Below are 134,670 nucleotides of genomic sequence, written 5' to 3'. Positions count from 1 at the left end.
GCGCAGGAAAAAAGATGGAGAAGTCGAAAAGATCCGCGGGATCGTTTCCGTGCTGACTCAGCAGGCGGATATCCCCACACCCCACAACACCCACAACACTCTCAAGTCTTCTCTTTCATTCCGCTTGGATACTTGGTCAATTCCGATAACAATGTCTCACTTGAGACTTCTAGTGTACTCCGTACAGGGGAAGAGAGTGTTCAAGACATCTCACCATGCAACAATCACATGATCGTGAGCAGATGACTCCATCAACTCCAGCTCGGATACTACTCTGCCTACTACTCCGGACGGTCCACTCCACCAGCGAATCACCAGCCACCTGATGTTCTTCTCTCCTAATCGAATTCGCTCAATCGTCACCACGGACGACTCTACTCCCGACAATACGGAGGTGTCCGCAAGGATAAAGTGGAACAATTCTTCCGTCTGTTTATTGCTCAGCAGATCGCTTCCCACCAATAACACCCGTGGAAAGTCGACCGTGAGGAGGGGAAAGTGCCGATAATCGGAAGTCAACCCCGTCTGGAGAGACCGGGTGACAACCGAGCACTCGCCAGACTCTCCACAACCGAAGCAAGGCTTCAGTGTTGAGGGAACCCGGAAATACGCGATCCCTTCCACGGGTGCGATTGGACCTGTCCGAAGAACTAGACACGCACGGGGGTTGTAATTGGGCTCCGTTTCTTGGCCGGTTGCGATCCAGGAATCCCTCATTTCGGGCGTTGGGTTGCGCTTGATGGATGTGTCTGGTGGCCACGGCATCCCGACTCGGTAATCGTTCTGTGCTCGAGACGACATCCGCGGCCGACTGGCCGACGAGTCCGGAGGAGCCTCGTATTCACCTATCACGATGACCATGAAGCTATGTGTCTCTTCAGTCCAGTTGGAGGGAACATGACCCAAATTCAAGCGATGCAACTGTTATGGCGTCTCTATTGACAGGATTGTTGGAACCGTGTCCGATGTCTCGATGGACGCCAATGACATTGCTGATAGGACGCCAAATGTTTCTTTGTTCTTGAACCTCCCTGTTGACCACCCGGATAAGGACTCTCCCGCCAGAGATTTCTGTGGGCGGTGAAGCGTGGGGCATTCTGCCGCTGCCCGCATCCGCATCCGACTAGACCGAGCTGGGGTAGCTTCAACTCTCTATGACTAAAGCTGGAGGTGCCTACACCCCTTCATCTCATGTTCATCTCACAGAACAGCTTGGTGTATGGTTTCGAAGCTCCGTCAGTCTTTCCCCGGTTCTTTTCACAGCGTGCCTGGCAGATAGGCGTGTTCATACGTCTGCATGACATCAGTTGAACCCTCGCATTCACCATCCTTGTTCAATTGAACATGACTCGTTAATGTATGCCTGACAAATTGCTTCGAAACGCCTCTCGTATCTCTGCACGTCATGTCCAGTCCTCTGAGAAGCAACCGCAAAATCGACCCAGATGCCTCTCTGGTGCTGGTCGGGATTCGCGGCTGTGGGAAGCGCTCGTTGGGCTTCGTCGCGGCCACCGCATTGAAACGCCGGTTCATCACCGAGGACCACTATTTTAAAGAAGTCACCGGCCTGACGCGTCATGAGTATCTGAAACAATTCGGCAGCCAAGAATTCCAACATCGCGACATCGAGGTATTGAAGATGATGCTGGACAAGCACCGTTCGCGCTGCGTGATTGAATGCGGGCTGGGTAGTTTGACCCGTCCGGTGCAGGAGCATCTGCGTCAGTATGCCACTACCAATCCTGTTGTGTATTTGGTGCGTGACATGGACCGCATCCAACGCCTGTTGGGGCTGGAAGATCAGGCGGTCAGACGGCTGTGTGACGGTGATCCGCTACATCGAAACTGCTCTAATTTTGAGTTCTATAACGTCGAGGATCGTTCCAGTGTGACCGCCGACGAGGATGCGCCGGACCGCCGATCCGTCGATTACTCCTTCAAGCTCAAGGAAGCTAAAGAGGACTTTACGCGATTCGTTCAGTTTATCACTGGGACAGACGTGGGTAGCTCCGGGTACGATTCGCCGTTCGTCTTGCTGGAGACACCACCGGAGTTGCGGTCCTTCACCCATGCCATTTTTGTGCGGTCCTCCGAGATGATTGAAGGCGCTGTCAATCTTTGCGGCCTCGAGTCTGGCGGTGATGCGATTGAGCTCTGTATTGACCGTTGGGGTCCCGGAATGGCGAGTACCGTGAGCAAGCAGGTGTCCTTGCTGCGGCGGAGTGCTCGAGTTCCCATCCTCTTCTCGATCGACGCTTCATCCTCTGGTATTGGCCGGGATCTCTCCCCTACGCAGCTCCGCGATGTATATTTCGAGATTGTAGAGCATGGCTTGCGACTGGCCGTTGAATATCTTGCCATCGACCTTGGCCAGGACCGCACGTTGTTCGGTGAGGCCGTTCAGAATCGGGGGATGACCAAAATCATCGGCCAGCATGTATATGAACCATCGGCTCATGTGTCGTGGGAGGACGAAGAATGTATGTCGATGTACCTCGAAGCCGAGACGCTTGCTTGCCAACTGGCCCGCATCCTGCGGGTAGCCACCGAACGCGAAGACAACGCCGCCGTTGCGAAATTCACCAACAAGATCCAGTCACTCCCGGGCAAGCACATTCCCATCATCGCCTACAACATCGGCAGTTTAGGACGGACGTCGCAGGTGTTTAACTCGATCTTGACCCCTGTGACCCATCCCGCGATCAAGCGGTCTACCGACAACGAAAGGGATCCTCTCATCACGTCGCGAGATGCAGTGCAGGCACTGTTCCAAAGCTACGTGCTAGATCCGCTTCAGTTTTACATCCTCGGAGGCAGCGTGGCGTACAGTCTGTCGCCCGCGATGTACAATGCCGCGTTCCAACACTGTGGAATGAACCATACGTACAGCATTCCCGAGTCTCCCACACTGTCCGCGCTTGACCGGCTGGGCCGGGATCCGCACTTTGGCGGGACCAGTGTTGTTCAACCGTGGCGAGTGCAGGTTTCCCAGAAGCTCGCTTCGAAAAGCGGACATGTTGAGGCCATTGGGGCCATCAATACCATCATGCCTTTGCGCGCGCGGGCCGATGGAACGGTGTTCCCTCTCCAGGAGCAAGCCAGCCGTCGGAACCAGGCTGGGCCTGTCTTGGGCTGGTACGGAGAGAACACCGACTGGGTTGGGATCGTATCGTGTATCAACCGCAATCTCTCTCCACGCAATGCCATCAGTCCGCTCAAGACGACCGGCTTGGTGATTGGAGCTGGTGGTATGGGGCGTGCGGCTATCTACGCCATGCTGCGGCTCGGATGCCGCAAGATCTTCATCTACAACCGGACGTTATCCCGGGCGGAGAGTGTGGCGCGTCACTTTAATTCCTGGGCTGCATCGCAGGTTGGGGCACCAGAAGTGGTGCATGTGCTCAAGTCGGTGGAGGATGAGTGGCCAGCGGACGCCTGTCCGCCGTGTCTGATCGCATCATGTGTGCCTGCCGATCCAGATGGGGATGAGCCTCCGGCGAATTTCGAGATGCCCCAGCAGTGGCTAGGGAGTCCGACTGGTGGGGTGGTTCTGGAGGTGAGCAGTTTCAATCACGTTTCGTTTCCGAGCTAACAGATATAGTTTGCGTATAAACCCTTGGAAACGCCGTTACTGCGCCAGATGCGCCGCTTCCGCAGTGAGACGGGACGTCCGTGGGTGTTGGTCGATGGTCTAGACAACGTGTGCGAGCAGGCGATTGCGCAGTTTGAGCTGTTGACTGGCCGCAAGGCACCGCGTCGACTGATGACGGCGGAGGCGCTACGCAACTATGTTGGGGAAAACGGGCAGTTTGACGAGAAGACGATACAGGCTCGACTGGACAGTGTGCGGTAGTCTATGTATATAGATGTAAATAGATTGTAAGATTGATACTCCATGAAAGTGCATGCCTACCTAAGTATGATGTTGCAGATCACGTGCAGACAGGAGAACACTCAACGCGCGTCATCACCACGACCACCACCACAACTGCCATACACGCCAATGGATTGATCCCCGATATAAACCAACATGGGAATCAAAAAGGTCCCTCGCCTCCCGCACCGGCGAGGCTCGACCGCCTCGGAAGACGACTTCTTCGACATCCCCGACGAGCCGGTTCTCGCGATCCTCAAGCGCCAGCTCCGCCACATCCGCACCTGGATCATCTTCGCCGTCTTCGTCCTGCTCATACTGTACCTCCGGCGCGAGCGCCCGCCGCCGGCCCGCGTGACACACATCGACTACAACCGCGTGGACTGGTCGCGGTACGCGTACAGCCAGTATGCGACGAGCAGCGCGTACCTGTGCAACGCGGTGATGGTGTTTGAGGCGCTGGAGCGGCTGGGCAGCCGGGCGCAGCGCGTGCTCTTCTACCCGGAGACGTGGGACGTCGACGTCGAGAGCAGCCGCGACCGCGACAGCCAGCTGCTGCGGATGGCGGCGGAGACGTACGGGGCGTTGTTGATTCCGGTGGATGAGGAGATGCTGGAGGCTGGGTTGGGTGCGCCCCCTTACAACACCCTTTCTACGGAGAAGAAAGAAGAAAGAAGAGCTAATTGATATTGGTGGGGATGGACAGGCTCCGGCGAATCATGGGACAAAAGCATCACGAAACTGCTCGTCTTCGGCGAGACCGAGTTCGACCGCATCATCCACCTCGACTCGGACGTGAGCGTGCTGCAGAACATGGACGAGCTGTTCTTCCTGCCGGCGGCAGCGGCGGCGATGCCCCGGGCGTACTGGCAGCTGCCCGGGACGCGGCAGCTGTCGTCGCTGCTGGTGGTGGTGGAGCCGTCGTACCGCGAGTACTCGGCGCTGATGGAGCTGGCGCAGCCGGCGCTGCACGGGCAGGTGGCGGTCAACACGTCGGCCAAGTACGACATGGAGCTGCTGAACGAGCGGTACGGCGACTCGGCGCTGGTGCTGCCGCACCGGCAGTACGGGCTGGTGACGGGCGAGTTCCGGGCGGACGATCACACGGCGTTCCTGGGGAATCGCTACGAGGAGTGGGATCCGGACCGTGTGCTGGCCGAGGCGAAGATCGTGCATTTTTCCGACTGGCCGCTGCCCAAGCCGTGGGTGATGTGGCCGCAAAAGCTGCTGGCGGAGATGTTGCCCAAGTGTAAGAGTAACCCTGGGACGGCGCAGGAGAGCGGGTGTCGGGATCGGGTCGTGTGGCGGAAGTTGTATGATGATTTCCGGCGGAGGAGGAAGGTGAGTTTGTTTCTCGTCTTATGGTGATGATGGTAGCTGATGGGAGTAGGATGTGTGCAAGTTGTTGAGTTTTCCTGCGCCGGACTGGCCTCCGATTGAGCGGCCTCAAGCCGGGGGCGGCGAGGGCAGCGAGGGTTCGTAGTGCATTATGATATGGCGTTGGGGCATGGTACATGGCGTTATTGGACATACTCTATAGAATAGACATCGCGTTGAATGGAATGTACTGCCTACATTCCCGCTATACTTACAGGACAGCAAGAGTCGCAAGGGATGTGCTGTCTGAGCACTACATTCTTCTGATGGAATAGCACAAACATGCCATAAGTAATATAAAGCCAGCGCCCTAAACTCAGTCAATCCTGACAGCATCATCCTCAGCCACAATGCGCCCCCCATTCTTCCTCCTAGCCCTCGCCCTACACCCCCAGACAACCCTCTCAACCGACGAATTCACCTTCAGCTGCCTCCCCCTGACAATCCAACGCTCCGACCCGATCATGTCCCCCGGCCAGCTGTCCAGTCACACGCACGTCGTGGTCGGGGGCACGGCATTCCAGCGACGCATGACGGCCGACACGGCGCGCAGCGCCAAAGACACGACCTGCGGGGTGGCTATTGACCGGAGTAATTACTGGGCGCCGCAGCTGTACCATCGCACAGGACGGGGGTACGAGATGATTCCGATGGAGAGTAGTGTATATCATACCCTGTCGTTTAAAGAGGCCAGAGCCCGCTGACGACCAGTCGATCTACTACTTCAACCGGGCGTGCAATTACACCGCGCACGAGACGGCCTGTCCGAAGGAGCGGGCTATCGCGCCGCCGGCGGGTTTGCGGATGGTGGCTGGGGATTCGAGCAGACGGTTCGCTGGCTTCCCCCGTTGCATATCGCGGTAGACAGGCTGACAAGGCGTATGCAGGACATACGACGCGAGCAGATTCGACCAGCGCGCCATATCCCACATGTGCATCCACGCGGACGGCGGCTCCAGCGAGACGAAGGCGTTCCCGCAGCGACGCTGTGCAAAGCTGCGGTCGCAGGTGTTTATGCCGTCGTGCTGGGACGGGAAGCGTCTCGACAGTGCGGATCATGTGAGCCATGTGAGTGACCTCGCGACTGACAATAAGACACAAGCTGATGATGATGTGAAGATGGCGTACCCGGCGATCGGGGACTATAACAAAGGGGTCTGTCCGCCGTCGCACCCCGTCGCGATCTACTCGATCTTCCTCGAGTTCATCTACGACACGAGTCGGTATCCGGAGTACAGGAACTGGGTGTATTCGAACGGGGATGCGACGGGGTTCGGGCTGCATGGGGATTTCATCCACGGGTGGACGGACCAGCCGGCGCTGGAGAAGGCGGCCGCGACGTGCACAGGACCGAAGGGGCTGAGCGATCCGCGGTGCTCGATCATGAAGACGCAAAAAGTGATTGCGCCGGTCAGGCATCAGCCGGAGGTTGCGGCGCCGGGGGATGAGGTTGGACAGCATGGGCCGTTGGAGCGGTTGCCTGGGGATAACCCGGTGGAGTAGTGGATGCAAGATGGGTGGTGTATATAGCTTATAGCTCATGGCAGTTGATGCATTCAATCAGCTGTATATCCCATTCCCTTCCGCCACCACTCCCACACCCCCCTGCGCTGCATGGCGCTGCCAAACTCCTTGACCGTGTCGACTTCGGAGAGGCCAGCCTTGCTGTCAGCAGACTGCTGTCCTTGCATAGGAGAGCCTTGTTTCACGTCAGGCCGGGTGACCAGCTGAAAGTCCTTGTAGCGCAGGTTGCGCACGACGTTGACCCAGGACTCGACCGCCTCCTTCTGGCTGGACTCGACGTACATGATGCCGGGACAGCCGCCGGAGCGCAACAGCACGAAGCAGTTGTGGGCGTCGGCGGCGCGTTTGAGGGCAGAGACTTTTTTGCGGGAGGTAATGTGGTGGGTGCGAATGAGGGCGTTGTAGAGCATTGTGATGTATACAGAAGTTGTATAGTATGGAGTAGGTGACGCTGGCAGAAGATGGCTGTACGTAGGTATGTATTCACCGCCTGCCTTGTTCAGCACGGAGTGGGCACCAATCAGAGGGCGCCGGTATAGATCTCCTTTTCTACTGTGTTCCGGTGGAGTAAGTAGTCCCTTACTCTATACTACGGAGTATACTACGGAGTATAGGAATCAAATGGACAAAAGACGTCTATTTAGCCGCTGCCTAGCCTAGTCGATCTCCCCGCATCGGCATTGTCTGCCTCCTGCTGCTCCTGCATCTGCCGTGTTTCTGCACGGCACCCTTTTCTTCATCTATCTTCATCTAATGCAATCAAATTGACTTTGCTAAGACAGATTCATCACGGACGTGACGCCCAATTCCTCCTGCAGACACTATACACTGCTCAATCAGCCTAAGATGCCCCGGACTCCACCTCCGCAAATCTCCAGCTCCGTCCAGTGCATAAATAGCCCTGTCGATCAGTTGCAAGTTCCCTCTGAGCAGATCATCTCATCCCTTCTGCACTACTCGGTATGGTCTGGCTTGCTGCTCTCGTCCTGCTCCCCCTGGTGTCGGCGCAGTCGCCCGTCTGGGGCCAATGTACGTCCATCTACCCTGTATACTTCATATGTACATGTCGATGCTAATACCTGCAGGCGGCGGAACTGGCTGGACAGGCGCAACCACCTGTGCGTCCGGCTCCTGCTGCGTCTACTCGAACGAGTGGTATTCGCAATGCCAGCCCTGCAGTGGCAGCGGTAGCACTACCCTGACCACCACTACCACCTCCAAAGCAAGCTCAACCACCACTACGACCAAGGCTGCTACCTCAAGCACCTGCGCCCTCCCGTCCAAATACACCTGGACCTCCACCGGCCCCCTCGCCAACCCCAAATCCGGCTATGTCTCCCTCAAGGACTTCACCCACGTCCCCTACAACGGCCAGCACCTCGTCTACGCCTCGGACGTCAACTCCGCCGGCAGCTACGGCTCGATGAGCATCGGTCCCTTCGCCGACTGGTCCGCCATGTCCTCCGCCAGCCAGAACACCATGTCCTCCGGCACCGTCGCCCCGCAGCTCTTCTACTTCCGCCCCAAAAGCACCTGGGTGCTCGCCTATCAATGGGGCGCCACTGCTTTCTCCTACCGGACCTCGTCAGACCCGACGAATGCTAATGGCTGGTCCTCGGCGCAGCCGCTGTACTCGGGCACCCTGTCGTCGTCCAGCACGGGCCCCATCGACCTGACCCTCATCGGCGACGACACAACCATGTATCTCTTCTTCGCCGGCGACAACGGCAACATCTACCGCGCCTCCATGCCCATCGGCAACTTCCCGGGCAACTTCGGCTCCTCTGCTACTGTCGTGCTCTCCGACTCGCAGTATAAGCTCTTCGAGGCGGTCCAGGTCTACCGCGTGCAGGGCCAGCAGCTGTACCTGATGATCGTCGAGGCGATTGGCTCCAACGGCCGCTACTTCCGCTCGTTCACGGCGACCAGTCTGGGCGGCGCGTGGACGGCGCAGGCGACGACGGAGGCCGCCCCGTTCGCGGGTAAGGCGAACAGCGGTGCGACGTGGACAAACGATATTAGCCATGGGGATTTGATTCGGAGTACCGCGGACGAGACCATGCCCGTGGATCCGTGCAATCTGCAGTTCCTGTACCAGGGCCGCGATCCGAGCCAGAACCCGGATTATAATCTGCTGCCGTATCGGCCGGGATTGTTGACGCTGAAGCGGTAGTTGCGCTAACTGAAGTATATAGCGAGGTAGGACTAGTATGAGGAGTACATAGCTAGGCATGGAGCATGCTACACAATGAAGGCCGTATACGGAGTATTTTACCGTCCCACAACCCCATACCAACACAACCCCAAAACACCCCCCAAAACAATAGCCACTGGCGGCGCCACCCCGAACCACGCATTCTCCGCATAAGTCACCGCCGCAACAACAACCCACCACGGCTCTTTTCCCAAACTCTGCCCGGTACTCACCCGCGGCGTCAGAAACCCAATCTCCCACAGCCGATACACCGCCGTAAAAACCAGCCCGACGGCGGTCGCGTTGATGCCGCGCAGCAGATCCCCCACCCACTTGCGGCGTCGCAGCACGCGCCAGAAGCTCTGCACCGCGACCGCGAGCGTGATCCCCGGCACGAAGATGCCGATAAACCCCATCAATGCGCCTAGCACGGAGGGCACGTTTGCCCCGCGCACGGCGAGCGCCCCGAGAAACACGGCGAAGTTGAAATTCGGGCCTGGAAAGGCCTGGATCACGGCGAGGCCGATGAGGAAGTCCCGGCTTGATACCCAGCCTGGGTCGACGACGTAGGAGCGCAGCAGGGGGATGACGACGGGGCCGCCGCCGAAGATGATGGTGCCGGCCAGGTACATGTTGGCGAAGAGGTCGAGGGGGAGCGGCGGGTGGGCGAGGAGGCCGCGGGTGACGAGGATTGCAATAAACGAGGCTAGGGGGTTAGCTTGCCTACGGGAATAAAGATAGGGTGTAACACACCGAAAAAGACAATGCAGGTGGCGATGCCGACCCGCAGACGGATGATGTGGTCTTGGCCGGGGGTGTCGGTGGTGGGTGTCGGACTGAGGGTACTGGAAGGAGGCGCCTCCTGGGTGGCGGTCTTGCGCGATCGCACGCTGGCAGTCTCCCGCGAGGTCGCTTGGAGTTCTATCTCAGACCCCGGCTGGGCTTCGGTAGTATCTTCCGCCCGCAGGTTCCTCCTCCGCCAGCGGTTCTTTGCGCGCCGCAGCGCCTGGCTGAGATACCCGTCCCAGACGACGGTGACCAGCCCGCCGATGACCATCAGCGTGGGGAAATACCAGAGGGCATTATAGCAGATGCCCGCACAGGCACCCAGAATCACGAGGATGCGGGTGAGCCGGTCGCGGATGGCCTTGTCGGCCAGCTGGACTGCGGCGAGGGCGATGATGCCGACGGTGGAGGCGTTGAGGCCAGAGAGAAGGGCGTACGTGGGCGCCGGCAGCGTCTCGCCGATATTCCGCACGCCAATGGATAGGGCGTACATGCCAATTGCGCCGGGGAGACTGCATCGTTAGCTACGCCGCCAGCAGTACCAGGAGCGACAGCATACCTCCAGAGTAGAAAAACGAACAGCGCGGGAATAAACCCGGCATGGTACAGGGTCAGACAAAAGAGCATTTTGGTGCTCCCTGGGCCGGGGAGGCCTTGACAGATGGCGAAGAGTTCCTGGTACTGCGGGGGTTAGTACTGGACAAGTATCTTATGGCCACAGGCTTACTGTCTGCTCATCAACCCATTTTGGACCGTGTCTCCCCTCGACGAATTTCTGGTGGAAGATCTGAAAATGCACGGGCGGTCCTCCGAACGAGGTGAAGCCCAGGTACCAGGTGCGCAGAAAGACCTCGGCTAGGCGACTGCCCAGGCTCTTGCGCTCGCCCTCGGCGGCGCGGTCCTGCAGGCGGCGATTGAGGGCGCGGAGGGAGGAGAGGTAGCGCGAGAAGGGGGGAGGGAGGTGCATGTTGTCGAGAGATGATGCAGGAGAATAGAAGAAGAGTAGAAGAGATGGGATCGACTTCGTATAAAATGTTTAGGATGCCGAGAGCTTGGCGGGACCAACCATTCACCGCGGCGGATGGCGTCACGCGCGGGAAATATTCGGAGTATACAAGAGATCTTCACTTCATACTTATATAACTACTAGAGGGTGCACTGCAGGTCTATACAACCCTATTCGCAAGTCGAGATGGCCTGCTTAAGGAGCATACTCTAGTACAGTACTTATGAAATATAAACATTTAGTAAACTACCAGGCATACGACTACCTCTCCACATTATCGCTCCCCCGGAAGGATAGCCTTTGGGACATACGGTTCTTCAAGATACTGAATCTCTTCCGGCGTCAGTTTGACCTGGACACTCGCAACCGCCTCATCAATGCGATCCTTCGTGTTCAGCCCGACGATAGGGTACTCGCTGGGGTGACTCAGTAACCATGCAATAGCAACCTGTGCCATGCTGAGGCCCTTCTTGCCCGCCAATTCTTCCACGCGATCAACAATAGCCTTGTCGGCCTCGGTCTCGCGCGCACGAATAAACATACGTAGCCCAACATCAGTTTGTTCGCGCACGGTCGAGCGAGAATTCCACGGTCTGGCGAGGACTCCACGCGCGACAGGCGACCAGGGGATCAGAGACACGCCGCTGTCCAGGCAGTACGGGATCATTTCTCGTTCCTCCTCGCGGGCAATGAGGTTGTGGTAGTTCTGCATGGAGATAAACTTGTGCCAGCCGTTGCGGATGGCGATGTTTTGGAGGGTCTGGAATTCCCAAGCGGCCATCTTAGGAAAGAAAGGGATTAGCGCTTGTTGGTTCAGATTGTTGAGATGAAGCATACCGAACTCGCGCCGATATATCGAACCTTGCCGCTTTCGACGACATCGTTCAGCGCTCTCATAATCTCCTCGCGTGGTGTCTCTCGATCCAGACGGTGGATCTGCAACACGTCGATATACGTTCCCAGCCGCTCAACACTGGCATCAACAGCCTCCAAGATGTGTCTGCGAGAAAGACCGACGCGGTTCAAGAAGTCACCCTCGTTCTGCCGCCCGGTCGTCAGAGGCGGAGGATAGTTCCCCTGATCGTCTACACCGAAGTAACATTTGGTCATGATTACCACGCGGGAACGGGGGATGTTGTATTTCTTCAGAGCCTTTCCCACGATTTCTTCGGATTTGCCATGGGAGTACATGTCGGCCTGAAGAGCGGTTAGGACTCGCGTGTTGCCCCTGCTTTCTTTCTTCTTACCGTATCCCAGGTTCTGATGCCTTTCTTGTAGGCGTGTTCAAGAAGTGGTAGGGATTCTTCTTCATTCAGTACCCAGCCCTGCCATTCGGGGGCGCCGAATGTCATAGCCCCTAGTATTATCTTTGAGACCTTGAGGCCTGAGTCCCCTAGACTGTTATTGTTATTGTAGGTCAGTAATTAGTCTTGAAAAATCTTTATAAGTTTCAAAGGAGGAACCCACCGTGCGTATTCCATTTTTCTGGAGATTGTAGTGCTGGTCAGCGAGAATTGTGATAGACTTGTCGTAGATGAAAGAAACTGCAGGTTATAGACGAAGGCGAGAAACGTCTTGATTCTTATTTCATGATATTTTATATTTCACCTGGAGATACGCTAGGACGGACTTAACAGATGTAAGTCCGGACGACCGGTTATACTGGATTATCTCTCAACAACCTGGACAGGCGCGGCGAATAAAGAGTCTTAGTCTACCAATTAAGCTTATTGCTGGTATGCTCCATCAGAGCAACACTACCAATTACGTTTACCGCAGCGGACTTAATGGAAGAAAGCCCAATTATAGCGGAGTTAAAGGCTGTCTACTTGAACATCCGACTCGATCCGTCAAGTTAGTAACCAGATCAGTCCTGATAACGGTTCGCTTCTGAAATACTTATCCAACCGAACGTGATGCCAATAAAGCTATAATCAAAGATACTTCTGTTAGTAAGCGGATGTCGGGTCTCTTCAGCAGCTCGGCAGCTCCGGAAAGAGCAGTATTACGGAAGAGAGACGAGAATCATGCACAGAAGGAATTTAGGTATTGAATGTAACAGTTGAAGATACCTCGAGGAAGAGGGTTAAAGCAGACAAGACGGTCCTAATTTGAAGAAATTTGCTTAATATAGAAGAATGGCGATATCTTTATATATTATCTATATTTTACAGAGCAGTCGTTAAGACAAGCCTGTTCAACCGAATCCTTCCTTGAAGTATACAGAACACCGGAAATGGCAAGCATGGACTTCAAATAGCACACCATATTGGGTTCATGATCTTCCCACGGTGAATGCCATCGCAATTTATAAGACATCCGTAATGCTAAGCTGGACGGAGCGTACAGGCTGCTCACAGAGGGGCCTTATGTGGTGACCCTGCGGAAGCCAGTGGAACAGCCATCCTAGATTCTGTAAACGTACTGGACGATCATTATATCGTCAATGAGCATGTGCTAAACTAATATGTCTAGACATACATGCTTTCATTTTTCCTTATCAGTCATCACCAGATGAGTAAGTGACGGTAAAGTTGCCACTGCTATCCTCAAATACCACGGCCTTCTTCATCCGCCCGGAAAATTCGACTTTAACAGCCTTCTTGTCATTATCGTCCGGACAAGTTTGGATAGTCCCCTCTGCAGCACCGGTAGCTTTGATATAAACCGCCTTATTCACCGTGAAAGTATAGGTGACGTTGCCCTTCAGATCGACAACATTCGTAGGAGCTACGACAATAGCTCCTTCGGGGGTTTCCTTTTCCCTTGCCACTCCGATGACATTGTTGTTGGGCACAAGGGCGGCGTTGGTCGCGATCTTGAATTCTTGGTTGTCCGGCAGCGCGAGGTCATCGTCCGGGTCAATGCTAGAGAACGTATATGACTTGTCAAGAAGGAGGATCGTGCCGTTATCCCTGGGTGACCCCACGACGACCTTCATGGTATCCCGAGTTTGGACGTTGGTTCCTCCTCTCTTCGTACCAAGGAACCCATAGACATTGCCGCTGAAGGAAAAGTAGTCTCGCTGTCCGGGTCCTAGCTTGGTGCTTCGGAACCAAACAACGGACTTGACCGTATCGGGGGTGTTTGCACCTCCCTCGACACCGGCCTTGGCTGAGAAGATATTGTAGTACTTTCCGGGAGAGCCGGAGTTGTTGACAAGTTCGATGGTGTACGTCATGTTTGTTGGGTTGGTAATGATTGAGCGGGAAAGGGGGGCAGCGTATGGGACCTGGATTGAGTCTCAGTTGTAGATGCGGACGCACAATCGGTGCGAGGACAATGGGATGCTTTGGATTATCTAGGGAGCGTTGCGTTATCACACCACAACCCTGTACCCGGGTATAGATGCTGTATTAATCTACTCATCTCCATGGAGCCGCCACAGCCAAACACAACATCATGGATGGAAGTGCGCATGACCAGGCTCCAGGATGACGAGAGGGGTCTCCTTCACCAACCATGCAGCATCGCGGTATCTGAAGTGGCAGCCCTGGAGAATCTATTCGTTAACGATTGATGTTTGACAGGAATACTGCAGGTGAGATTCGGAATTGAAAGGGCACACGCTGGTTGGTGTCCATAGCGCTGAACCGTTGTATACCCTGTCAATACCCCAGGAGTTCTGCATCGGAATGGCCGATACCTGTTTGTCTAGACCTTGACTTCGTATAGAAGAAATGATAATTGGCTCGCCTCTATTGTCTAGGTGTACGTATGGAGGACCGTGGAATGCTAGAGAAAGGTGCCTCTTTGCTTTCTTCTTCCCACTATCTCTTATCAAGCTTTTCCAACGGCAATTGTTCACGAATGCTTCCCAGATCCTGCGATTCGATCTTTCCAGTATCTCCTGAAGGAAATATCTTCATTTGCACCAAAATAAGCCATGGAATACCGAATTAAGATCGAAAACAATGCTGTCGACAATCGATACTATTGCATTGTCGCGCGGCCGCCCTATGTCGCAGATGTCGGCCCCAACCAACTGATGACTCCTGTCCTTTCCAATCTTGACATTGTTCCCATCGGAAACACTGAAACGTTCCGCTTCAAACACGAGTACTTTGCCTTCGTGGGCAAACTGACAAGATCCGGGACTCGTCCTGCCATTGAGCGCAACAACCATCTCCCAGTCAATTTCGGGACTGTGCATGACAACGGCCCGACCATCGATGTATATTTCGAGAACAACGGGATGCGAATTAAACAATCCGAAGAGACAGGTACCTTCTCAAGGAGGGGTTCTTTCATTATTCGGTGCGGAAAACAGCCCCCAGCCAGCGTGAGGACGGAGTTCGTTGTTGGTCTAGCCATCAACCTTCACAAGGAGGGCAGGTCCGAAGTTGTGCCCATTGCGGCGATGCGGTATATTGCTGATAAGCCATACGAGATCACGCACTCGGGGACAATGTGCATCTGCTCAGACACTGAAGGTCTGACGGCCGGTGATGTGGTGCAATCGGAGGTCCAACGGTTTGTTACGATTGACTTCTCCAGTGGTGCTCGCAGCGTGGAACTGGTCGAGGACGAAAGGGAGAATTTCACTATGGTGAGCGTGAGACCACCAAGAGCTCTTCGGAAATCCTCGCTTTGCGATCTCTTCCGAGGTCAACCACAAGCTCAGGGGGGCCCTATGCCGTTCGTTTATGAGAACCACAGGCCCGAGCCTGCGAAGTTCGTAGAGAAGTGGATGGAACAGGCAAGAGCCCTTGGCTTAGCTACTGAAAGACAGGCATGCGGTTCCCATATCTCACGGTGATCACCACACTCGGCTACTAACTTGGGGTGTAGGTGAACGCCTATGACTTTCTCGAAAAGTACAACAAAACACAACTGGCCGGATATTACCAGGCAGAGAAACTAAAAGAAATCGCAAGGAATGCAGACGCGTGGGGCAAGACAATCAGCGAGGATAGGAGCCTGAATGATGAGTTCATCGACGATCTCCTGGTACTGGCATTATTTGACTGCATTCTTTTCTTAGGTGAGTGACCGAACTTCCCCTGCAAGCGACTCAATTGAACCTCTCAAATAGATAATTCGCTTTCCATGACCTGGGGAGAAAGGAAAAAAGAGCGGCGAGAGATCAGCGCCGCCATCGTCAAAGTCGAGACAATATTTCACAATACCAAGGACGTGAGGGTTGAATTCTTGAACGGCCATTTTCGCGGAGTCGCCTCGGAGCCAGAAGATATGGAGAAATTGCTCAATGGCATCCGTGACTTCGGCAAGACGCCGCTTGGGACTGAGCTGGAAGCTAAAGTATTGAACAACTATGTATACCCAAAGTTGAAACGGGGGGATGCATTTCGACCGGTGTTGATAAGCGTCATCACGGACGGAGCGGTCAGTCTGTGCTTACCCATGAGATTGACAACACCGGGGCTAACTGTCCTCCACGATAGCCCCAAGGAGAACTCAAGGACACATTCAAGAAAAAGATCAAAGAGTGCAAAGCACTTCTCAACCATCGAGATAAGACCCGAGTTGGCGACAAACGTGAGGAGTTTCTACCTTTCACCATGCGCAAGCTGACCTTGAACATAGACGTGCTCTTTCAGATTTCCCGGGTGGGCGATGATCACGACGCAAAGGCGTTCATCAAGGAACTGAAGAATGACCCGGATTTGAAGGGCATCCTTCATTGTACTTCCTGTATGACGGAGGCCGAGAATCTATTTGATACGAATTCTAACGGAAGCAGATCTGGATCTTGATATTGACCCTGAGGACGATCAGAACGATCCTGTAAATGTCTATGCACCGGTATGTGGAGAGCCCAGATTCCAAGCCATTAAAGCTGAGCGTTTGAACAGGCTATTCGAAGATTAGCTGGAGCAGCTTTTGTGGGTGTAAGAATCCTACTAATTCTTAGGGTTGATTCGATAAGTACTAACAGAGCCCAGCTGGAGCGCGACAGCGAATCGCAAAGATTCAAGTTTATGGACAGCTAGATTGTCTGGAGATTATGGTGCTGGGGAGAATGTACATACCAATGAAAGATATTATTGGTACCCAGAAAGTCACCGCGAGATCCTCGGTTTGATCTGATGTAGAACCTCCTCCCCAAGAATGGGCTATTATCGTGTCCATCCTCGCATCATAATAACAACACTAACTGGTCCTGCGGTAGCTGCTTATGGGTCATGTGCAAATTTTGAGAGTAAAGTGCCCCCAAAACTCAAGGTGTACGTGATCTTTATAGTCCAGCGCCGCCCGCCTTGTGTCGTCTGCATCCAACTAGGTATGAGACAGCTCAATGTCTAGATCCGTTAGTCTGACTTCGGGATTCATATTTGGCCAGACTACCGTGTCGACCTAGTCACGAATGGGCTGCCGAGCGCAAACTGTAGATGAGTAGTTTGTCTGGACAGTTTAGTTAGAGACATCAGCCCACCCTAAGTCACGAACGCTGTTGGTACCGCCTATCACCATGCTCCCACGACGCATACATAAGGTACTCCTTGGTGACCTGTTCCGCGTTTAAAGTCTCTTCGATTAGATGAGCTCTTGTACCCGGGCCGCGAGAGGACCGATTCTTGCGGGTTTGGCGATAATAGAGGACGAGCTCGAAGTTTGGAGTGGTCATAATATGAACACCGATCAGGTTGACAGTCTATGCAACGCCCTGAGATGTTGATATAAGTCATTTCAGCTTGTAGTAGCATGAGTTTTAACTAGTACCTTTGTGTAAACCGGGCCACCAATCAATAGTCTATGAAAGAGATTTAATTTAAGCACGGTTCCTCACTTAGCCACGGCAATATCTTAAGAGATTAACCTGCTAAATTAGAAAACATTCAAGCACCGCAAAGAAATGTAGAGGACCGGCTTCTGTCACCTAAATCGGCAATTATGTTTTCGGGTGCTTTTTCACATCGTAACAACATTAGACATAGATTCTTCACAGACTCTACTGTCACCGCTAATGTTTCACTCACATGAATTGCACGCCTTAAGATTTCATGTAGGAGTTGATAGTCGTGCTTTTGATGCCATCCCCACCCGTCCGAGGGAAATAGTCGACGGTCCAGCAGGATCTCTACCTATAACAGGGCTAAAATTAACTTGCTTTTTTTAGACTTCTTATAATAACTTAGATGTTTTACTTTCGCACGAACACGCTTAACAATAAGGACATATAAACGCACAAAAGATTAAGAGAACATAATTAACTCCTAGATCGATAGCTCTTACCGTAAGTTTGGCTCATGACTCACATTAGGGGCTGTATGGACATCAGCTTCACTTCGTCTGCAGGCACGATGAAGTCTCCATCGGTCAACATCTCCCAGAATTCCGGTGCAGTCATGATCTCAGTGTCGACATCAGAACCAAACTGGTCTGTCCCATTATGGCACGAGCACTCGCCAACATAGATCACGGTGGGATTGGGAGCCGAGCTCAATAGAACAAGACCATCGCCGATGATGATAGAATTGGCCTGCGCGCCCAACTCGGGGGAAACGATGGAATCACGTACGGCCACTCAGGCCATTCACAACAACCCAGTGAGACTGGAGGTTCACAATATCAAGCTGGTGAGATCAGTTATGTTGTAGAACATCCCTTACATAAGAAACCGTGTGCTTTTTCTGTACAAGATGTCATAGAGAATTCAACAAGAGATCAGAGATTGTCGGGGGTGGCCCTGACCAGCTACACTAACGGACTACCCATCTTACTATGGTGCTCCGTTCTATTGGTATTATGGTTGAACCTTTTGAAAGTGATAACTAGGCGTGCTTCCGAAGATTCAAAAACTACCCTTTAGTGGCAATACATGACACTTACGGCTGCGCGACTTTAGTGAACCGGGGAGGCCTGGGTAACAGATATAATGAGAGAATTACGCGCCTCCCAAGTACTTCTACGGCGATTGTTATGAACGTTTCTCTCGTGATATCGAGTACTATATGTGCCCAAATCTTCAGGGGCTACTTTGCCCATCTTGGGGTTCGCCGACAAGCCCACTTGTCTTCTATACTTGCTAGCGTCGTTGAAGGAAAGATGGGAGCATTATCCTAAATGTCGGAGGACCCTGGCGGCCCGTCTAATGAAATTATTCTGGACTGGTGGGACTGGGGAACTCGGGAGGATCACATCGACACCCTGGTTGCGCTTCCTTGTTTCTTGCTTCATTGCTGGAGAGGTGGTGGATCCGAAGGTATCATGATGGCCGGTCGGGGTTGATGATACCGGGGTCGAGTCCTGTTCCTATATCTGGGTTGCCGTCGAACCATTCTATGTACACCAGTTATTTTACGGTTCCATGGGAGCTAGAGCACTAGGATGATTGCGTCTCCATCGAGGTGGCATGTCCGTACAACCCACCATCCTCAGCCACAGGCTCAGCCTCATTCTAAGCGCCAGGCCCTCTTTCCCACCCCTTTGACCCACAGTATGCCAATTTCCCAAAGAGTATCCACAATCATCAGTCGATAGAGCACATGGCTCTACGTTCAGCTGCGAAATAACCCCAACATCGTGAAGATGGAACTTTCTGGTGCTGCAAGCGTTATCGCAGTGATCCAGCTTACAGGAGCTATCACGCATATATGTGCTAGTTATATCAGAAAAGTTGGCGAAGCAAGACAAGACATCCTCCACCTTCAGGAGGAGATCCACGCCCTTTCCCGGGTACTCGAATCGCTCAACAGCCTTCTTCAGAGCACGAACCGTACGAAAATTGCTGCTCCCAATGACCTGACCGACAATCTTGCGAAATGTTCATCGACTCTCACGATGTTGAAGGAGAAAATCGACCCAAAAAAGGCTCAAACACAGATGAGGAAATGGGGCTTTCGGGCTTTCAAGTGGCCTCTACATCGTGCGGAGGTGGACAAGGCCATTAGCGAAATCGAGAGGTACAAAAGATTATTTGGCCTATCATTGCTTGTTGACCAAACGTGAGGAAATAGAGCCCTACCACTCAGACACTAGCCAACTAAAGGTTAATATCAAGGAGACTCGCCGATGTTTTGCACCGAAAGATAGATATTGGCCGGTTACGTGTCGCCAAAGGGGCAGCATTCAATGACTATGAGAACCAACATACTGAGTGCCTTACCGGAACCCGGGTTGAGGTGCTTCGCGACATCGACAACTGGGCTAGTATGGCCTATGGAAAATGTATCTTTTGGTTAAACGGCATGGCCGGCACTGGAAAGTCGACGATTTCCCGAACTGTCGCAGGCCGATTAAAACGACAAGACCGCCTTGCAGCAAGCTTTTTCTTCAAAAGAGGCGAACAGGACCGAGGAAATGCCAAACTACTCTTTTCGACGATTGCGAAGCAATTAGGAAGCTCCATGCCTCAGCTGAGCCTCGATATTCAAAACGCAATCGAGGATGATCCGGATATATCCGACCGGGTGCTTAGGGAACAATTTGAGAAACTTATTCTACAGCCACTCTCTGCAGCCAAGCACTGTCCAAATACAATTATGGTGGTCGTGATCGATGCTTTGGATGAATGCGACCGGACAGATGATATCCAGGTTATTCTCCATCTCTTACCTCGAGTCCAACAGTCAACTTCAATGCGGCTACGATTCCTAATAACGAGCAGGCCTGTATTGCCAATCAAATCAGGCTTTGAGCGGATTCCAGATGACTATCAAGATCTGATTCTCCATGAGGTTCCAACTCAAGTGATTCAACATGACATATCCTTGTATATCAGGGATCGATTCTCCAAACTAAGGCAAGAGCGATCACTCCCGCTCGACTGGCCTGGAGAACAGTCTACCAAAATCTTGATTGAGAAATCTGTCCCGTTATTCATATCTGCTGCCACTCTATGCCGATTCGTTGGTGACGCGAACTGGAGTCCCCAGCAACGTCTGAATGCGATCCTTGAGGACCAGGCTATCTATGTTTCAAAGATGGACAACACGTATTTCCCTGTGCTGAACCAACTCCTTGTTGGCCAGGATGCATGGGAGTTGCGGCGGCTGATCGAAGAATTCCAGGAGGTTGTCGGAGTTATTATCCTGCTTTTCACTCCGCTCTCCGTTGGTGCCATCTCTAGCCTCCTGGGAATTGGGAAGGACGACGTTCAAAATCGATTAAGGCCCTTTCACTCCGTCCTCAGAGTGCCCGACGATACGGAGACACCTGTCAGGCTTTTCCATCTGTCCTTTAGAGACTTCCTGTTGAATCCCCAAACAAAAGACAGCAGCCAATTCTGGATAGATGGGAGAAAGGTGCATCAAGTCCTCATAACACGATGCGTAAATGTCATGGGGCAGAAGCTGAAGAAGAATATGTGCAATCTGGACGGTGATGGTACACTGCGCACTGAAGTCCACGGCAGTTCCATTGATCATCATCTACCCTTGGAATTGCAATATTCCGTTCGTTACTGGGTGTATCATTTGGTACAAAGCGAAGAGCCTGTCACCGGGGCCTTGACGGCTATTTCATTCCTTAAGGTGCATTTTCTCCACTGGCTAGAGGCCATGAGTCTTCTAGGAATACTAACCGAAGCCTTGCCGATGATGCATCTGTTACAGTCAGTTGTTCATGTGAGTTGTAGCTGTGAGAGTCTTTGTTTCGGCCCATAATGAAGCGAAATACCTGACTTGGAGTATTCAGGATTCTGAAACGGCCCATCTGATACTCGACCTCCGACGATTCATACTTCGGAATAGACATATTGCTGATATCGCGCCGCTCCAACTCTACTCTTCCTGTCTCATATTCGCACCGGAAATGTCCATAACAAGAACGCTGTTCTGCAGAGAGCCCCCTAGCTTAATAAGAAGGCTGCCGAAGGTCGAAAACCTATGGGGCACCGAGTTACAAACTCTAGAGGGCCATACAGGCCCAATCGGAGCAGTGGCTTTCTCACCAATCGACCAAGTACTCGCAACTTGTTCCCATGATAAGACCATTAAGTTTTGGGATACAACAACTGGTTCACTACGACAGAGCTTATCAGGTCATTCGGATTGGGTTCGAGCGATTGCATTCTCGTCAAGTGGTCGGTTACTAGCGTCAGGCTCTCAGGATAGTACCGTGAAGCTCTGGGACGCTGTTACTGGAGCCCCACTAAACGATTTTTGTGGCCATTCTGGACCAATCTGCTCTGTGGATTTCTCACCTAGTGGCGACCTCGTGGTATCTGGCTCAGTTGATTGCACCCTTAGGCTTTGGGATGTCACCACTGGGTCTTTGAAACGTACGCTCAATGGCCATACGCAACCCGTCCAGGCTGTGGCCTTTTCACCGAACGGTGAAGTGTTGGTATCTGGTTCCCAGGATAAGACCATTAAACTATGGGCTACTACACCTGGATCACTAGAGCAGACTTTGGAAGGCCATTCAGACTGGGTTCGGGCTATTGCATTCTCGTCATGCGGTCGCCTCATAGCCTCAGGATCTCACGATGGTACTGTAAGGGTCTGGGATGCCGGCGCTGGCGCCGTAAAGCAAGCTTTTACTGTTCAAGGACATCTGAGAAATACCGTGGTTGGACATCAGGCTTCAGTCGGGGCTGTGGCATTTTCCCCGGACGGCCGGCTTCTGGCATGCGGCACCCACGATAGTACTATTAGTCTATGGGATATCACCACCGGTGCCTTGAGAACAACTCTAGCGGGCCACATATTTTCGGTTGGGGCGCTTGCTTTCTCACCAGACAGTCAGTTGCTGGCATCCGGCTCTTTCGACAGCACAGCTAAGCTTTGGGACATCTCCACCGAGGCCTTGCAAAGCAGTTTAATCGAAGAGACTCCCCCGGAGGTTATAGATGGTCATTCGGGCACAGTCGGTATTGTTGCATTCTCATTCGACAAAAAGATTCTGGCATCTGGCTCCATTGATAAAACAGTCAAACTCTGGGACGTCATTACTGGAAGCCTTCTATATACACTAGAGGGTCATTTGGATCTCATTTGGGCCGTTGAATTCTCGCCAGATGGACGCCTTCTTGCATCGGGATCCAATGACGGTGCGATTAAGCTCTGGGACACATATAATGGGGCCCTGCAACACACCTTGGATGGCCATTCAGGGGCAATTCGAGCTGTGGCATTTTCACCGGGCTGTCAGCTGCTGGCGTCAGGCTCCACCGATAACACAGTCAAGGTTTGGAACTCTGCCGATGGGACATTGAAACAAGACCTCTCAGTCAAAGGCGTTGTCACCGACATGAAATTTTCAATTGACGGCGCCACCCTAGAAACAAGCCTCGGGCAGCTGAGTATTGAATCCTCTCCGAGCAATTACACGTTCGTTCCTACGCTGCCTACTACCGAGTTATCGATAGAAGACAGTTGGATATCGCTCCGTGGCAGGAAGGTTCTATGGTTGCCACCGACGCGTCGGCCATCCTGTTCAGCAGTGAAAGAGCGTACAGTTGCCCTGGGGCACACGTCTGGAGTTGTCTCTCTTATAGAATTCTGTACTTGAGCTCGGACTTTGTGTCAAGTAACTGTTGTTGTTCAACGCTGGTAATCCACTCACACTGCTTGCCTGTTCGATTATATGGATTTTGCTCTACGCAAATGTTACTTTGCGATAGTGGTAGGTATCCTAGGAAAGAAGCCCTTTTGGAGGCAGAACACCCCGGCTGGACAGCCAACAGGCATTTCCTACAAACATGAGCGAGTAAGGGCGTAGTTAGTTGAGCGCATTGAGCGCATCGCTAACAGACTAGTGCCACGTGGTAGCCAGTGGGCGAATTTGGACAGAAGACCGAAAGCGAGAGTCCAAGCCAATCAAGAATGCAGTCACGTTTGCAATGCCCCGCAGTCAGTCCATACACCTCCAACTAGCCTAGTTCCCTGGGATAGAACATATTGATTCTGGAGACCACCGAGCCCAAGGGGTTATACTCTTCGTTTCCAAGTTCCATCTTGGCATACACTATGCGTTTTCTTCGGGAGCCGAAAAGGTGTGTCTCAAATGGCACTTCCCTGACGCCCTACAGGATTAGTTGCAAAGTGCCACAATGCGGTAATATACGCCTTACAGAGGCTAGGATCATGGTGGATCAAGTAAGTTGTAATGATGGCGTGCGCTCATTTCGGAAGTAGTGGTAAGTAATTGACTTATTAACAAAACCAGAGAAGCCTTTGCGGCTACATCGAAAGATTCGCCAGCTGCTACCCCTTTTCGAACCCAGATGAATCCTTAATGTCGGCCACATACATGTACATATGTGTAAGTCCACCAAGCATGTCGGGTTCATGGGGACAATCGAAGCTAAATATGGGGATGTCCTCTTTAGTGCCAGTGTCACAATGGCCCAGTGGTGTATAACTCTCAGCCACAGTGCAATGTATGTAATCATCCGGCTTGTTCGAACTGCACATATGTCAAGTGAGTCATTGCAGAAAATGGATCAAACAAGCAACAATTGAATTTTGGCCACTTCAGCGTTGGCTACAGTACACCTTGTTATATAGTAGCTGTTTTATAGCGTGTATTTCCAGGTGAACCCGTAAGGCCGGAAGCTATACAGAGGTGAAAGAACTGTACCCAACAAAAGGAAAGGAGAGGGAGAAAGAACAAGGTGCGACGTATATGCCGATATGCTTAGGAGCAAACGTTACACTCGTCGTGGAAACATGGGCGTTGGTCTTTTTTCTACAGCCCCAGCTGAAGTTGAAGGGCAAACAATTTCCTTGGAATTAATGAATAGGCGTGCTGGCGAGACTTCAAAAACACGTCTCCAACGTCAATACTCTTTTTTCTTTTTGCTGCTGCGACCCAAGCGCGGCTGAATTAAACTAGGAGAGCTGGGGTAACAGACGTCAAGAGAACCACAGGTCTCCCAAGTATAAACAGCGAAGTAGCTGCGATCCATGGGAATGGATGGACGACCTCTCACTCTAGAAACTCTACTTTCACGTTCGCCATGCATTGCGGAGACTGAAGGATTCATAATTGATGTGATAACTTAGTATGTAGGCTTCAACTGCCTGTTATGGGAGCTATCCTCGGACGTGGAATGTGTCTAGATAAAGAAGTCAGTCTTCGTAAGAGCATTTTAGCGTTGGGTGGCACCACCCCAGGCCGCTCAGCAATTCCCAAGGGAAGGTTAGAAGTTCACCTTGGACGATGGCAACAGTATCTGGAAGAAGCGAAGTTCACCTAATATGGTAAGAAGTTCCTTATTCGGATTTCGGAAATACGTCGGGGTTTTAGTTTTTTTTTAACAAGTAATAACGCGCCTTAATAAGCTCCGCTCTCTGTTTGCCTGCTACTTCCTACGCGTCGTGCTAAAAATTTAATAACTACTAATGTATAATTATATACAGTATAAAAGCCAGAAATTATACTATATTAATATAATATATTCTTAATAGTTATACTCTAGAAAACTTAAATAGCACCAGAGCTCCAGCCCAGAAACTGCTTTAAAAATAACTTTATTATTTTAGACTAAGATTATTTTTTTTATCTTTTTTTAATTTTAAGAGAAGATTCCGCTCTTTAGATAAATACAGTATATCCTTACAGAAGCACCTATAAAATTCTCTGTAGAATTAGTTAACTAAACTAAATAATGTGCTGGCGATACTACGCGTTTAAATACCTTTAAATTAGATTAGAATAGGTAATGTGATAGTATACCTTCGAATAGCTAAGAAAAAAATTATAATTATATACTAACTAATACAGATATAAAGTAAGAATAAAATAATAAAAGTAAAAAATTTTTATCGAAGTAATTGTAGTCTAGGTCACAGTATATTAGAAGTAGAGTGGGTTAACCTTACCGTTGTACCTCACTATAACCTGACTATAACCGGCTAGGTTAGGTTAAGGTATAAAGAACTTAATAACTAAACCGGTACAATTAGGTTAAAGATAAAGATTCTACCTTATCAAATTAACTAGCCAATAAAATAGGGAAGATTAATCTAGTAAGGGTACTAACCGCAGGTTAAATAGTAATTAATATATTTTAATTACCTTTATAATTTACTATATTTTTTTATTTCGGTATTAATACTCTTATAATCCCGTAATATAATTTACTATTTAAAATAAACTAATCGAAATATTCTGCTTTAAGAATACGTTAAAAAAAATATCTATTATTTACTCTTTATTCTTTATACTGTCTCAGGCGTTATTTATAATATTAAAAAGATTATATCTCTTTAATAGTCCGGGTAGTATATAAAGATTCTAGTAATAATCTATTCTTTAGATCCTTATCTATATTATCTATATTCTTATTATTACTAATATACAAAGGCGCTTCAGTTGTATTATTATCTTCTTTCTTATATATAAAGATAATAAAGTTAAGATTAATTTTATTAAGAATCTGCTGATATTCTTTATTAATAGTAAAGCGATTAGTATATATCTACAGTATAATCGCCTTAATAATATTAAGATATAACCGACTCCGGCGATAGTAATAGATATTTTTAGAGTGGGCATGGTTAACCGTTTTATTAACCGTTTTAGCTAAAACGGTTAAAAAATACCGCCTCAGGTATAAAGATTATAGCTTATATATTAGATATAATTAAATTTAAAATTGAAATTTATATATATATAAAATTATTACATAATATATATAGAAGTATATTACGTAATACATCTATAATACCGTATAATACTTAACGGTTAAAAAATACACTATAAAAAAGGGTCTAAAATTGATTAGTCATGTATTATTTACCAATATAGTGTAATAGTAGTATTTTATTACGTAATCAAATATCCTATAGCACGTAATATCTAATTTCAATATTATAACACTATATTATGTAATGTTAGTAGGTTAAATACATATTATAAAAGCTCGGTAATTAACCTGAACGGTTAAGAATGCCCACTCTAGATATTTTAGAAGCTGTTAAAGAAGCGTTTAACACTAATACTGTTAGTTATAACTATAAGAAAGTTTCTTGCTATAGAGTAGAGGATTAGAAACTAATTACAATAAGATTTCTAGTAGGTAATAATATCAGTTTAACTAGTAGTATCTTATTAACAGTAAGTAAAGTATAGGCCTATTTAAAATACGACTTATCTTCTATATTAAAATAGGCCTTAAGCTCTTTAAAAATCTCTAATAAAGTAATAAGTCTTTATCGTTTTAAAAAATAGTAAAATATTTTATTCAGTCTAGATAATAGGTCTAAAATAGTTAATAATATATTAATACTTAGATTCTAACTGCGGTAAAAATAGAATACCTTCTTAAAAATAGTGCGATATTTTTAATATTAATTAATATTATTGTCTAGCTACGTAGCTGTTTTAAATTTCTTAAGCTTAGAGATAGGATTAAAAATCGTTACAATAATATAGATATAATTTTTTACTTAGTATATTCGCCGATAGTATTTCCGGAGTTTCTTATAGGCTTTTTCTAAGCCTTTAAGAATCTATTATTTCTATAAGACTTATTTATTCCGAAGACAATTAATAGTAAGATCTAGATAGTTAAATAGATTATTATAGATATTATATATCCTATAGACAGTAGGGCCGGTATTCTCTAAAAGACAGAATATAAAAATATAAAATAGATATAGAAGCTCTAAAAGATATTCTAACTATTTCTATTTTACTAGTATAGGCCGCAGATAGTTAAGTTTCTAACTATCCTAGTACTGGATAAAGCTCTTAATTAGTTAGTAGAGCTTTAGTGCGCGTTAAATTATTAAGTAGAAAAAGTTCTAGTGGATTTTATAGTTAAAAAGAAAATAGTATACAGATCTAAATTCTAGATATTAAATAAGTTAAAATTTTTTACAATATTAAGAGCTAATATTTATAAATTTAGTAATTTTTCGAATCTAAGAATATAATAAATATTAGTAAATATTAGATATTTATTTAAGCTATTTAGAAGAAGGTTAAAAAAGGCTTCCTTAGTATTCTTCTAGATAGCTAGATCTAAGCAATCTTTTCGGTTATAACTAAAAGAAAGCTAAGAAAGCCTTCCTTAGCATTCTCTTAGATAGCTAGATTTAAGCAATCTTTTCGGTTATAACTAAAAGAAAGCTAAGGAAGCCTTCCTTAGCATTCTTCTAAATAGCTAGATCTAAGTAATCTTCTTAGTTATAATTAAAATCTCGGCTAACTAGTATATATACCTTTTTAATAGCTTATAAAATACTATTAGACGCTTTAAGTGTTTTATCGCTGTTCTTCTATATATAAAAGATAGTATTATTCTCCGCTGTAATCCGTAATTTATTTATAAAGAAGATAATATAGAGTTAGATAACATAAATAAGATATAGAATATAATATTAATTCTAAAAAATTTTAGAAAGCTCCGGGTCAGCGATAGTATTCTAAATCTAGATATTTATATTAAGTTTATTACGAAGTTGCTCTATAAAAGAGAAGAATATAGTATTATTATTACTTATATTATCGGTTGTTATCCTTAGTAGATAATAGTATAGATTATACTTATAAAGAACCGACAGAATAATAGTAGTAAAGATTTTACTTATATATAAACTAGATACTAGTTAGAAGTCTAAAATAATCTTATAATAATTAAAATTATCTGTTAAGAAATAGCTAGTAAATATAAAAAATACTTTTTAATCTAAGTTTATCTAATAGTTAAATATAATTAATATTCTGCCGGTCGCTGGGAACCGTAAAAATAGCTATATATAAATTTTATCCGATAACTTAATTAATTATTTTTAAATTTACTTTTAATTCGGAATATATAGTCTATAAGATAATCCAGCAGCGACGAGATTAATTATTTATTTAAATTAGATATATTTAACAGTTTAAAAAGATAGATAGTAGACAACGATAAATTACAGAATTTAGTTAAGGAATTTTTATTTAGTGTAGATAATTATTAGGCTCTAAGAAATCAAAGCTTTTAGTATAAGATAAATAGAAGAAGGACAGATACTCTACCGGTTTTTCACTTAGTATCTAAGCTACTATTTATTTAGAAGATACTAAAGACAACTTCTTAGAGCAGTCTTTTCGAATATAATAGGCTATTAAACTACTTCTAGTATACTTTATTAACGGATATTAGAGCAGATAAGAATATAAAATATAAAAAATATAAAGGGTTTTATTCGGAAATTAGACGTCTTTATAGAATTTATTCTATATAGATAAGTATCTTTTAGAATTAAATTAAACTAATAGCTTTTTAGTTTCTCTTTATTTCTAGACTTAGATAGTAGTATTCTACTATTCTTTAAAGATATAAATCTTTTCTTACTTAGTTAGATACTAAATAATTTTACAGCCTTTAGAAAGATATAAAAAATTAAGCTTAGAGAGTAGAGAGAAAATAAAATAGATATTAACTTCTATCTAATTATTACTATTAGTAAAGACTTAGAAGATAAAGAAGAATAGTATAATAGTATCCTGTAAATATAGATTAAAAGAGTAGAATTAGTATGCTATAATAAATAGTAAGGCTTTATTAATAGTATAGACTAGGGATGCACTCGGTGCGGGTTGGGTACAACCCGCAGGGTCAGAATTCAACCCGCGCGGGTTTGCGGGTTCTAAGGATATTAACCCGCACCGCACCACAACCCGCAACGTTTGGAATAGTCCGCACCGCGCAATCCGCATTCTATAATACTATACCTAATAGAGTTATATTACATCGGCCACTAAACTAACTATGGTTAGATCTATCCTTTATGCAGTGCGGATTGTCCGCATCGTGGGCAACCCGCACTCTCAAAATTTTCATCGTAAACGAAATCGCGTATAACACTATCAGTTTTAGATATTTTATTATTTAGAGTGGTGGAACTGAATCTAGATATCTAAAATAATAGGGCGACATACAGTATTATTAAGAAAAATCAATGGTGTAGCGTAATCTTATGAACAATCAAGAATACGGATCTGTTACATAGGTAGATATATATATTATGGTTGCAGATTAGGGCTACAGCCGTTGGAGAGATCAGATTCTTCCATAACATTGGAATTTACTGAAAATTAGATATTCTTCGTCTAATATATTAAAGTTGTAACTATAGCCTACGACTAAAAACAGGTACAAGAAGCAACAGGTTATTTAAGATCCTTAAATTCGTTTAACAGACTACGTTGGTAACCAGATAGTAGGGTGTCCATTTATTCCTTAGAACTGTTTTAGAAATACTGTTATACTCCTAAGTAGTCCAGTAGTATATATCTAATTTTTTTTTCTAACTCTTGACTGATAGATCGAAACCGGCTGGGGTGAAGCTGAGGCAAACAGAAAATTTACTGTGGGCTGCGTCGGTCGCTACCTCGCCAAACAGAAAAAAATTTTTTTTTTTAATTTTATTGTGGGCTGCGTCGGTCGCTACCCTCGCCAAACGAAGTGAATCAGCTTAATTGGAAATCTACCCACGGGTAATTACATTCAGATTACGTAATCAAACGTCCAACCAATTAGATCTCTTTCCTAAAATAACATCAATATCTTTATTCACTACCTCTTTATTCTCCCATTCACTTAATGGTTCAAAGATCGCGGCAAATTCCATTGATTCACCATGGGTAGACGACATAATGAAATGCGACCTCCAACGGCTTTATCTATTACCTCCCATTAATTCCTCCATGGTTTAATCCATCTTCTCTCCTCATCCCGGTTTTTCATTCTTGCACCCCATCCTTGAAAATCGAGGTTATTCGTCATCTACCCCCTTTCTCTAAAATCGCTCACCCTGGTCTGTTTACTGGCGTTTAAGCCCCCAATTCTACCCGTGGGTTAATTTCAGAGTATCCACTCTCGATCTCTCTACCCACTTAGCCCCTTTCTTGTCAGCCAATCCAGCACGTACATGACGCCGTGATGGCACGAAAACGACAAGCGTCGGGTTCCAACTCCGCCCCTCCCAGTTCTAAGAAACCCAAGCAGGCACGCGGTAAAGGCAAGAAAGTAGGAGAGCCTACTGAAACCGCTCCTACAGCTGGCGTGATTGTAGAAGATACAATCAACCAGGCCCTGGAAAAAGCCTTTTTAGGAACTATATTGGTGGATGTTCGGTACCTCAGTGTCCAATGGGAGAACCAAAAGAGAAACAGAGAGCTCCAGCCCAGTTTAGTCGCCCGCCTTAAAGAGGCATTCAAGAATGGGATCAAGAGATATGCTATTGAGGATCACCTGAAGGCGACTACTACCGAAGCTGAATTTGATCGTCTCCTTGAACTCAACTTTCCTCTCAACGAAGAACGGAGAGATGCTGATCTTGCCCATCTTCGCACTCGCGCAGCGACCCATTCTAGTCTTAAGGTATGAGTTATTTCTACCCATGGGTTAAATCTGGACTAACCTGATTTAAAAGGACACTATGCTTCATGTGACAACAGTGCCACCCGACACCCCACTTACCCTGCGAAACGGCCAACATCGGGTGCAGGCACTCGTTGAACTTTGTGATGAACAGAAGGAGCTTGCGGCGGCCGGTGCCTTTGACGAGTCTGGCAACCCTATTGGCGAACCAGTCAACGACGTGAGCAAGCCCTTAATCTACCTATGGCTAGAATCTGAACTCCACTAACCTGTCATATTAGGATTATCTGTGGGCTGTGGACGTTTACGACAACAGCCAACTCCAGACTGAGACCCTTGATGCGTTGATTTCCAACCGCGATGTTGTTCGAAAGAATAACTCCGAAGGCTATAACGCGCTCAACATCATCACATACATCGAACAGTTGGATGGTAAAGAGAGAGCTGAGCGCCTAAAGGCCACCAACTTTAAGCGGTGGCTGAACAACGTCTTCGGGGTAAACCTCACATACACAACGCGCATGATCTCTATCCTGAAGGATAAACACCTGTCTAAGATGATCCGCTACTATTGTGGTACGAGATATGGAGAGAACGTTTTCAATTGGTCCTTAATGTCTCGCATCCAAGCGGGAAAGCAGACAGAGGTAAGTAAGCCCCTATATACTATTTGATTGGAAAGTCTGACTATGGGTAGATGTGGAAACTGGAATTCAAAAAGTTCCAGAACTTTTGCTCCACCATTTTTGGGGTCAAACATCAGAACCTTATCGCGTACAGCGACTGGAAGCTAATTCTTGCTCTGGACCAGGGCCGTCCACTTGGCCAACTGAGACTTCTTTTTTTCCCTAAACGCGAAGATTACTGGGTGGAGTATACTGATGCTCCCCCGGGAAAACGCAAGACACCGTTCCCAATCTCGAATGACTACTCTAGCAAATTGGAACTTCCCAAACTGGATTCCCCCATTGTTATCCAGAATCAGGAGTTCTCCAACAGACGGCCTGATTTTCTGGTCAATCTCTCTGACGCGTCATACAAGGATGTTTTCAGAAATCTCCATACCCATCAGAACCTCTACTGCCCCACATGGTAAGGTCTTAAATCTGCCTATGGTTAGAAACCTCTGACCGATTATAGGAATAATTGGGTTGATCTGGAGAAAAATGTCTCGTCCGTTGTGTCGAAGATCTTACATCATATAATGATGTGGATCGAGCCTTCCTGGAAACTCCCATCAAAGTCAAGTCATGAGTGGATATCATTCAGCTGGCTTGAACAGATTGAAGCGTTTGTATTCCCGGAAGAAGATGACTCGGCGTCTCCATCAGAAACATCAAAACAGAACGCATGGGAATTTCTTCAGAGTCTGTGGGAACTTGTCCGCAATGAAAACTTGTGGCAGGATTCAAGTCTCCAGTCCTTCGTATGTGAAGATTCTTTAGCGTCTTATTTTGCCCGATACCACCGCATACTAACTATAACTAAAATAGCTAACTGTACCCGAATCCACCTTGAGTGACGATCTTGAGGAAGATGAAGAGAATACCCCTAAGAAAGGTCGAAAGACATGGGAGAGCGATGAAAGACGCCATGAATATCTTCGTCGTTTCCAATATATCCATTGGATCCAGGTTGTGAAGTTGGTCATTGAAGCGCGACCAGGCTGTCTGCAGGGCTTCATGAGCGAATTTAATGATATCGACCGCTTGGTAGGTGATTCCTTGTTCTAATAATCTGCCTATGGGTAGATCACTGGTGCATTATCTAACATATTATTTCTGTATAGACCGCCGCTTATGAGCCATACACTCCTTGGGGGGACATTTTCAGCAAAATGAATTTCGCGCAGAACAAAATGTTGCAGAAGACGCCATGTCTCAACTCGATGGTGATTCGAAGTAACATTGCTTTACAAGGAGATGTTCTTGGCGCTATCGTCCACTACCGCCATCTGAAACAGCAGATGATCCTGACCTGCGAATGGGGCTGGAAAAAACCCGCCAAGAGGAATCCATCCAGACCATTGGTTTTAATCGCCTCTCCTGTACGTTTTCACCCTAGCCAAGTAATCTACCTATGGGCAGATTCTAACCCAGAATTAGGAAGAATACGAGACAGCGGTGGAAGTTTTGCAGGAACTCAGCGCGCTTCTGACCAAGTTCGGTTACAAACCTGACATTGACGATTGGAATGAGCATCTCCCGTCCTTCACCATCGATCGCTCAGAGGAAATTACCCGCCCCGAAGGTCTAACCCCCAAATATGGCTTTCTTAAAGCGAGACCCCCGGCGTACAACAGTCTGGAGGATGAGGCCAAGGCGATGGTTAAAGCTCTCCAGACAAGCATCGTGAAGAATCGGCTTGAACGGCCTTTACCAGCCAAAACTTTACGTCGTCTGAAAAAGACTTTATCTAAAGGTAAGTTTCTGTCCGCGGGTAGATCTCCATTAATACTAATAAGTATTATGAATTAGTTGATCTGGAGACTCCTCTAGAGGCACAGCCGGCTGAGCAAATTCTCCGTACTGATGGTACCGCTCTTAAAGGGGATGACTATCATAAATACCGTTCGATAATCCGAAAACTCCATATCAAGCTTCGAGAAATTTTGGATGCAGAAGACATTACTCAACTCAGGGAATGGCGCAAGGAATACAGGCAGGCTCATAATGCTTTTAACGTGTCTTGCTCTGATGAATTGTCCGCTGAGATTTTGGATGACTATTCTGATTCAGGAGAGGGATCCGACGAAGACGAAGAAGAAACCGAAGGTGGGAATGGAGAGAATAGTGGAGATGGTGAGAATGGTGGAGATGGTGAGAATGGTGGAGACTAATTTCTGGCTATTCCAGCGGGATTTTCTAACCATGGGTTGATTGCTTTTGTGTGTGTAAAATATTTTTGTGTACGATACCCCTGTAGAGTATTCTGATTTTCTTATTACTCTAACTTCTTAATTTTTCTCCCCCTTTAGTAGGATATTATTACTTCTTCTCCTTACTCTTACTCCTTTACAGGTAAATATTAAGATGTCATCTTGTGAACGGGGTTCTAGTACCCTACCAGAGTCACAACAGTCTCTACCTTCATCTTCTGTTTATCCTTCTTCTCCCATAATCGAACCTGCTTTACTGCAGGAGGATCATATCAACAATTCGATTCCATCTGAGCTTGTTATTCTGCTTTCAGATACACGAAAAGAAGTGGTAAAATTTCCAGTTACTGCGGATTTTCCTCAATATGCTGGTGATTTAAAGCCAATAATTGAGCGTTTCTACTCATGGTGGAAGAATACTGAATGGGCTCAAAATCCTGCCAACAAAGTCTCTTTACGTCTTTGGGATCGCAAGGAAACTTCTTCAGAGATATGGCAGTATTGTGATGAGGTTGCATTAATCTCAGGACAACCACAGGTTCGATGCCGCCATTGTCATCGATGTCTAGGCCATCCAAGGCATAGACGAACAGGAACATCAACGTTATCAGCCCATCTACGTTCACAAAAATGTGGAGCTTTATCTACAGAACAGACACCAACTCCGAAGCAATCAATCAAAAATTGGCTAGATACAGGACGAGTGAGTGTTTTTATTTCTATCCAAAGTTAGATTTGGATCTAATTATCAGTATAATAGATTGGGAATAATACTCTCGAGTACTCTCCGAAAGCTTTCCAAGAACAAATCCTTCGATTTATTATTGCTGGTCGCCTTCCTTTTCGAACTGTTGAGCATCACCACTTTCGCCGTCTTCTTCATATGATCGCTAGCCCTGCCTATCATCTGCAAATACCTTCGCGAAATACAATTACATCGCTCTTATTCGAGAAAGCTGGGGAAGCATACGAGAGAATTCTTCAGATGATTCCCCAGAATCGAAAGGTATCTATTGCATTGGATTGTTGGACTAGTCCGGATCAGAAGCCATTTATGGCTATTTTGGGTTATTTTATCGATGACGATTTCCGTTATCATGAGGTCTTACTTGGTTTCCCTCCACTTCCTGGGTCTCATACTGGTTCTCAGCTCGCGTTAGTTGTCCAAGAGCTACTTCAAAAATATGGATTATCCCACCGTATTTTAGGTCTTACCACGGACAACGCAAGCAATAACGGAACTATGTTTGACGCGATGACTGCTCGCTTAAAGTCAGGGTTAGATGAGCCGTTACTTCTTGATGAGGCATTTGACGATGATTTCGCACGGGTGTTAATGAATAGCTTGCATCATTTCCCCTGTCTCACCCATGTTATCCAACTATCGGTTACGGCGTTTCTAAAACAACTCAAGATTACCCCGAAAAACGATGATCCAAGTCATGTCTGGGATGAGAAAGACGTGGAGTTTACCGAGCAGGGGATCCTTCGGACTCTGGAAAAGGTAAGTTTTCTTAATACTAATTCAAACCATGGGTAGATTGGCTAACATTATTGTAATATTATCTAAGGTACGAAGAATCACGCGTTACATCAATGCCAGTCCTCAGCGCCTACAAGCATTTCGCAAGGAACAGGAGCGATTTCATGGAAAGATTCTAAGTCTTTCAATCGATTGCCGGACACGATGGAACTCAACCTACAAAATGTTGCTCCGTGTTTACCAATTCAAAAGCGCTATTGAATGGTTTATCAAGCAGCAAACGAATGAGAAAATCAAATCCGCCTTGACTTTCCAGAAGTACGAATGGCGACATGTAGAGTATCTACTTGAGATACTCTATGAGTTTTCATTGTATACCACTGGTCTTTCAACACATACTGGGGTTACAGTCCATCAGGTTTATGATGTTTACGATATTCTATTCAACCATCTCGAAGAACACATGACCAAGATTGAACAAAAGCGAAGAATATGGAAGAAACAAATCTATCGCGGTCTCCAAGAAGCACATTCAAAACTCCGGAAATATTATGCTGATACCTACGGGTCTCACGGCATTATCTACGGTATTGCAATTATCTTAAACCCTTGTCGGAAGTTACAGGCTTTCAGAGGTCCAGCATGGGAGGAAAATGATGATCAGTGGGTGGACATTTATCGTGATTATCTGAAGAGAGTATTCGTCTACTACTCCTCGAAATATCCCGACACCAATGTTCCAGCAGAGGAAGAGGCTTCTACTCTCCAGGGACTAGATCGTCTTATTGATCGTGCTACGAAGCGCCGTCGGCTATTCTCTTATTCAAGTCGATCTTCTGGAGCAGAATCAGCACAGAGTCGTTTCGCTGAACTTGATAATTATCTCGATACTCGTGAGTTTATTCCGCGATCATTTCCTAAGTATACAATCTAACCATGGGTATCTTTTTAGCGGTTCTACATGCTCGGCGATGCCCTGACATATTGGCTTTCTGGAAAGATCATTCTCTTCAGTACCCTATTCTTTCTCGAATGGCACTTGATTTTCTTTCCGTGCCTGTGAGTGGGGTGGGTCCTGAAAACCTCTTCTCGGTCGCGCGGGATGTGTGCCATTATCGTCGCAATCGCTTAAGTGACCACACAATTGAGGCAATTATGGTTCAATTATGTGCGGATCGTTCTGTGATTGATGAAGAGTATCAGCAACTCCGTGAAGAGATAGATGGGATAGACGATCAACTATTATCTTATGATGATGATAAAGATCTAGATACTCTGCCAGAGGCCGGATATATTAGCGATGAAGAAGATGTGGTTGGAGACGATGAAGATGTTGAAGAAGATTATTTCAGATCAACACTTGATCCGGAATTATCTTTCCCTTCTCAACCTACTACAGTTGCACGAAGTTTGACACCTCCCTCACCCCCAGTTGCGAGTCAGCCTCAGGTATCAGTTACAGTTCCGATCTCTTATCCTCAAGATATTGAGCTGGAACATACTGCCGCCTACAGCACGCGCAACAAGAGACATCAGCTACCTGCTGGTTATTATCGGGATTTGCATAATGGCGCATAGATACAATATTAGTTTTAGTGTTAATGGATGCTATATTCAGTCTGATAAAATTACCCATGGATAGATACTATACTAAGTAGACAGAATAAGATATTATAGCTATTCTATAATGCTGGCAGCTAGGTTCTATACTCTGTATAGAATAAATGTAATTAGTTTGTATTATACACGGAATATCTATATTCCTAATAGTAGAACCCGCGCGGTGGCCCGCAAACCCGCGCGGGTCCTAGTATTAGAACCCGCAGCCCGCGCGGACTGTAGCTTTTACAACCCGCACCGCACCGCTGCGGTGTGGTGCGGTGGCCCGCTGCGGGTTGCGGTGCGGGTTGACATCCCTAGTATAGACACTAGAAGATAGAAAAGAGAAATTTTTAGAAGATATAATATTAGTAGATTAATAAAGAGAACACGTCGTATTACTACTAAAATATAATAAATTTAATAAAGATTAGTAGTAGTTAGAATAGAATCTATAATAATCTAGCTACTATCAGTGTCTATTACTATAAAAATATTAGAAATAAGAAATATTTTATAAGAAATATAGTATTTCTATTAATAATAAAAATATAGATAAAGATACTATTACTTTAAATAATTAATATAATAGCTATAATAGAGATTATCTCTAAAATCTACTATTAATACTAGTAATAGGAAATAAGATATATATTAATATATATTTCCATGCCGTATCTCTAAATAATACTAACTTTTATAGAAAAATAAGAATTCTACTAGCTATACTAGAGTCTAAATATTTTTATAAAGATAATTTAAATAAAAGATATAGTTATTTATTTTTAATATTTTTTTAAAAATTAAATAACGCTTCTATTATAGATTTTTAAAAGATTAGTTAGAAACAGTAAGGTTAATACAGTTAATCTAACCGGAATTTTAACCGGACTAAATCTAAATAGATAAGATATATTATTTTTAGCGCTAAGAACGGTTAATCAGATTAATCTAATCTTTTTTTTTTATACCGTGGTTAGATAAAAATAAGATACTTAATCTTACCGTTAACCTGCGGTTAGGTTATGCTGGAGGTCCTTAACCTCCCCTCACCTGGCCATTGCCCACTCTAATTAGAAGTAGTAGTTAGTAGAGGAAAAAATAGAAGAGAAAGTATATTGTCTTTCGAGGAAGGATAGAGAGAATTATATAGATTATACAGTAGGTATTAGACGGCAGACAGCAAGTGTAAAAGCGGCGAGATATAAACGCAATGCCCGAAACGGATACGCTAAACCGGAAGAGGCAGTAGGATTCCCGCATAGGACAGGCGGTGGCGGGCGGCAGAGCGGCGGTTTAATGAGCGCGGTTTCCGGCGCCCCGCTAACCGGCACAACATATACGAGTTGTCGTTGTAAATATGAGGGAAGTAAGCCTATGCTTACTTAGATAACGCTATATTATTATGTATATGCTCCGTTCCTCCCATTTCTGCTTCTAGATATACTTTGCTTATTGCTCATTCCTACGGTTATAACGTCGTTTGCTTCCCTTCACTTTTGACAGAAGACATTGCTTTCGATATGCCCTCGGGCAGATCTTAGGGGATCACCTACCCAACCAGCTTCAGAAATAAACATCCCCTCCCCACGGTAATGAACCCTATGATAGGCATAAAGGCTCAAAGTCCTATAATGCTAGTGAGAAAGGTAGGAAAGGGCAGTTGCCGACCTCGTAGGACCACCGCACCGGTGTGTATGGCAATTGCCAACACGGATTACCCACTACCAGGGTCTGCGGTCTCAATCCACCAGCCCCGGAGAATGCCGGCAGTGCCTGCGTAAGGCACAGCCCCGTGCGACCCAGTGGAGGCATATTATGAATGCTGTTGCTTGTTGACTGTCGTCTAGGAGAAGATTATCAATTAGTACGACGTATTGATTGGCTGCAAGCGGGTGCTCGTAATAGCGTCGCCAGAATGTGAACCGTCCAACATCATCAATCCGATCGCATGAAAATGCTCCAAACCTGGAGGGAGGGTGCATGAGAGGATGGTTTGAATAGTATGGCCGGTAACTTGTTGGCTCCATAATGTAGAGATCTGCTGTGGCGTCGCCGGTACTGTTTGTCCACAAATAGCCTATTAACCGATATAGGGTTCTGGATCGGGGACCCGCAAGATGCCATGGAACCTGGGCTCCGTCCGAGCCAACAAATGCTTTAAAATGTTTTACGTGCCATGGTTTACGAGGCGAATAAGTTCCACTAACTTCTTTTCAACGTTTGGAAAGTAAGACAGACCAATAAGCGTCGCAGTCGAGGTGAGACAATCTGTGACCTCTCTAACCTCAGCATGTTAGAACCATGGAAGGTGAGACAACAGTGGGGAGAGAAAGAAAAGGAAAGAAAGAAAAAACCACGCGTATACTGGATAAAGGAATAGATAAAGCCAGGGGAAATGCAAGAGTATACTGTATATAGATAGCTATTTTGGTGGTGATAAAGGACCCTTAACAATCGAGGCTTGTTCTATGGTCCGTCATCCGACCTTATAACATGCAGATTAATTAAACAGATAAGGATGGAGATCTAATCCTAGTAAGCTGTCGATCTGACCCAATATGAATGTAATAAATATAAAGGACGATATCGGTTCGAATAGTACAAGAACCCTAAGAAGTTTCTGTGGGTCAGTAGATTGAGTCATGGTACGATCTAGTAACATCTATAATTAGTCGATTCTGTATATCCTGCCAGGTTGATGTCTGTGGCTTTCTGTGCGATCTCTGGTCCTGGTCAGAATGGGCCCGCTTGAAGGGATGGTAATCAAGCTTCTTACTGTACCGTACTCTTAATGCATATACAGTCTACTATAGAATTCCAATCCGGTGAGAAGTTTATATTACTACTTAAAAATACCTATGTCGAACGTAATAAGCGTAACTGTTATCCATTGGTGTTCCAGGGCTATCTTCTTAGACGTACCCGTGCCCGGCCACCTCGGGTCGGAGCCGTCGGAAGGAACAGTCATTATTTATTTGTAACCTGCAATTCGGCGGTACAATAAGTCCTGGCCAGGGAGACCGTACTAGCTTGAAAGATCGTTGGCTAGGTGTTGGAGGAGGACGCCACTTACGGGACCCTGAGATATATATAAACCGCGGCACGGATGCACATGGTGAGTGGGGGGTCCACAACGGAGCCGGTGCTTGTTTTGTCAGAACTTGATAAGTCGATAGGCGAAACCTCGGACCTCAGCTAGAATTTTCTGCTCCTTCACTAAGGTAAATGGCGGGTCGATCGGGTTGCTTTAGCCCGTATCCCGTAGTTGCTACGTACTATACTCCGTACAGTCCTGGGCTTGATGTTCAAGTCCCACCAGCGATACGGTATCGCGATCGGGCCCTCTCACAATGTGTACCAGTAGTCTGGCTCATACTATCAGTCGAGTGAGTTAAGTCGACGATGCATGAGAGGTGATCCTATGTATTCCGAATGATGGGTAACATGATAGTCGATGTTGTTCTCGAGGAACAAGATACACTACCCAGTATAGAAAAGTTCTTGCTGCCTATGCCTACGCCACATGACAAGGATGTAGTACACCCTTAGAGTGTCTTTGGCAATCGTGCCGTGCAGTGGCTTCGGACAGAATCTCACTGAACCCTCCAGACAAGTCCAGAAGAGTCTCCACACCTACAGATACGACTTAATGTGGCCAACCAAAGGCTCCCTTTCAATACAATATACTTTTCAGAATAGCCACGGGAAACCGTCAAAGTGATGGCGTGGTGCGCGGCTGGCAGCCCACTGCCACCCCATCGCTGTGGAACTGTCCCAGATGTCTCATGTCGGTTGATTATTGAGACACCGGTCTGTCGTCATTATCTGGAGACTGCGAAGAGTTTTAGTGAGACAATGGCCACCTGCATACAGTGGATAAGTCTGGACGCAGCCTGCTCAGCGCTGGATGACTTTCTCCCCGCTGTTCCTGATCTGCTGGTGTTCTAACTCCCAGTTGTCAACTTTCCCTCTGAGTCGACAGGCCACTCGTTCTTTCGTCTTTCGTTTTTGTTACCGTCCTTTCTTTGATTCTTCCGCATCTCAGAGCATGATCGACTGACCCTGTTCACGACTCTCGAGAGCTTGAAGGCGCTTCAGAAATGTTCACGGAAACGCAGCGCTCAGTCGCTCTCATCCTGTCATTGCTGAGCGTCAGTGCATTGTGTTGGCCCTACACCGAGTCGCTCGTTGATTACAACTTGAACGAAAACAGATCGGCGGAATCGCCGATTGACTACTGGGGAGAATGGCCGAACCATACATACCACCCTTCGCCGGACAACTGGCGTTTTCCAGTCTACACGATCTTTCTGGACCGAATCGCGAACGGTGATCCAACAAATGACGATATCAACGGTACCGCATTTGAGCATGTCCTGAATTCCAACCAGATGCGTCATGGAGGGGATCTGGTCGGGTTGATTGATACGCTGGACTATATCAGGGGAATGGGTTTCAAGGTGGGTTTGGAACCGCTTCAGTATCTGATCTGTTACTTACCAATATAGGGTATCTACTTTGCTGGAACAGGCTTGATGAACCTCCCTTGGGCCTACGACGGCTACTCGCCGGTCGATACAACTCTGCTGGATATGCACCATGGCACACTGGAGGACTGGAGACGGACTATCACCGAGATTCACAACCGTGATATGTATGTGATCATGGACAATACGCTGGCAACGTAAGTGTATATATAACCCCCAGTCAACGTCGTATGGCCGCACGCTTACATCGATATGCAGTCTAAGCAACCTGATTGGTTTCAAAGGCCACCTCAACACCTCAGCCGATTTCCGACCTGACGAATATGAGGTCGAGTGGATCACGGATCGTCGGTATGCCGATTTCAAGTTCAGCAATGAGTACAACAAGACTTGCGACTATCCGAAATTCTGGAACGAGACTGGGTTGCCGTTGGCGTCCGGCGGGGTTGAGGAATTGAAGGGCTGCTATAATAGTGATTTTGATCAGTATGGAGAACTAGAGGCATTTGGCAACTTTCCTGACTGGAAGCGCCAGCTCACCAAGTTCGCCTCGGTGCAAGATCGGCTGCGTGAATGGCACAAGCCCGTGCGTGATATCATCACTAGACATTACTGCATTCAAATTGCCAGTTTGGATATTGACGGCTTCCGCTATGATAAAGCTGTTCAGGCGACCCTGGAGCCCCTGGGTGAGATATCGGCGGCATTCCGCGAATGTGCAAAGAAATATGGCAAGCATAATTTCTTCATACCTGGCGAGATTACATCCGGCAATACCTTCGGGAGTCTCTACCTTGGTCGCGGGCGCCAGCCAAATCAGCGTCCTAAGTCCGCAGGCGATGCTGTCAAGCTGACGAACGATTCAGACGCTCAATACTTCCTAAGAGAGGACGGCCACCAGGCGTTGGATGCAGCCGCGTTCCACTATACCATCTACCGTTCGATGACCCGTTTCCTCGGAATGGACGGTAACCTTGTTGCCGGGTTCGACTTGCCAACAGATTTCATTGAGGCATGGAATGGGATGCTTGTGACCAATGATTTCCTAAACCCTTTGACCGGTCAGCTCGACCCCAGGCATATGTATGGTGTGTCGAACCAGGATAACTTTCGTTGGCCCGCTATCAAAAACGGTACGGAGAAATACCTTCTGGGCCTATTCATTGTCACGCTGGAGCTCCCTGGTGTTCCCCTCATCCTGTGGGGTGAGGAACAGGATATGTACGTTTTCGATGCCACTGCAACAAACTATCTCTTTGGTCGGCAGCCGATGACCTACCAGACCGCATGGTGGACACATGGCTGCTTCAACTTGAACACAACTAAGTTCTACAACTTCCCAAATGAAAGGGGTCTATACGGTTGTCACGACATCACCGTCACTTATGACCAGCGCAATCCTGCTCACCCACTTCGCAATATCATGAAGCGCATGTTCGAGATCCGGGAGCACTATCCCGTTGCGAATGATGGCTTCTATCTCCAGACCCTCTCCCAGCTTACCAAGGACGTCTATCTTCCCGGTTCATCGACCACTCCCACAGTGACTGGTCTGTGGTCGGTCTTGCGAAGCTACTTCCCTGATGTCCAGCCAGAGGCCTCCAAGGGCGACAACAAGATTTGGCTTGTGTATCACAATGACAACAAGACTGTCACCTACGGCGGTGACTGCAAGAATCGGGATACCGCGTTATTGGCTCCTTACAAGTCGGGAACGAAGCTGAAGAATGTGTTCGCCCCTTACGATGAGCTCACTTTGGAAGATGGCCCTGGCGAAATTGAGATCCAGGGAAGCAATGAGTCGTACGGCTGCGCTCGCAACATGACTCTGCTGCCATGGGAATACCGAGCCTATGTGGAGGCTGATAGATTTGTTGAGCCTGGTCCCACTGTTACCGAGTTCGTTCCCGGCCACGACACACGTTTGCTGTCCGCGGAGGACACGGGCGAAACAGTCGACATCCAGCTTGGATACTCAAAGGAGATGGACTGTACCGGCGTGACTCAAGCGATCTCCCTAAACTCTAGCACCGAAAAGGGCATCACACCGACTCTCGATACGTCCAGTGTCAACTGCGGCAAAATCACTCCACGGACGAGCAGTCATCACTACGTCGGGGAGGTCCCAACTGTCTGGACATGGTCCGCCAAGCTGAAAAACGTCCATCATGGGATCCACGAGCTGACCGTCAAAAACGTTTCAACACCGTCCGGAGACCGGACCAACGCCATCGACCGGTTTTTGTTCCGGGTGGGAACTCCAACGAACCCGCTGATAACTCCTCTCGCCAACTACTCCACCAGCCTTGTGCACAAATCCGACGACGGCAGCATTTACATCCAGCATGACGCCGCCGGAGCTGACATGTTCCGCTACTCGACGACTTTCGGTCGAACATGGTCAAATTGGACAACGTATACCGGTGGGAACACGACGATTGACATCGCTCCTTGGACCGGCACGGATGCTCAGAAATGGAAGGGCACTCACATCCGCGTGCAGTACTTCTCGAGGCTTACCGGTAGTAGTGACTACATCCAGGAAGGTGACCATGATTGGGAGGATGGTGTGCAACGAAGATTCCCTCATCTGTGGTGGGTTGGACCGTACAATCAGTTCGGCTATGATGCTGGACTGCAGAGCAAAATGAGGTACGACGCCAAGGAGAGTCGCTGGAAGTATGACTTCGTGTATGAGTGGCCATCTACTGGACAGATCAGTGTCTGGGGGGTGGGACCAGATGGCCTGCCAGATCCTACAGAGGTTTATGGTGACGTGGACAATGCGTCTGTGGTCCAGAAGCTTCCTCCGTCCTATCTCTCGTCGAACGTGATCAACATAACCACGTTGCCTCCATTTCCGCACCTCGGCTGGACCATCTCTCTTAATGATGCCAATCTTCGATATGAGATGACCCCTGTCGGGTCTGGATGGGTTCAGCTCGTCCTCTTCGTCCTTCTGTGGGTTGTTCCCATCGTAATGGGCCTTGCCGGCGCCTTCATTTTTATGAGGACCTTCTACCGCGTCAAGCTGAACACGGATGGCAACGCAACGAAAGAGGATAAGCTACCGCTGCTTTGGCGCAAGGTCAGAGCACAGTTCGCCGGGGCTGATGATTCTGAAATGGCGATATCCGACAAGGCGGTGCTACCGGACAGTGCTATTGCAGACGCAGCTGCAGGCGCCCCCGAACACCGACGTACGGTCTTGATCGCCACTATGGAATACCTCATCCAGGACTGGAAGGTCAAAGTTAAGATCGGTGGTTTAGGGGTCATGGCACAGCTAATGTCGGAGCATCTAAGGCACCAGAATCTCATCTGGGTGGTCCCTTGTGTTGGCGACATTGAGTATCCCGAAGATACACCAGCGGAGCCAATGGTGGTCACCATCCTTAATAAGCCCTATCTGGTGAATGTGCAATACCACGTTGTCGATAATATTACCTATGTTCTTCTGGATGCTCCAGTCTTTCGGCACCAGACGAAAGCTGAGCCTTACCCCCCACGGATGGATGACCTCGACAGCGCAGTTTACTATTCGGCATGGAACCAGTGTATTGCAGAGACAATCAAGCGATTTCCTTCGATTGATCTCTACCATATCAACGATTTCCACGGTTGCTTGGCTCCCCTTTATCTGCTGCCCACACGAACCGTTCCAGTCTGCCTATCACTGCACAACGCAGAGTTCCAGGGCCTGTGGCCGTTAAGGACCCAACAGGAGAAGCAGGAAGTCTGCTCAGTTTTCAATCTTCCTGTCGGAACCGCGACCAAATACTGCCAGTTTGGAAACGTATTTAATCTTCTGCATACAGGCGCAAGCTACCTTCGATTTCACCAGCGCGGTTTCGGTGCAGTTGGTGTATCCAAGAAGTACGGAAAGCGCTCATGGGCTCGCTACCCAATTTTCTGGAGTCTTGATAAAATCGGCAGTCTCCCGAACCCAGACCCCTCGGATACTGGTGCCGTCGGCGCTGAGGCCGAGACAAACGTTTCGATCCCGTCTCCTGAAGATCGGATTAGAGACAAACTGCAGGCGCAGAAATGGGCTGGTCTGGACGAAGATCCCAAGGCCGATCTTCTTGTGTTCGTTGGACGGTGGTCCAAGCAGAAGGGTGTCGATTTGATCGCTGATGTTATCCCAGCAGTACTGTCAGCTAGACCTCACGTCCAGCTCATCTGCGTTGGGCCCATCATTGACCTGTATGGAAAGCTGGCTGCTATCAAACTGGAGCGCATTATGGCCATGTTCCCAGGTCGCGTGTTCTCCAAGCCAGAGTTTACCATTTTGCCTCCGTATGTGTTTTCTGGCGCTGACTTTGCTCTGATTCCGTCTCGGGACGAGCCATTTGGGTTGGTAGCGGTCGAGTTTGGTCGTAAGGGTGCGCTGGGTATTGGCTCTCGCATTGGAGGTCTAGGCCAAATGCCTGGTTGGTGGTACACGGTGGAATCTGACGCGACCCGCCATCTGTTGCACCAGTTAAGGACTGCTATCAAGTCCGCTCTGGACTCTGACCAGGAGACTCGCGAAGAAATGCGCACGAACTCTGCCAAGCAACGATTCCCTGTGTTGGAATGGATCCAGAAATTGGAAACCTTGCAACAGACGGCCATCCAGATCCATCATACAAAGAACAAGAACACTGTCGCTGGTCCCATGCCAGAGTCGCAGATCTTCTGGGAGATGCAGAACATGCGGGACTCCACGGCGAGTCTGCCTGGATTGGCTCAGTCTGTCCCAGACGGTCTGGAGACGCCACCTTTAAGAGTGATGCTGAACGCCGAGTCGCGGCTTCAAGAATTGCAGACGGCCGACGGAAACAGGAGCAGTCTAGGTCGCAAGCTCTCCCTCGGCCGACGAGCTGGACCTGGCCAGGGCAGAAACCGTCTGGTCAAGAAGGCACTTCGCGACAGTCAGGTCGCTGAGAGCCAGCCGGATGAGGAAGCCACCGATGTCGAGGCAGAAGTCGATGAGGATGACTCCAACTCGCACCGGGTGGACTACATCTCCGCTGATGAAGCTATGAGGGCAGTCAGTCACGCACTTGGATTCCAAGACAATGACGAGTCCGCAAGAAACGGAAATGGAAACAGGAACAGCGCTACACCGCCGTACCATTCCATGCCAGGCTCACCGTACTTCGTCTCGCGGGCTTCGTCACCAGCGCCGAGGACGCCTTCTGATATGCCTCGATACCCATCCCAATTGGCACCTAATTCCGGCGAGAGCATGCCGTTCGCCCACTCACGCAATGTCTCCGTCCTGTCTCTGCCTTCAGTGATGGGTGACCACAATGAGCAAGTCTTCGAGTTGCAGAAGGTAGACCCGACCTTTACGGACAGCATGGGCCACTTCACCCGGCGATTCGAGCAGCTGCTCAACAACTTGGACAAGAAGAACTCGATGACAGACTGCTGCATCGAGACCTACTTGATGAAGAGCGAGCGTAAGTTCTATAACATGTACAACTACGCACAGCTCAAGAAACGCCACGGCAAGGAGTCTATTTCTTCTTCGGTCAGTCCGGACCAGCTCGACCATGAGACGCAGTATGACCGCCTCTCAACCGCCACGCCCGGTTCGGACCCGAGCGACTCCGATGAAATCGATCGCTGGCTTTCCCGGCTGGGGTACAAGCGCCCTATGGCCGTTGAGCGATTCATGCGACAACGGATCGGAAACTGGCCCGTCTACGCTCTGTTTCTAGGCCTTGGACAGATCATCGCGACCAATTCTGCTCAAATTACCTTGCTGGTCGGCCAGGTAGGCGAGACGGCGACCAAGCTGTATGTGATCGCATCGATCTACTGCGTCTCCTCGATCGTCTGGTGGTTCATGTACGCCCGTCTCCCAGCGGTGATCGTCCTCAGTCTCCCATGGTTCATATACAGCTTGGCTTTTATTGTCATTGGCGTGTCTCCCTTTGGACTGTCGGAAGTCGGGCGAGGATGGGCTCAAAATGTCGCTGCAGGCGTGTACGCCATAGCATCGTCCAGTGGTTCGTTGTTCTTCGCTCTCAACTTCGGTGATCAGGGCGCCGTCCCCGTCAAGGATTGGATGTTCCGCGCCAGTCTCATCCAGGGTATTTCGCAGCTGTACACTGTTGCACTATGGTACTGGAGCTCCAAGGTTACCGCCACTGAAATTGGAGGCGTGTCCACCCTCGCATTGAGTACCTGGAGGCTCACGGCCGTGGTGATGCCGATTGCTGCAGTATGCTTCGTCATCGGCGTCATCCTCGCCCTGGGTCTGCCTAAATACTACCGCCAAGCTCCCAGTCGGATCCTCTTCTTCTACAGGTCGCTCTTCCGCCGCCGCATCGTCCTCTGGTTCTGTTTCATGGTTATCGTGCAGAATTGGTTCCTCGCCGCCGCGTTCGGGCGCAACTGGTCGTTCCTCTGGTCCTCCAAGCACGCCAAGACATGGGAGGTCGTCATCCTCGTCGTCGGCTTCTTCATCGTCCTCTGGGTCCTCATTCTCTTTGCCTTCCGTGCGCTGTCCAAGGAGCACAGCTGGATCCTCCCCGTCTTCGGTCTCAGCCTGGGCTCCCCGCGCTGGGCACAAACATGGTGGGGAACGTCCAATATCGGCTACTTTCTCCCTTGGGCTGGGAGCCTGACGTCTGGCGCTATCGTCTCCAGATGTCTGTGGCTCTGGCTCGGCGTCCTCGATGAGATCCAGCAGGTTGGTGTGGGTATGATCCTCCTGCAGACCCTGACAAGAGTGCACGTCTGCTTTGTCCTCCTGGCTGCGCAGGCCATGGGATCGATCGCTACCATCTGCGCGCGCGGATTTGCACCAAATCGACTCGGTCCGGACGGTATTTCGCCGAATGTCGGGACGTCGGTGGATACGATTGCTAATGCATGGTTCTGGATTGCCTTGTTTTTCCAGCTTTTGGCCAGGTAAGACCTATATAGCCCTTAGGTACGAACGGATTATATACTAACTGCATACAGCTTTGGATTCCTCCTGTTCTACCGTAAAGAACAGCTTAATCGGCCATAAGACAACTGAATGTTTTAGGTAACTGGTTTTATGATTTTGGTTTATAGACGGCGGTTAGATATCTGTATAGAGTTGTGCTATAGAGATGATTTAGGTACCTAATGAGTAATATGACCAACGAGTCCTGGTTTTGTCCGCATACTCCCTAGATAAACCATTGCGCGGCATTTGCCGGTCGATTGCAGAAGCGCATTCGGATTTTGTCGCGCAATTTCTACCGTAAGAAGATTCGACCATCTGAATAGGCTGGACCCAAGTCCATTCCGGGTCAGCCAAACAAGTGATGTGCCGTTGATCACTGAAGATGTTGTTCTGATGGACTGGAACCAACGGCACAAGGAAGGTAGGTGTCCAATGCGGGTGAACTGCAGAAAGGTTTAGTCGACAGATACCGATCAAGCATATGGTCTCGTATAGGTTTCCCAGTTGACATGGCAAAGCCGTACAGTCGTGGAATGGGAACATCCGGACAGTTCCGTTGAAGCCATGCATAAGCACGAACCTCGCATGGATCTTTTCATCCGTTTCCCGGCAGAAAGCCCTTATTGACGCAATACAGGAGAGGATACCTATTGGAGGATGACCGGTGTTAAGGCTGCTCTTGTCCTTCTAGTTGTCGATTGTCGCTGGAACACAGGCGTTGAACCTGCCCCAGAACCAGTCCTCTATATTAGCAACACGGCACATCCCGGTCGATCCGAGCTTTAGATGATGAGCAATCACAGTTTTCATCCATTCTCGCTGATCATTGGGATGGGAGAAGAAGCGGCACTGCCGATCGAAATATCCCAGCTGGTGAAGGGCGTTTACCTCTGTTCCTTGGCGAGGCAGTATGTGATTTCTTCGAGCTGACGCGTTCTCGTCGTGATAATGAGTTATGCCAAAGTGCTGCGAGTTAATGACTGATAGTATGGAGTACAAGTGTTGGCATGTCTTCTCACGTGTTTTTCAGGGCCTTAACAGAGAGTTATAAGCGTGTGATACTGCGAAATACCCTCTACTAGTACACAAGGGCCCTATTATTGCAATACGGACATCATCCTGCCTATACAGCCCGCTTGTCGTTCATGGGTCTAGACATATTTGTGATAGGTCTGGCTTACTCTTGATATTCTGTGGACGTTCTAGACCTATAGCGATCAATCGAATACGAAGTTATGCTTCGTACAGCCACAGCCACATCCACATCCACATCAGATCAGGCAACACGATTATGGAGTAGACGACGGCGTCGTATCCCCCTCCGCATGCTCTTCCGCATTCCCCTTGGGATTCTCTTTGCTGCTAGACAGCTCCTCGGTCTTCTTCCGCCCTCGCACAGCCACCGCCAAGCTGACGATCACATAGACCACTCCCATGACACCCGCGATCACCGCATACGCAATCATCGCGCCTCGGGGCGCCCCCGGGCTCCCCACGCCCGCTAACGCAAACCCCAGACCGCCGTTGATAATGCCCAGGGTGAGCAGACCCCGACCCATCCAGCGGTGCACGTACGCCGCGACATGCTTGCCCCCCGTGCGCCGGAAGTGCATATGCTGCAGCAGGCCCATCGCCGGCTGCATCAGGATGAGCAGACTGACCACCACGATGCCGATAATGGGGTGCGCCTTCTTCATCAAGCTCCCGTCCACCGCCAACTTGATCCCCAGACCCATCCCGGCGACCGCCATGGCCAGCGTGAAGACCTGCAGCGGCGCGTGCACCTTGGCCACGGACACGCGGATGGGCAGCGGCACCAGCAGCGCGAACAGCGGGAAGAACACCACAAACGCAAAGGACATGAGGAAGCCGTGCGCGATCAGCATGGCCTGGGAGTTGCCGCCGCCACCGCTGCTGGCGGTGCTTGCGCCTGTCGCCGACGCTGCTGGGTTGTAGTTCACGAACAGGTCGGCGTTGGTGGTGTTGACCTTGGCCCGGGTCAAGTCCACGTACCGTCCACCGTACCCGTCGTGGAAGGAGATCTCTTCCGTCACGCTGTCCGAGTTCAGACCCGCCCCGTTCTTGTACGCATACAGCCATGGTGCCGACGCGCTGGTCGGGTCCATGGACCCGCCTGACCACTGGAGACAGTTGTCGCAGCGCACGTTGGCAGTCATTGTGCCGTTGCGGATGCCGCTGCCTGGCAGCAGGGTGACCTGCGCGTCGCGGTTGAACTGCGGCTCCACGTGGCCCTTGCCCGAGCGCGGCGAGAGCGTCACGTTCTGTGCGGAGGAAGAGGCGTACACGACGAACATATTGGCGCCGGCCATTTGATCGCCCTGGCCGAAGCCGACCCATTGCACCGAGGTAGGTGCTTGGATCTGGAAGAGCACGGGGCCCGAGCTGGAGGTGGTTGAGTCGGGAATGGCGATGCTGAAGAAGACGTCGTTTCGGCCTTCAGCTGAGAAGGAGGTGATCTCGCCTAGGGCTAAGGGGGCTGTCACGTCAGTATAGGGGGTGGAAGGTAGGCATAAGAGGGCATACCAACGCCCACCATGAGTGGGAGGAGATTCTGGAACTTCATGTCGGAGATGACAGGAATGACAGGAAGACGGAATATTCAAGATGCCAATGGTGTCACAACAACGAAGGAGCGTGTCAGCCCTTTTATATACGCCAGAGTATACATTGCAGCATTATTATATTGCAGCATCCTAATTCCACCCGGCAGGGTCTTATACACGGAAGCCTGGAGTTTCATCTGCACGCTGCGCATTCTCATTTAACTCTAATGCTGGCTGCTGGGCCCTGATCCCTGGTTCTGCACGACCAGACCCTTTCCGTAGAATGCACGCACTGATCGAATGGCGTCGTGGCGCAGCACGACAAGACAGACGGCCATTCAGAAGGTCTTGATTAGGAAGCATTCGTCATCACGGCTTGGAAACTCTCGGGCAGTTGATCCCCAGTTGGCGTCTCTAGGCCATTCGACGATCAGGGTCTCAGACGCGGGAAGACATTAGGTTTATGCCACGCTCCGTCGAGTTAGTCGGGTTATATGAGCTTAGAATTAAGGTCTAGCCGTTGCATGATCGACAGAGCCCCTTACTCGTGCTTCTGCAGCCGGGTTCATGGAAAGGATGGAGGTACCGATACCTGGATGGCGGTGGCTGGACAGTGCCGACCGTGGTACCGGTACGTCCGGCCATTGTCACTCTGTGAGTATCTCAATTGACCCGGTTGGCTGGGATTGTCTTTGACTTTGCTATTATAGTGAGTTGTAGCCTAATTCCGGGACTCCGCAAGAAGCAATAGAAAGTCAATTGCCCTTGCGTGGCTGACCAGGTGTTTAGGGTTGGCACATAAGACCCTCGCGTGAAGCATGATATATCAATCACCTGCGTCTAGTTCCAGGTGTGTACTCGTGCTGTAGTGAGGGCTCTATCACTCTGGGTTATATATTGTCCACATCGATGGGATACTACTGTTAACGTTATTAACTAGTAGCATGAGCTAATCTGGTAGGATTCGTTTAAAGAGTCTTCTAAATCCGATTGGGGTAGATCGATCAATGATTAACTGTGATGTTGGATCTGTAGATGTACTCTCCAGCATCCACCCTAGTACCATCTTCAATCTCTTAATTCTCTCCCCGGCTACTACTACTATCTCAAACAAGTAGTAAGAACTGAGAACTACCTTAATTCTCATTAGTGAACGGGTGACATAAGTGCAGGCTCCTTCTGCACATTCGGGATCCGCGGACGCCGAATGGCGGTGGCGCGTAAAATTCTGTGAATCCGGTCGGAGTAATTAAGGACTTCTTTGAAGATTGCACTGCAGTATTGCAGGAGGTATTGAACAGAGATGAATATAACAGAATGTATTCTATCAGATAGATGCACCTATACTCATATAGAGAGACATCTGATCTCTCGTCCCTCAAGAACTCATAGTATACTCCGTACTAACTCTGAACATATAGTGGAGTCTCTGCTTGGCTTCCTAGTTGGGCAGTCCCATAGCAGTCTTATTCATCATGATTCGATCACCTCCATCTTAGTGGAGTGATCATTCTCTGGCGAGCTGCCAGAATCGGGCAAAAAACCGCCTTCAGCATCACTCAACCAGAGAAGGACTTTCTAGAACTCTTGCAACCGCCAATGACATTGCCATATCCTGTAGTTCTGGAGAGATGCACTGATTCAAGCACCCCATCTCGAAGCTTGGCTGCCTTTTTGATTTAGTTCCCTGTATCGGTTCCAGGTATCCATCCAGATGTCGGATTTGTATATAACCAGCTCTCTCCCTTCTTCCGGCATGATCTTCATAGCATCTATCAGATTAGATATCCACTTCATCCACTACTGCCCTCGTCCGCCTAGCGGAGGCTCACCATGCCGGCTCCTCTTCCACACCATAGACACACGGGAAACCCCCTCGTGTCTGCAGGATCAGAAGACCGCGCGGATATCATCTCCTCCCCGCGCGTCCAGCTCTCCCACGGCGATGAGGACGCCATTGCTTCCATCCACCGCACCCTGACTGAGGCGCCCGAACATGCCGCCTATGCAGAACCTCACTCCTCCTTTGACAAGTTCCTCGTAGACGAGCTCCGCGCGGGGAAGAAGCGCTCCAACCTGGGCGTATGCTTCCGCTCACTTTCTACCTGGGGCGAAGGCAACGACCATGCAGACGTCAAGACGCTGGGAACCGCCCTCTGGCGCACGCTCACCTTCCAGGACATCTACGAATGGACCATCAAGCCCTGGGCGTCCAAGAAGGAACCGCAGAGCGGGCGGCCGCTCATTCGCGATTTTTCCGGCGTCGTACGAAGCGGCGAGATCATGCTGTAAGCCATCCATCCATCCATCCTTCAAGCAAACTTCTATATATGTAGTACTGACGAACAGTGTGCTCGGCCGCCCCGGCGCCGGCTGCTCGACCTTCCTGCGCACCATCGCAGGCCACCACTCGTCCTTCCTCGGCGTGACCGGCTCCATCGACTACTCCGGGCTGAGCCTGGACGAAGTCAAGAAGCACTACCGCGGGCAGGTGGCCTACGTGCCCGAGGACGACGTGCACTTCCCCACGCTCAACGTGCGCCAGACGCTCGAGTTCGCCCTGCAGAGCAAAACCCCCAAGCGCTACCAGGAGCGCATCCCGCGCTACCTCGAGATCTACGGCCGCGTGTTCGGCATGTCGCACACCATGGACACGCTCGTCGGCAACGAGTACATCCGCGGCGTGTCCGGCGGCGAGCGCAAGCGCATCTCCATCATCGAGTCGCTCGCCACCGACTCGTCCGTCATGTGCTGGGACAATTCGACCCGCGGGCTCGACGCCTCGTCCGCCGTCGACTACGCCCGCAGTCTGCGCATCATGACCGACACCTGCGGCAAGGCTACTCTCATGACGCTGTACCAGGCGTCAGATGCGATCTACGACCTTGTCGACAAGGTCCTTCTCATTGACGAGGGGCGCATGCTCTACCAGGGCCCGGCGAGCGCGGCCAAGGCGTACTTCGAGGATCTGGGATACGAATGCGCCGACATGCAGACTGTCTCGGACTTCCTGACTAGCATCACTGTCCCTGAGCGCCGCCGGTTCAAGCCCGGCTGGGAACACCGCGCCCCTAAAGGCCCCGTCGAGCTGGAGCAGGCCTTCCGCCAGAGCATCGCCTACGAGAACATCACGCGCAGCATGGACGATTACGAAAACCAGCAGCTGGGCAGCCGGCCCGGCACGCTGGGGACCGGCTCGGTAAATTCTAGCTTGGAGAACTTCAAACAAGCTATCAAAGAAGACAAGTCGCGCTTTGCGCGCGCCAGCTCGCCATACACTATCTCCCTCTTCCGCCAGGTCGTGCTGGCCACGCAGCGGCAGGTGTGGCAGATCCGCGGCCACATGAGCCCGCTATACATCAAGCTCATCTCGTGCGTGATCTACGGCCTGCTGATCGGGTCCATGTTCTACAACCAGCCGCAGACGACCGACGGGATGTACTCGCGCGGTGGTGTGTTGTTCTACTCGTCTATTTTGCTGGCCTGGCTGCAGATGTCTGAGCTCGAGGATACCATGCAGGGCCGCGACATTCTCAGCCGGCAGAAGAAGTACGCCTTTGTGAGTCCGACTGCGGTGTGTCTGAGTCGGGTGCTGGTTGATCTCGTGTTGGCGGCAGTGTTGACTGCGTTGTATCTGGTGGTGGTGTACTTCCTGGCTGGGTTGAAGTTGGATGTAAGTCTCGTGCTTGGTTACGGCTGCTGCTGCTGCTGCTAACGTCTCTAGGCCGGCGCGTTCTGGATCAACTTCCTGTTCATCTACCTCTGCACCATCTGTCTGACTGCGCTGTTCCGCCTGTTTGCCGCGTTCTCGCCCAACTTTGAGGTCGCGCTACGATACTGCGGTGTGTCGGTGCTGTTCTGCATTGTTCTCGGTGGTTACGTCTTGTCGATTGACCGGCTCATCAACGATGTCCCGTGGGTTGGGTGGATAGCCGTACGTTTCCCCTTCTATACCTATACTCACAGCATACTGACATGTCTAGTATCTCACCCCCGCGCTCTACACGTTCGAATCAATGATGGCCGCCGAATTCCACAACGTCGACTTCGCCTGTGCTCCATCCTCCATCGTCCCCTCTGGCCCCAACTACACCGACCTGGCATACCAGACGTGCAACTACGCCGGCAGCCGGCTCGGCAGTGCCGTCGTCAACGGCGACGACTACCTGGCCGTGCAATATGGGTTCTCATTCAGCCACGTGTGGCGCAACTTTGGCATCCTGATTCTGTTCACCGTCGTCTACGTCGCGGCGACATGCTGGCTCAACGAGATCATGGAGTGGGAGGCCGACGGCGCCGGCGCGATCCAGTACAAGAAGACGCGGCGGAGTCGTAAGCCCGCTCGCGATGAAGAGAGCGGTCGTGTGCAGGCTGTCGCGGAGAGCACTACCGAGAAGGCGTCGGGGCTGACGGGCACCAAGTCTACGTTTACCTGGGACAACCTCGAGCTTGTCGTGCAGGTCGGCAAGGAGGAGCGCAAGCTGCTGAACGGTGTCTGCGGACACTGCCGGCCGGGCACGCTGACGGCGCTGGTGGGCGCGTCTGGCGCTGGGAAATCGACCTGTAAGCACCTCGTTCTTATAATCTGTGCATCGACTGACAGCTCCAGTATTGACGGCGCTCACGCAACGCCCGTCGTCCGGTAAACTCACCGGCACGATGTACGTTGACGGGCAACCCATCGACGCATCCTTCAACCGCCGCATCGGCTACTGCCAGCAGATGGACATCCACGACGACAGCAGCACGGTCCGCGAGGCGTTCGAGTTCTCCGCGCGCCTGCGCCAGAGCGCCAGCGTGCCGGACGCCGACAAGCTCGCATACGTCGACACAGTCCTCGCCACCCTCGGCCTGGGTGACCTGCAGCACGCCATCATCGGCTCGCTCGACATCGAGAAGAAGAAGCGCGTCACCATCGGCGTCGAGCTCTGCGCGAAACCCGAGATGCTGCTCTTTCTGGACGAGCCGACCAGCGGGCTAGACAGCCAGGGCGCGTCCAACATCGTCGCGCTGCTGCGCCGGCTCGCCGACCAGGGCCTCGCCGTCCTCTGCACCATCCACCAAGCCAACCAGGAGCAGTTCGAGGAGTTCGACCGCGTGCTGGCACTGAGCCCTGGCGGCAGCACGTACTACTTCGGCGAGGTCGGCCCGTCCGGCGCGGCCATCTTCGACTACTTCCGGAAGTACGGGGCCGCCGCGGAGGACGTGACCAACGCCGCGGACTACCTGATCGAGGTTGTGGTTGGGGGAATGAAGAGCGAGAAGACGGTCGACTGGGCGGGCGTCTGGCGGGGGTCTGAGGAAGCAGCGCGAGTCAACGCGGAGATTGCAGGAATCCGCCAGACGCCTAGCGCCAACGCATCGAGCACGGTGGCCATGGCGCCCCTGCACCAGCAGATCATCCTCCTGACGCAGCGCACCCTGCGCCAGTACTGGCGCAACCCAGAGTACCCGTACTCGCGGCTCTACGGCGCGTTCCTGCACTCGCTGGTCAACGGCCTGATGTACCTGCAGATCGGCAACAGCGCGACAGACCTGCAGTCCAAGGCGTTCTCGTGCTTCCTGGTGCTGATGCTGGTGCCGGAGTTTATCAACGCGATCTCCATGCGGTTCATCATGAACCGCGACATCTGGACGGCGCGCGAGGGGCCCAGCGGCGTGTACGGGTGGGTTGCGTTCTGCACCGCACAGATCGTGGCCGAGATCCCGTATGCGGTCGTCGGCGCGGTCATCTTCTACGTGATCTACTATTTTATCGTCGGGCTGCCGCTGGGCTTTGCAGCGGGGTACAGTTTCCTGATGTTCTTTCTGTTCTTTCTCTTCGCGACGTCGTGGGGACAGTGGATCGCCGCTTTGAGGTGCGTATCTCCCCGAAGCTCTATAGGACCACGCTAATGTATGATATGATAGTGCCGACTCCCTCGTCGCGGCAACCCTCATGCCATTCTTCATCATCATGTGCGAGCTCTTCAACGGCATCCTGCAGCCGCACCAGAACATGCCCGTCTTCTGGAAATACACCATGTACTACATGACGCCGTTCACGTACTGGATCGGCGGCGTGCTGACCGCCGTGCTGCGCGGCATGCCCGTCGTTTGCGACCCCGACGAGCTGACTGTCTTCGAGGCCCCGGAAAACACCACCTGCGGCGCGTACGCAGGCGCCTGGCTGCGCGCCAAGGGGGTGGGATATCTGGCGAACCCGGACGAGACGGGGACGTGCGGATACTGCAAGTACAGCTTTGGGGATGATTATCTGGCTGGGCTGGGATTGGATGGGTCGAAGATTTGGCCGTATTTTGGGATTTTTGTGGGCTTTGTGGTGTCGAATTATCTTATGGTGTATGGGCTGGTGTATGTGCGGATGAAGTTTTTGTCGTGATTTTATGTGTTTGATCGGTGCATTGCATTGCATTGCGTGGGTATGGAGCGAGACATTGTGTTTGTAATGACAAATCTAACTATTCCTTAGTGCCTTCCCAAGCCTTTGTAGCTTGCACTCATACTGCTTTGTATAGTGCCACACCAGCCACCGCTACATCTGATATAGTCACGTGCTGTGATATGCTATCCATTGATGAGTCACTATCCCGACTATGCCGCTGACGACTTGCGTGTTTTCGCCTGCCGATGAATCTTATACACAATCAATCTCGTCGTCTTTAAACTCGCAAGCCATTAAAATGTCGAGTCAACCTACCCTGGTCTTCATCCCAGGCGCCTGGCATCGTCCAACATGCTACGGGCCGATCATTAAGCTCCTAGAGCCCAAGCTGAAATGCGTCGCCGTGTCTCTACCCTCGACAGCAAATAACCCCGAGGCGACCTTCAAAGACGACCTCGACGCAGCCCGGGAGGCGATTTCCGCTGAGACCAGTAACGGGCGCAATGTCGTGGTCATCGCACACTCCTACGGCGGCATGGTGGGCAACAGCGCGATCAAAGGCTTCGCAAAGCCCAAGGACGCCAAGAACAGCAAGCAGCAATCCGGATATGTGATCGGCCTCATTCTCATCGCCTCCGGCTTCACCTTGACCGGGCTGACCTTTATGGACCCCTTCTTCGGGCGTCCGCCGCCGGCCTGGCGGGTGAATACGGAGACCGGCTACGCGGAGATTGTCGCTTCCCCGCGGGAACTCTTCTACCACGACGTACCGGAGGAAGAGGCCGAGTACTGGGTCTCGCAGCTGACGAACCAGAGTCTGAAGGCACTGTTCGAAGGCGCTGAGTACACGTACGCAGGGTGGAAGGACGTGCCGTCGTGGTATATCGGGACTGTGGAGGATCGGGGACTGCCGGTGCTGGCGCAGCGACTGTCCGTTGGGATGGCTAGAGGAGTCGGTGCGAGTGTGGAGCATCGAGAGCTGCAGACAAGTCATTCACCTTTTCTGAGTAAACCGGAATTGACGGTGGAGCTCATTTTGGAAGCGGTTGATGCTTTTACCCGTTCTTCCAGCGACAAGTCCAAGTCAGCCGTTGGGACGAACAATGCGGTACTCGTCCCGGGTGCGAGACTGTTGAGCCCGCTCACTTGGTTCAGGTTTGGATTGCCACTGGCCTTTGGGCGTGTATTGGGCAAATGCGTTCTTCTATTTGGCTGGGGAAGGGGGCTGTGGAGATCCTTGTTCCGTAGCACGTAGTAGATGGCGTGCTGACGTGAGTGATGGTTAGATGATAGAAAGCTCTCTACTCTTTGTACATTAATGAATTCACGTTGATACCCATGGGAGGTTGTAACTATTGATTTTTCTTTATAGACTCGTACCTATACCTACCTATTAGCTTCAAGTCTATAAGACCCTGAGCGGACTCGCCCCGGCCTAAGGATGGACGACTCCTCCTCGACTGGTGGCCACTGCGACAGCGTTGCGTGATATTCCCAATCCGAGAGCTGGTGGGTACCGAGGTGAAAGGCCCATGCAGCAGCAACCCGATCATCAGACTTGTATGCACCGCAATGTTCTACCTCCCACTCAAGCGTGATCGAGCCCGCTCGCTTCAAGAACTTGTAATAGAAAAAGTAATAGTGGTTGAGGTCAAAGCTGATGGTTCTCAAGCGAGGAATATGCCTTGCAGCATACCCCAAGGACATAAACAGCCGATGAAACTGCTCTTGCTGAAGAATGGGTCGCTCCACGACCCTTCGTTCGTAGCTGCAGATCTCAGCTTCCCAGTCCTCAATCTCGGCGATCATGGCTTCCTCGTCTGTATCAGGGCGGACGATCCATTCCCCTGTATACGGTTATAACATTTAGGGCCATTTGTGTATTGCATTGACAGGAAGATCTCTTACCTGAGGGAAGCCAGGGCTGAAATTGTTCCAAAGTCAAGATTTCCAACCGCGGCCAGTGCAAAAAGGCATTGCCCGGTAGAGAATGATCTTTCTCGTCCAGAGGCCATAGAAATTCCAGAGAGATAGGAGTTTGGACTTATTTCAGCTCGCGAAGGGAAAGACTCAGATCTCGGATTCGAAGGGATAGAAGATCAATGCTTGAGAAGAGAACATTCAAAGCAGGCATGGTATCCTTCCAATTCCTCTCATCTTGATTCTGAAAGCGAAAAACCCTCAATGAGGGGGGAATATCTTTCAGACCTTCAGACACCGCTACCATGACATTCAGCGAGGCTGAAACGATGCTGTGATGGTTTTGATGAATAGGAAATTCTCGTACCTTGACGGCGTTCCTTCAGGTACTCCAGATGATCTGGTCGAATGTGATCATCCAGGTTCAACCATATTTCTGCCAGTGCCGGACAATGGTGAGCAATCTGCATAGCGGCTCCAGCCCATATCTGATGATCCCGTGTCGAGTCTGTGCCGTCGAGAAACGAGAGTTTGTCAATGCATGAAACATAGGGCAGCGCTAAAGCACCATCCTGATGGAAGCACGCGCGATAGACAGGAACAGCTTGCGTGCGCCCCTCCGTGAAGAACCAAGTATACAATCCCCCTTCATTATCCTCTTTTGTATGCGGCTCCTGGCCTGGGTTACGCCCGAGGAGTGCCAGAATGAGAGTGAGGCGATGGAACTTCTCCCATCCTAGCGTTTTGAATAGATCGATGAGTGCCGATTGAAACGCAGTGTCATTCACCTGTCGAACAGCATTATCGGAGCTGTAACCATCCCTTTTACGCATGGTCCAATCCGGCAGGTCAAAGGGGACAACGATATGGTACCACAGTCGACAAATATATCCTCGTCGCGCGATTCCAGGCCCAGAAGTGAGTGCATGGAATCGATGGAGGGAAATTCCGCGGGGCTGGCCTTCCTTGTTGATGAAATCCTCACTGTAAACATGCAGATCGGAGTAGATGATCGGCTCAAACGCTGCCTGCCAGCGACGACAGACAGCTGTACATGCGACTAGACAAGCGCCTGCATTTTTCAGATGGCCGGCGATCTCGTCTAGGAGTTCACGTGGGAGTGAGGCGGCCATAGTGATCAGACTGGGGGCAATTCATAGCAAGCTAGTTAGCACTTAACGCCCGGACAACAATTAGGGCTCAGGGTCTAAACCTGAGGGAAAACTGGTTAGAGGCAATGTACCGCAAGAGTCTAGCGCCAGGCTTGCATTTCTTAGCGCAGTTCCTATACACCTAAGCACGTACTGTGGATATGGTAATTATGGTCCGCAGTATTCTCCAACCCCACAGCATTCATGAATAGTAATCCAAATGGGCTCACACAGGCCCAGCCAGAATGGGGCATCTCTGAATTTCTCTGTCACATCTGTCAAGTCCTCGACAGCCAGAAAGACCCGAAATTCACGCATCCTCGGCATAGTACGCAGAGGCTCCAACGCTTGACACGTCTCGGACGGAGTTAAGGGTCTAGCAGGGTGTCCTCCAACGAGCCAGATCCGACAGTACTCCAATTTTGACAGATGTTGGAGAGACTCGCAAAATGGGCCCCAGCGCCAACTGGAAAATTCGCATGAGACTTCGAGGCGTCGGAGAGACCGAAAACGCGGTGGCGGGAGAACAGCTTCTAACACAGGTAAAGTTCCTACATCCTGACGGATGTGCATGATATTTGAGTATAGTATATCAATACTCTCGCAGTATCTGGTTTACGGTCAGTCGTTATTCGCAGAGTTCACAATAGATGCATCGGAATCATACATTCGGCGACAGGTCCTCAACAGAGCGGGCGACGGAGCATGTTTATAGGGCGGCTCCCCAAACTCGCAATACTCGTCCATGGTTAAGTCGCCTATAAACCGAGTAGGATGGTTCTGCACCCCCTTCGTCTTACACCAGTAGGGCTGAAGGACTACTCTTTCGGGTGCGGCCCGGAGGCACGAGCGCCTGAAATGAACCGTACGGCCCCCCAGCGCATATTCGTAAATGTGTAATCGGATCTCCAATGGAAGCACGGTGAATAGCGCACTCTGAGATTGGATGTTCTGACCTTGGGAGAAGTCGACCGTGAGGGATCGGCTGCGGCACGTTTGAGAAAGCCTCGGGCGGGAGGCCTCTGCTTTGCGCCGCTTCCTTTCCTTTCTTCGTCTAGACCATGACCGGATGGCCTCAATGTTCCACCCGATAAGGACCCAGAGCCAGAAACGACGTCTCACTCTCGTCATAGCGGATTGGAGAGAAGGAGATATGTAAAGCAAGGGTGTAAGATAATGAACGGATCCTGCGTGGGATGTCTGGTCCTAAATAGCTTCGGATCTTGGCCAGAGGGATCAACGTGACAAGGAAACAGTGTGGGCCCAATGTGTGACTCTCTTTGTCTTACATGCAGGAGCTCATACCGTAGAATTGTAACTACACCAAAGGTCTAACATAGATGGCAGCAGGGAAGTTCGCCCCCTAGATCCGTTCATTCCTATTGAAGACTACCAGAGTATTCTGTAGTGTAGGAGGCAGGAATTAGCGGGCGGTAACTCACTCAATAGTTCGACTCGCCCGTTAGTGAAATACGTTAGAGTATGAGGAGCAGTAGAATTAAATTATCCACGCAGACAGTTACTATACTAACTACTATCTGTCTCTCCTTTTTACGGGGTTTTCAACATAATAGTAGGCGAGAAGAGCGAGCAGGGGCACAGTCGAGTATCTCCTCGAGTTGAGGGCACATTTCCGTACCATATACGACCGCCGTAAACCTGACAATGGCTAGACCGTACGCATTCCCCCAAGGACTTCGATATTTGCGTCTAATCTCTCACCGTTGGACTCGGTGGGCTCAGTGGAGATGTAAGAATATCGTTGCGTACGGCTGCCCGTGAGTTGGTTCTCCCAAATATTCACAGACATTTTCAACTCCCTGGCGCTTTGAATCCGCTCCTCTGTACGGATTCCGGAGAGCAATGGTTTATTCGGTATCCGTTGGTCAGGCGTTAGGACAATATGCGTAGTCACATCCAGCGTGTTGCTGCAGTTGGCGCAGCTAGCGACTTGCCACCTGCTGAAGACGGGCTCGACGCCTATCAGCTTCTTTCCATGGCCTGTTCCATCGTCTGCGTACAGGCCAACCACGAAAGACCCTGGTCGTCTTGCACGACTGATGCCAGACAGGCGGACAATAGGCATCGCCGAACTGTCGGCTGCCGCTAGACGTAAAGTGGGGCGCTTTTCGGCTGGCTCGTAATCGTAGTGGCAGAATTCGCTCTCCTTAATATTGACTATGTCCTAAGAAACAAGTTAGATACGTCCATGGTTACCGTGCCGTTTGCACAAGGAAGGGATCAGAGACTCACTTTGGATTTCAAGTATTCCCTGCCGCCGTTCTTGCCAGGGATCATGAACGGCACTAATGGAGTTTCCATATTCAACTGGGAGTCAGCACCCATGAATGCTGTAGGGCCCTGCGCATCAATGGGACTCGTTCCAGGATAGCCCTCAAAGACTGCCAGCTCCGTCTCGGCTCCGTGTTTTTGCTGCCAGAGCCAAAAAATGTAGTCGACGAAGCAGTGATGAAAGTAGAAAATGGGGTCAAAGGAAGCGGTATCATTCTCGCCCATGTCCCCATTAGACCCTTCGAAGGTTGGCCGACTCGTATCTCTGTCGGGCATGCTATATCCCCCAACCGCCAGATGGACGCCATTGTGAGGCTTCTCCAAGGACACAGCGAACAGAGGATTCCACTTTTCCTGGCGGCCATAATTGTCGTCGTTCCATTTCGCCGCTGATGTAGTGTTGGAAAAGACGGTATAGTTCGGTGCCTTCTCAGCCGCTTCCAGATACAAGGCACTCATGCCGGGCACGTGAGTGTTGCTTTCCTTGGCCAACCAATCACTTATATTCCGATTCAGTTTCCCGATGGGGTTGTCGGATTTCTCCCTTTCGTTGTGTTGTTCGGTCTTATCCCGATCGGACGGACCGACGAGGCCAGAGTAAGGGCAGCGGACCGTTTCATATTCCTTATACTTGCTATAGTCGACGCGTTTGGTTGATTCATCTTTGCCCTCCACGAGCCGCGCGAGATTGTCAAAGAAGCCCTGTTGTAGTTTATAAGAGAAGAGTGGGTTGTGCTTGAGGGTAATTTTGCCGTCGTTGACAATGATGTCGTCCTTGTCTTCGAAGGAGTCTTCGCTTATTATACTGTCTTGGAAGGTGTATGACTCGGTGGTGAAAATGTCAGGTAGTTTTTCGGTTTTGTATTCGTTCCAGTACGGAAGAGCCACATCAGAGAAGCCTGAAACACCCTGGAGAGCTTGCTCGAGGCGACACAGGTACGCTCTGTGCCAGGTAGGAAAGAGGACGTTGCCGTGATGGCAGTACCCTCCCCACCATTCCTTGTTTCCGTATCCTGCTCCACGGAAGGGCTGGCCATGGTATCCCGCAATGACATAGAACGAGTCCTCGTTAATGCTTGGGGGCATACCTGGGTCCGCCTTCTGGAGCTTATAGAAGGCATAGATTAACTTGTCCAACGACGCTGGGTCCAACGTCTCTATGTCCTTGCGCACGACAACGGATTGGTCTTTCTTGCTTCGCAACATAGTGGATCTGAGCGACAAGTGATCATTTGTTTCATGAGGATAGTATAGTAGTACCTGGAACAGAAATCTGAGCAATTGGGAGAACGTTTTTGCATTGCCTTTATATTCCTTTTAGCAGAGCAATCAATATGGTTGTATGCTACTCTAAGAGCCGTCGTTGACGTACCTCGTGTAACAGAGGTGCGGTTGCGGCAAATGTACTAGGTATGATAGAAGTGTATGATGTAGCCCAGAAGTCAGCTGGATGCTAAGCTCGTCACCTGTAGAGGTTTGGGTTTCTGATTTCGGCGATTAATAGCTGGATAATAGTTGTGGCTGCGTTACAAGCCGATCAACCGCTGGCTTCCTCCCTGTCCAAAAGAACTCATTGACACTACCAAGGAGCGACAGGTAGCTGTTTGCAGCAATATTGAAGCGAATGAATGCGGAGTAAGGTCTAGACCATGGCGGACTGGGGGTTTAGTTGTGTTTAGCGCCATGTATATTGGACAAAAGTACCTAAGCTCTAGAAGATGATCTCATTTTGAACCGATGTTATTGTAACCGCTTCTTTAGCTAGCCTGTTGCATCCCCCAAATCAGAAGTACTATAGGTGGCAGATTAGCCTGTTGTAGGTTATCTATTGAAGCGATTAGCTGGCTACCTATGCAGGCGCTTCGCCAAATGACGCAGAAATCTAGTATCCGAACGCCTAAGCCTACAAATACAGAACAGGCATAAGAAATACTGAAATGAGCAAATACACCACTAGGTTAGAGCCTGCTACATAGCTATCTGTGTCTTCCGCGATATCTATGTATTGAACAACTATCCTGCTCCATTCTATATGGTCGTTTTATTAAAATTTAATGCGTTTCTGTATTTAGATGACCCATCTGGGCAGCTATTAGTCCATCTAACTATCGTGTTCTATATCTATTCTACAATCTTATAAAACGCTTCTATATCTCTAGTCCTGCTTTCTAACTTCTGTATAATAGAAAGTAATATAGTATATGTAAATAATATAATTTTAAGTTAGGAGGCCCAATAGGATGATTGGAGATTATATACAAAATCAACACTACTCATAGTAGAAACTACTATTCATATATTTATACAGTGGAACCATATAGATATAGGTATCTATGTGTTAGTGACACAAATTGTATATATGCCCCCATATATCCAAAACTGGAACAGACGCAATCGCCTCCGGCATCATGCTATACCGTATAAACCACGGACACGTCCAATACGCCCATTCCATCAGCACAATCGCATCACAGCACCACCGCACCATACCCCCTACACACCCCCAACCACCCAGCGCCCGCTGCACACCCAAAGCAAGCACCTCCTGAAGCACAATACACCCGGCCATCACAATAAAAAACACGACCATCACCCCAGCCCCGTACGCATCCCCCGAGACAGCATACGCCCCAGCCGCATGCACGCATCCACTCACTGCAAATGACACTAACAGCACCAGCAGCCGCTTGACGGTGCCGCTGATACCCCCAGGGACAAGAAGCAGTGAAGTTGCGAGCAGCGGGCGCCGACAGAGATCGTGCCACATTCTGCCCCATATATCTGCCACACATATCGTCAGTACTCTGCACGTTCACTACGAATTAGAATGTTGAATGTTGGGGAATACCTCGCAATCGACAGGTGAGCATGGCCCGCGGCGACCGAAAAAGCGGCGGATACATCCACGTCCATGGTTCTGACGCGGGCGCACTGGCCCGCAGGACGCCGTGCACGGCAGCCACCAGTGCGTGGCACCCATCGATAAAGGCGTAGGCGGCGAGCCAGCAGGCCGGGCCGAGGAGGTAGTGTCGTGCGAGGTCTGCGGTGGTCGCCGGCGTGAGCTGTATACCGACCCGGCTGGCGGCGGTCTGGATAGCGACGGCGACGGAAGGAAAGTTGCGGCCAAAGGTTGCCTGGTGGAGATTAAAGAGGAGATAGGTGGTGAAGAGTTTGAGGAGGTGCTTGAGGACGAAGGCGCGGGTGCTGGCATTGTTGCTGTCGGCTTGGGGAGGGCTGTAGGCTGGCGCGTAGGACCAGCCGATTCCCCGCGGGTTGAGAAGGAGATCGGTGGTGTAGCGGAGGCGGGCGAGGCTGAGGGGTGGTGGGATGGGGTGCCAGACGTAGGTGGAGGGAGATGATGTCTCGGCGCGCTTCAGCTGGCGCAAGTCATAGACGAGCAACAACTCGACGGCGCGGATCACGTAGGCGACTGACAGAAAAGCGTTGGCGTATTTGATGAACGGGGAGGCGTCTGGTGGGGAGAGAGTGGCATGCAGGGCGCTGGAAGGGATGGCGATGTACACAATGTGTTTGAGCGGAGGGTGCTGCATGAGGTGCTCGTGGAAGAAGAGAGCGGCGGCTACGAGGAGGATTGTAATCATCTCGCATCTAGAGGAATATAGATCGGAGTATAGAGCCGAGTACGTCTAGATCGGGATAGATGAGGGATGAGGATGGAGGAGAACGTGACTGCTCGGAATGAATAATCCGACGCATGTGAACTCGTATAGATCGACTACATAAAATGAATCAACTCAACGCAATCCCGCCAAATCCCGCGGATCGCCATTCTTGCGTATCTCATCTCGCCACTGCATCAACAGCTTCTGCGGGCCGGTCTGCTCTATCCGTCCTGCATCCCACATCACATATCCCCATCGCCGCAGCGGCTGCCACGTCCAGCCGCCAAACATGTTGCTGTACGTTTCGCCCCAGAGCAGGACCCAGCCGAGCGACGGCGCATTTTCAGCTTCTTGGTCACCACGGAAGGGCATTGGCGCGCGTTGCCGCACGAGGACGTTGCGCGGCGACTGCGGTTGAAGGCCCCAGAGCCGACTTTGCGTGACTTGGCTGAGCGCTTCCATGAGCCCGTCGCCGATGAATATGTCCAGAGACACCATCTCGCTATCCATAACGGAGACCAGCGTGTCGTGGTCATGGATTTGGGAGACGATGTGGAGGAGCTTGAGGCCACGAGAGATGGTCCCTTTGAGGAGACGTGTTCGTTCCACTGTATCGTCAGCGAGCAATACCACAGAAAGGGGAAAGAGACCTACATGTATGCTCATCCAGATCCAGGCCCTCGGGAGTGGACCAGCCATTGCCGTTGCGCTGATTATCCCGGTCAAGGTCATCGCGGATTTCGTCAAACACCTGGTTGTATTTGTCCTGTGCGAAGATATGGACACAGGAGATTTCTTCCAGCTCCCACGGTTCGAAGATGGCCGTAAGGTGCTGGAGCACGTACTCGTTCATGGATTCTGGTCTCCCCACGAAGGGGTGGCTCAAGTGCCCTAGGCCGAACACGTTACAGCACAGCTCGAAGCGATACAGCGCGCGCATGAGCCGTGTTTCCTCTGTTCGAGAGGGGGTTTGTGGATCAGCACTCCGGGGGATGTTCGTCTGGACAGCGAGGTGGTCCATTGCGCAGCGCGTGTACTGGGATAGCAAAGGCATCACGACGTGAACATGAAATTTCAGCATTTTGGTCAGAGATTCAACATCCGCCTCGCGTAAGATGGAGGCGGGAGACGCAGAGCGACGGTCACGGTAGGAAGCGAGGAACCGATCCACCTTCTGCTGCGTGCGCCTGGATAGAAAGTCTCTGGAGCTGGACAGCTGCACGACATGTGCGTCAACAGCCACTTTTCCCAGTGCGAGCTCGAGACAGCTTCGAAGGATGAACCTCTTATCCAGCTGGAACTGTTGATAGTAGGTGGGAGATGCATGGATCAGCGCAAGGAGACTTGCGGGATCTAGAGTCGAGAGGAGCAGACGACGGATCTCGGAGGGGAGAGCTTCAATGTCGAGGGCCCCTTTCCGACGTTGCCGGGTCTTATGCATAAGTTGTTTGAGGCGCTGGAGAGGGTTTGGCATTGTGTGCAGTACTTTGAGTAGGTAGGTTGCTATGGGGTGGTGAGGTGATAGATTCATCTTATAATGATGTCCTCATTGTTTAAATATAATGTTGTATCATTATCATGAAAAAAGACGGGAGTGAGGACGATGAAACATGTACAATAAAGAAGATTAAAATAGCATTCCCGAGAAAAGAAAGTTCTGCAGAAAGAATCCTTTTAAGATAATGTAACAAGTTGTGGTATTGTGCCTTTTAGAAGAAATGTATGCATTATCTTGGAGCTGTACGTATATTGATTTCCTTGATCCGCCTTTCGCCCTTTCAGTACATCCTGATATCAACTGTATCGAATACACAAAGTCACTGTTGATATTGGAAAAGCCATGAGTGCGCATGGCTTTGGCCGTGCAAGCATGTCCTTTCCATGCTGCGCAGTTGTGTTCAGGGTTGAGCTGACAAGGAAAGGCTCAGGCTCACAGTCATATGTAGATCTATTCAGTTTTTTGGACCTGAACACAACGCCTATATACAGTATGATTTACGGATATATAGAGATAGCACTGGTGTGCGAGGGTCCTCTATAAAACCAACCTAAGAGGAAGGTATACCTCTGCGGTAGAAACAAACGCTGGTAGTGCACCTGGCAGCCACCTGCTACAACGCTTCTATCACATCCATGTCGGGATTTGGGCACCAACGCATCCGGTGGTTTATCTATATACCCCGCTTCTCGACGATATATTGTAGATACCTTCTAGTAGGTGCTACCGTGCATGCCTTTCCTGTAGTGAACGTTTCTCCCCCAGCTAATCATACTCCTTACAAAACAGCAACTCTACAATGAATTCAAATTTATCAAATCATTTAATGAGCCAAGTTACCTCGACGGTTCCTTTAGAGGTTCGGCCGTCATCTATCGTAGGGGTGAAAAACGGCCTGTTCACGACGGCCGCCATACAAGCGGGCGACGAAGTCTTCCTATCCAATCCTTTGATTGCTTGTGTGAATGACGGCCTTCAAGATGTTGTTTGCGACTACTGCTTCTTATACACTAAGAGTGTGATACTGCCTAGCGGACATTTTCGACAGACGCTGGAAGACAGCAGACCTTTGAAGAGGTGCGCTGCCTGCAGAGTTAGTCACTATTGCTCTAAAGTAGGTGTTTTCTCTTCCTCTTGGAATCTGACGGCAGGGTGGTATCACCACTGACGGGTCGAAAGGACTGCCAGTTGAATGCTTGGAGAAGCTACCATCGCTATGAGTGCCCCGCGCTCAGCGAGAACAAGGGCATATATGCCAGGACACGAGCCCTATACAGGCTTCTTACCATGAAAAACGGCAATAAAATAAGCCCTGAGCAACGGGATCTTATCGATCATCTGGAGCATCACCTTGAAAAGCACCTACAGAGTTCCAATTCCGAAATGCTAATCGGTGCTTCTGTATCTGCAAGCACGAAGACGAATACGGGTATATCAGAAACCCAGAGACTATTTTGTGTTGTATGCCATACAATAAACCCTAACGCTGTTGCAGCACTGATTGATCTGGTTATAGATACTCACCAATGCCATGTGCATTAAAATGGCAGACGGGTCTGCACCAGTACTTGGTACGACACTTGATCTGGCTGCCTCCTTCATGAACCATTCATGCAACCCTGGGGCTTTTGTGTTTTTTGAGGGAAGGCAGATGCGAGTTCGAGCTTTGCTTTCACTACCTGCTGGCGAAGAGATCACCCAGGCGTATGTGGATCTATCTGGGTCTGTCTTCTCCCGACAAGCAACTACCGAGGCAGAATATTTCTTCCAGTGTCACTGTAGGTGAGCCTAGGTCTCATGCATGTCTACTGGGGTATTGATCAAATTGTCAGGCGTTAGGTGCGAGGATGATTTGGAAGATCTTCAACAAATAGCGAGGGGAGGAGTTGACTTGGTGCAGCTTCGAAGTGCACAGGAACGCTTATTGGACCTTGCGAATCACGCCAGACACCAATACAATACAACTGGTGTTTTTCCAGAGCTCGCCGATCTCGATGTAGAAGCCAGAACAATTATTCGTGACACATTCGTCAACGGTGCGTGGCCGGCTGGCATGTCGCCAATGCCTCTAGTCCTCAGTACATTTGCTCAGATTTGCAAAGATAAGGGTGACAGTCCCGGAGGGCTGCGCTATTCTCTGGAGGCCACACTGTCCTTACGGGAACGCATAGGCAGCGTCTGGGTTCATATGTTGTTTGATACAGTTCAAAGCCTGGTTTTTTTCATCCAGTCCAACGCATACGACATACACGGGGACGACACCAACCTCTCACAAGATGTCTGCTGGAACGTTCTCCATGGCTCTTTGGGCATGTTGAAGCGAGCAGCGACCCACGTCTATGGAGCTGACTCCGCTTATACGCAGTCAATTAGTAACTGGTATTCGAGAGCCATCGGTTCTGCCCAGCCACCTCTTCCGGGAGCTAGGAGATTTCTGCTTGTCTATGAGAGGTCCCAAGCAAAGATGCTCAGATGGGCAGGTATCGAGGATAGTAGAGGCGTCAGTCTCTCAACGTGATGTGATATTTGAGATTGTCTTCAATTTTGCATCTTCTACACGGCCACATGAAGTGGAGTCATAGCCGATGCTCATTTAAACCGATGGTTCCTCTTGCGAATAGACCAGATTGTCTGGCTGCTAGCTCTTCCTAATCAGCCACCTGGCGGGCCCCGGAACCGTTTATATGGACTGCCATTTCCTAGCTAACGGGCCCAGGACCGTATTGAAGATGATCTGATGGGCTTTACCAATAGCATTCAGGAAGCTATCAGCCACAGATGCGTATGGACAGACTGGACCGCCTCCACAGGACTATCCGACATAACTGTTTATTGTCATTTTGAATACTGTCGTCTTATGACATAGATCGCTTGGCATTCTCCTAATTTCCAAGTGAAGCTATAGACGCAAGTCCTGAAATGCGGTTTCCAAATCACGGGCATGGGTCACACCAGTGGCTGTTCGGTGGTCTTGACCACCCACAGCAGCACCGCACTCAGGGCACCGAGACAGCTCCATAGCACCACCACATTCTCCGATTGTGAACGGATGTCCATTTTCGCAATAATACCAGTGGCCTGTTCCGCGGAACTCCCGTGACATGGCAGCCACCACGGCCATGCGCTCCTCGTTGGTTACCGGGGTATAAAATTCCGAGCCGCCGAGCATTGCCCTTGTGCCCTCGATCTCTTCCTGGAGGCCGCGTGTCTGGACGGTGTGGAGGTTACAAAGCCTTTCCGCTTCCTCAATTGCGGCAGTCCCTTCTTGCAGTAGAGTCTCTGCTCTAGCCGGCTCTGACGAATTTTGGCGCTCGAGTGCGCAGAACTGGGCGAGGAAGATATTCCCCTCGGCTTGTTGTAAGATCCGGCGGGAGCTTTCTGCGGTAGTAATGAGACGTTGGCTTTCCCTCTTGTATTCTGTTAGGTTGACGTGTAGCTCGACTAGATGGGTGATGGGTCGCACTAGTCTGTGCAGGGAAAGGAAGTCGGCAAGCAGAGCCGTGTCTAGGCGCAACAAGAGAGCCGTAGCTTGGAGGTGGCCTTTTGTTTGGAGGACACCTGAGTCGAAGTCGAACTGTCCGGCCGTCTTTTTTCGTCTGCGCGCATCTTCGACCAAGGCGCGGACTCGGTTGAAAGGTTGCTCATTCACCTCCACGCTGCTCCTATAGTTGCGTATCTTCTCCCGGAGAGCTATGATCTCCTTCCATCGTGTTTTATCATGTTTGCTGACATGGGCGCTCATCAATTGCACTTAATGGTCTGGAGGGCCTTCGAGTCGGATCTTGACACCCGCTTGCAACACTCGTCTGGCGGTGTCCTCCGCCCTTGCTCGTGGTCCATGGTCTTGTAATTGCGAAATACGCTTCGGCAGGTCCTGGGCCAATGGAACGTACACCTGATTCAGGTACAAGATGAATCTCTTCGTTGCCTCATCTAGCAACGCGCGTCTCACAAGTCTTCCGTAACGTGACACATTGCGCAGGGAACCTCGACAGATAGCACATGTGCGAATGTCGTCAATTAAGAAGGGCTGCGAGGATGAAGCGATTAAAACTGGCCTTCCTTTGTCATCCAAAACATAATGGTTTCCGATGCCCATTTGACCATCCATACTCTCGATGGTCAAAAAGTGCCCACACTCGGGGAAAATACATGGGTTCTCTGTCAAGTCCACCGTGCGGTACTGTTCACCCAGGATGAAGTCCACCACACTGTCCTTGATGCTTTCCGATGCGCAATGCTGGCAGTATTCGCTTGAAGGGCACGGTTCGCCACATACAGACGGGCACTGGTGGCCACACGATAGCACTTTATCACAGCGCAGAGAGCATGGGATATGGTCGCAAGGCGCAGCACATGGCATCGAACATAAGCTGTGAGGGCATGATGACAAACACTTGGCCACCGCGCATGGAGCACACGGTTCGGAGCACTTCTTCGGACACTAGGAATGGCCGCACCGCACATCACAAGGTGAGGGACATGGTAGACATGGAACATCCCCATGGCATTCCGCAGCACAAGCGTGCGCGCACGTTAAATACAATCGTCCACATCTCTGCGTGCACTTTCCGTGTTCAATCTGGGGGCCCTCAGCGGTGCGTTTGATACACGACGCGCATTGCCGTCTGCAAGGGTGACCACATGATAACAAACTCCCACATTGGTGGGTGCATCGATAATCTACACTATTAACGTCAACATGGCAAGCCACCCTCGTTCGGTGACCGCAGTGCGGTATCTCTCTGTCAACCAAAGTCGGGCATTTGACAAGGCTTAGATCTTGTGCCTGCCAACATGGGAGATAAGCCATTGAATGCCCACATGGGAGAATACGATCAGCATCAAAGACAGATACGGCGCATTTCGTAGGACATGGGTCCCCGCATGGCTTTGGACAAGGATGCGAACACCAATTCCGGGGGCGTTAGCACTGCTCAGGGCAATAAGCAGCGGAATGAAGCATCTCCGAATAACACTTCTGCTTGCAAGGATGGCCGCACTGAAGCCGTTTCCCGCACTGTAGACTGCAGCCTCCCTCGGGTAAGTATTGGGTAAAATAATCTGGCTCCGATACTGTAATGGGGACCTCCGGGTGTCGAGGACATGTTAGCTCCAGGGCATAACCAATATTTCCCTCCCTCTCCAGCATATCGAGCACCTTTCCCCACATATCAACATTTCGGGAGGTTGCTGAGTTCCCGATGAGATACATGCCGTGTTGTGCACGGGACAGTAACACATTAATCCTGTTAGGCGTACGCAGGAAGCCACACCGATTCTGGCTGTTACTTCGGACCAGCGAAATCACCACCACTTTGGCCTCCTCGCCCTGAAAGTTGTCGACTATTGCTACCCTTAGCGCATGGAGAAGGGTTGATTTAGAGAGCGCCGGCCTTTCCATGCGCGGCTCATCGACAAAGCCAGCGTTAGCCAGGTCTTCCTGGTCTCTTTCTCCAACGGTGATGATGAAGGACTCGCTCAGTTTGCGTCGGATCCGATGAAGTTAGCCCAGATAAGGCGTCAGAACAGCAATATCGCCGCTTTGGTAAGTTCCCTGGCGAAGAAGATAATTAACCAGAGCAACTGTCAGTTGTATCTCGTAATCATTCCAGTGGGACGCTGCCATAGCTTCCTCATCCGAAGCATTGCCCTCTGGTGCACGGTGGTCAAGCCAGAAAAGCCTCTTTCGCATTCCTGTTACCTCGGGATATCCGAGCACGGATGGTGCATCTTGTAGGCGCGGGTACAATGTATCACGGATGAGCTAGGATATTGATGGGTGCATTCGTCGCTGCGTTTCCAAGGTGCAGAACGGGATCTGGACGCCGACGCCATCATCAGGTTCTACAAGCCGTTCAAATAGCGACGTGTCCAACGAGTACTGTCGTCCCGCTGTGCTCTCCCGGGAAAGGCCATAGTTTTGAATCTGAGGCCGGAGCTGTTGGTGATCGCCGATGAGGACTACCTGCTCCAGAGATGGCAACAGCGAAGTGAGCATATGCGCCTCCAACACCTCCCCGGCTTCCTCGCATACAAGGACCTTGGACGGCAGTCTGCGGAGCATCTTGAGATTGCGGGCGAGGCCTATTGTAGTCACTCCGATAACGTCCGCCGCCCTAAGACACCGCAAATCCGTTTGATCCCTGATTCTGTCCCAGGAAGCCTTGGTATCCATGTGGTCAGAGAGAACCGCCTGCGCCCGGAGATGGGTGTCCGTTCTGTGTTGCTCCACCCAGTAATTATAGAGTGCTTTGCGTTCAGGGGCTGTCATCATATCGACATGGACGCTTGCAAGCTCTTCCACAGAACGGGACGGGGCTCTACTCTGCTCGCCGCCCCTTAGCCACGACTGTATCGTGTTGACGGGACCTCCATGTGTTTTCCTCTGGAACCCTTCTTTATTTTTTCCAAAGAGCTGACTATAGTGCACCCGTTGGTGTCGTTCGATGTAGTACTTCACACTGTGGGGTGAGCCGGTTGAGTTCAACCTGAGCTTGTGGAATTGACGCTCATGCTCGTCCAGCGTTTCGTGCAGTCGACATTGTGATTGCTTCTCCGGACGCGTCTTCTCAACTCCTCGAGCGACAGTGCGGAGATTCAACGGTTGCAAGCGCTCCGACTTAGATTGCGACCCGATACGAATGATTTGCGATGTGATCTTATGATCCAGCAGGTCCTCCAGGAGCTGGTCAAGGGCATGGTTCGTATAGCAGACACATATAATTGGACCGAGTCCTTTTCTGACGATGGCCTTATTAGCCAGCAAGACCTTGATCAAAGCGACTCCGGTGTAACTTTTCCCAGTCCCTGGCGGGCCTTAAATCAGTCCAATCTTCCGCTGTAGAGAGTGGACCAGAGCTAAAGCCTAGGCATCATCGAGTGTGGAACCTTGCTAAAATCTTTCCAGATCAACAGGTCGAGAGCTATCCACTTTTAGGCTGGACCCATCCTCCATAAGGCATTTTAAGTCGAAGCTAAATCCTTGGGCGGTCGCGTAGATAGGGGGCGGCACGTCGGCCAACATAGAAGTCGTCTCCTCATCCCTGGGAACAAGGAATTCCGACATGGGAACATCTGCAGCTCTCTTCATCCCCTGGAGAGCAAGTAGGGTCGGTTAAAATGACGGCAAGAGAACACCAGGGAATTCCACAAGCGAGATGGGTGACGTATTGCCTTGGGATGCATAGCAGTCGAGGATGTACTGCCAGCTAGCCTCGCTAGGCTCAACCAACTACAAAACAACTGAGGCCACATTTGGCTAAGCCGAAAGGGAGCCGGCTACCTTCTCATGCTGCTTCTCGTCCGCACCAGGTCTTAGGCTCCGGCGATCGGGTGAAACCACCGTGCAAAAGGTTGCAGACCCTCGCGGATCCACAAGACATACGAAGGCGTCTGACTGTAAACGTTTCGACAGTTGCCACCATTCTTGTCGTTTTTTGCTCGTCATATTGCGGATACTCTTTGGCTGAGCAAAGCGGACGAGAAACTGCAGCCCTTCAAAACGATGGAAGTCCAGGCTCTGCACGACTACCCCCCGGTACACGTAAGTCCTTGTTTGGCCTTTTGCAGACCGGTTCCCCTTGTCCTCAACCGGCCGGAGCTCGGCATGGATGGCATCTCTGAGTTGACCAATGGTGTCTTCTCGTAGGAGTCGAAAGTTCCTGTCCAAGAGCCCAGCAAGTCCATTGACATGCCACTGGCGCGGGTCTTTCACGGGGAGATACTCTGAACGCGGCGACAAGATCTCCTGAAATGTCGGCATGATTTGGATCCGGCAAATATCCGCGTGGTCATTATCATGACGCCCGCCAGGAGACGCTTGTTGTGTCACAAATGCAACGGGTGTTTGGGTAGATGGCTGCTTTGGCGTCTTCGTTGCGTTTGGCAAAGAAAGACCGATGTCAAGTCGGTGCTGCAGCTTGTTTAGGTAATCGTGGGACTGATGAAGAGAGTCAGAGCTTCCCAGGGCATGGAGGGTGAGGAACAGATCTGCGAAAAGCTGGGCGACTGGCTGTAGCTGTTCTTGGATGAAGGCGGTAGAGTTCAACTCGACTATCTTCCAGAAGACGAGGAGACTCTGCTCAAGGTATGCGGATGCTGCGTTACCCTCACTATCGATTTCCAGCCGCACAGCACTTGCCAAAAACCTCAGAAAGGGCTCAGCCCGACGACCACCCACGCCATACAGGCAGTTGTATATAGTGGCCACGGCTTGTTCCATCACCAGCGAGGCAAGGACGTCGGGGTATGTGATGGCCTCCATGAAGGGGAGCATCTGATGGACAAACAGCTTGCGTTTCGCAGATGTCGAGAGAGAATCGAAGTCACGCTGAACCAGCTGCTGGATCCGTTTCAGCCCGTGCTCTGTGGAGAGACACTGGATCACGTCCTGGAGTGTGCCTTCGTCCGTCTCGATGAGCGCTCTAGCCTTTGCGAAGAGTGGTCCTAGGTCCCCTCTCTGAGTGTTGACTTGTTTCTTCCAGAGAGCTAGCTCGCCGAACCTGCCGAAATTCTCGTGCCTGTCGGCCAGGCCACGGGCGTCGTTCTTGTTCTGGCGGACATGAGCAAATCGGCAGGGGTTGTAGCGACAAAAACCACGCTTCGCGAAGTGAGAACAGATCTTTTGGTTGTTATTCGCAATACTGCCCATTTTGTAAATAGACTTTCAGTGTGTTCGTGTGTGATTCCTGGTGGTGGTATAGTTTGTTGAAGAGTATGGGACGGCCGAGGAAGTAACAGCGGTTAAGCTGATAGATATAGGTCGGTTGTGTACACCATCAGCCATCTGTCAGCCTTGCCAGGCGACAGGTAGTTTGAAAAACCAAGGCGAGATGAGGCGGCTTTAGCCTTGATAAAACAGTGTCTTCCTCTCCAACCATCTAAGCGCTGCGGTGGTTGTGATGTTTGGTGATTGGATCATGCTTCACGGAGACGTTCGGAGATGTTGGCGGCGCAGTGCATTGCAGTTACTAGACACTTGCGTAAGCAGGCATGGCGCGTTTTGGTCGTACTTTTGGCTCCCATTTCAGCAGCCTTGTCCTGGAACGGACCACTTCCAGACTAGATAGCAATACATCATGTGGCCATTGTGCGCTCTTGCTAGGCTGAGTATGGCGATAATGTGTCAATGGGACGCCTGCGGTGCTGCTTTCCGGCCCATTCAGATGGCTCATTCTTTCTGAATCCTAATCTGAAGGATGCACACTCATCACCTGTCCTGACATCTGTTGCCTGTACATTCTTGAAAGCTTTGGTGGTAGCAGAACCAATGCAAGTCGTCGTTGTGTTCTAAACCGTTCCTATTGTTGAGAATATTATTGGCTATATATTCTCATACTTTATCATTGCTTGGTCCGTCCGAAGAAGCACGACATACTCGTCAGTCACCACGTTTGCTGCTTGTTTTCCCCCTTGGTAGCTTTGAAAGATATGGAACATCAGCACAGTGAAACGTCGGGAGCCCGGGAACTAGATGGCCGTGTCGACTGGGCCGTATCTCGTGAATCTCGCCCCAGGAAACCGACCGGGGGAGCAGGTTCTCCACGGGTTCAAAAGCTGGTTCAAAGTAAGATCGCATATGCATTTCGGTTTGTAGCTTCCACTATTCTGTAGCGATGTAGACTTCTGTAGGGTGGCTTCATCAGACACCATTCAAACTGGAACACGTAGGATTTAGGTGAAATATGCATGGCAGAGTGGTAAGTCTACACACCCCGGTAGCTATCAGCCAATGAACAGTCCTGCGACTATCGTTCTACGTATGCTCATGCATTGGCATGATCACAGAGTCGTCTTGAGATATACCCATGGCTGGAATGCTAGCTTAATGTGTGCTGAATGATAGATAGGCATAGCTTAATATGTCTAAGGCCTCTGCTCGTGTGATGGGGGAGCGTACACAGAGTGCCAAAAAGTCCTCCTTGCTAGAAGATAGCTCAGATCTATCACTCTCCACTGGATTTTTGAACTAACAGAGTGTCTTAGTATTAGCAGAAGGTTGGATTGTAACCACGTGGGCTAGTATGGGCTCTGTTACGTCAGTAATGAAATTCCCTGCAATATAGAATGGTGGGATTTGGGCGAGAACTTACCATCATCTGCGTCTATCAATCGTCAAAAAGCGCAGTACGCCAAAGCCTGGTCGTATCTTGTTTGTTTTATTCGTGTGTCCTGCTCCTTCTTTGATCACTGTAACCCAGTCTTCTTATCTCTCGCGTGTCCTGAAACCGATGACGACTGCCTCCAGCCAAAACCGACTAGGCAAGTCTACCAAGGGGAGTTGTAGCTGTAGATGCTGACGACTGATAGCGCGGGTTCTCATACACAACACGCTCATTATAATTCGCAAGAAACGGCGTGGTGGCATCGAAACCATTCAGATCGTGCAGTTCGGCTATTTTGGCAGCGAGAGGCTCATCTTCCTGAGGCCATCGTACAAGAAACCACCCCCTTCGCTTATGCTGCCAGACGACGTGGACAGGGAGAATGATTTTCACCTCGTGTGCTGTATCAAAGTCGTACTCTGAGTTGTCGATATCGATGGCCATAAAGGTGCGATCTTCCCTGATTTCTATGGCCAGGAAATGAATTCGACCATCATTCTCCCAGTCGGGGAAGATGTCGTTGATGAATTGGCTGGCTGACACACGATAATCATGAGAATCGAGTCGATCTGTATGTACTTTGACCACAAGCCGCCTTGCCTCGGTCGTTTCGAAGATCTTTTCGCGAAGTTCCGTGATAGTAGATATGTGGATGCGTAGTAACGGAGGGTGAAGTAGATCAAGGGAGGCTCAATGGGCGGTCACATTCCATGAATGTTTGCTTCCAGTCACGTGGATCGCTACATGGCATTCGCTCCGAAGCAGAAACAGTCTTCACTTTCCATCCAAGGGCAGATTGGAGTTATCAAAACTTCACAACCGGTCTCGCGAAGCGGTTGCACGATCTTCATGTATTGCCATACGCGTCGGGACCAGAGACATACTACCTACTGATGAACAAAATGACTATACACCTAGGCACAATTTCAATTGTGTGGTAACCCCGATGACGGATGGGGGAGTTGCGGACGTGTGCTGGGGTTGTGAGGGAGCATATTGCAAAGGCCGATTGTGACGAGAGCTGTTATGGTAACTACCAGGTATACTGCCCCCGACATATGGGGAAATCAGTGATGGCACAATGAATTGCTAACGAACAGCGCCATTCCAAGAGTGCGAGAAATATATGCAATTCAACAGATAACCGACGAAGTACATCGATAATCAGCATTTATCTACATGTTTGTGACACATTAGTAGATAACCACTGCACAGGACAAAGGCCAGGCCAAAGACCACATCAGTATCATCAGATGAAATATACACAAGTAAACTTCGATAGCTCTCCCTCTATGCTTGAACGCTCAATAAGTACACCCGGATAATTCCCGGATCGTCTGAGATGATCACTAGGTATTGAATAGGCAGAGAAGAAACACCACGAATGACTCTGATATATTGGAATTGACCATGGCTACCACAGGCGCACGGCTTATCCTCCGTCACGAATTCCTGTCGGCACATGAAGAGGTTGACTGGGCATCCATTGCCCTCGACGTCGAGACCGACCCTGCATGGACAACCGAAGAGGCTGCATTTGTCCTTCCCCACCCAGTACGCTTCTTGGACTCCAACTAACGACGAGTATTCTCAGAACGGTAACCGAATCACCGTCCGATAATTTTCTAGCCAGCCTCTGGATGCAGGAAAAAAAGCCTTGTGCGTAGTGTGGATCTATCGCGTCCAGCTGCACGATCATGTATACAACCCGCAATGAACGAAGGAGTCCAGCCAGGACGTCCAGGAAATGCTCGTCGGTACTTGCGTGGTTGAATTGATCCAGATATTGTAGGATCCTTTCCTTCGCTCCCATTGCATCGATCCAGGTTACCGTCTGATATATGAGGCTTTTGAGTGTGGCGATAACAGGGTAACAATCTCTCTGGGGGACCAGGACCCAGATATTGGCTATTTTGCTCCTGAGAAGCTGCTCGACAATGTTGGTACAAAAGTCTTGGGCAATCGTTCTATCCGCAATTCGCACTTTGACTGGAAGGAGTGAGGACGTAGCTGATTGATTCCATAATTGTAGTCGAGGTGTCTTCCAAAAGGGCGTTATCTTGGTCCTCTGTCTGAAGCGACGGTGATTGCGAAGTCCAATGGAAATTTGTAGGCAGCTCTGGTGATCAATTTTGCACTGGGATTGTATCACCTGGAGTGCTTGAGTTGATTGAATACTGAACACAGAGCGCGATATCTGTACTTGCTCTGCGCGCGTGGCGGCGAGAAGATTTTTCAGGTCTTGGAGCTCCTGTAGGATCCTCGTGAGGCCGTCCGTGCTCGATGACGCATTCTGTTCCATCATTTTTTGGATGGCAAGAAACTTTCGATGTATATCACGCTGCTCCGCATGACTGCCCGCCGTCGCATGGGCCGTGATTTTATCCGTGGTTTGGTGGATATTGTTGATGATGTCCGTGTATCGCAGGGCTGCAGGCTTGGTGACAGCATGCATCGCTCGTTTCCACGGGCGTTCTTCGTACCATTCTAGCGCCCGTAGCAGAAACTGAATGATGTGTGCATAGAGGGTGGCAAACATCCGTTTGATTGATGAAGTTGGATATAAGGACACAGCGAGTTTGGCTCGAGATAGAGCATCCCCAACGTCTATGAGGCCGTTTGCGATGGTCAACTCGGTGTTTTTATGCTCGACAATTGCCTAGAATATCAACATTACTCTCGCACACTGCACAGGCTGGAAGAATGACATACCCCAACCAATAACTTCATGGCACCCCAGGCCAGGGCCGTGAACTCGGGATGATGCTGCGAGAGAACGTCCATGATGTTTCCGTAGTAGTGAATCCTTTCTGCTAGTTGAACCATGCATCGTCCAACAGCTGAGTCCGTCCGTCGCCCATGACATTCTTCCTGTGCTTTTTTCACCGCCTTCAGGAGGTCTTCCATGGTCGTTGTTTTCAAGGCATGAAGTCGGCCCTTTTTGCGGGAATCCTGAGTGCCTTGTGATTCAAACAGGGCTCGCGCTTTCTCGAAAGCAACCTCGGCGTCCTCGAAGTCTCTGGAGCTTGGGAAGTGTCAGCGCACAAAGACATAGTAGGTCGATGTGAAACAGCTCAACACTTACCGCTCTCCGGAATACCAATGGGAGAGAGCTGTTGTTGGCAGGTCACCTTCCATCATGTTCAATATAGGGACCCGGGGGTGATTCTATCGTGCTATTCGGTGTACTCGAAATGAAACAGTCAGTACCCACGGCATCATCTTGTTTGAATCAGCTAGACGCCCAGCCCCATTCACGTGATGTTATAGGCATGGATGCAGCTGGGCGCTAAGACTCAGCCTCATCGCCAGGCTGCTCAATCTTGCCCTTTCAACTCCTTTCACGTCGTGGACTGTGCGTTCTTGGTTGTCCCTGTCATCTTCCCAGCCCTAAAAGATGCCTAATTCCGAGAAGAAGCGCACTGGCTCAACGGTCGGTGACAATAGTCTTCGTGTTCCCCCGCCCACGCAAGTCGGTCAGGCCAGGCCGATGCCTACACCTTCACCCCGATGGCCACATATCTGCTCTCCTCTTTCAATGTCCACGGGTCCAAGCTCTCAGGGAGGGCGAGTAGCATACCCCCATATGACCATCACAGATGACCATAGCGAAGGGAGCGACATCAAGAGGCGCAAGCTCATGGCTGTTGCCGGTCCAGAGAACCCAGTCGACCCGCCTGGCTTCCTAGCACAGGATGTAACCTCGGGCAACGACGACTCACACGAGAAAGACAAGTTATATAGGGCACCACCTTCGCCTGATGACCCCTCCGCGTGGGCCAGTCTAAATATGCCCGATCTCTCTGCGTTTAATCTCGCAAAGTCATCTGAAATTTTCCCAGAAGGGATGGAGAATAGGGGCTTGCGAGTTCCAGCCCCATTTGACCGTCGGGCCCCCAAGGGTGCCAGAAAGTCAACAGAAAACCGGTATCTTCCGTCGAAATTGGCATTAGATGAGGACTCTAGCTCCAATTTTCAGGCAACTTATAATCCAGCTACTGGGAGCTCATCGTTCAGAGCTGCTGACGATACTGCACGATCGGGACATCATAGCAACGCAAATGACGTTACCGACGAAGTACGTCGATTACACAATCGGGTCGTTGAATTGGAATCAGAGCTCCAATCCTCTGTGGTGGCGAAGCAGAGATGCAAGCCTCCGCGAATTCAAGTTCTTTATCGCCTCCAGGACGACAATTCCGAGGAGTCTTCAAATGACAACATCCCGTTTGAAGACGTACCAGAGATAATCAGGAACAAGGGAGATACTGCTCATTTGCGATGCCGGAACCGAGTCAGCAATCTCGAGCTTTACCTAATAAGACACCCCGACATATCATTTGTGGTCTTTCGAACTTATCCTAAGACCATTCTTCTTGACGGCAAAAAGGCACAATCTTGCTCCCAGCCGGTTGACCAACTCCATCTCCCACCCCCACTTGCTGAAAGCATTTTTCCGGTCGAAAAAAAGCTAAAGCAGGCTCTAGAAATGGTTCTAGAGCGAAAACCCGAATTCTGGAAGATCCTTGACGAGTATCTGGACACGGGCGAGCTTGACGCGCCGTACCTTTTCATCTACCATAGCCGGAACGATCTAGAGGATATCCGGTCCCTTCTGGCCCTCGATGTTTTAAAGCAGCTGGATCTTCTCTTGGGGTACGTGAAGTATGCATTTGGGCATGAGTATCATGAGGCAGATGACCTGTTGAAGAAAGACAACATGGCGCCAGCCTATATCCCATACTTGACTAAACCCGGTGATGTGCTAATCGTAAGGGAGGGAAAGTATCACACGGGTTTTATCGCAGAATCTTGGTCGTCCTCAATGCGAGAAACACCCTCCATTTCCACCTCTTCGGACAGGAAAACTATCATTGACTGTTCTCATTCCCGCGAGGGATTTGGACATGAATTTGGCGCTGCAGGAGGACTGATTGATGAGCCAGCCATATTGAACCATGCGAGTGGTTCCTGGACGCGGCAGTCTAATCTGGTCTATACCTGCACATTGATGGGTAAGACCCTGGAATTCGACGGCTGCTTTTACTGGAAACAAAAGCTGTTGACAATTGAGATGTCTGCCGACTCTCTTCACCAAGCCAGCGCAATTGCCAACTTAAATGTCTTTCCTCTTCGGCATGCGCCGAAGGAACTCTCCGATCTCCTTCAACGGCGAGGATCAAATTTCTGGAAATGTCGGGCGAAAAACCTCATTTCTTACCAGCCTGGAGATGATGACGAATTTAGCAGAATGGTAGGCCATTTCCTACTCTTATATAGTCGATTGGAAATATCAAACGCTGAAATCAACAGACAGATGACCGATACATGATTGATATGCGCACGTTCCGCACGCTTCACCCTCATAATGCCATTTCGAGAGGACGAACGTCCGACGACCTCAGCTTGGACGTGATCAGGGACGATGAACGCTTTCAATATCTCCTCCCGCCCCTCATCAAGGGATACAACCTCCGTCGAAAAGCCTGGCATGATCTTGCCGTCGACCGTATCTTTGACGTGAAATGGAACCGCGAAGCGTTCCATTCCCTCGTCATCGAAAACAAAGCCAAAAGCCTTATCGAGGCCCTTGTCGTCAGTCAGTTAGAGGAAGAGAAATCAACGGACCTGATCAGCGGCAAGGGGAACGGCTTGGTCTTATTATTCCATGGCGGACCGGGGACCGGAAAGACTCTGACGGCCGAGGGAGTCGCAGAAATAGCCAAGAAGCCCCTTTACCGTGTAACTTGTGGCGATGTCGGCACTAAGGCGGAGGACGTCGAAAAATACCTGGATTCTGTCCTGCACCTCGGACGGATCTGGGACTGTGTTGTTCTACTCGACGAAGCAGACGTCTTCCTCGAGCAGCGAAGCCTGGAAGACCTCAAGCGCAATGCGCTTGTCTCTGTTTTCCTACGCGTGCTAGAGTACTACGAAGGAATCCTTATTTTGACGAGCAATCGGGTTGGGACCTTCGACGAAGCCTTCATCTCGCGCATTCAGCTGGCCCTGCATTATCCCGACCTGGGCCCCCGCCAAAGGCATCAGATCTGGCAAACCTTCATCGACCGACTCGAGAATCTTGATGAAGATATTGACTTTGCGAATCTGCGTGAGAATCTGGATGTGTTGAAAAAGGAAAAACTGAATGGGCGCCAAATCAGGAACGTTATTACCACGGCTAGACAATACGCCAAATGGAAGAAGACGACCCTCACCTTTGAGCATCTGAAGGACGTGATTGAAATCTCCGGGCGTTTCGGAACGTATCTCCATGACCTCCGGGGTTTCTCGGAAAATGAACTCGCAAAGGATGGTGGAATACGGTGAACTGATCCCACCTGGTGGATGACAGACATGGTTTCCTGTACATGCAAGAACTAGTTGCATTATCCAGCCAATTCTCATTAACTTGGATGTTAGCTACGAACAGGATACTAGTCACTGCTTTCTGCTAATGCGATGTCATTGGGAGCTCGTTGTACGCACATATTATTCAGTGTTCATTCTCCAGCGCCTGTCAGCTAGTAATACAACATACTATCCTGCAACTGTTCCATGAACGGTAAACGGTAGCTTGCGGTAGGTATTATCAGTATCCGCATTTTCACTAGCTAGTTGTTATACAACATACGATAGTATCGGAAATCGCCACGTCAATTGGAGCCTTCGATATAGCAAAGTACCTCAGACTAAGATTAAGAGGCACCCCTTGAGGTACCCTCGCACTTGAGAACTGCATTCTTCTCTATTGGCTGGAGATTGAGCTGTGGCTGGCTGAATGCCTACTAGCGTCTACTCATATAATAACAGAATAAGCAGCACCTCCGGTTGATGAATCTTCTCAAGGGTACTCCCTTGCTTTTACACAAAGTCATGATGCCGTTGTTTCCCTATCGAAGATGTTTGACAGGCGGGCTCTCGCAACGTAGCCTCTATTCCACTGGGTTGCACAGAGGGAAACCTCGGCAGAAAATGCAGAATATGACAACGGACCGTCCGTCGAACAGAGGCAGCGGCCGGCTTACCAAGATTTTGCTGGCGTTAATGATCTCATCCACCGCTATCGGGGCGGGAGTCATGATATGGGGATCTTACAAGCTATACACAAATAAAAAAGAAGTGTTTGGTTATATTCAGTCGGTTTATCATCGGGGGGATGAAGGGCGCCTGCAGCCGTTATACTCGCCGCTACAACGCGCAGACGAAATCCGCCTCTTGGTACTTGGGGTTGGCAAAGATTCTGATCCTATCCATGTCCGCTTGCAGCATGTCTCGTTAAAACAAGGTCCATCGTACGAAGCGCTTTCCTACGTCTGGGGTGACCCAACTCCGGAGAAATACATATACTGTGAAGGGAAGCAAGTGCGCGTTCGTGAGAGCCTGTACGAAGCCCTACACGCCCTACGGCGACCAGACACGGAGCGATGTTTATGGGCCGATGCAATTTGCATTAATCAGAGAGATGCAGTGGAAAAGGGGAAACAGATTCGGATCATGGGCGACATCTACAGTTGCACTCGCCAAGTACTGGTGTGGCTCGGAAGCCCTAGCCCAGCGACCGAGAACGCCTTTAACGCTCTTCAAGAGATTGACAGTTATCTCAAGAGGTCATCCTGGGTCTATAGAAGCAACCCGCTTCAAAAACAGCTTCTACGGGCAGTGAACTGGCCATATCTCGCAGACCTAAATCGAAAGGATGTGCGAGAGCTGCGGAAATATGACTGGAAATCGATTATGGCCTTGCTACGCCATCCGTGGCCTCGCCGCGTGTGGACATATCAAGAGTTTATCAGAGCCCGGAAAGTTACGATAGTTCATGGCCATGCGAGCATATCTGCGGACTCTTTTCTCAACCCGCTTATGGAAGTCCTGGGCTCACCTTTTGGCCAGGAACTCCTCTCATCCACGCAAGACGTATTTGAACCTCACAGTTACGCCAGGTTAGGTATCCAAAGCAGCTCTCAAGCCCATATTGAGAGTTTGTTCGATGCTGTCGTCAATGTTCTGAGTTACAGGGCCGCGACAGACCCGCGCGACCACATTTATGGTCTCCTAGGTGTGACGTCGGACCACGACGCCAGTGACTGGGAGCTCACACCAGATTACAACGCATCGGTGGAGGAGGTGTATACTAGATATGCCCGCTGGTGTCTACTGAGAAAGAACAATATTCGGTACCTCTCATTTGCTGGTCTTCCGGATCTTACCCAGAAAGGAGCATTACCGTCATGGGTAGCCGACTGGACACGCACCATGATGGTGAACGAATACCATGTTCTCTCCATGGTCCCATGTGCTTATCAAGCATCACATCCCACATCATCGCCTTCCTTGCTCTGGATTCCGAGCGAGCCCCGCGTGTTACATATCAAAGGCCGAATCGTTGACAAGTTGGCCGACCTTGCGGTCACACGCTTCGATCTGCTCACATACTGCGAGAAGAACGTCGAATCGAGAGGGCGCGTCCGTCAAATCCTACGATGGTTAGCATACAGACAGCGGATATTACATACTCGTCTCATTGTAGATGATCTCCTCGAAGCGCAGCAAGCAATCGATCGCTTCTGTCCCAGTAATCTGCCTCCTCATGCGGTGACAGACGTGGTGTGGATGGAAAACTGCAAGCACATCGCATCTGGGGCGACGGGGGTGATGGAACCAGAACGTTTTAAGGAGTTCTATAGAACAATGATCCGCAATCGAGACTTCAGAGGCTTCAGCTTGCCGGATGATACGATCTATAGGGCCTTCTCCCTGTACTTCCACTTGCTCGACAAAGTACGAGACGGGAAGCAAGCATGGCCACCGCTGCCTGGATCCTCGGCGGATCGATTGACCCAAGCACAGTTGCCAAACCGTTTACCTTTCGATTCTGGAATGACCCTGTCTCGGCGACAAAGACGCATAGAGCAGGAAACGCATATAGAAATCAGAACCCTGATGGCGAGATATTGGGGCGGTGTGATGTGCAAGAGATTCTGTTCCACCACCCATGGCCGCTTAGGGTGGGCTCCCAGACGCGCTCAGCCAGGCGATCTGGTCTGTATTTTCGACGGTGCTACCGTTCCGTATGTGCTTCGGCTACATGAAAACAAGGAAGTGTCCAAGTGGTCACTTGCATACTGGTCGTCACAGATGCAACGACTTCTTCTTCTTCCGGGACGAGATCCACAACGGGATGTGCGTTACACACTTGTGGGTGAATGTTATGTGCACGGGTTGATGGAAGCAGAAGAGGCTATGGATGAGGCTTGCGATACGGTTTTCTTCGCGATATCATAGAACTGTAACTCATACAGAGGGAAAATACTGTAAGGCTTCGACGATCACTTAGATATGCTCTATGATTCAGAGAAAGACTGGTTGTTATAAATAACGTCCGAAAAATATGTGTGGGTCAACATAAGATGAGCAGCAGATTGATTTCCAATGACTCTGATCCATACGGAATGAACTGCATACAAAACCCACATCTATTTCATCGAGCCCTGATTCACAGTACATATTGGGAAATACCTGGGCATGACCACATAAAACTAGACCGGCTCCATATGGTCACTGTGATCACTGGTTATCTCGTCGAATCACAGCCACGGTGGAATAGTCACAGTCTGGGGCCAATCATCGCTCTTTCTCGCAATGAACAAGATGATTGAATTGCCTTTCAATCAAATCACGAAGTTCCAAAGACTCACAGCTGTCGGTGACGTTCTCCAGACTCTCATCCGTCCACCCACATTCCTCAATGGCAACGGTCTTCAAAATATCCTTTTCCTCCCATGTATTATCCCTAATCTGGTGCTCCGTTTTTTCCAAGCTGCTCAAAGAACCGAGTTCCGTTGAATTGTTTTAAGAACCTTAGTTCTGGATTGTTCCAAATAGTGGAGGGGATGAGTGCTGCAGCGATATGGTTTCGAAAATCGGACAAGCCAAGGAGGCCAGGCCGTAACTGCCGCATATTGAGACCTGTTTCATCCCACTGGTGGGCCAGAAGGATGTCGACAGGTCGTGAGACGTTCGGAAGATCAGTACGAGAGGCCACGAGGAGGAGCTGGTATTTCGCTGATTTTCCTGGTCTAGTATAGTTTAGAGTACTGAAATGCAATCGTGGCGACTGTATTCTTCCAACCTTTTCTTTCTGACCATTTTGTTTGGAGATTGAGAGACAGATCAGAGGAAGCGCCTGCATCCGAAGTCGTAGGTGGTAAGGAGTTGCAGACGGAGTGGAGTCTTGAGTGTACCCCCGTAAGCACCTAGGTACCAGGTATTTAGTATCACGGGACGTGACAGGCTTGTATAAGGCATTCGCCACTGAAAGGAACGGAACTGGGTCACGTAGAGCAAGATATTATGCAAGTGCTAGTCATTATAAAGGTTGTGTAAGGTCCGGAGCTGCGCGGCTAGTACAAATGTTTGTGCCTTAGAATCACTGCTCTCAACCACTATATTGCGTCTGATCTGCATTTCAGGACCCGAAGTCCACAATGTCATTGGCATACTCATGGTACAAGTCTGTGGTATCTCCTTAACCTTAGATCCGACAGATCGAAGAGCGCTGGCATATCTCGGCTATTTACAGCTTCTTCCCCGCCAACACAGCGGCCGTGATGCAGCTCGCATTCGCCGACCACCACGCAACCGACCGCAGGAAACTCCACGCCCGCGACTCGGTATAGATATAAGCCACGGCATGAGCCAGCCGCGAAGCCGTGTACCAGACCCCGATCTTGTTGATCGTCTCGTTCGGCACGCCTGCATACATAGCGAGGAGCACTACACACATCAGCCTCACCTCTCAACCAACCCAACAAGTGTGCACATACCTCCCGCAACAAAAAACGGATACCCCTCCATGGCGTTGAGATGCGCCGCTTCCTGCCGCTTCAGCCGGTCGAGGGTCTTGCGGCTGATCCGGCCCGAGGCCACGGCCGCCTCGCCGGCTTTGGTGAGGTCTTCGCGCGGGGCGACGTTGTTGTCCAGGCCCAGACGCATCTTCGGGCCCCGAGGGCTGAAGGCGAGGTTGGCGAGGAACCAGTTGGCGATGATATAGGCGGCCCCGTAGTTGGGAATTGCGTGGCCAGGGGCGGCCCGGAGGCCGAGGGTGGTCAGGACGGAGCTGTCCATCAGTTAGTCTGGATATGTACATGCTAGAGGTTACTTACGACATGGTATGAGTATATTGAGATAGGGGTTTGAAAGGACCTGCAGGATACACCGTACAAACGCAGGCGTCCGGGGTCCTAAATAAGGGAAGGGGGATCGACAGCTATTACATCATAGTCGGGAACCAAGGACCGCGGTACGTTTCCTATTGAGGAAATGATAAATATCCGTGAGCTTCAAAGCCCGGCTAGAAAGTCGGCGTCCCAAAGATCCGGAAGTCCATAATCGGGTGCATCCATTAGATTTCCAAAGTCGAGAGGCTGTACGCATTAGTTACTGCACAAGCGTATTAAAGCGAGGATCCTACCGATATGTTGGCAATGTCGACAGAAGACAGAGACCCGGCATCGAACCCTAAAGAGGGAGTACCGATTGAGGTCGCCAAAGCAGAAGACTGAAGAGTCAGTGATTTCTAGTACAAAAGGAAGATACCAAACTCACCATTGAGTTATGCTCTTGGGTGTCCGCCCAAGTCCCTCCCCGGATCAACTTCTCGCAAGCCCGGATGGCCTTCGTCCCAGCCTCCTCAATTTTTGGGCCAGGATCCTCGCCGTTGAATCGCGCCTTAACGGCGGCAAAGATAATACTGAGGAAAAGGAATGACTTGAACCCGGCTCCCTTGGGGGTCATTCGACTGCCAAGGGTGTCAATAGTCCGCTCAACGGTGCGGACGAGAACCTCCCGCTGCGACAGGACCAGGTCATTCAGCGCATTGAGTGGGTACAACTGATCAGAGGCGGACCGCGACGGGGTGAACTCGGTTGTTTGGAGCGAGAGTTCCACACAAACAGTGATGGCTGCATGGAAGAACTCGTCCCGGAACATTCCACCTCCCATCTGTCCCAGATGAGGACAGGGTTGAGCCTCTGGTAGGCTGACGACAGGAGATTCTAGCTGGGAGAGCATCTCCAGCGAGGACTCCAGACACACTTTTCGTGAATAGGAGAACTTAGGCGACTGGAGGACGCTGAGAGCGAACGGCCTATGCAGCGCCAGCAGGAATCGCCGCATCAGAAACACAAAGAAGGACCTCGCAAAAGTCATATGTCCGGGTGGTGTGGCCTGAATCCCCCCGCGGTCAGGAAACACAGCCAGGCCTTCATTCAAGTACTGCACTAGTTGTTCACTGGAGCGCAATGCATCATCGTACGGGATGGAGAATCGCAGGCTGTTGACTTTTTTTGCGATGCGCGCTCTCAGTGGCAGTGATCGAGCCAGAAGGGCCTGGAACGTGCTTCGTGTCGCCTGCCCCGGGTTCTTAGGGATAGGATACTCGGTCATGTCCTCAGTCAAGTCCGCATCGTCATAGCCAGACGGTGGCTCGCAATCAAACTCGTCCAGGTCCAGACAGGACGGCATCCCTCCATCCATCGAGGATTGCAATTCCAACTCGAGGATGGTGGCCCACAGTCGCCGGCGCATTTCGGCCCAGAACTTTGTCACCTTGGTAAATCGAGATGGACTGCGATGCAGACCTAAGGTCAGGGCCGAGCGAAACACCGAGCCGCAGGATATCCAGACGAGGTCGCCATCAGCTGCATCTGACTGTCGTGCGATCATTAGGATGCACTGAATCTGCAATAGGTCAAAGTTGATAGCGGAGCTGACAAAGGTCGACGCGATCCACGACTGAACAGCCAGGATCCATCCCGTCGCAGCACTGTGTAGCGTTTCCTTCTCATTGAGCCTGGTGGTGGGACCGAAAAAGCAGCTACTGGCTGCCATGAGCGCGAGGAGTTTGGCGATAAAGACCATATCAGGGGTTCCCGGATCAGACCAGTAGGCTTGGTACTGTTCGAGAAATGTTGGCACATGCAGGATCCGGTAAGTGGTTTCGAATGTAGATAGATACAAATCCACCAGTTCGTCAGCAACCCTCCGATGCGGGATCATATCTTGGAGCTGGAACGCCTTTTCGCGGTAGGCAATTTGATGGTCCTGCTTTTGAAAAGACCACATCTCCCGTTTGAGCCTCTTCAAGTTATGATATTCTGAGTCCTTGCGTTTGAGTTTGCGCCGACCGTTCAGGAAACCCAGGATGTCCTTAAACTAGGTACCTGCGTTAGTAGTTACACCATGAGAGACCAGAACGAAGACGACTCACGAAGGCCACCGACAATCCATAGTATGTACGGCCACAGAAACGGGTTTTTCCATTCTTACCCCGAAAACACGCTCTGCCTGGGAGGTCCTTCACGTCGTCAGTCAGACACTGCTGTTCGGCCATTCCCAGGCCCGTTGTCGATAGGGCATCATAAGCCGAGCTGTCGGGGGTATGAATCGGGTTCTTTTTGGAGAGGGCACTTTCGAGGAGCTGCACGCGATGGCGCAGTTCCTGCAACTCGTCTGGCTGGGAGCGCGGTTTTGTGATTTTGTTGGCCGGCTGGTGCTTTGAGTCGAAGACGTAGAGGCCGCCTCGAGCGGGACTCTGGCGACTGCTAGATGCACGGTGGATATCTGGAGGTGTACTTGCAAGGCGACTCGGACCGGAGGCCGGATTTCCTGGAGGACCGGTGTATACGCATGAATCTGTGGTCCTCGACTTCACGCATTGTCCGCAGGGTAAGGCGCGGTCGCATTTGAGCTTGCGACGTCTGCAGATGGTACAGGAGAGCGCGGGCCTGCGACGACGAGGCGGCGATTTGGGAGGATCTGGCCCTGGGCCATTGGATATTATCTCATCGTCATCCATTGAACCGTCTCGTGGGTCTATGCCGCGATGCGCATGTCCTGACTGTCGTTGTCCAAGACGAATGGGCCAAGGATCAAAGATTGAGGTGCTTTTGGTATACAGACAGGTAGCAGTGAGGTTTATAGCGAGATTGCTGGTGCCTGGAGATTCACAAAGGTTGAAGATGAGATGAGCTGAGCTGAGCTGATGGAGGATCTGATAAGAAAAGTCGCGGGAGACGATGACGTTGTCTCCGAGCGGAGTTACCGCTTTAGGGGATCTCGGTATCTCCGCCTCGGAGATATCTTAGATCCATCTCCGAATGTCAATGCCACAGACAGCATGATTCATTCTGACTGACTTGCACTGTTCAAGTAAAGACACTCTCTTCTATACAGACTAGAACGGCTTCTCCGTGTGTATCTAAGGATTGCTATGCGGATCGAATCTGGGCATTGACTGACGACCTCCGCATATATATCTGACTGTGCGCTAATTGCCAAGCATGCTTACATGGAGAGATGTCCCATATATCCGCGTTACAACTGAGTGGTATATATCAACTACTCACACCGGCAGATGATTTCCCTTAGAATATATCCTTTGAGCTACGAAGCCGTTTGTGAAGAGACATGACCAACATTATTGGTGGAATATTGCCTACTAGGGCAACGGGGAATAATTCCTCCATGAAGCTTACCCCGACTTCTCCATCTCTCCACACTCAGAATGTGGAGAGCTATACGAAATTGCACAAATCTTTACTTGAGACGGCCCAATTCCGAGCGGTGGGTCGACAATCGCACCCCAGTCGCAATTGAGCCCTCTGACAGGCGGAGAAACTATCCTCATGGTGCGGATGAATACGGCGCATTGAAGGGGATCATGCACGGAGCATTCGACATTCATAAAAGGGGTCAATTCCAAGTCTGAAGCCATGGTTGAGATTGTCAAGAATCCACCATGAAGTTTTTTACTGCCGCTCTCTTTGCGAGCGCTGTCAGCGCCTTCGCTGTCGATAGCATCATTCCTGGTGCGCGAGTCATCCCAGCCACGGACACTCTCGAGCTGCAACATGTCGGGGCGCACCATCATAAGCACCCGAACCGTCGCACAGTGACCATTCGGTCGTCGCGCAATGACACCGATGATGTCTCCAAGGACTTCCTTTGGGGTATCTCCCGGGCGAACCACGGCGGACGGCTGCTCCTGCAGAAGGGCAAGAAGTACGTCATTGGGAAGAAGCTCGACCTGAGCTTTTTGAACAACATCGAGGTGCAATTGGATGGGGAGCTGAAGGTACTAGGTCGTCGTGGTGGTAGCGTTTCATGACTAACGAATATAGTTCACCGACGACGTGCCATACTGGCAAAAGAACAACTTCTACTACAGCTTCCAAAAGTCCATCTCATTCTGGAGATGGGGAGGCCAGGATATCAAGATCTTTGGATCGGGCGTTCTGAATGGTAACGGACAGCGGTGGTACAACGAGTTCGCCGGACAGGAGATCCTGGTATGTTCGGAGCCTGACACATTGGTATTGACTTCAGCTCATACGACTAGGACCCGGACAACACCTTCTACCGGCCGATCCTCTTCGTGACCGAGAATGCGACTCGTGTGTCTGTGGAGGGCATCACACAGTTGAACTCTCCTTGCTGGACGAACTTCTTCGTGGGGTCAAACGACGTCTCGTTTGACAACGTTTATATCGAAGCCTTCTCCACCAACGCATCGGTGAGCCTCCCCTCCAACGCCGAAGAATAAGACTGATGGTATAGGCCCTTCCCAAAAACACGGACGGCTTCGATTCGTACAACGTCAAAGGTCTGAGTGTCACCAACACGCGGGTGAACGTGGGCGACGACTGCTTTTCCCCGAAGCCGAACACCACCGATATCTTCGTGCAGAACCTGTGGTGCAACGGCACCCACGGCGTCAGCATGGGAAGCATCGGACAGTACCCCGGGGTGATGGACATTATCGAGCACGCCTACATTGAGAACGTCACCCTGCTCAACGGACAGGTAATCGCCTTCACTCCTTCGAAGTGATCATTGCTAACCTTGTCCTCAGAATGGAGCCCGTCTCAAGGCGTGGGCGGGCGAAAATGTCGGCTACGGTCGCATCAACAACATCACGTACAAAAACATCCGCATTGAGAATACGGACAAGCCGGTGGTTCTGGACCAGTGCTACTTCAACGTCGACACCGCGACCTGCGCCGAGTACCCGTCCAGCGTGAACATCACCAACATCACGTTTGAAAACGTCTACGGCACTTCGTCGGGCAAGGAGGGCAAGGTGGTGGCTGATCTGGTGTGTTCGCCTAATGCTGTGTGCTCGGATATCCATCTGGCGGATATTGATCTGACGAGTCCGGCTGGGAGTCCGCCTGTGATTATCTGCGAGGGAATCCAGGGGGATATTGGAGTTGAATGTCAGTCATCGACCAGCTAGAAGCGGTCATGGGATGGGCTGTACGAGGTGTAATCTTAGTGAAGCGAGCGGGTGAATGCCAGCATATTGTTTTGATCGCAAAAAGATAAATATATATATTGTATATACAAATATGACTCTACTGGGACTCGAACCGGCGACAAAAAAGGGAGTGGCAGCTCGGTCTAACTTGATTTGGTCTGGTAGCTTCTCTTATTGGGTGTCATCCTGCGACCGGGGAAGCTGTGGCCCACTCGGTTCCCCATCCCTCAATGTGATAGGGTAGCACGTCTCCACTATACCCACCTGCTTGATCCGGAATGATCACGTGGTACTGTAGATGGAATATCTTGGGAATGACGAATAGCTTCACTTCATCTCATCCACATTCGTCTCATAGACTCGGAGATATCGAAGACCCCTTCAAGTTTACTAATACATTATCTTCCATTCGCTCGTGGGGACCTTGGCTACCTCTCGAGTACCCGGGTGACATCTTCAAAGTACCTTGGAGTCCAGAGATCATCCAGGCACCAGGCCAATCAAGCACGCGATTATCAATGTACCGGATACGTGTAGCCAACCTTGGGGGAAAGGAGTATCTGTTGTATACAACATGAGGAGTATATAAGGACTCAAGGTACTCACCTTCTTCTCCCAGACACGTTCGTCCGCACAAAATGACCATCAACTCAGGCCCTGAATCTATATCCTTCCCGGTGAGCACGCAGGCTAAAAAGCCTCGCCAGCTGCCGGTGACTCTTCTCTCGGGTTTCTTAGGAAGCGGAAAGACAACTCTCCTCGAGCACATCCTGCAGTCTGATCATGGGTTCCGCATCGCCGTCATTGTCAATGACATGAGCAGGTAGCCTTCCCTGGATCCTCGGGTCTGGTTACAGATGCTGACAACTGGTGACAGCCTCAACATCGACGCAACCCTCATAAAACACCACCATGTCTCCCAGACAAAAGAAACCCTCATCCAGCTGCAAAACGGCTGCATCTGCTGCACCCTGCGAGGCGACCTCCTCTCCGAGCTGGCGCACCTCACCCACCAGGAAGACGTGCAGTACGTGGTGATCGAGAGCACGGGCATCAGCGAGCCGATGCAGGTAGCCGAGACGTTCACGGCCGAGTTCAGCTCTGCCCTTCTCGAAGCCGACGTCGCCAGCGACGATGACCGGAAGATCCTCAACCAGATGTACCTCCCCATTCCCAACCTATCTGCTCTCCCCGCCTTGCTAACTGCAGCTGGTAGTGTGGAACTCGGCGGCCTCCACACCCTGGCCCGCCTCGACACAACCGTAACCGTCATCGACGCCTTCAACTTGCTCTCCAACTTCGACACCGCCGAGTTCCTCTCGGACAGGTACGGCAGCCAGACCATTCCGGAAGACGAGCGCACCATCTCCGACCTGATGGTCGACCAGATCGAGTTCGCGGATGTGATCATCGTGAACAAGATCGAGACGGTGCGCGAGGATGTGCGCGCGCGCATTCGCAGCATCCTGCAGCTGCTCAATCCGGCCGCCAAGGTGCTCGAGACGAGCTACTCCCGCGTCGATGTGAAGGAGATCCTTGACACGGGCCGGTTTGATTTCCTCAAGGCGGCGTCTGGCGCGGGCTGGCTGCGCAGTCTGCATGAGATGACCAAGCGGGAGACGGGGAATGGGGAGCGACTGGCGCCTGTGCCGGAGACTGTTGAGTATGTTGACTCTTTGAAGTGGACAAGGTTGGTGCTAACGTGGGGTAGGTATGGGATTAACAACTTTGTGTACAGGGCGCGGCGGCCGTTTCATCCGCGCCGGCTGTTTGCGCTGCTGCATGACAAGTTTATCATTCTGCAGAATGGGGCTGAGGAAGAGGATGATGAAAATGAAGATGACGATGAAGACGAAGACGAAGACGAAGACGAAGATATGGAGGATGCGGACGGGGAAGAAGATGATGAAGTGTCCGACTTTGCGCAACAAGACCCCGACACCATCCTCGCCAACCGCCGCGCAAATCCCACCCTCCGCCCCATCCTCCGCTCCAAAGGCTTCTTCTGGCTCGCAACACGCCCCTACCAGTTCGGCGAATGGAGCCAGGCCGGCGGCATGCTGACGGTTGGCTGCGGTGGGCCGTGGTTTGTTGAAGTGCCGGACGAGGCGTGGCCGGAAGATGCCGACGTGCGCAAGTCGATTGAAGACGACTTTGATGGGCGGTGGGGCGATCGACGCCAGGAGATTGTGTTTATTGGAGAGGGTATCGACCCGGCTGCTATCACTGGGCTGCTGGATGAGTGTCTACTTACGGACAAGGAGATGGCCGAGTGGGAGGGGCTTATGGAGCGCAATGCGTCCAAGACGGAGAAGCAGGAGGCTATGATGGGTATCTGGGAGGACGGATGGGAGGGATGGGTGTCGCCCGAGTATGCGGACGAGGACGAGGACGAGATGCAGACTGAGACTGAGACGAAGGGCAAGCACCGCATCAGCGAGCATCTGGGACACAACCATAACCATGGCCCTGGACACAGCCACAGCCATTCGCATACGCATCCGCGAAAGAAGGCCCAAAAGTGATTACTACCTATATACCTGTCATAAAAGCATTACAAAAGCATTATCATCAATCATGCCAACCAAACTACCATTCATCCACCCTAGCCATGCGCAAATGCATCCCCTCAACCGGCTTCGTCGTCACCGCACCGGCAATATGAATCTCCTGCTTGGGATCCTGCATCTCAAACCGGAACCGGCCCACCACGCCCGCCAGCGCACAGCGCAGCTCCGCCCTGGCAAAATCCTTCCCAATACACGACCGCTGGCCATGCAGGAAGGTAATCTGCGCGAAATTTGTCGACGCCCCGCCCGTATGATTCACCACGGGCTGCCCGTTCTTGTCCGTGTCGATCCACCGCTCAGGCCGGAACGCCTCGCCGTCGGCGCCCCAGAACTCCGGGCTGCGGTTGATCGCGTACGGACACAGGATGATGCGCGTGCCCTTGGGGATGTGCGTGCCGGCCACTGTCGTATCGCGGATCGCCTCGCGCAGCGTCACCGGCACCGTCGGATACAGCCGCAGCACCTCCTGGCACACGCCGTTGAGCAGCGGGAGGGTCTCCAGGTCCGACCAGGTGATGGGGTGGTTGCCGGACGGGATGCGCGCGCGGATCTCGGCGCGCAGGCGGTCTTGGATGTCTGGGTGCTGTGTGAGGAGGTAGCAGGCCCAGGTGAAGGCGCTAGCGGTGGTTTCGTGCTGCACTGATTAGCATATACAGATGATCAAAGGGGGTAAAGGAGGGTGGACATACTCCAGCTGCGAGGAAAGTCAACATCTGATCGACCAGCTCGTCGTCGGAAAAGTCGCCGCCCAGCATCATCGTGCCGAGGATGTCGGCCTCGAGCTGCTCGGCCGTGGCCTTGGTGGAGGCGATGGTGGCGCGCTTCTCCTGCACGATGTCCTTGCAGAGGTTGCGCAGGAAAGTCGTCTCGTTCTCAATGACCCGGTTGAGCCGCCACGGCAGCCGCTGCGCCAGCCACTGCGGCAGCACAAAGTTGACCGCCAGGAAGGCCATCTTCTCCTTGGTCGGCTCGAGGATCGCCAGGAAGCTGTCGGCGACCTTGTTCTCGGTGTTCTGCAGCGAGCGGAAATCCCGTCCCATGGCGACGGGCCCGATGACATCGAGCGTGAGCCGGCTTGCCCACACGCTCATTTCGACCTTGCCCTCGCGGTCTTCCGGCCGCGTGCCGTCCATCGGATGCAGGGCGATCTCGCGCTCCAGCTCGTCCATCAGCAGCCCGGTCTTCTCCCACATGAGCGCGTACATGGCGCGGATGTTCTTGAAGTTGAACGAGGGCAGCAGCGCCTTGCGCTGGCGCTTGTGCGCGGCGCCCTCGGAGAGGATCAGGCCGTAGCCGATGATGCGGGCGAGGAACTCGCGCGCGCGCGGCGGCTTCTCAAAGTCGTAGGTGTTGGTGCTCATGATGTCGAGGAGGGCCTTGTGGTTGGTGGCGAGCAGGAAGCTGGTATTGAGGAGGTTGCGGAAGTGGATGAGGCCGTCGTTGGGGATGGTCTTCATCCAGTGCAGGGGGGTACGACCGCGGGGGTCGTCGAAGATGATGCGAGCATTATTGAGGTTGCCCTGTTCGTTTGTTAGTATTTGGAATGTATGGGATTGATGTGTATAGATACGGACGTACCGGTACAGTAGGGAGATGGCGGAGAGGCGTGATGAAATACGGGTAGATGAGGAGGTTCCAGATAGCTAGTAAGAGTAGATTGACGCCGAATGCACCCAGCGTGACTGTACGAAAGGTATATTCACCCAAGTACGTGCGCTGGAGGAAGAAGCCCTCGAGGAGGGAGAGCAGTATAGCGGCCAGCAGGGAGTCCATGGTTGGTGAACATGGAGTAGATACCGTAGAATGCGGGATCCGGGGTATGGGGAATAAGTATGAATTAAATTATTCTTATTATATTAACTATGTACTACGCATTACTAACTAGTATATTATGATTATTCCATGATATCCACCTCGTATGAATCCAACTTGTGCACTAAGGCTCCACGGATCGACGTAGACCTCGGTTAGCCGGTGGCGGATTAAGACACGATGTTATCATGGCCATGGCATGACACATAGTAGTACAGAGTATTATGACTAGGCAGCCAGATGAACTCGATCAGAAGACAGAGATCAATGTGCAGTCTTGCCAATGAACGTCACGATGCTGATCGCCATGTGCCTCCATGTGAACCCACTGAACCCACAATCCACGATGGAGCCATGGACCGCGTCACTGGCCAACGGCGATCCTCCACCGGTTGCAGTAAGCAGCGCGATGGATCCAGGGGGAGGAATGGAAGGAATGGAATGGAATGTCCCAGAGCCAGTGTGCCGGAGTAAGCAGTTAGTCGGTACGGAGTCCTCTGTCTGAAGGCTCTCCACCTCGGCTTCGCACTCCTTGCCCAAAAGGGTAATCCTGCCCTAACTCTCCTCACCCCTCCGCAAACCTCCCATGGAGCTCAAGCTTCACCTCAAGTCATTGCAGGCACACCATGTGAAGCGCCTCGGTCGCATAAAGCTGCCAGTATATAGTATCTTGTTGTCGCTTCATCGTTTTATTCTTGTATCGCCTTCCTTGACTTTTACTGATATCCCCTCGCCACCCCGCCACTACCGTACACCCCCATCATGTCGCTCGAACAGTCCTTGCAGCTCTGCACCCAGTGGTTCCAAACAGCCCTGTCGCATCTCCCTCCCAATGTCCAGAGCGCCGTGCTGCACCCGCTCGTCCCGAAAGCCCTGACGGCTCTGCTGGCCCTGGGCATCGCGCGCCACACCAACCGCGCGCTGTCGCGATGGAGCGCCAACGCCTGGCAAGGCGCCGGCGCCTGGGACAATGCGCGCGAGCTGGTGCTGATCACCGGCGGGTGCAGTGGCATCGGCAAGCAGATCATGGAGGATCTGGCACAGGCCGGCGTGCGCGTTGTGATTCTGGACATTAATGAGCCGAGCTTCCCCTTGCGTACGTCCCTCCCTACACCCCGTTCGTAACGCCTGAACAGCACCCTAACTAACGACTCCGCTGCAGCTGCAAAGGTCGCCTTCTACCGCGCCGACATCACCTCGTCCGACAACATCCGCGCCGTGGCCGCGCAGATCCGCGCCGACCACGGCGACCCCACGGTGCTGGTCAACAACGCGGGCGTCGGCCACGACGGCACGATCCTCGAAGAGCCCGAGGCCAAGATCCGCCAGACCTTCGAGGTCAACATCATGTCGCATTTCTGGATGGTGCGCGAGTTCCTGCCCAGCATGGTCAAGAACAACCACGGACATGTCATCACGGTCGCCAGCATGGCCAGTTTTGTCGCGCTGGGCGAGATGGCCGACTACTGCACGTCCAAGGCGGGTGCGCTCGCTTTTCACGAGTCGCTGACGCAGGAGTTGCGGTTGTGGTATAATGCGCCCAAGGTGCGGACCAGGTATGTGTCTTGGAGATTGAGCTGCATTGTAGGGGAATAGGCTAATATGTCGGATAGTGTCATTCACCCCCTCTGGGTGCGCACCCCCATGATCCAGCAGTTGACCGACGCCGGCAAGCACTTCAAGCAGCCCGTGTTGACGCCGCAGAAGGTGTCGGCCGGCGTGGTCAAGCAGATCCTCACGCAGAGCAGCGGCCAGGTCATCCTGCCCGAGTACTACCATGCCGCCAGTCTGCTGCGCGCGTTCCCGACGTGGATCCAGGAGCATGTGCGCAAGGTGGCGTCGATGGATTTGCGGAGATTGCGCGAGTGGCAGAAGGCGCAGTGAAGGATTTCATGTATTGTATGCTAGACTATACCATTGTGAATAGTTATGATTATGAGTGTTTGATTGTATACTATAAATCTATATCTTATCTTATATACATAAGCATGTATCAAGCATGATCTGGTATCTTCCAATATACTGCAGTATCTCATAAACGAATACTATAACGTCTCCCGCAGCCAGCTCTTCACCCGCTTCCCCTGCTGCGTCTCCGTCCGATCCCCAATATACAAGTTATAGATCGGCGCCACATGCCCCTCGCGCTCGCCCACGCACAGCTCCACATCCGGAAATCCCTCCTGGAACTTGGCAACCAAGTCCTGCACCAGCGGCAGCAGGATCTCCGCCCCGCCCGCCGTCACCAGCACGCGTTTCACAGGGAACGTCGTGAACCAGTCCGTCGGCGCAGTCGACAAGTCCGTATAGTAGTCGCGCTTAGCCGTCCCCAGATACGCGCGCGCCCAGGGCCCTGCCACCGCCGGCGTGATGAGATCACCGCGCGAGTCGATCTCCTGCCCGACGTACTCGGTCTCCATGGAGGTCCAGGGGGCGATCATGACGGCGCCGGCCAGCAGATCAGACACGGGCACCGGGTCGATGGCGGGATGCGGATGCGCCAGATGCGAGAGCACGCCGCCGACGAGGTTGCCGCCGGCCGAGTCGCCGCCCAGGAGCACGCGGTGCGCGGGCCGGCCGGTCTGCTCGAGCACGTAGCGCAGCGCGGCGACGGCCTGCCGCAGTTGCGTCGGGTACGTGCCGTGCGGCGCCAGCGTGTAGGTCAGACTGAAGACGGCGAGGGATTTGCCCGCCGCCGCGCTGTCCGCGATGAGCTGGGTGAAGAAGTCAAAGTAGCCCAGGTTTGCGGGGAGGGCGAAGCCGCCGCCTGTTGCCTCGTTAGTATTGTCTTTGGAGATGTGGATGGTAAGGAGGAGCATAGACGCTTACCGTGATACCACACGAGGACGTTTTCGGCCTTGCGATCCCCGATCCAGTGTCCCAGTGCGCCGTGCCCCAAGTCCACGGTGTCGGCTATCTTCTTGGCCTTGCGCACATACAGATCGTAGACCTTGTTGCTCGGCGCCATGATGTACTGCATCTGCGCAATGGTCATGCGCGTGGTCGCCTTGCGAAACACAGCATATCCCACATGCAACAACCACGACTTGGGGTATCGGTTGGAGCGCCAGAGCCCGGACAACATGGCCCACACGACAGTGAGGGCGATGGAGACCAGGGCGGGCAGGAAATCGAGTTTCTCCCGCAGGGAGAGGGGGATGGCAGTGTTGAGCATGAGGATGTCTGTGTGTGTGTCAATGTGTATGAATCACCGGCATGGCATGATGGGTGTATTATAGAGTATATTGTAGAGAGATTGTACTCGTAGGAGTATAGAATTCATGTGTTTCGCAAGCATTACCCAAAACGGCAATTTGCGCCTCCCGACGACGATCAGATTAAAAACCCCATATTCCACTACGAACTAATGGCCACCGACCCACGGACTCAACCTCGGCTATCTGCTTCTAACTTTTAACGCGTTCATCTTCCCCGTCATGCTGAGCTCTCCAGATTCCCGACTCTCGCGACGCTTGCTCTGTTGGGAATGCTCGACGCCGTCGCCTCCGAGGCATGTGAACCCATCACCATCGAGATATAAAACATATCACTCTACTCTGCTGCTTAATCTGTCCAGCATCTTGTCGTCTTCTCCGTCTCTGTCTCTATCATGTCCGACTACGATGTCTTGATCGTCGGCGCCGGCATCTCCGGTATCAACGCCGCCTACCGGCTGCAGTCGCAATTCCCCAACCTGCGATATGCCATCGTCGAAGCCCGCAACAACCTGGGTGGCACCTGGGATCTCTTTCGCTATCCGGGCATTCGCTCCGATTCGGATCTCTTCACCTTTGGCTTTGAATGGCATCCCTGGGACCAGGGGAACCCCATCGCCGACGGCGGCGCCATCGTCAAGTATCTCAACAACGCCGCCGAAAAGTACGGCATCAAGAAGAACATCCTCTTTGAGCACCGCGTCATCGGCGCCGACTGGACCTCCGCCGACCACTCCTGGTCGCTGACCGTCGAGCACGCCGGCGCCACCCAGTCGCTGACCGCGCGCTTCGTCGTCTTCGGCACCGGCTACTACGACTACCACACGCCGCTGCAGGCGGAGATCCCCGGACTCGACCAGTTCGAGGGCACCATCATCCACCCGCAGTTCTGGCCCGAGGACCTCGACTACACCGACAAGAAGGTCGTCATCATCGGCTCCGGCGCCACCGCCATCACCCTCCTCCCCAAGATGGCCGAGTCCGCCGCCCACGTCACCATGCTCCAGCGCAGTCCCACCTACATCCTGTCCCTCCCCAACCGCCGCCGCACCCTGCTCAGCTACATCCTCCCTACCGCCGTCCACCGCAAGCTGCAGCGTCTCTCCTGGCTGCTCACCTCGCGCTTCTTCTTCCTCTTCTGCCAGACCTTCCCCGCCATCGCCCGCTTCATCCTCCGCCTCTCCGTCAAGCGCCAGCTACCCCGCCACATCCCTTACGACCCGCACTTCCGCCCCCGCTACAATCCCTGGGACCAGCGGCTGTGCGTCTGCCCCGACGGCGACTTCTTCAAGAGCCTGCACTCCGGCCGCGCCGACGTCAAAACCGACACCATCCGCTCCGTCACCGCGTCCGGCATCGAGCTGGACTCGGGCGACGTCCTCGACGCCGACATCATCGTCACGGCGACAGGCCTGCGTCTGCAGATCGCCGGCGGCACCTCGCTCTCCGTCGATGGCATGCCGCTGCACCTCCACGAGAAGTTCCTCTGGCATGGCGTCATGCTGCAGGACCTGCCCAACGCCGCCTTCGTCATCGGGTACACCAACGCGTCGTGGACGCTGGGCGCCGATGCGACGGCGCAGTTCATCTGTCGGTTGCTGCGCGAGCTCGACCAGCGCGGGGTGTATGCCGCTGTGCCACGACTGACGCCGGCGCAGGCGCAGTCCCTGCAGCCGCGGCGGTTGCTGAACCTCAACTCGACGTATGTCACCAAGGCCGAGGGCCATCTGCCCAAGGCGGCGGATAAGGGCCCGTGGTTGCCACGGGATAATTATTTGGATGATATCAGGTTTGCGAAGAAGGGGCGCATTGACGAGGATATGGAGTTTATGGGCGCGAAGAAGCTGCAGTAGTGTATATACCTACCTGTATTTGGGTTATGATATATGGAGTTATGATTTAGAATATGATGCACATATTTCTGTTTTCTTGTGAGGTGAGGTATGTAGGGTATTCTTTGGAAGAGTATGTTGCAGCTTAACTCCAAACGTCCTAGTAGGAGAGTTTATACAATACATGTATTATTGAAGCCTCCTGAATATATCTGCTATTGATGTAAAGAGTAGCTGCTGTTTCAAAGTAGTCTCTTATAAAGGACACTCACTATCTGGACGGCGAGTCTAGGTATAAGACCGAGGATTATGACATCACGGTCGGAGGACGACATCGGTGAGAGACGCCTGAGTTAGAACGAGATTCTTGATATAGAGAGACGCGACGGGATAGAATATCCTGACTATCTTCAGAGGACGCAATGGGTCCACTTGTATGATTATGATGGGTTGTTCTGCTGGATGGCCATCAATCGGAATGGTTATATATATCATCCATATCAGCATCGTCCCTGTACTTGGTCACGCTTATCGACACTTTCTTACACAAAAACCCAGTACAATGCCATAAGCACCCATATACTCCGTAAGTGTCGACCTCGGTCTGTCTATACTATAGAACAGCGAACGCACTCGGTACTCGCTCGTCGGGAGGATCGTTCTCCACATCGGCAATTCAACATGGATCCCCGCAATGCGGAGGCAGATATAACTGAACTGACTCAATTAGTCCTGACGACACTCAACCATTCAATCATCATTCGAGAACTCACAATGTACTACGAACCGGGAGTGACTGACCATAACCTCCCCCATGATCCATTCAAGGTAGCCATCCCATCCACAAGGTTGTGACCCGTCTAAAAACATAGGCCTGTGTCGTCCCCCGACCGATCGGGTGGATTTCAACTCAAAACAAGCACGGCCAAGCGAACTTGGCTCCGTATTCACAGTTCAACAATCTAACTTTCGACCCGCCGTACGTGATGTTCTCGTCGAACCAGACGGTCGAGGGCGGTCGCAAAGACACCGTGATCAACGCCGAGACCACCGGCCAGTTTGTCTGGAACCTGGCGACGTGGGATCTGCGCAAGGCTGTCAACGTCTCTGCGCAGCAGTTCCCCTACGGCGTGGACGAGTTTGCGCACGCCGGCGTCACTAAGGAGCTGGCCACCACCATGGACGTGCCCATGGTGGCCGAGTCGCCCGTCAAGTTCGAGTGTCGCTACCACTCGACTGTGCGGCTGCCCGGCAATCCGCCCATGGGGTCGGTGGACGTGGTGATCGGGCGGGTGGTTGCGGTGCACATCAAGGACGAGGTGCTGACCGACGGGAAGCTAGACATACGCAAGACGCTGCCAATTGCGCGCTGCGGGTATTATGAGTATGCGGTGATTCGGGAAACGTTTGACATGGTGATCCCGGGCATGTCGGCGGACGTGCTGTATGGACTGGAGGGGGATGCAAAGAAGAACCAGGAGCGGGGAAAGACTACCGAATCGAGCCAGAATTAAGAGCCGTGTCACCTCGGAATAATTTGAGACCACGTTAGATCGTCTGGGGTAGCACCGTGCGACGACCACGGCTGACCGCGACTCGACACGTCTCAGATCCCCACCGTGGAATCGAAATCTTCTTAGACAGTAACAAAGAAACCCACGTTCAATGCTCGCGCCATCCACGCCGTCGTTCGGTTATCCAAGGAGATCGTCTGATTATACTGTCACATCGAGTCTCAGTGGCGCGATCCTTCGTGCCCGGTCCGGGGTACGCCCCCCCTGTCATCCCAGCGCCATCAGAGGCCCAAGATATCAGGAGGATGCGGGATGGATTTCTCGAACCTCGCGGGAACCAGACAAAAGCCTCCGGAAGTGCGTGCCACGGGGGAGGGTTGCACCGCGAAGTGCCAGCCAAGTCCCCCGCCAAGGGTCTAACGCTATCCGCCACCAATCCGCCGGGCGAGAGACCATCGCCAAGTTGGTCTAACCCTCCCGTTTGGGCCTCTTCATTTGCTCGAGGGCTCGGCTTATCTCTTCTTTTTCATCGGTCTTGCCTGCACAGGGAGGGTGGTGGTTGGTCCACTGATAGAGCAAGTCTGGTCGGAAATGGCCGACCCATGAATGCCCAGGCACAGAGAAGGATGGATGCTTCTGGACCCCAAGCAATTAGCAAGTTTTCCCTGCGAATTGAAGCCAAGCAGCGCGCCAGACAAACCATCGGAGTCCGGTTACTAGCGGTGCCAACAGGACGAGATGGACCGATTCAGATAAACCTCCGTCGCTTAGACGGAGTCTAGGATAGTGTCGACCAGACTAGACAAGAGACAGGCGAAGCAGGCGCAGATATCGGAGGGGCGAATGAAATAAATTAATGGGATAATGGGAATGTGATTGGGGGGGAAGAAGAGCAATCGATGAGCGAAGGTGCAAGTCAGAGTGAAGTATTTATTGCCCTCGTCTATCACGCGACTTTTCCCTCACTTCCTCTCTTCTCCTCCTCTCCTCTCCTCTTCTCTTCTCCCTCCACCCTTCTCCCTCTCTTCTCCTCTCTCCCATCCCTCCAATTCCTACCCTTCCCATCATGAACCCCTCAGACCCCCAGGAGGTGGTCGAGATGGCCAAATCCTCCGTCGCACAGCATGACATGCACTCGGAGAAGAAAGACCTCGCCATCGAGAAGGAAATCTCCATCGCGCCCAGCATTCAGGCCGCCAGTGCGTCCAAGGAAGTCGTCGCGCAGTCGTCTCACGAGGCGCTCGGCAAGGTTCAGCCGACTCTGGAGGAGATGAGCACTCTGCGCCGTGTCGCGGACGAAATTCCCTGGACCGCATACACTGTCGCGTTTGTCGAACTGTGCGAGCGTTTCTCTTACTATGGAACCACCGCGGTTTGTACGTCATTCATACGGTACAATGATCGCGAATCCCGCTGATCTCGTTATAGTCGTCAACTTCATCCAGCGCCCTCTCCCAGAAGGCTCTACCACTGGCGCCCTCACCCCCGGACATGATGTCCCCGGTGCGCTCGGCATGGGCCAGCAGGCATCCACCGGTTTGACCTTGTGTAGGTTCTTTTCACCCATTTGAGCTCCTTCAGACGCTGACTGCGCAGTCAACGCCTTCTGGTCCTACATCATGCCCTTGGCCGGTGCCTTCATGGCCGATCAGTACTGGGGTCGTTACCGCACCATCATGTTCTCCATTGGAGCGGCGCTGCTGGGCCATATCGTCCTCATCATTTCTGCAATCCCTCAAGTCATTGCTCATCCCCAGGGTGCCATTGCGTGCTTTTCTATCGGTCTAGTCATCATGGGTGTGGGTACCGGTGGTTTCAAGTGAGTTGCCCCAGGCTGTCTCACCGATGAGTTCTAACAAGTTAGATCCAACATCTCTCCCCTCATCGCCGAGCAGTATCGCGAGGAGCGCCCTTACATCAAGACCCTCTCGTCGGGAGAGCGCATCATTGTGGATCCCGTTGCGACCATCTCCCGCATTTACCTGTACTTCTACATGATGATCAACATTGGTTCCATCCTGGGCCAGGTCAGCATGGTTTATGCCGAGCGCTACGTGGGCTTCTGGCTGTCCTACCTTCTCCCCACCATCATGTACATGTGCTGCCCCACGGTCCTGTACTTCTGCCGCAACAAATACTACCTCGTGCCCCCCACTGGCTCCGTCTATCTGCAGGCTGGCCGGCTCTGGAAGCTGGCCATGAAGGGTCGCTGGTCGTTGAACCCCGCCAGGCTGTAAGTTGGAGGTCGTCATGGTTTCCAAAGAAGTTCGCTGACAATGCAGGTTCACCAAAAACCCCAAGCCTTTCTGGGATAGTGTCAAGCCCTCGGCGCTGGGGGCGCAGAGACCGGCCTGGATGACCTTTGACGACGAGTGGGTCGACGAAGTGGCCCGTGGACTCAAGGCTTGCACCGTCTTCCTGTGGTATCCTCTTTACTGTGTGTCCAGCATCCCCCGCTCCCTGATACAGGCTAATTAGACATAGGGCTCGCCTACAACCAGATGTTGAACAACCTTACCTCGCAGGCAGCCACCATGGACCTGGGTGGCGTTCCCAACGACATCATCAACAACCTGAACTCCCTGTCGCTGATCATCTTCATCCCGATCATGGACTGGATCGTCTATCCCTTCTTCCGCCGCATCGGGTTCAAGTTCACGCCCATCAAGCGTATCGCCGCTGGATTCTTCGTGGCCGGCCTGTCGATGATCGCTGCCACCGTCACGCAGTACTACATCTACAAGAAGGGCCGCTGCGGCAAGAACGCCAACTTCTGTCTGGATGAGTACGGCTATCACTCGCCCATCTCCGTCTGGGTGCAGGCCCTGACCTACGTGCTGGGCGGTATCTCCGAGATTTTCGCCTCGATCACTTCCCTGGAGTACGCCTTCACCAAGGCCCCCAAGAACATGCGCTCGCTGGTCCAGGCCGTGGCCCTGTTCATGAACGCCTTCTCATCGGCCATCGGCCAGGCCCTCGTCGGTCTCAGCAACGATCCCCTGCTTGTGTGGAACTATGCAGTGGTGGCGATCCTTGCGTTTGTCGGCGGTGCCGGCTTCTGGCTGACCAACTACAAGCTCGACGGCCGCGAGGACGAACTCAACCAGCTGCCGGAGAGTCGCTACGACATGGGCGGCGAGACCAAGGTGGACGAGGAGACTGCTGCGCGGTGATGTGTGGCCATTTACGTCTATGACTCATTTTGTATGAGAGACGAGATATGATAATCCGTGTGTTCATTCAATTCCTGTAACTCGAGGTCTAATACGAGTTGTAATATCTGCATGTCTTGTACCTAGTAGTTGTCCAGTGGTCTGCAGTCAGTCGACTGTTGAGGCCGGCCTCGATGTACTTGTAAATGCAAGTCCTGAATAACAGGAGTAATGAATAGGCAAATGCATGTTGCAAGTGCAGGATAGAGATGCACACATGAGGCAAAGCATCCCTAGTTTCACTGGCTGTACAGCGGCTTAGCGGAATGATGCATGGTATATGCGAAGTCCCTGCATAAATCTAGACCCAAGATCTATTATTGCGCGTGAACAAACAGGGATCCGATATATGAAGCCCTTGCATGATTAAATATTGGTTTCGTATGGCCTCTTCCAGGCCATCAGCTTGACAAACTTGTGGATTTTGAACATCGACGGCATAACTAAAGATAGAGCAGAGAAGGTGCTCTTAGAAATCAAGTCTCTTTCACTGAGAAGACTATTTACATGGCTTGTCTGCTCCATGAAATCAATTTAGAAGTAGCTGCAAGATTGAATGAGAAACCTGGAACGCGTTTGTCCGTTCAGCTGCTGTAGGAACACTCCGATCCTCCGCCTGCATATGACACCGAAGGCCTATCAGGGATTTGCGCAAGATAGTCCAACGTCGCATCGGCCAAGTCCTGCGCGAAGTCGGGAAGCTCCCTGAAAATAGAGGACGGGATCGGCTCACACTTGTACACACTCTCGGCTTTGTTGATGATCGTCGCAAACATGACGCCCTTCAGAGTATCCCAAACAGGGCGCGACCGATAGGCCTGATAGATAACTGCAACAAGTGGCTCCTGTACAGGTTCTCCAGCCAGAAAGCTTCGGCGGAAATGGTCCCGCGCTTTCCGGCGGAGGCCTTGGATCTGAAAGTAATGCCCTTGTTCGTGCATGAGGACGTGAAAACAGGGCTCGAATCGCGCCATATCGTCTGTACCCTTTGGGTCTTCTGCCTTTTCAGCTTCTGGGGCTTTATCATTGGGTGTGTCCTCTTCGGCCGGGTCGTCGTTTGCGGGATCGTGGTTGGCTGGCTCGGTTTCTACGAGCTCGACTTCCGACGCTTCGGGCTCGAATGCTTCCTCTTCCGGCGATTGGTCCTTTTCCCTGCCAGGCGATGGGCTAGCCAACCTGAACGGGACATAGTTGGTCAGGTCTGGGGTGTAGTCGCCCGTGTAGAGGAATTCGAGTGTTTTTTCGACCAGAACTGAATCAGTGTCGTGGATCTCGATCCGTCCAGAGGATTCCTTCGCAAGAGATTAGCCAGGCTGCTCGCCCATACAAGCGGTGCCGCTCCTCTACCGTGATACATCTCGGAATACCCACCTTGAATTTTCCATCACAAGCGCGAGCAAAGTACTCGGACTGCGGACATACGACAAGGCGATGAGCAGGGAACTCTCTGTCGCCGCATACGATTGTCAGATCGCTGTATCTGTCTTGAAGGTGGAAGCCCCTGGAAGATCAACCGGTGTTAGTCAGGGAAATTCTGGCCAGTTGAAGGGAATTCACCTCGCGATGCGACCTATCTTTGCTGCAGGGCAATTAGAAGGTGACTTCGCCGCCTTCCTCTTGGTTCTTTTTTTGGGAGTTTGAGCCATTGAAAGACTGAATGCGAATGCCTTGCGTCAAAGAGAATGGGGAGCGGTGGAGGACGAGTCTACGAGAGGGCCGTACGTGAGGTGTTTGTACCTCAGACAACCTTAGGCCCTTTTTCTGTGTGACACGTTAGATTCATATCATGCAGAGTATGTACTTTGTGCTCCGCCAGTAAGGTCGTTGAACCGAGAGTACTATCAACTCTGATAGCGAACAATCGCCAGTCGCTCGCAAGCCATGCGAAGTTAGAATATAGTCTACCAGACTATAATGGCTTTCATACTATTCTATATCCGAGTCCTGTTCTTGTAGTGAGAGATCTATAAAGTAAGAGCTAGTTAAAACAGTATATTTCCAGAAATTTCCTGTTTATAGTTGATATACCATGGATGATAGCCTGTACCCGCTTCATGTCCATGGAGTAGGTACCTCCTTTTCTAAAAAGTGATCATTTTACCAAGCAGAAGGAATTTACCAAGAGACAAGACTTGAAGTCATAACCTCTTAGCATAGTCTTCTGGAATCTGGATCCGACCTGATATCAAGTTTACTCACTAAATCGTCAAGAACCAGTACTATGATCATAAGATAGTCATGTTGGGACAAGTGTGAGTTTCTTCGTTGATATCTGACTTCTTCCTGGTGACCAGAATCTGCCGGTGACAGCTGATACATTGTCAATGCCAACTACCCTCTGTTTAGGGCTTGTGTTTCTCTTCAGATACAGCCCACGTGATATCTCTCTTCTGTTTCTACTTCATCCTCACCTCGACTCTCACTTCACTTCTCCATCCTCCTCTCACTCCTCTTACTCCACTCCTCATTACAACACCTCCTTCTACTCTCCCCACAGACGATTCAGAAATACCCTGCACTATACCTTGTCTCCACTGTCCACTCAGTGACTGATAAGATGGACAACGCCGCGAAACCTCAGACCAAGAGAAAGGCGACCGACCCTCTACCTGAGAGTCCAGCAGAGAAATTCGCCCGCATCACAGAGTATGCCCAGTCCGATTCACATTCAGCCAACATTCTCACTGACAGGTCATCTACGCCCAGGAGCTTTCATTTGAACAACCGATTCAGCGACCTCACCATCGTTTGCAGAGACAAGGTCTTCCCTGCCCATCGAGTGGTCGTATGCCCCCAATCAGACTACTTTGCTCGCGCTTGCGAAGGGGAGTTTAAGGTACAGTGCTTCGTCCACCCTGCTCCCAGAAGTGCCATCAGACTTCTAGCCTTTGGAGAGGCTTTGACCGTCTTTGGAACACTTCGACTAACCTTATGCAGGAATCATCCGGCAGAATCGAGATTAGCGACACTGACCCAATCCTAATCGAGAAAACCTTGCAATACCTGTACACTGGAGATTACACAACGGACCTCAGCAACTACATTCCTCTTTCCCTGGAGTCTCCCGCGAAACCTGAAGACGCAAAAGGTACCACGTCCAGCCCGGCCCCATCCAATCTTGTGGAGCAGGAAGTGGATGTGACGTCCTTCGAACCCTGCTTCCATGTTCTCATGTATGAGCAAGGTACCTATTTCCATATCCAGGGATTGAAGGACAAAGCCAAAGAACGGTTTCGTCAGACCTTCCTTGCAAAGATCGAGAAGAGGTCCCTCGTTGCCACCATAATGCAAGTCTATAGGTCAACTGGCGGTACTAAGAACGATGGACTACGGTTTGCTATGTTGCAGATGCTGGTCGAGAATGCAAAGACCGTTTACAAGAATAAAGCACGTGCCCTCCCCTTCCCCGCCATTGCAGGTATCCCAGGCTTTGCAGAGGAACTGGCTCACTGGTGTTTCCACTACCTGGGAAATGTGACTAGGGTCTCGGGCCAGAGTTGATGGGAGGGTTGGTTTCTACCTGTATGTTCTCGTGTTTGCCACATTACGGCTCCTGTGTCTGACGAAAGGGTTAAAAGACGCTCGAATATCTGTTTTTATGATACATGTGGGACCACTTTCTGTTGCTGAACTTGTTAACTTTGTGGATGTACCGAGACGGCCGAGTTCCGATCCCGATCCCGAGTATACATCCAAGCTCTCCAGGAGTCCAGAATGACAGCAAGCTGATGATGCAAAGGCATTCCGATCTATCCGATGAGTCTATAAAGCCATCGACAGTGGCAGTCAGTAGCCATATCAACCAGAACCTCACATTACAACCAACAGCCTTATTCCATCGAACCCAACCATGTCTGCAAAGCCTGACCTCTGCTTCCGCGACTTTGTCGATGCCCTCAAACAGGACAACGACCTCGTGGAGATTGACACTCCAGTCGACCCCAATCTCGAGGCAGCCGCTATCACGCGGAGAGTCTGCGAGACCAACAACAAGGCCCCTCTGTTCAACAACCTCATTGGCATGCAACACGGGCTCTTTCGCATCTTGGGTGCTCCAGGGTCTTTGAGAACGTCTCCGTCCGATCGATATGGCCGCCTGGCACGTCACCTTGCGCTTCCTCCTACGGCATCGATGCGCGATATCATGGACAAAATGCTATCTGCTAGCACCATACCTCCAATTGAACCGACCATCGTCCCGACCGGTCCCTGCAAGGAAAACCACCTGGAAGGGTCCCAAATCGACCTCACCAAGCTCCCAGCTCCCTTGGTCCACCAGTCGGACGGGGGCAAATACATCCAAACCTACGGCATGCATGTGGTCCGATCTCCTGATGGAAAGTGGACAAACTGGTCCATCGCACGCGCGATGGTGCTCGACAAGACCCATCTAACCGGGCCGGCTGTAAAGCCTCAACATATCTGGCAGATCCAACAGATGTGGAAGAAGGAAGGTCGCGACGTCCCATGGGCCCTGGCCTTTGGTGTCCCTCCTGCCGCCATCATGGCGTCCAGCATGCCTATCCCTGACGGTGTCTCCGAGGGCGGGTACGTGGGAGCCATGACTGGGTCGTCCTTGGAGCTCGTCAAATGCGACACCAATGATCTGTATGTCCCTGCAACGTCGGAGATTGTCTTCGAGGGGACACTCTCAATCACTGAAACTGGACCCGAAGGTCCATTCGGTGAGATGCATGGCTACGTATTCCCTGGGGATGTTCACGTCGGAGCCAAGTACACGGTGAACCGCATCACCTATCGGAACAACCCGATCCTGCCCATGTCAGCGTGTGGTCGGCTAACGGACGAGACGGTGAGTGCATACACAGATAGGGAGCTGAAATAGTGGACTAACTCCTCTAGCAAACTATGGTCGGAGCCTTGGCTGCAGCAGAGATCCGCAAGATCAGCCAGCAGCACGGTCTGCCCGTCACCGACGTCTTTTCCCCCTTCGAATCCCAGGTCATCTGGCTTGCATTGCGCATCGACACAGCAGCACTGCGGAAGATGAAAACTACCTCCCAGGAATTCCGCAAGAGAGTAGGTGACATTGTCTTCAGCCAGAAACCCGGCTGGGGCTTCCACAGATTGATCCTGGTGGGCGACGATATCGATGTATATGATAGCAAAGATGTGATGTGGGCATTCTCTACTCGTTGCCGGCCCGGTACGGATGAGACGTTCTACGAAGATGTGCCCGGGTTTCCATTGATCCCCTTCATGTCGCGTGGAAACGGGTCGCCGACGACCGGTGGTAAAGTGGTTTCGGATGCCCTGATGCCCAAGGAGTATACTACTGGGAAGGATTGGGAGGCGGCCGATTTCAAGAACTCCTTCCCGGAAGATGTGCAGCGGAAGGTGGAAGAAAATTGGACTGCGATGGGATTCAGTACAGTGTAGAGGTGTGTGAGATACCGTCTAGGTGTCAATGTCACTCGTGTAAACTCCAAATTGCACCACATTAGATTCTTAGCTACACAAGACATTCCTCTCCAAAGACTTTATTTTGTACAGTTGGATACATTCAGTACCACCCGCATCTCTAGACCACTTCTCAAGCTCAGCTTATAGTAACAAGAACTGAAATGCTGACTCATCACATTCCGAGCGTGCCGGGGCCCGAGATGGATGCGCGTCCAGACATTCTCCTTTTCCAGGTACCTCGACTTCATAGACATTCATGTCCATTGAGTCAATTCATAATGGCAGCCAATCTCGACAAACAAGAAATTGATCGCGTCCTTCAATCACGACGTAAGCAGCGAGAAGCGAAAGCATGCTATCCATGCCGCGAGCGCAAAGTCAAATGTGATGGGAATCAACCATGCAGGACCTGTCGTCGCCGAGATCACCCGCAAATCTGTGTTTACGATATTGAACAATCGGGACCTCGGCGAAGGCCTCATTATAGATCGGGACAGCCAGCTACTCGCTCTAATCCCAACAGGGAATCTACAGCTGACCGACGGGAGCCTGATTCATCTTCCCAGCCAAGCCAACCACTGTCAGAGAGCCCGGGAAGCTCGTACATATATTCTGGTGATAACTCGATCGTGTCATTCCTCCGTCATCGTGCCCATGGCAGCGGGTCTATGGAACAGGAAGTGAGGTCTGTTCTGGGGTTGCAGAACACGTTCAACACCTACCCGTTCATGGATGCGGGAACTGCGGACGATAGATGGAAGGAGCTGGTACAGATTGTACCACAACGTACAGAGGTTCTGAGGTGAGAATTCTATCGTGTCTGGGGTCTGCTTTTCTTCTAAATGGTTCCAGGTTCTTCCAATTCTACCGTCAATTGGCGTACCCCTTCAACCCAATCCTGGTGGATATAGATCGATTCGAACTGGACCTATGTACATACCTCAATGCCTACGCGGCTGGCGTGTTTGAGGCGCACTCCAGGTCGGAAAAATGGGCGACCGATCAGTCCATTGCGCACATTAGCTTACTGCTTGCCACACTCTCTGCTGGTGCCCACTTCTCCGATCTGGATCTTCCACAACGATCAAACATAAGCCACGACCTCGGTAGGTACACTGATACGGTCGATCATGCAACATCACTCACGACTGCAGCACTCAGGTCATTCAAGGCTCTCCGCTTGGCCAACTTCTTGTTCCGCCCATCATTAGACATCATCCAGACGTTGCTGATCTTAGGCAATACGCTTCAGAATCATGGTCAATCTGATGCTGCATGGGCTCAACTGGGCACCACTGTTCGTCTCGCACAGACAATGGGGTTACATACAGAGAGAAGCATTGCATATCTGCCACTGTATATTCAGTCCAAGGCGAAAGCATTGTGGTATGCACTGGCCATGAATCCTTAATGGTACGTAGTACTAAAAATATTAGGTTTACTATAGTCGCGCAAGACTGTCTGCTGTCCCTTTGCTACGACCGCCCCCCTATTGTCTCTGTCAAAGGCTGGTCTCTGGAGGATACTGTATATACTAAACAAGGCCTGTCCTTTATGGAGGTCATGCACTGCTTATGTAGGCTGGGAATCGACGTGACCACAGCCGATCGTGACGCCCAGGAAACGGCATTCTACGTCAACATGTTGAATCATGTGGATGAGGTCTACCAACGTGCCCTGCCGCATCTCACGTCTCGTGCTAATTGTAAATCTATGCATGAGCACCTGGAACACCTGGCACTGAAGATGCATCTTTCCCTGCTCATTGGAGTTCTGACGCGCCCAGCACTGAAACAGCCCCAAACACAAGATTTGTCGTACGGCATCCTGAGGGAAAGAGCCAAGACTAGCATGATAGATGCCTCCAGGGCCTTTTTGGACTTTCAAGCGCTGAGTGTTATTCCTCTGCGCACCTGGTCTATGGTGCATACCGCACTCACCTCGACTTTGCTTCTGTCCACCTGGGAGGAAACACGAAATGATCCCGAGTCACGAGACCTTCAGCAAAGGGTGATTGAACTGTTCTCAGCCGTTAGTTCGGTGGGACAGCCGGGAGACTCGGCACCGGAATACGGGCCGTGGTTATCAAAACGACATATCCGGGCGTTGATCACATTGCGAAATACCGTCCGGTATACGCTAGATCAGGAAAGGGAAGTCGGGGTTTTTGAAGAGAATCCTACTCCTTCCGAGATACCGCTGCCTGCGTTCGAGTGCGTATCTACCATGTAGGCTGGTCTCTGCCGTGTATGCTGACAAGTATAGCCTGCCTCCGGGCTTCCCTGAGGCTGTGGACCAAGTCGGTGCATCGCCGGTGTCTTATCTCGACTCCATCATGAATGGTACGGTCTCTCCACGCCCATAGAAACAAGACACTGACGTATGTAGTCCCGCTGTTCGATTTTTCGCAAGAAAGTGGATTCCTATGATATCTGCCGAACCCCCCGATACCCGATGCTCAACGGCTGCTCGGAGCTCGGGATCGGGGCTCGGATGCTGAAAGCCAACGGTCCTCCACGTGGAGCAAGAAGAACATAAACGTGGGCAAAGACGGCATCTATGGGTAGGAATGTATTGCCACTTTTCCTTTAAATATCCAGGCGATACTACTACACCTCCAGTCTAACAGCAGCCCATCTAGCATCACTACCGAACAACTCTAGCCGCCATTCTGAAACGTACACTACGACCGCCGCAATGCTTGAATCTATCTTTCCCACTGTTACTACACCAACATCTGGTCGGACATCGACTCCTTCGAGCGTCGTGGCTGCAGATCATGATCGACCAGTCACTTCCACACAAACACGCCGCCGTCGCATCGTCGTTGCTATGACAGGGGCTACCGGAGCCATCCTGGGAATCAAAGTGCTTCTAGCGCTCCGCCGCCTGAACATTGAAACGCATCTCGTTATGAGTAAATGGGCCGAAGCCACCATCAAATACGAGACAGATTACCACCCTTCGAACGTCAAAGCACTAGCAGACCACGTCCACAACATCAACGACATGGCGGCCCCGATATCAAGCGGCTCCTTCCGAGCAGATGGAATGATCGTGGTACCGTGCAGCATGAAGACACTGGCGGCTATCCACTCGGGGTTTTGCGACGACTTGATCTCACGGACAGCGGACGTAATGCTGAAGGAACGGAGGCGACTAGTCCTTGTGGCGCGGGAAACACCGTTAAGCGAGATCCATCTGCGCAACATGCTCGAAGTCACGCGCGCAGGCGCGATCATCTTCCCACCGGTGCCAGCCTTCTACATCAAGGCGGCCGGGGTCGACGACCTGGTTGACCAAAGCGTCGGCCGGATGCTGGACCTGTTCGGACTGGACACAGAGGACTTCGACCGATGGAATGGATGGGAGAAATAAGGCACGGCGACGTGATTGGCGAACGATCACATAATGCCTCCGACATTACGAGAGAAATAATATTCGACGTGCTCGCCAAGCATAAGTGATGCATGGACTTTGCAGCAGAATGTCACCCTACCTCTACCCCTGTGCATGTCACCAGCAGTAGCTACTTCTTCCCCTGTCCCCAGGAAGATATCTAAGACATAGGAGGTGGGCTTACAACTTGCTGGCAATGGCTGTCCTTTCAATAGGCAGACACCAAGACCTGCCAAGGCAAATCCCGAAGTCATACCAAGGCCCTAGGCAAAGGCGGCCACCATAAAGCGCCGACCTCATCTTAATTGAGTTTGATCTCCGAGCAATGCCCTCCAAAAGTCGATATACGTCCGAAGAACGGCGGATCTGCAGGAGTTCCCCGCGCAAACCATCCCGCCTGCAGAATGCGGGGTGGAAGTATCTTCCTACTTCGCTCTCCTCCTCCAATGGGCAATCTCGCTCGTGATCTGCTGACCCTCAAGGAACTTATACCCATCCGATGTACCGATATTGCTTCTACCAACCTCGGCCCACATGTTGGCTTCGGGCAGGGAGTATACGATGCTCGTCGATGGAATCCCAACACCCCTGTCGGCGGGTCTGGTGACCGCTCCACAAGACAGAAGTATTGCAGTCATCACTGGATGTGCAATTTGAAGGTCACCATGTTATTTGGCTTTTCGTATACTGGAAGCCGTATACGACACGTACATCCTGCGGCCGAGGAACCACATGGCGACCTGGAAGAAGATCAAGGGCTTGGGAGACGTCTTGGCCCTCCGCTGGGATGGTCCGTACCCAACTGGAAATGTTATAGATCGACCACCACCCACCGGCCTTTGAGTGTCTGCAGCTCAGCAAGCCGGCAGGATGGTCTTGATGCGTGCCCTTTTCTCCCTCGTGGCCCTCCCTTGCGTGGCCCTGGCAGCTCCTGCCAAGAGGGACTCCCCATCTGTGACCATTTCGTCCCCCTCGGCGACCATCGTTGGTAGTTCGCTTTTTGGTGTCGATCGGTTCAACAATATCCCCTTTGCCCAACAGCCCACCGGCTCCTTGCGGCTGAAGCCTCCTCAGCCGCTGGAAGCACCCTTGGGTACAGTCGATGCCTCGGGAGGGTCACGCTCATGTCCGCAGTTCTTCTTTTCGACCAATAACCCTGAGTTCCCGGGCTCTATCATTGGCCAGCTTGCCAACATCCCGTTGTTCCAAGCTGTCACCAATGCCGGAGAGGACTGTCTCGGGCTGGACATCCGCCGTCCGGCCGGCACGACCCCAGATTCCAAGCTACCAGTACTGGTATGGATCTACGGAGGCGGGTTCGAGCTGGGATCGTCGTCAACGTATGAGGGAACGCCATTAGTGGCGAGCTCCGTGGACCTGGACATGCCGATTGTCTTCGTCGCCATCAACTACCGCGTTGGTGGATTCGGGTTCATGCCTGGGAAGGAGATCCTGGCCGACGGCTCGGCCAATCTGGGTTTGCTGGACCAGCGACTGGCCCTACAATGGGTCGCCGACAATATCGCAGCCTTCGGCGGCGACCCCGACAAGGTCACCATCTGGGGCGAGTCCGCCGGGTCCATCTCCGTGTACGACCAGATGATCTTGTACGACGGCGACTACACCTACAAGGGCAGACCGCTCTTCCACGGTGCCATCATGAACTCGGGCGGTGCCATCCCCGCTGACCCCGTCGACGGCGTGAAGGGTCAGGCCGTCTATGACCAGGTCGTCGCAACAGCCGGGTGCTCGTCCGCCTCCGACACGCTCGAGTGCCTCCGTGGACTGGACTACACCGACTTCCTCAACGCCGCGAACTCGGTGCCAGGCATCCTGAGCTACCACTCCGTCGCGCTGTCTTACCTGCCCCGTCCCGACGGCAAGGTGCTCACGCAGAGTCCCGACCTCGTCGGCAAGGCCGGCAAGTACGCGCCGGTCCCATTTATCATTGGCGACCAGGAAGACGAGGGGACGCTGTTCGCCCTGTTCCAGTCCAACATCACAACCACTACCGACATCGTCGATTACTTCAAGAAGTACTACTTCTTCTCGGCGTCGCGCGCGCAGCTCCAAGAGCTGGTCGGCACCTACCAGACCATCACCGAGGACGGCTCGCCGTTCCGCACAAGCATCTTTAACAACTGGTACCCGCAGTTCAAACGGCTGGCGGCCATACTGGGCGATCTAACATTCACGCTGACACGGCGCGCGCTGCTGAAGTACACGACAGAGGCTAAGCCCGACGTACCCTGCTGGTCGTACTTGGCGTCGTACGGCTATGGCACGCCTATCTTGGGCACCCTGCACGGCAGCGACATCCTGCAGGTGTTTTACGGCATCCTGCCTAACTACGCGTCGCGGTCGATCCACACGTACTATTTCAGCTTCGTTTACGACCAGGACCCGAACTCGCGGCGCGGCAGTTTCATGGAGTGGCCGCAGTGGAAGGACGACAACCAGCTGATGCATTTCATGGCCAATAAGGGGGCCCTCCTGAAGGACGACTTTCGGTCGGATACATATGAGTTTCTTTTGAAGAATGTGGACTCGTTCCATATTTAGGGTCACGGCTGACAATGGTATATAATGCGATTTACGATGTGGGTAGCATAGTATATAAGTATAATGGAATAAGCTATGAGTATCTAGATCCAAATCTTCATCCGTATCCCTAGGGGTCTGAGGCATGGAACGCGTTCTGCGGTGTGTGTGAAGCAGACGACGATGAGGGGACCTGCGGAGATGTCATTCGAATAGTCCTGGAGCATAGCTTCTACGCCTATTTATCATTTTGCGTGCAACCGCAGGACCGTAAGGCCCGTCGCTTGTATAGTCGCCGAAGCAGGCGTTCCCAGTCCCGTTGGTTCACCTCGAACTGCCTGATGCCGTTGGCGAATGGCCGGACTCGCGGGTCAGATTGCGCTGTCGTCTCTTGGAAGTTGAGAGTGTAAGATATCAAAGGACGAACGTCACCAGGAATATGGGCAATTGCGTCCGATTGGCATACCAGCGCTTCCATGCTATAGGCAGCGGTCCATCAGGAAAGGCGTCGGCGCGAGACGGGACGATTGGAATGGCGACAGGTTGTAGTGCAAAGCCGCACGTTATCAGAGACTGAAAACGAACTGAACGAGAGCTGCGCGCCTATTGTGATGCTTCCAGTAGGCTGTGAAATGGGCCACGCCTCTGAGAAGAGACCGGAGGGGCCAGCGAAGATAAACTAGTCTTCGAATAAAAGATAGAATATCTGCTTTGCGTCTCAATTCCAAATAGTAGGGGAGAGGGGACTCTATCGGCGCGAACAGTACCTCTTCTTATACAATGGAAGGGCCAGCGTCTGCCTCTCTCCGTTGCGCTAATTGACTCGAGTAGAATAATAATAATGGCCCATCCGTCGGATAGACGCGTATTACGAGGCGCGGGGTCGGTCAAGTCGGCCTGCAATGCCCATATCGTTTCCACTATAATCGTCGTGGTCGGACGTAGAAGCGGCTCTGTAGGCCGGACTTATCCCATAGCCTTTAGTGCTGATCATTCCTGGCTGGCAAGGGAAATAAGGTAAAGAAAACATTCCCTTAAGAGAAGTTTCCACTATAAAGGCTAGATTAATGTCGGCCATCTTGCAGGACATTATATGATGCTTAATTATGGGTAGATGCCATAATACCCATCAGCTCCTCTTCCTTGGATGTTTCTCCCGCCTCAGGAAGATTGTTTGCTTGTATGTCGTAAGAAATGTGCATGTAGCCAGCGACTTGACCAAGGAACTGCCTGGACAGTGCTGGATACTGGGTCTTGCGCTGCAACTTGATATGCTGCAGCCATGGAGATCCAACCAGCCAGCGAAGTTGTCCAGCTGGCTGAATGCGTTGATCAATGCCATTGCGATGGCACTCTCGGCGGGAGAGCGCAAGAAGGACAAGGCTGATGTCAGGGTTTTTCCTATATAGCAACCCTTGTAATCTCTGCCTGGGGACCTCAAGAGGGACGTCATAACTAGGCCAATCTTCTGGGCGAAGTCGAGACGACGGAAGCGTCTTTGCCGTATGACCGCTGTGGCTCCGGAATGTGAAATTTATGATTGTCGTCAGCGTTTTGCGTTGTTGGATCCTGAGTTGCAAGTGAAATTAAAAACAGAAGACACTCACTAAGCGAGACCTTTCCTCTATATCTCGTCAGGTGCATAGGCAAGGACATCATCATCCCATCGTATAGTTGGGAAAGCTTGCGGGTATTTGTCAACCCAGATAGGTCTATACAAAGTCCCATCAGTGTGTGCACACTGTTGGTAGCCTAGCGGTCATGTTTAATTGACAGTATGATGTATGATAGATTGATGGTTTGATTAGGAACTAGCGAGGTGGTGGGAACCATTTTGTAGGTGGTCCGACAGGGCTACTGTGAAGATAGTAGCTAATACTATTGTAACTAGTGTTCCATTCAATGCTCCTCGTCCATTACCTTGTATCGATGAATGGTGAACATAGGTAATTGTAGCACCTGATGATAGTGAGATGATTGTATTCAGTAAAGGTAGTTCAAGAGTATTTACACTTTGTTCACCTAGTAGTGGTCACTGTGACCCTAACTCAATACTTGGTGATATAGCACTGTGGAAGAATTCTCAGAACATAGCTAAGAAGAAGAGTATCTGAGATAATGAATAAACCCACTCCTCGTAAGTCGAGTCCTTTACGTACAGCACATGGATGATTACCTAGATACATTCCTTTTGAAGTAATCCCATTAAATAAGTTGAGGTGAAATAAAGCTGTTGCACAGAGCTCGCAACGGCATGATACTCATTCACATGTACCTCAAAAATGTCTTGGATAATGAGCTGTTTACCAGTAGGGCTAACGGTACCACCTTGGTTCTTCCTTGGAGGTATCCAGCCTCCTATTCAAAAGGAAGACGCTGAACGGAACGCTAGTCATATCGTAGACCCAACTTGACTTGGAACGTTCCGACCTGGAGATACATTGAAGCGCTGGGAAGAGATGATGAGACACTTTCTTCGATCCAGGCTTGCGCATATCAGAACCCCAGTTGGTATTTCTTACCAACGAGATCACACGAGTAGACAAAACAACCACCGAACAAAGACGAAACAGCCTCATATTTGAGTATAGTCGTTGTGAAGCCACGGATCCTGCAGTAACTCCTTCGCTGTGCTTCGCTCTTCGGGGTTCCATTTGATCATCGGGCTGACGAAGTTGATAAACATCTTCTTCTCTTCTCCATTGAACTTGGAGAGAGTGCTTTCGAAGCTGAAAGTACTAGGGACAAGGTCTGGGTTTTTGAGCGTTCCTGAAATGCAGTGTTAGCTGTATAAAATATTATCTCATTGAAAGACTCCTTACCCGCTGCCGTGTAGAACATCGATGTCCTCTTGCCGCGGCCAACCAAGTCCTTGGGTGCAGGACCTAAAAGCGATGTTATATACGCAAGATGTGTTTCGTCGTCATATTCTTCAACGACTCGTGGATCAACTGCTTCAAAGAGCGTTCGTCCTTCTAGAAAATCCCATAGCTTCATTCAATCGTTAGCTGTCTGTGCTCGTATGGGGGACATACTACGTACCATAACGCCTAGGCTCCATATATCGGCGCTATACGTATAACCCCGGTCAAGAATAACCTCCGGTGCACGATATACCTCGGCCAGGATACAGCCATCCTGTGGGGAGTCCCCGTGGACTGCTAGGTCAAAGTCGGTGATTTCAACCAGACCGAGGATGTCCTTCAGCGGCCCATAGGTGTTACGGGACAGGTAGATGATGCGGCCATCATCGCAATGCTTCTGAGGTAATGGGTTTTCAAACTCATCTCGGGCATACCGCGACAGGAGCTCGGGATCTTCCAATCGCACCATGATATTATCCGGCTTCAGATCTGTTGCTCGTAGATGAAAATGAAATCCTGACCATAACAACTAGGAATTCTTACCAGTATGGATGATGTGGCATTCAGTGTGGAGATAATCAAGCGCTTGGAGGATTTCTTGGAGGATGATTTTGAAAATCTCTGGAGGCATAACACCACCTTGCCATCGTTTGCAGTATTTTCCCAGTGACTCACGTAAAGGCTCAAAGACAAGACAAACATGACTCCCTGTGGCTCCCTGGACGGAAAACGAGTGGAGTAATTTTCGAACGAAATGCCAGCCGTGATGTTGCCGATTCGCTCTCATTACATGTCGCAGGATTTCCAGCTCCGCGTCACCAGGAGCTTTTCGTGTGTGAGAATTATTGGAGTTTATTTTAAGAGCTACATATCGCTCGTTCGACCAGCGCCATCTGAATTGTCAATATGTACCTTAGAATGTGAAGGGGCCAATACGAACTGGTGAAGGTCCCTCGCAAGCCACACAGTTGATCTGCTTCCGTGACCAAGCTTGGTCGCAATTTGGTACCGGTCATTCAGGAGTTCACCAATTCGAGCCGGGTAGAAATAGGCTGGTTCGTAGTAGGGAGAGTTCTCCTCTTCAACCAGCAATGACGGGTCAATCCGGGATGGAATGGCGGACGGAAGTGCCCAGGGCGACTGGCGAAACGCCTTGAAGGGATGCATAAAGATATTAGGAAGATGTCGTGTCATTGTTCTGCATGAGAGCAAAAAGAACGACGGTTGTTTCTTTGGACCTTGGTTTAAGGGGGAAGGGTGTAGTCCGAACTTCAAGCTGCAAATATGGCCTGTTTGGGATCCCGTAGGGACATGGCTGGGATGCCATCGACATCGAGAATTTATTTCATCTATAGAAATTTCGAAGTCAGTAGTTAGACAGACAAGACTGTTTAGCATTAGTTATATAGCACAAGAACTGTTCAAATGCAATTTCCGTCATGGGTAAGAGTACGTTAAACTTCAGCATTATATACAACCTCAATCACATAATCGTTTGATCGAAAAAAGTCCTTCTGGTGGAACTCAGCTCCGTATGTTGACCTGGCTCTCCTTGAAATCGCTGAAACATGACACTGTCCTCTGGTAGATGAGTCGTCCCGGTTGAAGGCCTCGAAGGCCCCGTAAGTCGTGTTCGATGCTGTGGCGTTGCGGTAGGGATGTTTCCTAAGTGACATTAGCAAGTATGGCCATCAAGACGTGCAGAGGGCGCAGGGTTTCTCAAAGTACCTTTAGGACGACTTGGAGGGGGCATTGCGGCCGCATCACTTCGTCTCCTCACCCCTTTGGAGCTCCCTGTGCCGCTTCTCTGATATCGATGGATCTGCTCCACCCCTTCTCGGTTGAAGGGGAAGACGTCCGGGGGCCGCGGTGGTGATATAGCGGAAGGTCCATTTAACGGTGTGGACTGCATTGGGGCAGCGTTTTGAGGCACTAGGGATTTCAGCGCCTGGGAAATAGAATCGGATGCAGCGTTCTGTATCTGATGTCTCATCGAGCGGGATTTAAGCAGGTTGTACAAGTTCGTGATCTGGGTGAATTTCTTGCTCTTTTCTCGGTACATGTCGACAAGCTCTTGGTTCTTCTTCTGGAGTTGATCGTGTTCTTTTTTCATATCTACTTCTGTTAGACTGGCCATATTTTAGTCGGCGGTAACCAAACCTGACAGCGTAGTTTGTAGAGTCGAGATTTCGGCGTTCGCATTATGGATGACTTTGTCCATTTGCGTGTTCAGATTGGCGTATTTATCGGTTAGGGTCTTGCCTAGGAACTCCTGGTAGAGGCTGGACGTAATCAGTACACGGTAGCTGGTGAGCGGGGAATGAGCTGTACATTTCTTGGTTGGTTTGGTAGCTCCAGAACAGCAATGCTCGTCCGGCGCATTCCATAATGGTGTTTGGATCCAGTCCGCTCAGGACGCTGGTTTTGTAGTCTTCGGTGGGATTCAGGATGGTCATTGCAGCGTCGTCCGGGTTGGAGAGGACTGTCTGACACGCCGGGCACTGACGTGGGTCGGGGGATGCACGGGAGAGGCCGAGATTGTCTGCGCACTGAAGACAGAAGATATGTCTAGAGAGTTAGTTGTTTGTCCTAGTTGATCTGTTTGCGCTCACGCATGAGATCGAACCAGGGCGCTGGGAGATGGAGACTTACGAGCAGGTCGTGACGACCGCCTTCTCTTGCAACTGAGCGCGACATTTAAGGACATTGCACCGGAGATAGAAATCCATGACGAACGTGGGCGAGGTCGATACGTTGGTAGAAGGAAGAAGTGGGAGCAGAGGAAAAGTGGTGGAGAAAAGGCTCGCGCCTACTCAACCCGCACAAGCAATACCATCATGCATAACTATATACCCAGAATCTTGTCTATCCAGTCTTATACATCTTGTTCGTAAATCAAAAGAAAAAAGAATTGCCCGACGCATCTCGTCGATTCGAGCGCATCTTTTCCTCAAACTCAGGCCCCGGCTCGTACTCGCGCCACAGACTGGCAGGAAAGATATGCTTGTTCCGCTCATACCACCGCCGGTCTACCACTTTGGTTGACGTGGGATCCTTGTCGCCACCTTCGAGTTGTTCATTATTTGGCCGGGAGAGGGGATCGTCCGTTGATGGCTGTGGAGGTGGTTTATTAGAGTAGTCGAAAAGGAGGCCCCCGGCCCGCGAAAAGTTGGGCACGCGGTTGGCGATAAAGTAATACAGCTCGTAGTGCTGGGATCGTCAGCTCTGAAGAATGGCCTCAAGAGTCATGCGCAACTTACATGAGGAACGATAATGTCGCCTTTCACCAGCATCAGGTCATCGACGCTGACTCGCGCCCATTCGCGCCGATTATCCTTCCGCCCCTTCGTCGCTCCGCTATTACCCCCCACGCCCAATTCCGCGCCGACTTTGCGACACCGGTCCAGAAACAACCAGACCGGGTCGCCCTTTTTGACCTTGACGGTCCCCGCCGGGATATTCGTTCCGTCGTAGAAGATGAACGGGATCAGGATCTCCGTGTTCTTCACGGCGTCCTGCATGGCTAAAAACTCTTTACGTAGCGCGTCGCGCGCTTCCGCTTCGGCCTTGATCGCGGCTTTGGTCAGGGCTTTAGGAGGTGGTGGTGCGTTCGGGTTGGGCGTGATCCGTCGCGATGGCGGGCCGGTGCCATCGTCGACGGGCGTTTTCGACGCTGATCGCGGGACGCTCAACTCGCGCGGCGTAGCTGCCGTGTCCTCTCCGGTGTTTTCCTCCTCCTCATCATCGCCGAAGGAGAGTTTACTCTTGGCGAGTGGCTTCTTCTTTTTCTTCTTGGGGGGTCCCTCGCTCCGCGGCGAATTACTGCTTGCGATCAGCCGGAGAAAGGCGCATGGGTCGAGAGGTTTCCTTCGCTTACCTGTCAGTCACATCGCCAGTGGAAGGAGTGGCGCTTCTGGAGTTACCCGATGTGAATCTCCCTAGGGACTTGTCATGGGCCTCGCGCTCTTTCTGCTCAAGCACCTCTGCGCGCCTTTTGCGAAAGTCGGAGAGGTGGACGAGACCGACGGTTTGCGATTTAAGGAGGTCCTCCGCGGAGGCCGTTTGGCTCGTGAACGACCTCGGCGTGGAGCTCTGGCTGGGCTGTTCTGACGGCGGCATGGTGGGGATTCAATGGAGGATGGTTGCGAAGGAGAACGAGCGCAAAGTGAAGCTTCCCACATGTCGCTGACGTAGAGGTCACGTGATATAACAGACAAAGGATATACAACCATTGATAGGTTTCAAGAACTGATATCAAGCATTCAAATACAATAAATTATATAGTATCGAGACTCCATACACTTCTAGAAGAATTAATGAGGGTGGTGCGGTGATAACATCCCTCCACCTCCAAAGCGTATCCAGACTGCAAGCAAACACGTCAAACTCTCTCCGCAGGATCGCCGTCAATAGACAAACCTCCAAGCCTCACTCCCTTCCTCTCGACTGACCCTACTTCTTCAATCAATCCACCATGGAAGACGACGACGACGATCTTTACGACCCGGCTGACGCCGTCCCCACGACGCAGCATCATCCTGCTCAAAATCCGCAGTCCAATGCCCCAACGCAAGGAACAGACGAGGGAGAGGAGGAAGAAATCGAGGTCGAGGAAGATGATGTACGTCCGCGATTCCACCGCCGCGAACACAATGCTAACAGACCCAGGACGATTTCAATATCATCACCGAAGCGCCACCCGACGCGCCTCTACCAGAAGTGTAAGACCAAGCATCCTCCCCCAACCGCCACGTCTAACACCACGCAGTCCTCATCCGCGCCGTGCGGACCTCCGAACAGAGTCCCAGCGCCCATCATCCGTCGACTCCCAGATCTCCAAATCCGTGACCCCCTCAGCAACCCCCAAAGTCGAAACCGCAACGCCCGTCCCAGCCAGCGCACGGCCAGCCGTGCCCCAAAAACCGGGCTCCTCATACCCCCCGGTGCACGCGTCCACCATCGACGTGAACGGCAACCCCGTCCACCCAGCGACAGGGAAACCGATCATGTCGACAGACCTCGACGCAGACTTCCCAGATGATGACAAGCCGTGGCGCCGGCCTGGATCCGACATTTCGGATTACTTCAACTACGGCTTCGACGAGTTCACCTGGGCCAGCTACGTGATCAAGCAACAGGAGCTGCGCAAGGAGATCGGCGACCAGAAGAAACAGCTCGAGGACATGCAAAACTTCCTGACCATGGGCTTCCCTATGCCTGGTGGTCCGCCACCGCCGCCGGCGGGGCCGGGCGCGGGCCCTGGCGGCGCGCCGCCTATGCCCGGCATGCCTGGCATGCCGGACATGAACCCGGAGATGATGCAGAACATGCTCGCCAGCATGATGGCGCAGGGCCTCGACCCGTCGTCTATGGACCCGATGTCGTTTATGAACCACGCCCAGGCGATGATGCCCAACCAATCCGGCGCAGGCGGCGGACAGCAAGGCCAGTTTGGTGGCCAAGGCGGGGGATATGGAGGTGGATATGGCGGTGGACGAGGACGCGGGCGACGATGGTAGTAGAGCCTGGGGGTGGGTTTCCGTCTGATGTTTCTTGTTCTAAGTCCGGGAATGGGTCTGGTCGGTCGTGGAGTTACTCTAGGAATACACATTATCTGTTCTCTTTGACTTTAGTAGTGTAGGTAGCTATGATCACAAGATATTGACTAGCTTCAATGGAGCAGTCAAACACTACTGGATAGGTGTGAACTTGATCGACATTCTTATTAACTGGCTGAGCCCGCCCTAAGCAAATCCGCTGCATCAAGTTCCAGGGTTAAGATTGTATAGTTGGCATGACCCTTTGCGTGCCACCCGTACTTGTCATATGAGGCTGTCTGATAGACAGAAATCTGTAACATCGGAAGCGATTCCATTATGCCAGTCCAAACTGGAGAACTAGAACAGACACGACTGGCTCATTGCGCTACACCTCATCCGTCCATCTACTACATCCTCTTTTGAGCATCTGAGTTAACTACTCTATGGATGGAGAACCGAGTAAGGTCAGAATCAAAGTCCCCGTTGAAATCATAAAACATGTCCAATTTATCTAGTCCATCACGAGGTAGGTTAGGCTAGAAAATCAAGTACGTGAGTACATATATATACAGAACGCTTTGCAAACCAAACAAATCATAACTAAATCTTCACTCCCTGGGCCTTCTTCGCCAACAGTTCCTCCACCTCCTTCGCATGCTTGGAGAAGTTGTCGACCAGATTGTCCCACATCTTCGGCTCATGCTCGTGCCTCTTGTTGCTGTTCCACGCGTAATCGGTGATGGTGAACGGCCGGGACGACTCGAACATGATCGCGATGGAGGCCTCGGATATCCGCATGACCGGCGGGGCACTGTCACTGGCGGCCTTGAACTCCTCATACGCCACACCATGCGGAACCATACCGCACTCAAACGAAATGCTACCAGGCTTGAAGGCGTCAGAGCGGCCGCCGTAGTCGCCGTAGATCAGGCCCATCAGCTCGGAGGCGGCGTTGCGGTGGTAGTACGGCGGGCGGTAGGTGTGCGAGGCGACGTCCCAGCGCGGCGAGAAGATGAGGAAGTCGGCCAGCGGCGCATTGAGGTCGCGCGACTTGGCCGTGAGCACACAGAAGATGGACGGGTCGATATGGTCGACAGAGATGGAGCCGACGTTGACGAATTTCGTCAGGTCGTACTTGTACGGAACGTAGTTGCCGTGCCAGGCGACGACGTCGAAGGGGCTGTGGTTTTGCGTGCTCTTGAAAAACTTGCCGCCGAGCTTGTACACAATCTCCCATGGCTCCTGCTTGATCTCGTACTGCGCCACAGGGGACAGGAAGTCCCGTGCGTTAGCGAGGCCGTTGGCGCCCAGGGGGCCCAGCTCCGGCAGCTCGAACTGAGTGCCCCAGACCTCGAGGATGTACCCGCGAGAAGGACCGTCGGGGAGTTCCACGCGGAAACGAAGGCCACGTTGGATGACGACGATCTCACCGGGCTGGACATACAGGGGACCGAACTCGGTCTGAATGTCCAGAGCTCCCTGCTGGGGGACGATGAGGAACTCGCCGTCGGAGTTGACGAACGCTCTCTTGGTCATGCTGACATTCGCCGTGTAGACATGAGTAGCCAGTCCCTCACGGAGGGTCGGATCGCCCGATCCCGCCACGGTCTTGAGGCCAGTGACGAAATCCACTTCCCCAGAGGTGGGGATATCAAAAGGGTGCCAGGCGAGCTGGGTAGGGGAGACGTGGACGCGAGGGTTTAGGGGGAGGAAGCTGGACTCTGTGTCTTTGTTATCAGGGAGCTCAGTCTATCCCTTTGTCAGCAAGTGTCATCGGCACGGGTCAATTCACATACGAAACCCTGGTGCGCAACAGCAGGACGAGCCCGATAGAGCCACGCCTTTTTGTTGGCATGTCGCGGGGCAACGAATGCCGTCGCCGTCACTTGCTCAGCATACAAGCCGAATCGCACACAGCGCGGACTGTTCTGGCCCTGTGGAATGGTACCAGGAACAGCCTCGGACGCGAAGCTGGAGAGCCTACATCAGCCAGTTGAATCGCTAGATGCAGGTGGTTGTTACATACGAATTGCCGAATCCGGCTTGGTACTGTGGCAGTTAGCTTGGAATTGTATAAAATCTCGAAAGAGACAGACGTACCTCATAAGGATCATTGCGTCGCGTGGCAAAGGACGGGATGGTACCGTCCTTCTGGGTTTCCGCCCAATGGAAGATCTTCTGATACTCCTGGGGGTCGGAGAGTTTGCCTACAGAGCCCATAATGAAGATAGCACGAGGATGTTGTGATGAATTATATGAAATGGGTTGAGTGCTAGGTGTCTCTGTACACCCGGGCAGAACAGGCCTCATATACTCCCTGTTGTGGGGTCAGACGATGCCCTGACGCCATTATCAAGAGATTATGAAGACGGTTGAATCGGCTCCTGGACGGATCCTAGACCCTTCCGGGTATCCCGCCAGCAGGTGTCGTAGCTGGTTACGTGTGAGAATCAGGCGAGTAGTATGAGGACCCTAGCGAGACGTACCTGGTTCGTATAGCTCGGCATCTCGGGGAGGAGGTGTTTTGCCGGGTGGATCCTGGAGAAGGTGATCCAACGTGGAGCATCATCCGCAGGGATAGAGGCGACCCCACATGAGTCAGATCTGAGTAACGGTGGGGTGTTCGGTGGCCGCGGAGTTGACGGGAATTGAGATGGGCGAAATTGCCGAAGAGGAGGGATTGTATAGGGGGAGGTGAAGGGGAAGTTGGAAGGGGAGAAAGAAGTTGGAGATGGTGAGACCTCTCGGAGCATGGTGCCTGACAGCCTCAGGCCTCCTATCGAAAGCAACTATGGGCTTGAAGAGCATCACCCGCATAGATCAATTTCATGCACAACCATTCAATTCTATAACACATACGACATCTAATTCAACAAACTGATCTTTCCAGCTGTCAAAGCAAACACAATCGGCATGTACACTCCCGGGCCAGCCTCTCGGAGAGCTTTCAAATGCTCAGTGCGCCGGCGTCCTGCGAATTGCGCTTCAGAGATCTCCTTACAATCCCCAACAGGTCCATATGCAAAGCGTCTCTCCCTGGACCAGGGTGCTTTTCCGTTTACAAACTGGACCCAACGGTTCCTCATCTCCTGTCCTACTGTCTCCGCTGCAGGATTAAATCCGAGGTCAATCCCCCCAAAGAGGAAGAGGAGATCAACCGCATGATGAGCCCGGCTCGAAGACTGCCACGGGTTGGGCTGGTCGACAACATATTTGTACACTTGCTTGTTGGCGGCCTGGAGCTTCTCACTGAGTACCTCCACCGGCAACGTGTAGCGCACGTCGTTGACCAGATCCAAAGCGCCTAGTTTGCAAGCCGTGGGACGATCTGCCACCACCTGGTACATCTTACGAAGCTTTGTTCCCCATTGCTTGTCTTGATCGAAAGCGGCCGCAATCGTTGGTCCGTCAAATGTCTCAATGCCGTTTCTCCAGATGACAGACTAGACTAGTTAGCAAATTACTCTACCATATAGGGAGTTTGAGCCTACCTCGTATTCTGTGTCGCCAATCATGAGTTCCTCAACTTGCTCTGGCTTTGTACTCCAGCCATCAAGCTCCTCTTCCTCTTGAATCCACATGGTGTTGACATTGCAGTCCTTCATCGCCTGGATCAACACGGAGACCGAGGATTCACGAAGAGATGGCTGTCCGAGCTCTTTTACCTTCGCCTCAAGCGCGCCTATAAGAGCGTCGCCCTTTTCCAGGGGTAGTGGTGACGAGAGGTAGAGAGATCCAGATGCCAGGACGGCCCTCTTAACGGAAGGGCCCGTGATCAGATGGGCATGGACATAGATTGCACCGGCGCTCTCACCAGAAAGAGTAATGTTGGTCTATACTTCGTTAGATGCGAAATCATCCTCAGTACGATCTGCTTGGCTTACAGGATCCCCTCCAAAGGCCGCAATGTTCTTGCGCACCCAGTCAATACCTAGCCGCTGGTCCTTCAGCGCGAGGTTCTTTTCTTTGCCATCACCGAAGCTGAAGATGTTCAGACGATAGTTGATGGAAACAAAAATGATCGGTTGACCCGCCTTGACGGAATCGGCCACAATTTTAGTAGGATCTTGGAGCACTTAATTTATCTTTGACGAGAAACAGCTTAACGGGGCTTCTTACCGCAAATTTTGGACGCAGCGGAACAAAATGTGACGATCTGGGAGCCGCCTGTAGAATCCGTTAGACAGATGCCTATAGTCTGCATGCGATTCCGTACCATGAATCCAGACTAGCACCGGAAGAGGTCCTTTGATGGACGCTCCTGATGGCCGAGTAATCTCCAAGTTGAGGCATTCGAATTCATCCTCGGGGTTCTTTGGGGAGCTCAAAATCCTCGGGAATGCGCAGCAAATGACGGACATCAACGTCAGCTTGAGGACATCTGGGGCTATTGTATGATCAGTATTCTAGACAGCACGAAGAGCTAAGATACGGACGACCACATACCCAAATTGCGAGGCATCCACGATGGCACCACCGAAACCTGTTACAGGCTGCGCCCTCTCAAACCGCGCAGGGATGTCGGCATATTTAATTCCGAGGAACTGATCAATCACAACTCCATCTACTGCCTTCTGAGTGCCGTTGAACGTGGCACTGAGGCCGTCATGCTGGACTTGAGCTGGCATGTTTCCTATGGTGTATGATATGAAGAGATTGGGTTGACACAAAAACAAAGGCCACAGGCAAATCTGTCAAATTGCTCCTTCCACTCTATCGGTGACCCATGTCGCATCGGCAAGTGTTCTAACCGTCGTCCTCCTTCTAGGTGCCAGTGGGGCTTGCGGGGAGGTCCACAGGGCCAAAATCAGGAAGGTCGACGCTCGGCTGGGAGGACCGGATGTGCCGTAAGAAGGGTGATTATGAGAGTTGTTTGCTATCTACTTCAAGCCTGTCACAAATTGCGACGCAAACTTGCATCACAGTCCAAGTTCTCTTTGGTGGAGAAGGGTCGTGAACCCGGGTATCCGGAAAAACGGTTGGGGGTGGCTGCATATTGTATAATACAACGATATCCGAGACCACAGGTTCTGTGTGTCCATTCCACAAGGTTCTATATCTCTCTACTCCGTAGATACCTGAATATCTAACCACTTACCTACCTACACAGTTTCACCAGGTAGTTCCAACGGTCCAATCACTGGCGAATGATCACATGATCTTACTAATATTGGACTAGACGGCTTGGCATCCGGGGAACTGCAAATGGAACAAACTCCTTTCCAGCTCAACCAGCCCTTTCCGTCTTCAAGAGTCTGCTAGTATGTCCAAAATACTTCCACTTCTTCGTGGATCGATCGATTTACAAACAGCGCTGGAGGAAGATGGTAATATCTTGCAACAACTGACTTATCCGAACAAGAGGGTAGAATTCTTTGTACACCATCAGCATCGCAGGAATATTGAAGCTCTCGTGGTCCACCACCTAGGGCTTTCTCGTCCTGCTGACTGCCAATTTTCCGAAGTGAGAGAATGGAGACTTCAAAGCTTCTTTCGCCGTCTTCTGAGACGCCCTTTGCCATGCCAGTATGCGATCCAGCGGGTCCCCTGGCACCTTGGCCTGGAGTACATTGTCCTGGACGGGGCATATGTTTTCCTCTTCTTGGTCTACCTTCCGCCATGACTCGACCCGTAGAGGAAACCTATTTCAGGATCTGTCAAAAATAATGCTTGCATTAGCCAGCCAGTCGTACTCCCGTATCTCATCACTTACAACAGACAACGAAGGATTCCTGCACGCCACAAACCGACCTCTCACTCTCCGACACCAACACATGGAGAACGAAGGAATCCCCACCGATATTCCCAGGGATCTGACATATTGCACATCAGAAGCCTACGTGCTGGACTTGCTGCGATGCCACGATAACCAAATAAGACACAAACCAAACGCGATCTCTGACCAATACGACAGCCGTGCTCAAATGGCGGCCTTGGCTGCAATGCGCACAATCCACCCTCATTACTTGCGACGAGACCTCAGACAGGGTCCTTTTGTTTTAACTCTCACAGATCTTCACCAGAGCAATATCTTCGTAGATGATGAGTGGCATATCCGCTGCCTGATCGACTTGGAGTGGGCCTGTGCACTCCCAGCCGACATGCTACAACTGCCGTGGTGGCTGGACGACCGCGGAATTGACGAGATGCCTGAAGGAGAGTACCTGGATTCATATGGCAAATTGCACGACGAATTCATACAGATATTCGAGACAGAGGAGAAACACTTTCGATCAACTGGGAAAACCCCTACAGTTCCCTATGCTGAGATCTTGCGTACCAACTGGGAAAATGGAAATTTCTGGTTTTCGGGGCCCTCGACAACCCCAAAGCTCTGTATCGCTTGTTTCTCGATCATATTCAACGTCGATTCTACCCGATGCAGGACTTGAAGTTCGACGATATCGTGTCACGTTTCTGGAGCGTGGATGCAGCTGAAGTCATAGAACGCAAACTGAAGGATAAGGAGAACTACGATGCTAGACTGCGGGATGTATTTGAGAGGACACGGTCGTAGA

At 51.3% G+C, this 134,670-nt stretch overlaps 44 protein-coding genes across 44 annotated transcripts; 24 read left to right on the top strand and 20 right to left on the bottom strand.

The window, feature by feature from the left end:
- Positions 1–210: 210 nt before the first annotated feature.
- On the bottom strand, positions 211–861 carry ATEG_10382 (uncharacterized protein; the record flags this gene model as incomplete). The annotated part of the gene is made up of 1 exon (XM_001218729.1): positions 211–861. One exon carries the CDS (start codon positions 859–861, stop codon positions 211–213), a length of 651 nt encoding a protein of 216 aa, XP_001218730.1.
- Positions 862–1,405: 544 nt separating this feature from the next.
- ATEG_10381 (repressor protein) lies at positions 1,406–3,420 on the top strand (the record flags this gene model as incomplete). The annotated part of the gene is made up of 2 exons (XM_001218728.1): positions 1,406–3,248; positions 3,374–3,420. 2 exons carry the CDS (start codon positions 1,406–1,408, stop codon positions 3,418–3,420), a joined length of 1,890 nt encoding a protein of 629 aa, XP_001218729.1.
- Positions 3,421–5,991: 2,571 nt separating this feature from the next.
- ATEG_10380 (uncharacterized protein) lies at positions 5,992–7,185 on the bottom strand (the record flags this gene model as incomplete). Its single annotated transcript, XM_001218727.1, has 3 exons — positions 5,992–6,120; positions 6,182–6,781; positions 6,853–7,185. 3 exons carry the CDS (start codon positions 7,183–7,185, stop codon positions 5,992–5,994), a joined length of 1,062 nt encoding a protein of 353 aa, XP_001218728.1.
- Positions 7,186–7,737: 552 nt separating this feature from the next.
- Positions 7,738–8,948, top strand: ATEG_10379 (alpha-L-arabinofuranosidase precursor; the record flags this gene model as incomplete). Its single annotated transcript, XM_001218726.1, has 2 exons — positions 7,738–7,804; positions 7,861–8,948. The coding sequence occupies 2 exons, from the start codon at positions 7,738–7,740 to the stop codon at positions 8,946–8,948; spliced, it is 1,155 nt and encodes a 384-aa protein (XP_001218727.1).
- A 727-nt stretch (positions 8,949–9,675) lies between these two features.
- On the bottom strand, positions 9,676–10,722 carry ATEG_10378 (putative chromate ion transporter; the record flags this gene model as incomplete). Its single annotated transcript, XM_001218725.1, has 3 exons — positions 9,676–10,267; positions 10,315–10,436; positions 10,483–10,722. The coding sequence occupies 3 exons, from the start codon at positions 10,720–10,722 to the stop codon at positions 9,676–9,678; spliced, it is 954 nt and encodes a 317-aa protein (XP_001218726.1).
- Positions 10,723–11,035: 313 nt separating this feature from the next.
- Positions 11,036–12,242, bottom strand: ATEG_10377 (aldo/keto reductase; the record flags this gene model as incomplete). Its single annotated transcript, XM_001218724.1, has 4 exons — positions 11,036–11,542; positions 11,599–11,958; positions 12,009–12,159; positions 12,229–12,242. The coding sequence occupies 4 exons, from the start codon at positions 12,240–12,242 to the stop codon at positions 11,036–11,038; spliced, it is 1,032 nt and encodes a 343-aa protein (XP_001218725.1).
- Positions 12,243–13,261: 1,019 nt separating this feature from the next.
- On the bottom strand, positions 13,262–13,942 carry ATEG_10376 (uncharacterized protein; the record flags this gene model as incomplete). The annotated part of the gene is made up of 1 exon (XM_001218723.1): positions 13,262–13,942. One exon carries the CDS (start codon positions 13,940–13,942, stop codon positions 13,262–13,264), a length of 681 nt encoding a protein of 226 aa, XP_001218724.1.
- A 705-nt stretch (positions 13,943–14,647) lies between these two features.
- On the top strand, positions 14,648–16,715 carry ATEG_10375 (vWA domain-containing protein; the record flags this gene model as incomplete). The annotated part of the gene is made up of 6 exons (XM_001218722.1): positions 14,648–15,310; positions 15,553–15,745; positions 15,797–16,107; positions 16,167–16,416; positions 16,466–16,527; positions 16,668–16,715. The coding sequence occupies 6 exons, from the start codon at positions 14,648–14,650 to the stop codon at positions 16,713–16,715; spliced, it is 1,527 nt and encodes a 508-aa protein (XP_001218723.1).
- A 2,539-nt stretch (positions 16,716–19,254) lies between these two features.
- ATEG_10374 (uncharacterized protein) lies at positions 19,255–23,178 on the top strand (the record flags this gene model as incomplete). The annotated part of the gene is made up of 3 exons (XM_001218721.1): positions 19,255–19,628; positions 19,727–21,290; positions 21,361–23,178. 3 exons carry the CDS (start codon positions 19,255–19,257, stop codon positions 23,176–23,178), a joined length of 3,756 nt encoding a protein of 1,251 aa, XP_001218722.1.
- A 7,369-nt stretch (positions 23,179–30,547) lies between these two features.
- Positions 30,548–33,827, top strand: ATEG_10373 (uncharacterized protein; the record flags this gene model as incomplete). The annotated part of the gene is made up of 9 exons (XM_001218720.1): positions 30,548–30,988; positions 31,041–31,208; positions 31,270–31,635; positions 31,800–32,080; positions 32,129–32,414; positions 32,482–32,700; positions 32,778–33,035; positions 33,094–33,409; positions 33,466–33,827. The coding sequence occupies 9 exons, from the start codon at positions 30,548–30,550 to the stop codon at positions 33,825–33,827; spliced, it is 2,697 nt and encodes an 898-aa protein (XP_001218721.1).
- A 1,093-nt stretch (positions 33,828–34,920) lies between these two features.
- ATEG_10372 (hAT family dimerization domain-containing protein) lies at positions 34,921–36,927 on the top strand (the record flags this gene model as incomplete). The annotated part of the gene is made up of 3 exons (XM_001218719.1): positions 34,921–35,370; positions 35,438–36,242; positions 36,302–36,927. The coding sequence occupies 3 exons, from the start codon at positions 34,921–34,923 to the stop codon at positions 36,925–36,927; spliced, it is 1,881 nt and encodes a 626-aa protein (XP_001218720.1).
- A 4,124-nt stretch (positions 36,928–41,051) lies between these two features.
- ags3 (alpha-1,3-glucan synthase Ags3) lies at positions 41,052–48,450 on the top strand (the record flags this gene model as incomplete). The annotated part of the gene is made up of 4 exons (XM_001218718.1): positions 41,052–41,411; positions 41,460–41,635; positions 41,697–48,347; positions 48,402–48,450. The coding sequence occupies 4 exons, from the start codon at positions 41,052–41,054 to the stop codon at positions 48,448–48,450; spliced, it is 7,236 nt and encodes a 2,411-aa protein (XP_001218719.1).
- A 1,211-nt stretch (positions 48,451–49,661) lies between these two features.
- Positions 49,662–50,956, bottom strand: ATEG_10370 (cytochrome and DOMON domain-containing protein; the record flags this gene model as incomplete). Its single annotated transcript, XM_001218717.1, has 2 exons — positions 49,662–50,860; positions 50,917–50,956. The coding sequence occupies 2 exons, from the start codon at positions 50,954–50,956 to the stop codon at positions 49,662–49,664; spliced, it is 1,239 nt and encodes a 412-aa protein (XP_001218718.1).
- A 1,813-nt stretch (positions 50,957–52,769) lies between these two features.
- Positions 52,770–57,318, top strand: ATEG_10369 (putative ABC multidrug transporter; the record flags this gene model as incomplete). The annotated part of the gene is made up of 6 exons (XM_001218716.1): positions 52,770–53,224; positions 53,286–54,609; positions 54,661–54,870; positions 54,920–55,499; positions 55,546–56,794; positions 56,847–57,318. The coding sequence occupies 6 exons, from the start codon at positions 52,770–52,772 to the stop codon at positions 57,316–57,318; spliced, it is 4,290 nt and encodes a 1,429-aa protein (XP_001218717.1).
- Positions 57,319–57,856: 538 nt separating this feature from the next.
- On the top strand, positions 57,857–58,576 carry ATEG_10368 (uncharacterized protein; the record flags this gene model as incomplete). Its single annotated transcript, XM_001218715.1, has 1 exon — positions 57,857–58,576. One exon carries the CDS (start codon positions 57,857–57,859, stop codon positions 58,574–58,576), a length of 720 nt encoding a protein of 239 aa, XP_001218716.1.
- A 131-nt stretch (positions 58,577–58,707) lies between these two features.
- On the bottom strand, positions 58,708–60,374 carry ATEG_10367 (uncharacterized protein; the record flags this gene model as incomplete). Its single annotated transcript, XM_001218714.1, has 3 exons — positions 58,708–59,168; positions 59,230–59,316; positions 59,609–60,374. 3 exons carry the CDS (start codon positions 60,372–60,374, stop codon positions 58,708–58,710), a joined length of 1,314 nt encoding a protein of 437 aa, XP_001218715.1.
- A 1,687-nt stretch (positions 60,375–62,061) lies between these two features.
- ATEG_10366 (uncharacterized protein) lies at positions 62,062–63,890 on the bottom strand (the record flags this gene model as incomplete). Its single annotated transcript, XM_001218713.1, has 2 exons — positions 62,062–62,577; positions 62,646–63,890. The coding sequence occupies 2 exons, from the start codon at positions 63,888–63,890 to the stop codon at positions 62,062–62,064; spliced, it is 1,761 nt and encodes a 586-aa protein (XP_001218714.1).
- A 1,094-nt stretch (positions 63,891–64,984) lies between these two features.
- Positions 64,985–67,781, bottom strand: ATEG_10365 (wax synthase family protein; the record flags this gene model as incomplete). The annotated part of the gene is made up of 6 exons (XM_001218712.1): positions 64,985–65,015; positions 65,186–65,465; positions 65,533–66,229; positions 66,330–66,420; positions 66,549–66,915; positions 66,962–67,781. The coding sequence occupies 6 exons, from the start codon at positions 67,779–67,781 to the stop codon at positions 64,985–64,987; spliced, it is 2,286 nt and encodes a 761-aa protein (XP_001218713.1).
- Positions 67,782–69,348: 1,567 nt separating this feature from the next.
- Positions 69,349–70,323, top strand: ATEG_10364 (SET domain-containing protein; the record flags this gene model as incomplete). The annotated part of the gene is made up of 2 exons (XM_001218711.1): positions 69,349–69,583; positions 69,638–70,323. The coding sequence occupies 2 exons, from the start codon at positions 69,349–69,351 to the stop codon at positions 70,321–70,323; spliced, it is 921 nt and encodes a 306-aa protein (XP_001218712.1).
- A 381-nt stretch (positions 70,324–70,704) lies between these two features.
- ATEG_10363 (uncharacterized protein) lies at positions 70,705–72,190 on the bottom strand (the record flags this gene model as incomplete). Its single annotated transcript, XM_001218710.1, has 3 exons — positions 70,705–71,467; positions 71,699–72,058; positions 72,123–72,190. The coding sequence occupies 3 exons, from the start codon at positions 72,188–72,190 to the stop codon at positions 70,705–70,707; spliced, it is 1,191 nt and encodes a 396-aa protein (XP_001218711.1).
- A 1,121-nt stretch (positions 72,191–73,311) lies between these two features.
- Positions 73,312–76,458, bottom strand: ATEG_10362 (uncharacterized protein; the record flags this gene model as incomplete). The annotated part of the gene is made up of 4 exons (XM_001218709.1): positions 73,312–73,572; positions 73,774–74,493; positions 74,740–74,901; positions 75,193–76,458. 4 exons carry the CDS (start codon positions 76,456–76,458, stop codon positions 73,312–73,314), a joined length of 2,409 nt encoding a protein of 802 aa, XP_001218710.1.
- A 2,885-nt stretch (positions 76,459–79,343) lies between these two features.
- ATEG_10361 (uncharacterized protein) lies at positions 79,344–81,049 on the bottom strand (the record flags this gene model as incomplete). The annotated part of the gene is made up of 3 exons (XM_001218708.1): positions 79,344–80,570; positions 80,624–80,930; positions 80,997–81,049. 3 exons carry the CDS (start codon positions 81,047–81,049, stop codon positions 79,344–79,346), a joined length of 1,587 nt encoding a protein of 528 aa, XP_001218709.1.
- A 502-nt stretch (positions 81,050–81,551) lies between these two features.
- On the top strand, positions 81,552–84,241 carry ATEG_10360 (ATP-binding protein; the record flags this gene model as incomplete). The annotated part of the gene is made up of 2 exons (XM_001218707.1): positions 81,552–83,165; positions 83,225–84,241. 2 exons carry the CDS (start codon positions 81,552–81,554, stop codon positions 84,239–84,241), a joined length of 2,631 nt encoding a protein of 876 aa, XP_001218708.1.
- A 645-nt stretch (positions 84,242–84,886) lies between these two features.
- ATEG_10359 (HET domain-containing protein) lies at positions 84,887–87,196 on the top strand (the record flags this gene model as incomplete). Its single annotated transcript, XM_001218706.1, has 1 exon — positions 84,887–87,196. One exon carries the CDS (start codon positions 84,887–84,889, stop codon positions 87,194–87,196), a length of 2,310 nt encoding a protein of 769 aa, XP_001218707.1.
- Positions 87,197–88,487: 1,291 nt separating this feature from the next.
- Positions 88,488–91,769, bottom strand: ATEG_10358 (putative C6 transcription factor; the record flags this gene model as incomplete). Its single annotated transcript, XM_001218705.1, has 6 exons — positions 88,488–88,687; positions 88,738–89,030; positions 89,135–89,154; positions 89,385–89,471; positions 89,519–91,126; positions 91,182–91,769. 6 exons carry the CDS (start codon positions 91,767–91,769, stop codon positions 88,488–88,490), a joined length of 2,796 nt encoding a protein of 931 aa, XP_001218706.1.
- A 942-nt stretch (positions 91,770–92,711) lies between these two features.
- On the top strand, positions 92,712–94,208 carry pgxB (putative extracellular exo-polygalacturonase; the record flags this gene model as incomplete). Its single annotated transcript, XM_001218704.1, has 5 exons — positions 92,712–93,047; positions 93,094–93,261; positions 93,312–93,485; positions 93,530–93,775; positions 93,825–94,208. 5 exons carry the CDS (start codon positions 92,712–92,714, stop codon positions 94,206–94,208), a joined length of 1,308 nt encoding a protein of 435 aa, XP_001218705.1.
- Positions 94,209–94,867: 659 nt separating this feature from the next.
- ATEG_10356 (CobW domain protein) lies at positions 94,868–96,754 on the top strand (the record flags this gene model as incomplete). Its single annotated transcript, XM_001218703.1, has 3 exons — positions 94,868–95,052; positions 95,107–95,892; positions 95,941–96,754. 3 exons carry the CDS (start codon positions 94,868–94,870, stop codon positions 96,752–96,754), a joined length of 1,785 nt encoding a protein of 594 aa, XP_001218704.1.
- A 662-nt stretch (positions 96,755–97,416) lies between these two features.
- Positions 97,417–98,572, bottom strand: ATEG_10355 (uncharacterized protein; the record flags this gene model as incomplete). Its single annotated transcript, XM_001218702.1, has 2 exons — positions 97,417–98,319; positions 98,378–98,572. 2 exons carry the CDS (start codon positions 98,570–98,572, stop codon positions 97,417–97,419), a joined length of 1,098 nt encoding a protein of 365 aa, XP_001218703.1.
- An 801-nt stretch (positions 98,573–99,373) lies between these two features.
- On the top strand, positions 99,374–100,495 carry ATEG_10354 (SDR family oxidoreductase; the record flags this gene model as incomplete). Its single annotated transcript, XM_001218701.1, has 3 exons — positions 99,374–99,707; positions 99,774–100,167; positions 100,225–100,495. 3 exons carry the CDS (start codon positions 99,374–99,376, stop codon positions 100,493–100,495), a joined length of 999 nt encoding a protein of 332 aa, XP_001218702.1.
- Positions 100,496–100,656: 161 nt separating this feature from the next.
- On the bottom strand, positions 100,657–101,786 carry ATEG_10353 (lipase/thioesterase family protein; the record flags this gene model as incomplete). The annotated part of the gene is made up of 2 exons (XM_001218700.1): positions 100,657–101,378; positions 101,441–101,786. 2 exons carry the CDS (start codon positions 101,784–101,786, stop codon positions 100,657–100,659), a joined length of 1,068 nt encoding a protein of 355 aa, XP_001218701.1.
- A 435-nt stretch (positions 101,787–102,221) lies between these two features.
- ATEG_10352 (flavin-containing monooxygenase) lies at positions 102,222–103,679 on the top strand (the record flags this gene model as incomplete). Its single annotated transcript, XM_001218699.1, has 1 exon — positions 102,222–103,679. The coding sequence occupies one exon, from the start codon at positions 102,222–102,224 to the stop codon at positions 103,677–103,679; it is 1,458 nt and encodes a 485-aa protein (XP_001218700.1).
- Positions 103,680–104,339: 660 nt separating this feature from the next.
- ATEG_10351 (flavin reductase family protein) lies at positions 104,340–105,172 on the top strand (the record flags this gene model as incomplete). The annotated part of the gene is made up of 2 exons (XM_001218698.1): positions 104,340–104,486; positions 104,612–105,172. 2 exons carry the CDS (start codon positions 104,340–104,342, stop codon positions 105,170–105,172), a joined length of 708 nt encoding a protein of 235 aa, XP_001218699.1.
- A 1,066-nt stretch (positions 105,173–106,238) lies between these two features.
- ATEG_10350 (putative MFS peptide transporter) lies at positions 106,239–108,345 on the top strand (the record flags this gene model as incomplete). The annotated part of the gene is made up of 6 exons (XM_001218697.1): positions 106,239–106,548; positions 106,601–106,720; positions 106,769–106,991; positions 107,037–107,405; positions 107,455–107,609; positions 107,657–108,345. 6 exons carry the CDS (start codon positions 106,239–106,241, stop codon positions 108,343–108,345), a joined length of 1,866 nt encoding a protein of 621 aa, XP_001218698.1.
- Positions 108,346–108,968: 623 nt separating this feature from the next.
- Positions 108,969–110,030, bottom strand: ATEG_10349 (BTB/POZ domain-containing protein; the record flags this gene model as incomplete). The annotated part of the gene is made up of 3 exons (XM_001218696.1): positions 108,969–109,676; positions 109,807–109,885; positions 109,942–110,030. The coding sequence occupies 3 exons, from the start codon at positions 110,028–110,030 to the stop codon at positions 108,969–108,971; spliced, it is 876 nt and encodes a 291-aa protein (XP_001218697.1).
- Positions 110,031–110,413: 383 nt separating this feature from the next.
- Positions 110,414–111,885, top strand: ATEG_10348 (BTB/POZ domain-containing protein; the record flags this gene model as incomplete). The annotated part of the gene is made up of 4 exons (XM_001218695.1): positions 110,414–110,453; positions 110,617–110,636; positions 110,882–111,220; positions 111,322–111,885. The coding sequence occupies 4 exons, from the start codon at positions 110,414–110,416 to the stop codon at positions 111,883–111,885; spliced, it is 963 nt and encodes a 320-aa protein (XP_001218696.1).
- A 349-nt stretch (positions 111,886–112,234) lies between these two features.
- ATEG_10347 (UbiD family decarboxylase) lies at positions 112,235–113,784 on the top strand (the record flags this gene model as incomplete). The annotated part of the gene is made up of 2 exons (XM_001218694.1): positions 112,235–113,197; positions 113,248–113,784. The coding sequence occupies 2 exons, from the start codon at positions 112,235–112,237 to the stop codon at positions 113,782–113,784; spliced, it is 1,500 nt and encodes a 499-aa protein (XP_001218695.1).
- A 752-nt stretch (positions 113,785–114,536) lies between these two features.
- ATEG_10346 (phenylacrylic acid decarboxylase) lies at positions 114,537–117,186 on the top strand (the record flags this gene model as incomplete). Its single annotated transcript, XM_001218693.1, has 7 exons — positions 114,537–114,610; positions 114,661–114,914; positions 115,047–115,194; positions 115,389–116,021; positions 116,074–116,150; positions 116,197–116,223; positions 116,450–117,186. The coding sequence occupies 7 exons, from the start codon at positions 114,537–114,539 to the stop codon at positions 117,184–117,186; spliced, it is 1,950 nt and encodes a 649-aa protein (XP_001218694.1).
- An 891-nt stretch (positions 117,187–118,077) lies between these two features.
- Positions 118,078–119,769, top strand: ATEG_10345 (putative extracellular lipase; the record flags this gene model as incomplete). The annotated part of the gene is made up of 1 exon (XM_001218692.1): positions 118,078–119,769. One exon carries the CDS (start codon positions 118,078–118,080, stop codon positions 119,767–119,769), a length of 1,692 nt encoding a protein of 563 aa, XP_001218693.1.
- Positions 119,770–122,323: 2,554 nt separating this feature from the next.
- ATEG_10344 (uncharacterized protein) lies at positions 122,324–123,314 on the bottom strand (the record flags this gene model as incomplete). The annotated part of the gene is made up of 4 exons (XM_001218691.1): positions 122,324–122,517; positions 122,571–122,739; positions 122,791–123,141; positions 123,288–123,314. The coding sequence occupies 4 exons, from the start codon at positions 123,312–123,314 to the stop codon at positions 122,324–122,326; spliced, it is 741 nt and encodes a 246-aa protein (XP_001218692.1).
- Positions 123,315–125,507: 2,193 nt separating this feature from the next.
- Positions 125,508–126,731, bottom strand: ATEG_10343 (FAM50/XAP5 family protein; the record flags this gene model as incomplete). Its single annotated transcript, XM_001218690.1, has 3 exons — positions 125,508–125,822; positions 125,873–126,434; positions 126,490–126,731. The coding sequence occupies 3 exons, from the start codon at positions 126,729–126,731 to the stop codon at positions 125,508–125,510; spliced, it is 1,119 nt and encodes a 372-aa protein (XP_001218691.1).
- A 355-nt stretch (positions 126,732–127,086) lies between these two features.
- fip1 (cleavage polyadenylation factor subunit FIP1) lies at positions 127,087–128,131 on the top strand (the record flags this gene model as incomplete). The annotated part of the gene is made up of 3 exons (XM_001218689.1): positions 127,087–127,233; positions 127,275–127,333; positions 127,381–128,131. 3 exons carry the CDS (start codon positions 127,087–127,089, stop codon positions 128,129–128,131), a joined length of 957 nt encoding a protein of 318 aa, XP_001218690.1.
- A 621-nt stretch (positions 128,132–128,752) lies between these two features.
- Positions 128,753–130,372, bottom strand: ATEG_10341 (putative homogentisate 1,2-dioxygenase; the record flags this gene model as incomplete). Its single annotated transcript, XM_001218688.1, has 4 exons — positions 128,753–129,901; positions 129,949–130,132; positions 130,179–130,201; positions 130,253–130,372. The coding sequence occupies 4 exons, from the start codon at positions 130,370–130,372 to the stop codon at positions 128,753–128,755; spliced, it is 1,476 nt and encodes a 491-aa protein (XP_001218689.1).
- Positions 130,373–131,016: 644 nt separating this feature from the next.
- On the bottom strand, positions 131,017–132,780 carry ATEG_10340 (putative carboxylesterase; the record flags this gene model as incomplete). The annotated part of the gene is made up of 6 exons (XM_001218687.1): positions 131,017–131,595; positions 131,644–131,985; positions 132,037–132,218; positions 132,272–132,319; positions 132,369–132,539; positions 132,585–132,780. The coding sequence occupies 6 exons, from the start codon at positions 132,778–132,780 to the stop codon at positions 131,017–131,019; spliced, it is 1,518 nt and encodes a 505-aa protein (XP_001218688.1).
- A 1,038-nt stretch (positions 132,781–133,818) lies between these two features.
- On the top strand, positions 133,819–134,544 carry ATEG_10339 (uncharacterized protein; the record flags this gene model as incomplete). Its single annotated transcript, XM_001218686.1, has 1 exon — positions 133,819–134,544. The coding sequence occupies one exon, from the start codon at positions 133,819–133,821 to the stop codon at positions 134,542–134,544; it is 726 nt and encodes a 241-aa protein (XP_001218687.1).
- Between the last annotated feature and the right edge of the window lie 126 nt (positions 134,545–134,670).

This window comes from Aspergillus terreus, genomic scaffold (genome assembly GCF_000149615.1).
Source record: "Aspergillus terreus NIH2624 scaffold_17 genomic scaffold, whole genome shotgun sequence".
NCBI lineage: Eukaryota > Fungi > Ascomycota > Eurotiomycetes > Eurotiales > Aspergillaceae > Aspergillus > Aspergillus terreus.
The sequence above is the reverse complement of the archived record's forward strand: the minus strand, read 5'-3'. Positions and strand labels throughout refer to the sequence as shown.